The sequence below is a fragment of the Lepidochelys kempii genome, chromosome 3 (genome assembly GCF_965140285.1).
Source record: "Lepidochelys kempii isolate rLepKem1 chromosome 3, rLepKem1.hap1, whole genome shotgun sequence".
Lineage (NCBI taxonomy): Eukaryota > Metazoa > Chordata > Testudines > Cheloniidae > Lepidochelys > Lepidochelys kempii.
In genome coordinates this window covers 69688951-69833129 of record NC_136382.1, presented here as the reverse complement: position 1 = coordinate 69833129, position 144179 = coordinate 69688951, and the positions used below count along the sequence as shown (strand labels likewise).

Sequence of the window (144179 nt, the reverse complement as noted above, 5' to 3'; positions counted from 1 at the left end):
TAATTTGGTCCGTGGCACTTTGTCCTCCAAGTTTTTACTGAATTAATATCACAATATTGTATTAAGGCATAATATGGGGTGAGAAGTGTTACCTTCTGTCTTGATCTGAGTGAGGCAAGTGGGATGCACTGGTGTATTGTTGATCACTTACTATACGTGCTTGTTTGGAAAAATTCAGTAATTCCAGTGCTTCACAAAGTTACCAGTTGATCCCCTCACAACTGCAGTCTCTGATCTACATTAAGAGAATTTGTTAGCAACATGTTATTATTCCTTTAAGTTAAATCCCAATCAGCACAACACTATTAATAAAATATTAGTCTTATGACTTCCCATAATCTAGCTTCTGGTATCCCAGACAAGGAATAAAAAGACAATATTGAAAACATGGAGCCAGATCCTCAACCGATCTAAACTAGCATATACTGATTTACACCTTCTGAGGATCAGGCCCATAACATTTTATGAAGACATGCTAATATTAAAAAACCAATAACACAAACAGGGCAAATGGATGTTTTGCGAGTTGAGATTTAAGGAGACAAGGAAGGGAATTACAGCAGTCAAAGTAAGAAGAGATGAAGGTTAATCCAGGCTGCATCCAGTATAAGAATGTTGACAGAGAACTGGTTGAGATAGTGGGCTAAAATCTGCCCTTCAATTTGTCAGTTTAAATCTGGAGGGCAGAATAAATTCATGCTAGTGAAGTCACTTTGGGTTTACAGCACTATAACAGCAAGCAGAATTTGGAAGTCTGTTGCAGCTGATGTTCATTGTAATCAAATATGTAGATCTGGGAAGGCCATGTGGAATGCCTACTATAAATTCCTTATAGCAGGAGCAAATGTGAAATTTGACTTGAGAAGGTAGAAAGAAGAAGTAGAGTTCTGAGTGACGGGTTTTTATTGTGTTTCTTTTGCTTTTTCAATCAGGATACCAGTTTTAGATACTTTTTGTGGAAGGCTCTGGCAAATCTAGGAGCTAATAATACTGAAGTAGCCAAAAAGGACCAAAACAGGAAGAGGGAGAAGTTCTAGGTATTATCTACATATTATTGGTTGAATTCAGAAAGGAGGTAGCCAAAAAGCATGAGACCAAGAAGAGAAGGGGAGTCCTGCAGTGCTCCATAATGGAAATGTCTAGGTACGAGATATGTCCATTGCCAGTCACAGTGGAGAAGTGGCATTAGCAGGATAGGATAGGTAAGGAACAGAAACCAGGAAGTCAGAGCAGATCTAGTCCATGTTCAGAATTCACAGAGTATTGTTGCAGTCCATTTTGAGTGCTTTAGATTCCCAGGTGTGTTGGAGAGTCCAGCACTAAAAGGGGACACCTGTTAAAGAAGAGCTTCTCCTCAGCAATGGTAAATTCAGCCCTGTGCACACAATACCCTAGGGACATCCTGGGGCCCCATTATAAAACATATGCTGAACTCCTCCTCCCCCCCGACACACACACACTATATGTCACTAATACTAAACAAGGTATCTCTGATAGTTTGTAAAAAAACACCAAAATCATGCATATTTCAACATTTTTAAAATCTTTTTAAAAAATCTTAAGCATCATTATAAAAGCTTATTCCAATTTTAGCAGCAAAACCTCAATGCAAGAGGTCAAATATCCTGCCACACAGGATAATCCAGCAAACAGAATGCAAATAACGCTGCAGAATGATCTGAGACAAAAGGAAGCCATTCTAGAAACAGCACATTCATAATTTGGAAAACTTCAAACACGGAATTTGGTCTGCATGAAAAAGCTGCGAAGAAGCCTGTGAAATTAAACTGAACTTCCTGGGTACAATACATGATTTGGGTTGGGGCTGGGGGAAAGGGGGAACGGAACCATGCAACAGATAAAGAAGACACAGAGTAAAGAATGCTAATAAAAACTAAAACGTAAACATTTGTCTCTTATTGCTTTGGTGTTTCAGCTCCTCTCCAAAACAAAATATAAACACAGTTGATTTTTAATGTTCTAGTGCAGTAAAGCTGCATGAACGGAATGGAGCAGCATCCAAAAGCATTCGTTTCAAAACATTGCAGTTCACCAAGGGACATTTGTTAGCTGTAGAAATTCAGATTTCTGCTTCCTGGCCAACTAATGCAGGGTTGGCATATTTCCCTCTTCATAAAATCATAGAAATGTAGGGCTGGAAAAGACTTTGAGAAACTGAGTCCAGCCCCCTGCACTGAAGCAGGACTAAGTAAACCTAGACCAGCCCTGACAGGTGTTTGTCCAACCTGATCTTAAAAACTTCCAGTAACAGGGATTCCAGGAACTCCCTTGGAAGCCTATTCCGGAGCTTAACTACCCTTATAGTTAGAAAGGTTTTCCTAATATCCAATCTAAATCTCCCCTGCTGCAGATTAAGCCCATTACTTCTTGTCCCACCTTTAATGGACATGGAGGACAATTGATGACATTGTGACAATCGACATTGGTGAGGCCTCATCTGGAGTACTGTGTCCAGTTTTGGGCCCCACACTTCAAGAAGGATGTGGATAAATTGGAGAGAGTCCAGCGAAGGGCAACAAAAATGATTAGGGGACTGGAACACATGAGTTATGAGGAGAGGCTGAGGGAGCTGGGATTGTTTAGCCTGCAGAAGAGAAGAATGAGGGGGGATTTGATAGCTGCTTTCAACTACCTGAAAGGGGGTTCCAAAGAGGATGGCTCTAGACTGTTCTCAATGGTAGCAGATGACAGAACGAGGAGTAATGGTCTCAAGTTGCAGTGGGGGAGGTTTAGATTGGATATTAGGAAAAACTTTTTCACTAAGAGGGTGGTGAAACACTGGAATGCGTTACCTAGGGAGGTGGTAGAATCTCCTTCCTTAGAGGTTTTTAAGGTCAGGCTTGACAAAGCCCTGGCTGGGATGATTTAACTGGTAATTGGTCCTGCTTCGAGCAGGGGGTTGGACTAGATGACCTTCTGGGGTCCCTTCCAACCCTGATATTCTATGATTCTATGATTCTATGATCACCACCCTCTTCAAAACAGCCTTTAACATATTTGAAAATTTATTAGGTCCCCCCTCAGTCTTCTTTTCTGAAGATTAACATGCCCATTTTTTTTAACCTTTCCTCATAGACCAGGTTTTCTAAACCTTTTGTCATTTGTGTTGCTGTCCTCTGGACTTTCTCCAATTTGTCCACATATTTCCTAAAGTGCGGCACTCAGAATTGGATACAATACTACAGCGAAGGCTTCACCAGTGTCAAGTAGACTGAGACAGTTACCTCTCATGTCTTACATGACACTCCTGTTAATATACTCCAGAATGATATTAACCTTTTTTGCAATTGCATCACATTGTTGACTCTCATTCAATTTGTGAGCCACTATAACCCCCAGATCCTTTTCAGTAGTACGATCACATAGCCAAGTTATTCCCCATTTTGCAGTTGTGGATTTGATTTTTTCTTTCTAAGTGAAGTACATTGCACATGTCTTTATTTCATTTCATTTTGTTGAATTCAGACAAATTCTCTAATTTGTCAAGATTGTTTTGAATTACAATCCTGTCCTCTTGTTGCCGGCAGCCAGTGCCGAGAGGCAAAACAACAGCAGGGGTTCGTTACCCGGTGTGCTTCACTCAATAATCACAATGGGGTGGAGAAGCAGAAAAGTTTATTTGCAGCTGCAAACAAGGTACAGGGAGAATAGAATCTCAAATCCTGCACACCAGAGCAGGTCATTACACGTACTTTTATATTCCTTAATGCTACTGCACTATACATCAGCCAATTAAAACTTTGCACAAATACTCTGCCTTCCTTATATGGGTTACAACAATGTTTATTTTCTGCAACCTCTAACAAGCATTCCTAGCAACCTAAACAACCAGCACATTCTGTCTGGCTTTGTAGTTGTTTCTCTCCTATTATCTTTAACTTGGCGTCAGCAAACCTTACACTATAAGGCATTATCTGCGGCTGCAACATTGTTTTAAGTGCAAAAGAACTTACTCAAACCAGCCAGGCCTGAATTCTATTAAGGGGGGGTTGAGAAGAAGCCCTTAGGCCTTCAGCAGGGAGACTTCCTCGACCCATATGGCCTTCCATCCCCTCAACTTAACTAATGGCCATGCCCTGGGGTCTCCAACACTCCAAAGTACTTGCAGCTATCTGCAAATTTTATAAGCATACTCTCCATTCCAGTATCCAAGTTATTAATGGAAATATTCACGAGTACCCCCTTGTGAGGCCCCATGTGTTACACCCTCCCAGTTTGACAGAAAACCATTAATAACTACTCTTTGAGTAGTTATTCAACCAGTTATGCACCCACCCTTTGTAATTTTATCTAGACCACATTTCCCTAGCGTGCTTTGGAGAATGTTGTGTGGGACGGAGTCAAAAGCCTTACTAAAAATCAAGATATATCATGTCTACTGCTTCCCCCCATACACTAAGCCAGTAACCCTGCCAAAGAGGGAAATAAGGCTGATGTTAGCATGATTTGTTCTTGGCAAATCCATGCTGGCTATTCCTTATACCTTAGGTTAAGATTCTGTCCCAGATATTTTTAGTAAAAGTCAGGGACAGGTTGCGGGCAATAAACAAAAATTCATGGAAGCCCATGACCTGTCCATGACTTTTACTAAAAATACTCTGGGCGTGGGGGACAAACAGAGTGCTGCCGGGACTTGCTCCAGCCCCACCACTGCTCCGGTGGCAGAGGCTGACTGGGGGGGCTGACCCAACTTCAGCTGCTGATCTGGTGGCGGGCTGCCAGTCAGCTGTTCTGGCACACACATACAGCCCCATCCACTGCTCCGGCTCTGGCCCGTGGTTGGCTGCCGCCGAGCTGTTCCAGTGGCTGCTGCTCCAGCCCTGCCCCAGAAGAAGTCACGGAGGTCCCAGAAAGTCATGGAATCCATGTCCTCCATGACAGAACCGTATCCTTACTTGTAATCCTATTATCCTCTAGGTGCTTACAAATTGATTATTTAATAATTTGTTCCAGGATCTTTCCAGGTATCGAAGTTAGGCTGAATGGTTTATAATTCCTGGGGTCCTCTTTGTTTCCCTTTTTGAAGATAGGTACTATGTTTGCCCTTCTCCAGTCATGTGGGACCTCATCCATCCTCCATGGAGTTCTCAAAGATAATCGCTCTTGGTTCCAGCTTGCTTTGGCTAGTTCCTGAAGTAGCTGAGGATGAATTTCATCAAGCACTGCCAACTTGAACCTAACAACATCTAAATTACCTAAATATTCTTTAACTTGTTCTGTCCCTATTTTGGCTTACATTCCTTTCAACTTGTTAATATTAATTGTGTTGATTATCTGGTTACCTTTAACTCTTTTAATGGAAACTGAAGCAAAATAGGCATTAAACACCTCAGCCTACTTGATGTTATCAGTTATTAGCTCTTCTTCCCCACCAAGTTGAGGATCTACACTTTCCTTTGTCTGTCTTTTGCTCCTAATGTATTTAAAGAACATCTTCTTATTGCCTTTTAAGGCCCTTGCTTGGTAGAACTCATTTTGTGCCTTAGCCTTTCTGATTTTGTCCCTACATGCTTGTGCTATTCTTTTGTACTCCTCCTCACCAATTTGACCACATGTCCACTTTTTGTAGGATTTCTTACTGATTTCCAGGTCATTGAAGAGCTCCTGATGGAGCCACATTGGCCTCTTACTGTTCTTCCTATCTTTCCAACTCATTGGAATAATTTGCTGTTATGCCTTTAAAACTTTTTCCTTGAGAAACTGCCAGCTCTCCTGAACTCCTTTTTCACTTCAATTTATATAGCATACAACCCAATTAGGGATTTACACTGTCTTAGACATACATATACTATACTTTGCCTCTACTTTATTTTTATTCTTTGATAAGCAGGATTGGATCATAGATGTTTTGGCACTTTTCTTCCCTCTGATTTGAGGCTGATGCTCTGCTAGATTCATAAAGATTTTATTATTTGTTATTATTAGTGATCTCTTAAGTGCCCCCAAATGTCCTAGATGCTCACAAAACAAGTAAAGACCCAACCTCTGCTAGAAAAGCACGCAAGCCTGATTTGATATGACATGACAAGTGGGAGGCACAAAGAGACAAGATTGAGGGGGAAGGATGACAATAATAAATATCACAGAATTACTTAGGGCCAGCTGGTGTTAACTGGCATAGCTCCAACATTCATGCAGATGTATGCCAGCTCAGGATTTGTCCTTAGTATTTCAAAATGACATCCTCCCGTTAGGGAGTGTGATGGGGCACACTCGCCCCTAACTGGACGGGGAAGGGTTAACCCTACATTGAGGGTTGAGGAAGCCACACCCCCTTTACTCTACTGGGCATGCTCCAGGTGCACTGGTATAAAAGGGAGCAGCTCAGCTCTGTTGGGGCTGACTGCTGGGGAGGAAGGATGTGCTCCATTGTCTCTAGCCAAGGATCAGCCAAGGCCTGAGGAGTTGTAATCCAAGCAGATGCTAAGGTACTTTCTGAGACTTTGCTGTGTCAGGAGTCACAGGGGACAACACAGACTGGGGAACCTGGAGATAGCAGAGATGCCCAGACCGTAGCCACAGGAACTCTGGTAGGAAGCAGCCCAGGGAAATTAGATAGTGGCCTGGTTGGTGAACTGGAGTTGTGAGTTGGTGTGTTTTGGTTGGAACTGCCCCTCCACCTGCTGACTTAGTGGCACATGCCCCTGGCACTACCAAAGCCCTGGGCTGGGGTCCAGTGGAGAGGGAGGACCTGGACCCCTGCCCCCAGGGCTTCCACCTTCTTCCTTGTGTGTGGTGGCTCCCTTCTGGACTCACTTTGGCCATTAGGCCTTACTGCACTGCTGAGAAGGTCAAACCAAATGGACTTTGGATGCTAGGCCTTACAGCCCTGCTAACTATTGACATTGGCCAGTGGGCCACATTGTCCTGCAAACTGGGGTGCATTTTACTGACTTTAGCCTTTAGGCCTCACTACCCTGATGAGCATGATGAATCTATGGACTCTGGCCACTATGCCTTGTTGCCCTGTTTTCCTGGGGCGAATGGACTAATTGTGGCTACTTGGCCTCTCTGCCCCACTAAGAGGGGTGAACCTATTGACTTTGGCCATTGGGCTTCACTGCCTAGCTAGTAGGGGTGAATACACTGACCTTAGCCATTGGGCCTCATTCACCTGCTGAGTAAGGTGAGTCTATGGACTCTAGATGCTAGGCCTTACTACCCTGTCCTCTTGAGGTAAAGATACTGATTGGGGTTATTAAGCCTTACTATCTCACCAAGAGGGGCGAATCTATTAATGCTGGCCACTGGGCTGCATTGCCCCGTCTCATTAGAGCAAACTTACTGACTGTAGCCAGTGGGCCTTACTGCCTTGGGGCCAATTTATTGACTCTGGCCATTGGGCTGCATTCCCCTGCTAAGAAGGGCAAGTATATAGACTGGGGTTAGGAGTGTGATGGGATGCACTGGCCCTGCACTGAAAGGGGTTTCCCCCAACCCTGTCACAGGGAGGTTCCCACCTCTCCCCATCTCTCTGCACATCTGCTGATCTTTACAACATGTGAAGACAGCAGCTCTAACTACAAAATCTGCCACCGGGATATGACAATTTCCCTCTTTGTATCTTCTAAGGAAATATTTTCTTTCCCTTTTACTCTGCATTAAAAAAAATCTCCTCAGTACAAACATGGTGGCTATATTTTCCCCATCTTTCTGCCCCCTAACGTCCATGGAAAGGTCTATTTCAAATATAAAGGACAAAGTTGTGGCTGTCCAAAACAACTGCCATAACAAAGGCTGACAGTAAACTTTACTACTTGCCATATGTTCCAAAATATCATGCAATATCTGGGCTAAATCCTTCATTGGTGAATGTTTTGTATCCTCAACTGTGAACTATTTATTCAAGGTACTTTTATAGCCTCCTCTCCCCACCTCCCCTCATACAGGGCAGATAGAGAGAATACCACCACAGAGTGAATGCAGCAGAACAATTCCCCAAAGATCACAAGTATAGGGATCAAAGGGTGATAAATAGACCACAACCCTACACTGAGTCTAATTTAAAAAAAAAAATAGAATGCATTCCAGGGATAGAAGAAAACATATAGGCACAATCCTGGTAGTCTGCAACCCACCTGCACAGTGCTGGTTCATAAAGAAGCAGAACTCAAGAGAGCCAATAATAAGTCTCCTGACAACATCATTTCAATTAGGTCCACTTACTGTTCCTCCAGCTATAACAAATAGCTATTCAAATTCATGTTGAATTTACTAAATTGTTTTGGTCAGAAACCCAAAAATGTAAATATTCCATTCATAAAATGCTTAAATGAAATGTTAACTTTTTTATTTGACATGACATTTCCTGTCAATATCCTTCAAATTTTATTTTTAAGGATTTAACTTAAAAAAAAAAAGCCCAAAATTGAGGGGTTTTCTTCAGTTTTTCAGAACTGCCAGTGAACTGAAAGATTGTTATAATTCTCACAGTTCTAGTCAAAGTGACATGCAGATGAAGTGATATGTCCATCAAGGTTTGCATAACAAGTTCTAATATTCCAAGGGGTGACACCCATTAAAATATCTTCATTAATGGGCTCTTTTAAGAGTGACTGGTACAATTCGCAAAAAGAAAAGGAGTACTTGTGGCACCTTAGAGACTAACCAATTTATTTGAGCATGAGCTTTCGTGAGCTACAGCTCACTTCATCGGATCTGATGAAGTGAGCTGTAGCTCACGAAAGCTCATGCTCAAATAAATTGGTTAGTCTCTAAGGTGCCACAAGTACTCCTTTTCTTTTTGCGAATACAGACTAACACGGCTGTTACTCTGAAACCTGGTACAATCTGGATTTTGTGACAGTTCCTGTACCTAAGATAACATTACTGTCTCCTCCATGTTAACCAACTGAAATTTAGTGTCCTGCACTTCACTACAGTGTGTTCTCACATTTGCCCAATGTGATCCTCAGGGCATTAGAGATGCACTGCAACATCTTCATCACCATGAGGTTTGTGAAGGATCAGATAATTTAATCACACAGGAGAAGGCCAAGATCATGGAAGGTGCATGACTGTGGGTAGAAACACCATTGTGGTGAACAGTCTTATATGGACCACCTGCTTTCCCATCTAGGACAATGCAACTCCATGAAGCACTGGTTTTGGTTTGGTACAATACCTAGTTGCTGACATGACTTTTACCCTGACCTTACCTCTATTTCAGAGAAGTTTGTGGTTATAGGCTTCAGAATAAAGGTGCCTTAAGGCAAAACACAATACCTTTTTGTTCCAGCTGTGCTGTCATTTTGGAGATGGACTGGTTCTAACACAAATGTGGTGCGCAGTAATCTTACAATCTGTTTATTGCACAGAAGGACCATTTCAGTGCTGAAACCAAGATACATCTTTTACCTTGTGGGACTCAGAATTTCAACAGTGGATTTGATGGACAGCTATTACATGACTCCAGGATTTTATTCCTGGCTCTGCCACTGACGTTCTATGTGGATCTGGGCAAATGACTTAATGTCTTTGTAGCTCTCTTCTCCCTATCCATGGAACAGGCATAATAGCTACCAAACTCAGGGATATTGTGATATTTAATTAAATATTTGTAAAATGTTTTGAGATTTTTGGATGAAGGGTGTTAGATATGTACAAATATATGTGCCCATATTGTTTATATTCCCTCTAAAGGCTCAAACTGTTTAACTTGTTGGAATGCAGGTTGTCAAGGCTGAATCCCCACTCTGAGTACAGAAGGTGGGGGCCTGCAAGGATTCTAAAAATTAATACTTGCCACTACAGGCTTGTATTACACTCCCAAGGTTACAGCTTTTCTCTGACCGTGGCTTGGTAAACGCTGCCAGCACCCAAATGCAAGAAAAAAAAAAACCCTTTGAATCCAGTGTAAGCGGGGGAATAGTCCCGCTATTGTGGGGAACTTTCCTGGCTTCTGCACTACCCCAGTGAAGTGGGCTAGCGAAAGGATCTGAGTCCTCGCTCCCACTTCCTTTACCCAGTGGCCTCCCTGCCCTTGAGGACTCCCTTCTACTCTCCTGTCTGGCAGAGTCCTTGTAACCCCAACAAGGCTGGGCCCAGGATTCCTGGGGGGCTTGACCCCCAACCCTGCTGTGGTCACCTAGGACAGGGGCTAGGGTGTCCCCACTCCAGGGTACTCTCTGCACTGAGCACTTCTCTGACCCACTGGCCATTACATACAAGTTAAAGCAAATGCAAGTTATTTAATCAACAATCTTAAAAAGAATAAGGAAAAATGGGAAAGGTTAAAGGAAACACATCAACCTGCTCTGTGGCAGGGAACTTCACACACGGTGTCTCTGGAATGTCTGGGCAGTTCAGTCTGTTCCTTGTAAGTCCCAGGCCTTCTTCTCAGGCCCTTGCTGTACTGCAGGGGTGCTGTGGGTTGGACACTTGCTCTGGTGGTGGCCACATGCTCTCAGGCTCTAAGTGGTAGGACCCTTCTTCCCAGTGTCGCCCCCGCCCTGTCGGGGTTACGATCCAAGCCTGGTCTGCAGAGCCTCTTGGCTGAGGTGTCTCCCTGTGCTGGGCCTGCTGCCCAGGGTCTCCCCAGCTGCTCACCGCACCCAGCTCCAGCTGCACCACTCAGTCTCTGTGCTGTTGCTGCTCTGCCTCCAGCTCCCTGGGCTGCTTCTTTGGCCCCTCTGGCTCTGATTGCTACAGCTCTGCTCCCAGGACAGGGTCTGATCTCTCTAGGCTGATTTTCTGGTCCCTCTGGATCTGGCCCAGCTCTGCTCCCCAGCTCGGCTCAGGCCCCTGCTTTCTCCTTAGCTCAGCCCCACTCTGTCTGACCCAGGCAAATCCAGCTCTCAGGGAGGATGGGACCTTCCTGACTCCCTGATTAGCCTGCCCGCCCTGTCATTCAGGCTGACCTGGAGCATTGACCTCTCCCCATTGTTCCTGGGGACTATCAGTCTCAGGGTCCTGGTATTCCATAGACCCTTCCCCTTTTAGTACTGGGAGCTAGCCAACCAAAACACCCCCACTGAATGTTAGTAAGGGGGCAACAGTCCCCTTACACCAGGAAGGAGCACTTGGGAATTCCTCCCTGTGGTGTATCCTCAAGCCCTTTCACTCCCCCCTCCAGGGAAGAACTGAGAGAGAAAACAAAGGAAATTAGCTATGGCTACCAGCTAATCGAACAACATGCACAAACCTCTTAAGACACCAAAAATCCAATCCTGTTCTTGGAAAATTTTTTATTAAAAACAAAAAAGAAAAAATACATCTGGAACTTAGCCTTTTTGCTAGATTTTAAAAGAAACAATTACAAAAATTAAGCACCCAAACCAGCTTTCTTGGGGGTTCAGCTTAAAGGTTACAAGCAAACAAAAGCATCAGGGGTTAGCACAGAGGAGATCCACAAGCCAAAATAAGAAATAAACCTGATAGGGTCTAATTAAACATTCTCTATCCAAATTATTTCTTCTAGGGATGGAAGATACTTTTTCATACTTGGTTCAAACCTTACACAACATTTGTGCTTATAGCATTGCTGCTCCGTGTCTCTGTAGCCCAGAGAACAACAGACAAAAGGAAAGTTTCTTTTCCAAATTTAAAAGTTCTAGCCTTTTGGTCAGGTGCCCACTCCTTTTCTTTTACCTGTGGGCTTGTTAACCCTTTACAGGTAAAGCAAGCAGAGAAAAGACACCAAGAGGGATTTTACAGCTGACTGGGTGTTCAGAAATGGGGCCTATCCCCCCCATTCATCTATCACATGCCCCCCCAAATCACAGATGGTGCTGGCCAGCCTGGTTCAGGTCGGGTCCACATTGGCTGGGATTTCTTCTTCGAGGTTTAGGAAAGTTAATATACATGCACCTCTCATTTTACTAATTACATGAAGAATTCAACAGTACTTTTTACATTTTAAAGACTACAATGATTTAGAATGCAGGGACATTTTTACTTGGCTGATTTTGGGAAACCTTCCCAGGAAAATGCATCAGCCACTTTGTTCAGAGGCTACTGAAATGTGTTATTTTAAAATCAAAGTCTTGGAGAGCTAACCTCCACCAAAGAAGTTTTTTGTCAGTCTTTTTGACTGCGTGAAGCCACTTTCGTGCAGTATGGTCAGTCTACAGATGGAACCACTGTCCCCAAATATATGGGCCTAGCTTCTCCAGAGCATACACAATGGCATAACATTCTTTTTCTGAGACTGACTAGTGGCTTTCCCTTTCAGAAAGTGTTTTTGCTGAGAAACATGACAGAATGGAATTGTTGATCTGGTCCTTCCTGCATTAAAACTGCTCCTACACCACACTCAGACACATCTGTGGTTACGATGAACGGTTGGTCAAAGTTCAGTACCCACAGGGCCTTCTATCCATTGAATGAAAAATGCTGTCTGTTTTACTCTCCAGCATCACGCAAAAATCCCACCTATGGAAAGCAGGCAAAATTTACCCTCGGCCTGCTAGTAAGACTGGGGGGGTAAAGAAAAAAGTGACCTCTTTTCATCTTAATTTTCAAATGCCTTTCCCTCTCCCCACCATCCTTGTTTTACTTCTCAAAGGCCTGCTTTGCTCCTTCTAAGAAAATTATGATTTAAGACCAACCTTATTTCTTCATCTTAAACAGCCAGTTTCCTGCCCAGACTCTGCAAGCCCTGGGCACTCAGAAGTCAGTTGATGCTGGTTTGGGCTGATTAAAGATCACACAACATTTTAGGGCCCAATCCTACTCCCATGTGTCCGTGGGAGATTTATTATTCATGTATATTGCAGGCTGTAGCACCTGGAAACCACAGTTCTATTGTGCTAAGCCCTATGCAAACATAACCAAGAACAGTTTTGCCATTAACTTCCATGAGAGTTTAAATGGTCCCAAATCTATAGCTTTTTATTGTTGTTGATCCTGGGGCATAGCTGATCTCCCCTTCTAACCAAGGATGCAGCCAGCTCACCAAAAACTGTTATCAGTTACAGGCTTGCTGATTTCCTAGCTCCTTGTGGTTCTCTGATTTCTTGTGGTTGGAGGCTATGAGGGTTGAACGGTGGTCACTGGGAGCTGATGCTGTGGAATAATCTGGAGAAGTGATGGCTAGGACCTTGACCTGATCACCTGTGCAAGGATTTTATGTAGACATACAGAAGAACTAAGTGATGTTTTTCCTTAGCCAGAGACTCTGAAGAATTATCCATCTAAGCTCTCGGGCAGAGGAAAGTCTGAGTAATTTAGACTGATTTGCCCCTTTTTGTTAATTTCTGCAATAGATTATTGTGATATTCTTGTCAGACAAGATAGGAAAACAGGAATTGTAATACTGGAGCTGTGCAGGGTTCATCTAATACAGTATAATCTAGTGAAAAGAGTACAGGACTGGGACTCAGGAGACCTAGATTCTATTCCTGGCTCTGTTGCTGACTTACTGTGTAACCTTAGGCAAGTCACTTTGCCTCTCCGTGCCTCAGATTTTTGTGTGTCTTTTCTATTTAGATTATAAGATCCTTGGGCCAGGGATGGTCTTTGACTTTGTGTTTGTACAGTGCCTAGCATCCCTAATAATACTCCTATCTCTGACCATGGCCAGTACCACCTGCAATAATCCCCATAGCAGTCAGTTATGGAATAGATTGCCCATAGGGAAGCTTCTTCCTAACCCCCATCAGAGGTTTGCTTACGCCCTGGAGCATGGAAATTTATATCCCCTGTATTTTATCATCTTATCCAATGTAACTGGATGGTCTCATTCATAGAACACATTTACACTAGCAAGGATCAGACTCCTCAAGTTTCTTCTGTATGATAGTGATACACCTCTGCATCTCTAGCCCCACGGACCCTGCTTATTCCATATCTGCTCTGGAATAATGTTTGAGCGATATCCTCAGCTACCTCATCCTGAGCCCTGGTAAAGCAGAGGTTATGACTCACTTTCTGTTCATGTGCCAAATTGAGGGGATTTGCTCAGGAAGAGCGAGTTAGGATAAGAATCTTTGCATCACTTTCAACCACTCTTTCCAGGGAAAACCTTTTGTTGGATGTGGCACAATTTAAGTAGTCTACGCACTTATTTATTCAGTGACAACTTTACAACAGTCGCACATGCCCTCATGATTGAGACTCAATTAGCAAAACCCAGGGTTGTGAGTTCAATCCTTGAGGGGGCCATTTAGGGATATGGGGCAAAAATTGGGGATTGGTTCTGCTTTGAGCAGGGGGTTGGACTAGATGACCTCCTGAGGTCCCTTCCAACCCTGATATTCTATGATTATTGTATTCCCTCTTGGTGGGGCTGATAGCAGGGCTTCTCTATCACATGCAGCTTGTTCAGAACACTGCAACACATTTATTCCCATCCCCGGGTGCCCACCACAGCAAAGACACAAGCACCTACTCCCCACCTAAGACTTGATGGTGGGGTATCTAAAAAGTGCCTGACATATGAGCACAGCTAACTATCATGATGAGATTTAAGGAGGAAACCTGTAAGGCAGCCAAGCCCTGCACCATTAGGGTCTTTGAAAACTACCAGGGCCTGTCCAACAATTTACGGAAAGCCAAGGCAAATCAGACAGGATGAGCACAACATGAGGTAAGTATTTCTGATCTCATTGTGATAGATAAAGATAAACTAATTAATGGACTGGAAACTGGTGGTTGCCTTGGGCCCAGAGTTTGACCTAGTTACATTCAATGTGGGCAACTGAGAACTTCCCAACCAGTTACATACATACATACATACTTGATGTAATATTAGTTGTGAATGTTTAGAGCTGCCACTAGGGTGCACATTGCTAAGAGACAATCGTGTCTAACAGGAAATAGAATCAGTCAGGCTTGCATCTACCCTCGCCATGGTCTGCTGGGTCTCTAATCCAGATGGTTGTCTGCCCCAGCCTTTTTCCAAATACCACCCTAGCAGAATTTGATTTCCAGCACCCTGAGGGTAAGCAGATTCCTGAGGTTCTGTCAAGCTTCCAGCTTAGATCAGCAATCAGAGGAGAAACAAGTTAATACCCTGCTCCATACAACGGTATCTGCAACAGAGGACATTATACTTTCCAGAAGCCTCACAGCTGCTCAAATGAAACCGAGCAATACAGTTAAACAACTAAATACACATTTCATGCCATGCGGCAATACAATTTCTTGAGCAGGCACAATTTCACTTATGCAAATGAGAAGTGTGAATCAGGAAATGATTTCATAACGGCCCTATACAACCCAATCCAACACTGTGCTATAGGGAGATGAATGAAGAACTTAATCAGACAGGTTTGTTGCAGAGCAGAGGGACAGCCAGCTATCCGAAAGGTTTCAGTCCACAGACATGGGAAGGAAAATACCTCAGGATGCAGAAACAATGTACATCCAAACCAGTACAACCACAAAAGGATCCAGAGCAGCCATGCTAATGTGGAGTAAGAGAAAAGGAATATAACAAGAGCATGAAAGAATGCCCATGGTGTGGCAAGCCACCTCACAGCAAACGGCAAGACACCATATGCAGGAAGTGTCTAAAAAGACTACATTATGCTGTAGTCAGATGTTCTAAACATATGGTAGCTGCTGATTTCCAAAAAGAGGATCCAAAAGACAGATTGCACACCTTGGAGCCAGAGATGACCAAAGAGAACCACCATGGATTACCACAATCTCCTTGGGAAAGTATAGAATAGACTTCAAGATACATTCCATGCATTTCAAGGCCAAAAGGGACCATTGTGATAATCTAGTCTGCCCTCCTGTATAACTCAGTCCATAGAACTTCCCCCAAAATAATTGCTACAGCATACCTTTTAGGAAAAAATCAAATATTGATTTTAAAATTGTTATAGAGAATCCATGACCCTTGGTAAATTGTTCCAAAGGTTAATTACTCACTGTTAAAAATGTACACCTTATTTCCAGTCTGAATTTGTCTAGCTTCAACTTCCAGCCATTTGTTTTAAGGATTGTTTATAACTTTCTCTGCTAGATTGAAGTGCCAATTATTAAATATTCCCCATTTAGGTACTTCTAGACTGTAATCAAGTGCCCCCTTAACCATCTCTTTGTTAAGATTGAACTTCTTGAGTCTCTCTAAGGCAGGTTTTCTAATCCTTTAATGATTCTTGTGGCTCTTCTTTGAACCCTCTCCAATTTATCAACACCTTTCTTGAATTGTGGACTCAAGAATTGGACATAGTATTCCAGTAGCAGTCACACCAGTACCGAATACAGAGGAAAAATAACCTTTCTACTCAATATCCCTGTTTATGCATCCAAGGATTGCATTAGCCCTTTTGGCTCCAGTGTCACACTGAGAACTCACGTACTGTTGATTATCTGCCATATAGATCATAGACTTTAAGGCCAGAAGGGACCATCATGATAATCTAATCTGACCTCCTGCACATCACAAGCCACAGAATCTCACCCACCCATTCCTATAATTAGGCCCATAAACTCTACCTGAGCTACTGAAGTCCTCAAATCATGATTTAAAGACTTCAATTTACTGAGAATCCATCATTTACTCTAGCTCAAATCAGCAAATGACCAGTGCCCCAAACCACATAGGAAGGTGAAATCCCCCCGGGGTCTCTGCTAATCTGCCCTGGTGGAAAATTCCTTCCCAACCCCAAATATGGTGATCAGTTGGCCACATTCTCAGGCCACCAGCCAGACACTAGGGAAAGAATTCTGTGGTAACTCGGAGCAGGGCTGGATTACCCAGTAGGCAGACTAAGCACGTGTTTAGGGCACCCGCAAAGCTCAGGGGGCACCAAAAAGAGGGGTTTGTTTTTAAATTTGATATTTCAAAAAAAAAGCATTGAAGTAGTCATGGGAAAAATCAGAACTTTGTTAGACTTCCTTACACTCCACTCCACACTCTTCCTCCATTTTTCTGTTCTCTTTTTGTTACTTATCCCCACCTAAACTGGGGGGGAGGTCCTACTAATGTAGATTGAAATAATGTGAGGAAATCCAATCCTGTCATGTGTTGCAATAAAATTTGTTTTGTTGATATATTATGAGTTGGGTGTGTGTGTGTGTATGTGTGTGTATATATGTGTGTGTGTATATATATATATATATATTAGTGTACATTTAAAAAAAAGTTACACAAAATTCAGGTAACAGAGATAAGGGGCTGGATGAAACATAACCAACTGAGTGGAGCAGAGAAACGTAAACTGGCAGAAGAAAAACAAAACTAGTGAAATTTTCCGAAATCTTCCAAAGCTGACATATTTTTTTTCAAAGTAAATCCATTAGAAGCAACATCTTCTCTCAGTAGCACAGACATCGTTCCAAAACCTGTAGGTGTTTCAGAGACTGACCCTTCTTCTTTTGGTGAAACAAACACCATTCCAGAACATGTGGCTGTGTCAGACTGTAACTGATCATCCTACTCCTGGTGGTAAAACAGACATTGTTCTAGAAGGTGTGGATGTGTCAGACTGAACCTGCTCATGCTGTAAATAATAGGGGAAAAGATTCTGGTATTGGGTTGATTTCAGTACCGATGTAGCTTACTGGATAGATCGTGGACTAAATGACTGTCAACACCACACTGGGCCATTTGAGAAATCACGTCTGACTTTTACCAATGGCAAACAAGATATTGTCCACCAATTTTTTGGCATGAAAGCTAACGGTGAGAAATACACTCGAGAATGGCTACTGTATTCACCAACAACAGGGTCTGTGTACTGTTTGCAAACTTTTTGCATATAAACCTTCAGCATCCTGGTTTGCTGCAGATGGATTTAGTGACTGGCAGAATACTGTTTTTAGTGCTATTTTCATGTTGTTCAATTCTCGCAGAGATTCAATGTTGACATATTTAAATCAAAGAATCAAAGATCATATTTAAATTGACACACACATTGGAAGAACAAATTAAAGGGGAGCATGAACACTGGCAGCATGTCTTGCAGCTTGTTATAGCTGTTGTTCAAACATTAGCTGAACATGGTCTGCCTTTCCAGGAATCAAATGACACATTTGTATCATTGCAGAATGGAAATTTCTTGGGATTGTTGGAACTTGTGGCTCAGTTTGACCCATTTTTTTAGCAGGCCATATCTCAAAATATGGGAATGCTGGCAAAGGTAACCCATCATACTTATCCAAGACAATATGTGACTAACTCATTGGTTTAATGAGTGACAAAGTTCATTCAGCTATTGTGGATCAAATAAGTACTGCTGGGTACTTCAGTTTATCTGTCAATTCTACACCTGATCTTTCACACATTGATCAATTGACTATCATACTAAGATATGTCTCCCACAGATGGAAAACCAGTTGAACGACTTATAACATTCCTCAATTTGAAAAGCTACACTGGTGAAGAAATGGTAAATCAAGTACTGAATTATGTGTGCCAAGTTTGCAAAATAGATTTCTCAAAGTGCAGAGGTCAATCTTATGACAACACTGCCAACATGTCAGGGCATTATCAAGGAATGCAGAAGAAGCTTTTAGAACAGAACAAATATGCCATATTCATACCATGTGCTGTAAACTCTCAATCTTGTTGGCCAGTGCTGTTGATTGTCCGGTGTCAGTAACGTTTTTTTTTCAACAGTCCAGTTACTTTTTCTCTGCCTCAACACACCGATGGGCAGTTCTTAAAACATATTTGGGTAATAATAGTGTTGAAATCTTTCTAATACTCACTGGGAGGCACATGCAGTGGCAACAAGTGCAATTGTGGATGCATTAGAAAGTATAGCTGAAGACCAATCACAAAAGGGAGAAACTATACGAGAGGCAGAAAACATTGCAAACAAGATGCAAGAACTAGAGTTTGTATTCATGTTGACCATGAATGAATGAAATTTTACAACTTACCACACAAGTCAAGCTCTCCAAGAAAAAGAATTGGATTTGAAAACATGTGCAGACCTCTGTCAATTATTAGCAGACCACTTACACACTTTGAGGAATGATTTTGAAAGACTTGAAAACATATCAAAAGTACCTTGCCTGATACTAACTAAGAAGCTCAGTCCCACAAGCGAATCAGAAAAAAACAAGCAAATGATAGCAGTGCAACAGAAACAGAATTGAGTCCTAGAGACAAAGTTCGCGTATTTACTTTGCTATAATTGATACACTTGAAGCTCATCTGAAGAGCTCATCTTGACCTGCTGCTCACAAACTGGGAAGAATTAGTAGGGGAAGCAAAAGTGGATGGGAATCTGGGAGGCAGTGACCATGAGTTGGTCGAGTTCAGGATCCTGACACAGGGAAGAAAGGTAAGCAGCAGAATATGGACCCTGGACTTCAGGAAAGCAGACTGACTCCCTCAGGGAACTGATGGGTATGATCCCCTGGGGGAATAACGTGAGGGGGAAAGGAGTCCAGGAGAGCTGGCTGTATTTCAAGGAATCCCTATTGAGTTTACAGGGACAAACCATCCCAATGTGTCGAAAGAATAGTAAATATGGCAGGCGACCAGCTTGGCTTAACGGTGAAATCCTTGTGGATCTTAAACATAAAGTTTACAAGAAGTGGAAGATTGGACAAATGACCAGGGAAGAGTGTAAAAACATTGCTCGGGCATGTAGGAATGAAATCAGAAGGGCCAAATAGCACCTGGAGCTGCAGCTAGCAAGAGATGTTAAGAGTAACAAGAAGGGTTTCTTCAGGTATGTTGGCAACAAGAAGAAAGCCAAGGAAAGTATGGGCCCCTTACTGAATGAGGGAGGCAACCTAGTGACAGAAGATGTGGAAAAAGCTAATGTACTCAATGCTTTTTTTTTTTTGGCCTCTGTCTTCACGAACAAGGTCAGCTCCCAGACTGCTGCGCTGGGCAACACAGCATGGGGGAGTAGGTGGCCAGCCCTTTGTGGAGAAAAGTGGTTAGGGACTATTTAGAAAAGCTGGACGTGCACAAGTCCATGGGGCCGGATGCATTGCATCCGAGAGTGCTAAAGGAGTTGGCGGCTGTGATTGCAGAGTCATTGGCCATTATCTTCAAAAACTCTTGGTGAACAGGGGAAGTCCTGGACAACTGGAAAAAGGCTAATGTAGTGCCCATCTTTTAAAAAGGGGAAGAAAGAAGATCCTGGGAACTACAGGCCAGTCAGCCTCACCTCAGTCCCCAGAAAAATCATGGAGCAGGTCCTCAAGGAATCAATCCTGAAGCACTTACATGAGAGGAAAGTGATCAGGAACAGTTGGCATGGATTCACCAAGGGAAGGTCATGCCTGACTAATCTAATTGCCTTCTGTGATGAGATTACTGGTTCTGTGGATGAAGGGAAAGCAGTGGATGTATTGTTTCTTGACTTTAGCAAAGCTTTTGACACGGTATCCCACAGTATTCTTGTCAGCAAGTTAAGGAAGTATGGGCTGGATGAATGCACTCTAAGGTGGGTAGAAAGTTGGCTAGATTGTGGGGCTCAACAGGTAGTGATCAATGGCTCCATGTCTAGTTGGCAGCCGGTATCAAGTAGAGTGCCCCAAGGGTCAGACTGGGGCTGGTTTTATTCAATATCTTAAATGATCTGGAGGATGGTGTGGATTGCACTCTCTGCAAATTTGCAGATGATACTAAACTAGGAGGAGTGGTAGATACAGTGGCAGGTAGGGATAGGATACAGAGGGACCTAGACAAATTGGAGGATTGGGCCAAAAGAAATCTGAGGTTTAACAAGGATAAGTGCAGGGTCCTGCACTTAGGACGGAAGAATCCAATGCACTGCTACAGACTAGGGACCGAATGGCTAGGCAGCAGTTCTGCGGAAAAGGACCTAGGGGTGACAGTGGACAAGACGCTGGATATGAGTCAACAGTGTGCCCTTGTTGCCAAGAAGGCCAATGGCATTTTGGGCTGTATAAGTAGGGGCATAGCCAGCAGATCGAGGGACGTGATCGTCCCCCTCTATTCAACATTGGTGAGGCCTCATCTGGAGTACTGTGTCCAGTTTTGGGCCCCACACTACAAGAAGGATGTGGAAAAATTGGAAAGAGTCCAGCGAAGGGCAACAAAAATGATTAGGGGACTGGAACACATGACTTATGAGGAGAGGCTGAGGGAACTGGGATTGTTTAGTCTGCAGAAGAGAAGAATAAGGGGGGATTTGATAGCTGCTTTCAACTACCTGAGAGGTGGTTCCAGAGAGGATGGTTCTAGACTATTCTCAGTGGTAGAAGATGACAGGACAAGGAGTAATGGTCTCAAGTTGCAGTGGGGGAGGTTTAGGTTGGATATTAGGAAACTTTTTCACTAGGAGGGTGGTGAAACACTGGAATGCGTTACCTAGGGAGGTGGTGGAATCTCTTTCCTTAGAAGTTTTTAAGGTCAGGCTTGACAAAGCCCTAGCTGGGATGATTTAATTGTGGATTGGTCCTGCTTTGAGCAGGGGGTTTGACTTGACCTCCTGAGGTCCCTTCCAACCCTGATATTCTATGATTCTAAGAGGAGAGGTGAAGTGTACAAAGAAGTATTAAGTAGATTTCTTTTCTAAATGATATGGACTTATCTGATCAATATTCATAAGGTTCCCAAAAGTTAGTTGACTCATATCCTGTTGACTTGAACATGAATCTCTGGAGAAGTACAGCAGTTCCACTGTTATATGCACACACAGTTTAATGAAACAGGAAAAATGAAATTGAGACACATTGATCTTCATGACACAATATTGAAAGACTAAATACAACGTGCATTTCCAAATGGAGAGATCGCACAATGTATTTTTCTAACATTGATTACTAACTGCTCCAGAACTATTTTTTTTTCCTCTAAGATGGAAAGAATAAAAACCCTGAGAACAACAGTTTGTCAGGACAGACTTGATTCACTTTCCCTATTGCGTATGGAAGCGGACATGCTTCATTGAGTCAGTTTAGATGAATTTATCCAGGATTTTGCAATCAGAAAATCTAGAAAGAAGCTATTTTAGTTTCAGCATACATGTAAGTTGTGTCATTTCAAAAAATAAAATTTTATTTTACAGTATATTTTTGTTGAATTACATATGAGGGGGCACCATAAACTTTTCAGTGCTTAGGGCCTCTAAAGGTCTTAATTCAGCCCTGACTCAGAGCCCTCCCCATCTAGTTTCCCATCTCCAGCTGTTGGAGATATTTGCTTATAGCAGTCATAGATGGGCCATATGCCATCATAGGCAATCTCATCCTATAATCCCTTCCATAAATTTATCAAGATCAGTCTTAAAAGAAGTTAGGTATTTTCCCCCACTACTCCTTTTGAAAGGCTGTTCCAGAATTTCACTCCTCTGAAGGTTATGAACCTTCATCTAATTTCAAGCCTAAATTTATTGATGGCTAGTTTATATCCATTTGTTCTTGTGCCAACATTGGCTCTTAAATAACTCCTCACTCTATTTGTTCTCTAAATACATCAGAGGGATAAATCATATCTCCCCTCAGCCTTTATTTTGTTAGGTTAAACAAGCCAAGCTCTTTAAGTGTCCTCTTGTAAGGTAGGTTCTCTAGTCCTCAGATCATCTTCTTAGCCCTTTTCTGCACCTGTTCCAGTTTGAATTCATTTTTCTTAAACGTGAGACCAGAATTGCACACAGTATTCCAGATGAGGTCATCTCACCAGTGCCTTGTACAAAGATACTAACGCTTCCCTATCTCTACTGGAAATACCTTGCCTGCTGCATCCTATGATTGCATTACAACATTAGCCTTTTCACAGTCACATCACTTTGGCAGCTCAGTCATCCTGTGCTCTCCCAATAAAAATAGTCTCTTCTGTCACTTCCAATTGATATTCCACCAATTTTATAGCAAAAATTGTAGTTAGTGCAGTGTCATGCACTTCGACTATTACATTTAATCCCATTTCTATAGCTCCAGTTTTCAAGGTCATCCAGATCTTTTTGCATGGTATTCTGGTCCTCCGCTATGTTGGCAATACCTGCCAACTTTGGGTCATCTGCAAATTTTATTATCCCATTTCCACTTTTTTTGCCAAGGTCATTAATGAAAATCTTAAATAAGATTGGTCCAAGACTTATCCTTGAGGAACTCCACTAGTACCTCCCTCCAGCCTGATAGGTCACCTTTCAGCATGACCCATTGTAGTCTCCCTTTTAATCAATTCCTTACCCACCTTTCAATTCTTGTATTAATCCTCCTCTTTTCCAATTTAACTAATTTCCTATCTGGAACTGTATCAAATATTTTATTAAAATCCAGGTAGATTAGATCTACTAAATTTCCTTAGTCTAGAAAATCTGTTATCTTTTCAAAATATCTGGTTGATCTGGCATGATCTACCTTTTGTAAAATCATGTATTTTATCCGGTTTATATCTCTTTAATTATTCTTTCAAAATTTGTTTAAATACCTTTCATACAACTGAGGTCAAACTGAGGCATGTAGTTTCCCAGATCACTTTTTCTCCTTTCTTGAATATTGGTACTATGTTTACAATTCTCCACTCATAGCATACGTGCCCGCCGCATCTCTCTTGTGGCCTGTGACATACAGGTCAGACTAGATGATCTAATGGTTCCTTCTAGCCATAAACTCTATATAGCAGCTGAGGTGTTCAACAGAACTATGACAATTTATAGCAGGCAAGAATCTGCCCCGATGCCTTTAAGAGGAATCGGCCTGAAGAGAAGGTGGTGACTAGTTGTCCTGGTATGGGGTGGGAATTATATGCAGAGTGGGCATGTGTTTTTGAAAAAAAAAAAAAATTTGTTGACAGATGTGGAAGAAATGGAGAACTTGGGCAAATTTGGCATCAATGGTAGAATGCAAGGGATAGTAGCAATGTGATAAGAGAAGGCGTAGATTGACACGGAGCTGCATAGTCATGAAGCCAAGAGTTTTTAAACTTGAAGCTGTTGATAATGGGGAGCCATTACAGTGCTTCAAAGAGAAGGATCGGGCTGTTTGCAGCAAGTACAGAAATGCAAGCAACAGCTATTTCTAATTTTAATTAACCTCTGAGACAATTGCTTTACTTGCTAAAGACGTAGAACATTTTTTCCTCTAGTCCCTTGAAATCCTCCCTTGCTCTCTTTGCCCTCTGTCATTCTCTAGTCTGCAAGTGACAATCGGCCATGATCTCTTATAAATATCCAACAGCAGAGAGGATAAGTGACTCTCCCTATGCTTATCTTTACCTCCCTAACTGGATATTTTGGCAGTGAAGTGCGTGACACAGGTTCTGCAAGCACAGCAACAATGGCATCAGCACACGCTGCAAGCATGAAGCAAAACCAGGGAAAATAAGATCAAATAGCTTTCTTAAAAGCTAGATAGAAATTATGATTAGCTGATGGAAGCACACAAATAAGTGTTTTATAAAGACTATCACATTAGGCATTAACAGGTGCACTTAAATCAGCAATTAAAGAAATCTTTGATCAGCTAGAATACACTGGTTCTCCAGAAATATATATGCCATTTTCCAAAATACTTGAAAGATTTTGCTTTAAACCAATTTGTACAATAGCATGTTTGAACAAAAGAAAATCGTTTTGTAGGAATACGTGAATTCTACACTGTTCGAAAATCCCTACCATCTGACGTAGAGGGATTTATAGGTTTAATGGAAATTGCTTTCCCCACTGTCCAGATTAAATACTGCAGGATGATTTTTTGTATGAGTAAACATCCTTCCAATAATGAAGAGACTGATAATGTCTTAAAGAGAAACAGAATCTACACTTTTGTTTTCTTTTGGACTATTTCTGGATATAGGACCCCAGAATATCATGTTGACTGTCCATAAAATGCAGTTTAGCATCTTCTTGCTGTTGTGGGGATGGGTTTTGTCTACTGAATGCAGAGCTCACCAGCAAGGAAAAGAAATACATGAGATATATAAGAAGGGCAGGTGAGTCTCCTTGTAAATTCAGATATATACAATTTGGGCAAATGCAACATTGCAGATAACTATACATTCCTAATGCAGACGGCTGAAGTTTGTATTGCAGCATATTCAGGATTATCTAACCAACAAATATTGTGCTTAGCTTTTTCTTTTTCCTCCAATGACTAGTAGTTTTACATTTTCTACATCCAAAACCACTAGTATCAACTATCTGGTGTAACGTGGCATTTGCTTGTTCTTGATTATAGCATCTTTGGGGAAGGAAAGGAGGAGTTGATTGTTTATTGGGGTAGAATGCTGGGGTATTTATAAGAGTGGATATAAAAGTTTTATTACTTCCAACATATCTGCAGACTACTAGGATACAATCAGTTATGCCTGTGAACAAAAGACCTTTGATCTGCAGGTTATTCATTGCCCAGTTTCCAAAAGGGCTACATACTAATTTTTCCCCAGTACTGCCATACACAGTCCTCTAAGTTTTTGTTTGGAGGAAATTTTCCTGATATTAGAGCAGTTTTGTGTTGTTGTTGTTTTCAAGTACTCATATTCTGTTTTGTAAAAAATGTTGAGGTCTAGTAAGAATAATTATATAACATGCCCTCGACATGCAAGTAGAAAAACACCAGGGGAGATTGCTGGAGGGGAAAAAAAATTCTGTGCACTTCTCTGGAGGGCATCACTGGCTTATGCCTTCTAAGAAGTCAGCGTTTAAAATGTCTACTGAAGCTGTCAAACACAGATTAAGATTGGTTTTTGCTCATTAGCAACTATGAATTGTCACCAATGCTATCTTAATTAACATGAGAAAAGTAGTTTTAAGGGAGATGAACTGTTAATAGAGATGCAGTAGTGTCAGGCAGGAAGAATTCAAGCCATTTCTATAAACATCAGTGTTCTGGAAAAATTATCAGAGAATAAAGTATGGTTCCTCTCAGTCTTCAAATACTTCCCTTTTCTGCTTTCTTGAAAATGGGCCAGACTACCCTATTGCAGTGATAATATCTGTGAATCCAAGATCCATCTCGTAAACTATGAAATAGGTTCAGTGGTGATGCCCCATAACTGGGAAGATGGATGCAGTGGACCCTGTTCACAAACAGACCCAAATGGATACATGGCAAGAGATATTAAAACAATGCTATCCTTTGTTTTCATTCAAGTTCACAAAAAGGGCAGATGTTCTACCATCCTGTAGCTGACACTAGCAAAGTCGATGGCAAGGTGTAAACTGGCAGCTTTAACCAGCTGAACAAAAATAGTGTACAAGTCGTATAAACCTGTGTACGCCCATAATGCAGCTGTAATTCTCTTTATTAGAGAGACATCCCTAAGCACTTCATGTAAAATACAGTTAAGGGAAAGAATAAATCCTAGTGAGGGGAGAGTGACATATTCAGGTAGCATTTGAAAATAAACAGACTGGTTGTTTTGTGCCTTGTGTGGTTTCATTGTGCCACCAAGACCCCTGAAGCACTGAGAATCCAACTGAGGTGGTGCTGCTGGCTGGCATGGAGGGGAGCACACCCTGGACCCCACCTCCTCCATCTACAGTTTGGGGTGGTTACCTCTGCTAGTGGCCAGGGCAAAACCTGGGGAGTTAGGCCTCCCCCCATTCCGCCTCCCTGACCTGCTCACAAACTGGATTTCTGCAATGCCTGAGGCCCCAGAGGTGGTGTGGGGCGGGATCCTGAGCATTTGCCCTGCTTACCACCCCCCTTAACACCAGCCCTGCTAGTGGCAATAGCCTTGCGCAGTCCATGCAATTAGAGAAATGTGAGGCCTGGAGCTGTGCCCAGTCCTTCCCTAGTGGTACAAAATGGAGGGGAAAGGTGCCTGGCACTCTTTTCTCTTCTGTGTGCTGCCTGTTCTGACCTCAGGCATCAAAGACATGGGGGAACAAGGAAATTGCTCTCTGTGGCTATTGCTATATGGAATGCTCTCAAGGAACACATGCAGAGTATGCTGTTCTGATCTATACACACAAGTGAATCTCAATTTGTTTATTATACAGAAGCAGCATCTGGGAGCACTGTAATAGTTAAGTGCCTGTAAGTATCTCTCTATTTTTACAAAAAGGGAGAAACATGATGCGACAGAACATAGGAATGTAATAGTAATGGAGAGGGCAAGGAAGGATAAAGAACTTTATCCATAGGATGAAATAGGATATTAAAACAGTTCCAACAGAATTACTTAAGTAGGCACACCCCAACCATCCAGGGTGATGGGGCTGTTCAGCAAAGCAGGGTGTTGGGCCAATCAAGGTGGCAGACTACCTTAAGCAACTTTTGTGCTCCCTGGATCATTCTGTAGGGCTGATCCTCCAGGTCTAGCCTGGAATTGCCTGAAGGCTGCAAGGGGCTGTTCCAGCAGCCAAGGATCACCAGGGTATAGGAACACACATCCATGCCCCCTCTACCAGCCACTAGGAGCGGAGATGGCAAAGCCCATAGAGCAATACTACTTCCCTTGACAATCCTTACTTTGAAGTGATCCTCCACTGGCCAGGTAAGAAAATTTTCAGATAGCTTTGCAGGAATGATCAATCTGGCCCTGGCCCAAAATCTCTCATAGAGTTGTAGATTTTTAAGGCTAGAGGTGACAGTTATCTGGTTTGACCTCTGGTATAACACCAGCTATAAATCCTCATACAGTAATTTCCACTTCAAGCCCATAAACTTCTGTTTGAGCTGTAGCATCTCTTTTAGAAATACATCCAGGCTTGATTTAAAGACTTAAAGTGATGGAGAACCCACCACAGTCCTAGGGAAGCTGTTGTACTGGTTAATCTGTTCTGAGATGTATTGACCTCGCATTTGGCTGTATTAAAACATGTTCGCATGAGTCAATCTTGATGCAGATAAGATTCCCTTTGATTTTACCAAAAGTGCTACCTGCACTGAGAGTGCAGACTTGGACTCTGGGAGGCAAAGCAATTCAGGAGAGCCCCCACCTATGCTATTTCAGAAGTAGTAGCTCATGGTGAAGGCTGTCACTCAGCATTTCTATTACAAGCTCTGCTTCCTCATGCTTCATAAGTCAGCCCTTAAAATTCATTTTGTACAAGAACTTAGAGCAATTTGACTTTTTATTCAGTTTAAGGTTGGTTTAGTCCCTAAATTAGTTAAATGCTGGAGATGACAAAATTCAAGTTCTTCTGATTTCAGGCTCTCTACACCTGGAACAGTATCATTTTCAGCAAAATATTGTAATCTGAATCTGAGCTATGCACAGGCTAGGAGGCTACATTAAGCATGGAGTTTCAACCTTCACTCTGAAAGTGCTTGGGGTTTTCTCTTGAAGACTTTGAGACTAGACAGGATATTCTAAAGTAAGAACTGAAATGAAAAACAGTACAGAACATACCAAATGAGGTAGTGTTATGATAGCAGACCAGTTGCCCTTAGGCCTCACTGAGCACTGACCAATGCATAACTGGAAGCCATTCTGGCTCACCTGTGTGTTAGTATTGGTAAAATAGATGTTAAGAATGTGTTTAGACTTTATGGAATGCTTGTAAGTTGCTGCCTGCATTCATCTCATTTATAATATCTGTATCCCATGTTATAGGGCAGGGATCGGCAACCTTTGGCACGCGGCCCGTCCGGGAAAGCCGCTGGTGGACTGGGGTGGTTTGTTTACCTGAAGCGTCTGCAGGTTCGGCTGATCGCAGCTCCTACTAGCTGCGGTTTGCCATTCCAGGCCAATAGGGGCCACAGGAAGTGGTGCGGGCTGAGGGATGTGCTGGCTGCTGCTTCCCACAGCCCCCATTGGCCTGGAATGGCAAACCGTGGCCAGTGAGAGCTGTGATTGGCTGAACCTGCAGACGCTGCAGGTAAACAAACCATCCCAGCCCACCAGTGGATTTCCCTGAAGGGCCATGTGCCAACGGTCGCCAATCCCTGTTATAGGGTAACTATTTGCTTTGTAACTATAAGTGTTTGTTTGCTATGCAACTGGAAATCCAGTCAGGGAGAAGCATTACCAAGTGTGAAATACTAGTTTACGACAAGAAGTGTCATCTCCTGTCCAACAAAACAAGGCCCATAGACACCAAATGAACCATTGTGGAATATCGGTGGACAAAATACTTTAATTGCTCCCCTCATACCCATGAAGAGAGGATGTGCACAAACCCTCATTCCATCAGTTTGAACTCTGGGGGAAAGGAATAAAAATCCCTGACCAGAAAGAACTGTATCACTTTGCTGGTTGGAATTTGGAGACGGCAATATTTCTAAACAGAAGCAAGGGATCTCCAAGCATTTTAGCATGGGTTAGCCCTAAAGGACCTATATACAGCAGCGTCTAGTACTTTTTGAAACCCAAGACTAACTCATTTTTGTGTGTGTGTATATGTTTGCCTACTTTAAACTTATTTTGCTTTCCTACTTGATAAACCTTTAGTTTAATATAGGATTAGATAAAAGCATGGTCTTCTGTGAGAGATCTGAGGTAAAACTGACCTGGGATAAGTGATGGGTCCTTTGGGACTGGGAATAACCTGAATATTGCTGTGATTTTTGGTGTAAGGGGCCATTATCACAAAGGCAGTCTTGCCTGGGTGGCGAGATAGACCGGAATGCTCAAGAGGACTATCTGTGACTCCATGTTAAAGCAGTTGTAGTGGTTGAGTAGTTCATACTTGATTGGTGAAATCTAATTGTAGAATACTCAACCAGTTTGGGGTTTGTGCCCTGGTTTGTAACAGTTTGCCCTGAGACTGGCACCCGAATTCATGAGCCACTCCAGACAGCTTGACAGAAGGGTCTTTTTCTTGTGTAAGGCATGAGGCTAGAGCCTACAGGGGAATTCACCCCTGTGACAAGGCCGCTTTGTGCTGGCTAAGCCAGTATACAGGGGTCACAAGATTTCCCCCTGAATACCCTGCAACAAGAGACCTCCTAAGGGAACTTGCTTTATGCCCCCCAACGTCACAGCATAAACTACATAGATGGTAGGGCAGGAAGAATCACTTCAAAGTGGGAAGGGGAGTTGTCAAGGTGCAGGACCATCTTGACAATATAGTGCCAACTGCAATGGTTTCAGGGCTGGCCTAGCCTGTACCAGGGGCAAAACCAGCTCCCAGAAACTCCTGAATAGAGAAGGCACAAGCCACCTCTCCTCAATCTGTGTGTGATACTAATGTTTAAGTCTGGTCCCAGGGGCTTTCAGACAATGCAAGTATCTGGTATAGTCTTCCATCTTGAATATTACACAGATTTATATTTTTGCAACATTTGTGTGGGGTGCCAGCTCTTTGTTAACTGTACTTGTGTATCTACTGAAGAGGCTAAGGAAATTAAGAAAGCACCATACTGTTAAAATATTTTTCTAAAGGGGACCTACACCTACACTGTTCATCAATAGTCCGAAAGCAGCACCACTCTGGCTATGCCCTCTTACCCCCAACCAGGCCCCTTCTGGCAGGACTTGAAAAGGATGGATAGGGGAGAAAGGTAGAGCACCTATACTGGCTCTACACCACCCACAATTACCCCCTAAGCTGAGTTTTATGGTGGTTTTGCATTGATGGAGTATTGCAAAGGAGCTGTAGTGAACCTAAGAACTGGGCCCAATAACTTGATAAAAGACGTTACAGAACAGCACATGCTGAACATAAAAAATGTTGAAGGGGCCATGAACAATATACAGGATGCATACAGTGAAATCTGCATTTTAAACCATCTCTAAGACACCTGAGTCTCTAGAGTAGTGGTTTGTGGTACAATCTTGTTTGCCATGTAATCAAAGACTAGACTACCAATTTTTGCTAGTCCCCAGAAGGGTGACCCAAGATGCACTTTTATTCTATGAGCAACTATGTAAAAATGACACTTTTGCCTAGCAGATCTGCTTTCTGCATTAAGTTAATCATATGTGAGGATGCCAGTGACCCAAATAAATCTGTGCGGGTATGTCTACACTTAAACTGCTACAGCAGTGTGGCTATAGCACTTCAGGGTAAACAATCCCTGAGCCAACGGAAGAACCCTCCTGTCAGTGTAGGTAATCCACCTCCCTGAGAGGCAGTAGCTAAGTTGACAGAAGAATTATTCCGTCAACCTAGTGCGGTCTACACCAGGCGTTAGATCAGCATAGCTACCTCTCTCAGGGGTGTGGATTATTCACAGCCTTCAGAGACATAGCTATGCCAATATAAATTCCCAGTATAGACCAGCCATAATGCTTTTTACCCCTGCTAGTCCCATAGAGCCAACACTGTGAAGAGAGGAAGCAGAGAACTTGAGTATCAAACAGAATGGTCTACTAAGTTCCAGTCAGTCACACCTGTGGAAACCCTTTGAAGGCCACTGGCCTGCACAAATGTCGCTGAGGAGATAATCTCAAGGACACTAGGACTACACAGGTGGTGTTGATGGCCTAATTAGACCTGCAGAATTATTACTGGTGAAGATGAGCAATATGAAAAGAAGCCTAGGCTGTCTGAACCCAGCTGACCATTAGGTAAACTATCTTTTAACATTAAAATCCTGAAGCCATTGTTACAGTCACCTTTCAGACATGTGCCACCCTACAAGGTAGGTTTTGTTAAACATAAGTATACTGCCTTTAAAAAAGGGGTGGAGGGGAGTATCTACAACACTTGCCTCTTCACCATCTCATTGCATAACCCTGTCCATATTATTTCAGCTCATTATATTCTCCACATAGAAATGCTATTTCTGCTACTGTGGTGCAAGTTGTCCCACATTTCCTTCAATGGAGAGCAGTTATAACAACTGAAATATATGCTTGCACCATTAACCATAGCATTGCCTTCAGAGTTCATATTCATACAGCTGCATGGCAGAGTTTCTCCTTTCAATAATACTTCCAAATAACATTAAAAAAAGTGTCACTGATTTGAAATTCATTCATTTAGAGTTACAGCTAGGACTCCTCCTTGACCCCTTATTTAGAGGGCCCAGAAGCATCTGGGCACGTTGAAACTGAAGTACGTTTTCAAGATTAAAAAGCAAAACCAAGGAAATTTAATACTAAGACATGAGTGTAGCATTATAGGTCCCACCCTGTCTCTAAAATTTATGTGGGAGCCATCTAGAGTATATAAATGATTGCACATACAGTGCATACAGATAATCTTCTCTGACGCTCCCTTCACTCCGCTCTTCACTTTTCCTAGAAGTTGTTTTAGGACTAGACCTCACTTGTTGCTGTTACCCCCAAATCAAACAAGTCATGTCAGAAGTTAGCCTTTACCAATACATTCCACGGCTTCATGTTCATACACACTAAGCAGCATTAAATCACAGAACCTAGCGGGCACTCTGTGGTCATGCAAAAAGAAAAACCCTTAGTAAGTTTAAATTTTAAAAAATGACACACAACCTAAGCTCTGCAATAGTATGGTCCTTTAAAGACACCATTGTGTCCCATATTGTGTAGACTAGTTCAGGGTGTGTGCCCATCAGGCTTCTCCAGCCTTTGCTAATAAAACAGCATTCAAAGGATACCTGTGTGTGTACCTGGATTTACCTCAGGGGTTCTGAAACTTTTTCAGGGGACAGAAGAACACATCTTGATATAGAGTGTCTCATGGACCCCTCACCTCCCTGGTGCCCTGGAACCAAGTTACCAATAACACTTCATAGGCAAGTTTAAAAATAAATGATCACTCCATCCCCTTCCCATTACACAGTAAGAGTCACCTTGCTCCTCCCTGTAGGAGAGATTCATTACCAGATATGCCCCTTCAAGTCTGGATGTGGCAAAGCAGGCTCTCATCTATCACTTCTTGCTGACAGCTGCTCCAGCCCTGCAGTGGTTTGCTTCTTCTCATGACTCAGCCATTCAGCCAGGTCACTTGAAAGTCTCACCCCCTCAGGTATAACCAAAAGTCCAACAAACAATAGCCCCAGAGCCTCAAGCCGAATCCCAACTCAACAGTCCTTCCACCCCTGGTCTCTAGGTTGTTTGCACCACCTTTTTCAGTGACTGATGGGAGAGTCTGGGTTTCCCTTCTTCTCTAGGTTCCAGTCTAGGGATACACTAATGGGCAAGCAACATATGTTTATTCAGGCCTACTACTTCCTCCCTGGACTACTTCCTGCCTGTCCTCAGACCTTTCCCACTGCCCCTTCCTAGTCTCACTGTGTAGGTGTTCCCATCTGTGACACATGGCTAGAAAGGGTTAAGCAACTCGCAGGCTAAATGACCCAGATTCAACCTTTAGAGACATGTTAGAAAAGTATGTAAATGGTAATTAGGGCCATTCCATGTTAGGCTAGAACTTTGAAATGCAAACCTGTATTGTTAAAGAATTAAAGGTGATACTAATTGTATGTGTTTACTTATATCTTGTTAGATGTTAGACTCAGACTCAGACTACCAGAGTTGGAAGGGACCTCAGGAGATCATCTAGTCCAACCCCCTGCTCAAAGCAGGGCCAATCCCCAATTTTTTTTTGCCCCAGATCCCTAAATGGCCCCCTCAAGGATTGAACTCACAACCCTGGGTTTAGCAGGCCAATGCTCAAACCACTGAGCTATCCCTCCCCAGGAAGTGTGTTTAAATGGCTGTCTATTACTATAGCTATTGATTCAGAGATCAAAAGGGAATATTAAAATTTAGATGAATATTGGGTGAAATAATGTCATTGTCTATATGTCTCTTTAAAGTTTTTGGTAAACTGTGTATGAACTGCTCAATGGATAATTACCTTATGTTAATCCACGTAGCTAATTACAGGTGATGTTTGGGAAACAGAAGCTTATTTCAAAGGCCTATTGTTCATCCAAGGACTCTGTGCTGCCCAGGAACTGTATAAAGGATATTGGGACCTGCTCATTTCATCTCAGAGCTGCTTATGCTTTATCAGGGGAAGCATTGAGCTGCAAGATTGAGGTCTCCAAATTCATTTGGATCACCCTGGTGTTGGACATTGGACTAAACCTATGGACTAATTCTATGAACTCTGTGCAACTCCTAAGATCATCATCTCTACTATGAAACTGATCTCAGATCTGTACTCATGCCTGTATGTATAATGATCTTTTAACCAATACACACACACACACTCTTTTTGTAATAATTTTTAGTTTAGTTAGTAGGAATTGGCTGTAAGCGTGTATTTGGGTAAGATCTGAAATATTTATTAACCTGGGAGGTAATGTGTCCAATCCTTTGGGATTGGTAGAACTTTCATAGTTGACTCGGCTGTCTGGGAGGGAGCCCAAAGGCTGGGTTGCTTTTAAGGGAACTGTGTTTTGGCTTCTGTGTAACGAATAAGGTATTGTGGAAGCTGTTCTGTTACTAGCTGTGTAGATTTAAGTATCGGAATTACTACCAGCTTTGGGGATGGTCTGCCCCGTTCTTTGCAGTTTGCCCTAATTGAGCAACCTCAGTGTGCCCCCCTCTTCTCCCCCCAGGGGACCCTGGTCACACCCTCAGACTCCAAGGTCTCAGGAATTACCCTTCCTTCAGGGCCCATGACTCTCTCAATTCCTCCCTGGAGTTCTCCAACAAATCCCAAGCCAGAAATTCAAACTTAAACCACTCCCACCTTTCCTAGGCTTGAGCTTTAGTCATAGGCCTTCATAAGTCTTCTCTGATCATAGAATCATAGAATCATAGAATATCAGGGTTGGAAGGGACCCCAGAAGGTCATCTAGTCCAACCCCCTGCTCGAAGCAGGACCAATTCCCAGTTAAATCATCCCAGCCAGAGCTTTGTCAAGCCTGACCTTAAAAACCTCTAAGGAAGGAGATTCTACCACCTCCCTAGGTAACGCATTCCAGTGTTTCACCACCCTCTTAGTGAAAAAGTTTTTCCTAATATCCAATCTAAACCTCCCCCACTGCAACTTGAGACCATTACTCCTCGTTCTGTCATCTGCTACCATTGAGAACCGTCTAGAGCCATCCTCTTTGGAACCCCCTTTCAGGTAGTTGAAAGCAGCTATCAAATCCCCCCTCATTCTTCTCTTCTGCAGGCTGAACAATCCCAGCTCCCTCAGCCTCTCCTCATAACTCATGTGTTCCAGACCCCTAATCATTTTTGTTGCCCTTCGCTGGACTCTCTCCAATTTATCCACATCCTTAATGTATATAGTTATGAGGCTGAAAATGTGTCTTCATGGCTTAAAATAAACCCAGGCAAAAACTTTCCAAGAGCAGAGAGGCAGTTCTCACCTCATCAGGGCATATATGGGACAAACCCAGCCCAGCTTCACAGGAACAAAGGACGCTGGCTTAGACAGCAACAAAATAATCTGTTGGACTCTCGTGTGAGTCACCCCACTTCCCTTGATCAGTTTGGAACTGCGAAGAGATAATGCTCACCCTGACTCTGAGGGGGTGTGGGGCAAAGCCAAGAGGGAATAAAGAACATGATAAAAAGGAGAGACATTTGCCATGCTCTTCCTCTCTCTTCCACCTACATCTACAGACACCACGCCAAGCGACTAAAGCGCTGATCCAAGGGGAGAGCCTCGCTGAAGAGCAACCAGCCAGCCCGTGGTGAGAAGCATCTAAGTTTGTAAGGACATTGAAACGATTAAGATCAGCTTAGAATGTGTTTTTGCTTTTATTTCATTTGACCAAATCCAACTTGTTATGCTTTGACTTATAATCACTTAAAATCTCTCTCTCATAGTTAATAAATTTGTTTGTTCTACTTGAAGCAGTGCATTTGGTTTGAAGTGCATCAGAGACTCCCCTTGGGATAACAGGCCTGGTACATATCAATTTCTGTGTTAAACTGATGAACTCATATAAGCTTGCGGCATCCAGTGGGCATAACTGGACACTGCAAGATGGAGGTTACTAGGGTTGTGTCTGGGACCGGAGGTATTGGCTAGCATCATTTGGTTGCACAATCCAAGAAGCAGCTTACATGCCAGAGGCTGTATGTGAACAGCCCAGGAGTGGGGGTTCTCACAGCAGAGTAGGGTTGGCGTGACCTAGCAAATCACCGGTCCAGATAACACCAAAGGGGAATGTCACTCTCCATCAAGAACTAGGACAGTGACCATCTGCTTGTACTATACAGGCTATTAGCCAGCTGTTAGATGATAATTTTAAGTCATTACCAACCTGAACTGGAGATGGGTTGGTAACCTAGAGAGGAAATGCTCTGCATCTCGATATTAACCCCTGGAAGCATAGTGCCCCCCCTTTAATTTTTCATTTATATTTATTAAATTAAAGATGGCAGATTGGGGTGTGAAACAGTAAAATAATCATTTGTACATCCTGTGATGGTGCACCCCATAAGAATTTATGGGAATATGCTCATGAATGTATATATGACATAACTGGAATATGTTTTATGCTACATATGCCATGTAACATATCTCTGTAAAGGTTATGTTCTACTGAATCTATTAATCCTATTTATATGCATGTATCATTTTTGTATTTGAAGTTATGAATGTTGGCTGTGTACTGGCTTGATTTTTAAGTAGCCTTTGTAAAGCATTTGGTCAGCTTTGTGAGAAAGAAATGTGCAAATTAAGTGCCCAATCAAGAAGCACTTAAGGAACAATGGATCTTGGAATGCTCCAATCCACATAAGAAATCTACTTGAGGATGTTCAAGGTAGCATGTGACCCAGGGCTGCTACCTGTAAGTTCTGAGTCATGCATGGACATATGACTGGCCCATGTGACTCCAAAACTCCATATTGTAGCTGGGATTCTAAACAGGAGGAGTGAGGAGTTTCCACCCACCAGAAAAAGTCTATTTAAACCCAGGGAAGACCCCTCCATTTTGTCTTCAGCTGGCTAAAGAGAGATCCTCTCCAGCCCCAAGGCTACCTGAAAGAATCTGGAATAAAGGACAGTAACTACAGGAGGTGTGAGTGATTGCTGGACCCAGACTAGAAGGAGACTAGTCTGTAAAAGGAAGCTTACTGGAATTCCTCTAAGGGTGAGGTTTTCATCTGTATTCAGTTTTCTTAGACATAACTTGGGTGTTCTATTTTATTTTGCTTAGTAATTCAGTTTGTTCTGTCTGCTATTACTTGGAACCACTTAAATCCTACTTTATTTATTAATTAACCCAGTGTATGTATTCATACCTAGGGGGGAAAACAGCTGTGCATATCTCTGTGTTATAGAGGGCGAATAATTTTAGGAGTTTACCCTGTATAAGCTTTATACAGGGTAAAAATGGATTTATTTGGGGTTTAGAGCCCCCTGGGAGTTGGGCATCTGAGTGTTAAAGACAGGAACACTTCTTAAGTTGCTTTCAGTTAAGTCTGCAGCTTTGGGGCACGCGGTTCAGACCCTGGATCTGTGTTGGAGCAGATTGACATGTATGGCTCCACAAGACAGGGTGCTGGAGTCCCAGGCTGGCAGGGAAAGCAGGGGAAGAAGTAGTCTTGGCACATCAGTTGGCAACCCCAAGGGGGTTTCTGTGATCCAACCTGTCACACATCCAACAGCAGGGAACACAAATGGAATGTTTTAATGCCAAATGAATTTTGAAATTTCAGTGAAGTTTTGAATTTTTTTAAAAATGGGAAATCTTGAAAAAAGTCTCAAAAATAAAGTGCTATATGTTATGAAGGTTATAGTTACCATACATATTTAGCTTTGGTTACATTTTGAAGAAACACTCATTTTCAAGTACATTAGCAATAAGCTACAGGTATGTGCAATACAAAATGTGTGAAGAGAGTGCAAACAACAGAATGCAAAAAGCTATTTTACATTTTTAACTACTCATTCCAAGGTGCATATACATCATTTATACATGTTTTGTACTTGAAGCCAGGGACAACTTAAGCAGAACAAGAGTTTGAATCACTATTGTGATATTCACGAAAAGAAGGAGTACTTGTGGCACCTTAGAGACTAACCAATTTATTTGACCAAAAGCTTTCATGATGAAGGGAGCTGTAGCTCACAAAAGCTTATGCTCAAATAAATTGGTTAGTCTCTAAGGTGCCACAAGTCCTCCTTTTCTTTTTGCGGATACAGACTAACACGGCTGCTACTCTGAAACCTATTATGTTGTGGTCAGATCTGATGTTGCATCATGACATTGTGCTGAAATGTCATTATACCTTAGTATAGTGTTACAATGCCACAACAAGTACTTTTTACAAGTAGTTTTAGAAATCTTTAGGTAAAGGGGAGTGTCTAACAGAGTATAAAAGTCAGGGAGGAAGATCGTGTAATTCACCCACTATGAATAAGTGTCCATTTTACTATTAGATCTGTAAATGAGTACTAATATGTGCAAAACGCTTGTCACTTGCTCCTCCAGTAATTGCCTTATCCAAGCTTTAAAAGTCCTTGATTATATCATTTGGTATTGATCAGTCTTGCTTTCATCTTACATAGTTTAATCGTGCGACAACCCTATTAACAGTCTAGTCGTGCGATTAAACTATAATAGAATACCATTAATTTGAATATTTTTGGATGTTTTCTACATTTTCAAATATTTCAATTACAACACAGTATACAGAGTACAGTGCTAACTTTTTATTTTTGATTACAAGTATTTTCTCTGTATAAAAACAAAAGAAATAGGATTTCAATTCATCTAATACAAGTACTGTAGTGCAACCTCCATCATGAAAGTTGAACTCACAAATGTAGAATTATGTATAAAAAACTGCATTAAAAATAAGTAAAATTTTAGACCCTGCAAGTCCACTCAGTCCTACTTCTTGTTCAGCCAATTGCTCAGACAAACAAGTTTGTTTACATTTGCAGGAGATAATGCTGCCCACTTCTTGTTTACAATGTCACCGGAAAGTGAGAAAAGACATTCACATGGCACTGTTGGAGCCGGTGTTGCAAGATATTCACATGCCAGATTCACATGTCCCTTGATGTTTCAACCACCATTCCAGGGGACATGCTTCCATACGGATGACAGATTCTGCTCAACAACAATCCATAGTAGTGCAGACCGATGCATGTGCATTTTCATTATCTGAGTCAGATGCCACGAGCAGGTGCCTGATTTTCTTTTTTGGTGGTTTGGGTTCTCTAGTTTCCACAGCAGAGTGTTGCTCTTAAGATTTCTGAGAGCATGCTCCACACCTCAGCCCTCCCAGCTTTTGGAAGACACTTCAGATTCTTAAACCTTGGGTCGAGTTCTGTAGCTACTTTTAGAAATCTCACATTGGTACCTTCTTTGCATTTTGTCAAATCTGTAGTGAAAGTGTTCTTAAAATGAAGAACATGTGCTGGGTCATCATCTGAGACTGCTACAACGTGAAATATATGGCAGAATACAGGTAAAACAGAGCAGGGGACATAAAATTCTCCCCCAAGGAGTTCAGTCACAAATTTAATGAATGCACTTTTTTCCCTTTTTTAAAAAAAAAAAAAAAAAAAAAGGAAAGTCATCAGCATGGGAAGCATATCCTCTGGAATGGTGGCCGAAGCATGAAGGGGCATACGCACGTTTAACGTAACTGACATTTAAATACCTTGCAATACCAGCTACAAAAGTGCCATGCGAATGCCTGTTCTCACTTTCTGGTGACACTGTAAATGAGAAGAGGACAGCATTATCTCGCAAAAATGTAAACAAACTTGTTTGTCTTAGCAATTGGCTGAACAAGAAGTAGGACTGAGTGGACTTGTAGGCTCTGAAGTTTTACACTGTTATTTGAGTGCAATTATGTAACAAAAAAACCCCCAAAACTCTACATTTCAAATTGCACTTTCACGACAAAGATTGCACTACAGTACTTGTATAAGGTGAATTGAAAAATACTATTTCTTTTATCATTTTACAGTGCAAATATTTGTAATAAAAAATAATGTATACTGATTTCAATTACAACACAGAATACAATATATATGAAAATGTAGAAACATCCAAAATATTTAATAAATTTCAATTGGTATTCTATTATTTAACAGTATGATTAAAACTGCAATTAATTTTATCACAATTAATTTTGAGTTAATCACATGAGAATTGAACCTTTCTTGCCCAACACCCTGACCATTGGACCACCCTTGCTATTAGGAGCCAAGATTTGGGTTAAGGTGCATCATCATTCATACCAAATAAACTAGAAACTAAGGTGCAAGCCTTCAAACTTGTGCCCAGCACAAGTAGCCGGGGAGATTAGCAGGCATATCCTTGACATAATCTCTCCAGGAAGTGGGAAGGCAAGTGTAAGAGGCCCCAAACAATAGGATACTCCGCTCTTCCTCAGCACTGGCATCTGAGTGCTGACACACAAGATAGCACTGCTGGACTGAGCTCCACACTGCACAGAGGTGCTCACTCGCTTCACAACAGTAATCCGTTCTCCTTTGCACATTGGTTCAGCCACCAAACAAAACTATGTGGCCCAGAAGAGTGTGGAGCTAACGGTTTCACAAGTTTCAAGCTTTGGAGCAGAGGGTGGGCAGTCAGCAGGGATAACCTGCATTCTGCTGTACCTGTGGGTCCCTGGAGAGAAATACTAGCAAGGGAGCTGCTTCTTGGGATAGGGTAGAAGGTGCCCAGTCCAAGAATTTGGTAAGAATTGTGTGTGGACAGTTTTGATCCTACTGTTGTTCAGGGAAACAGAATGTGTATATTGTACATAAACATTATACTAAGGACATACCCAGATTTAATGCTGTCAATTTCTCGTCCAAATGGAAGCCCAGTCTGCAAGGCTCTGAATGTGGGCTACCACTTGGCCAATACTACTATTATTACAATGGGAGTTTTGACAGTAATTCTCAAGGAAGAACTGGAGGGTTTGAATGTCTACTTATAGAATACATTAAGTAGACAAATGCCATAGTAGAGTTGGCTGAAGATTTTCATTGGAATTAAGTTTCTTCGGTTTTTAAAATCTTTGAAATTAAGATTTTTTTTGGGGGGGGGGTTTGATTTAAAAAAAAAAAAACACCCACTTTTCATTTTGAAGCTGTGGGGAAATGCCCACATTCTTTCTGTTCCACTTCCCCTCCCCGAAAAAGGGGAAAAATAGTTACTCATTATGTGTTATTTAATTTTTAAATTAAGCTTATGCTGTGTTAACACTCAGTGACAAAGATGATTTAAAAAGTGAAAGATTCTCTGAAATTAACATTTTCAACATTTAATATTAAAATGTTGAGTATAAGTAACTCTTACTTTGAGAGAAAGTGATACAAAAATAAAACTGACTTTTGCAGTTGGAAAAGTTTAAACAGTGAGGGGGTTGTTTTCCATCTAACAAAAGTTGGAAAAAAGTAGATATTTCCACTTTTTTTCTTTAAAAAAAAAAAAACAAAACACACAAAAAAAACCCCACACACGTCACCACAAGAACTCATTTCCGAGAGGAAATTCTTGAATGGAGATTTTTCCCCAACAATTCTCTCAGAAGAGTTCTCATTTCCCCACAGAGTTCTAATCAGATATATAGTGCCATAAGAAACTTAAACCAGCCCAAACTTGCCGTTTGCTATTTTCCAGTGCTGTTTTGCAGATAGGGTATCTGTAAAGACAGTATGTAACAAAATCTATTTTGATAATGTATTGCCTTGATTAGCAAGTTAAGTACACCTACATAAACGGTACCTGCACTAGCAGAAACAAAAGGGGGATTACCAAATGAAGCTGCTAAAGTGATAAATCCAGGCTTAATGAACAAAACGATGCATGTGCTTAAAGGCCTTGTTGCTTGTTTTGTCCCATCAAGTATGCTAATTTAGAAGATGCTCTTTCAGAGCATGGTACTGCATAACCTGCAAAGAAGAGTGAAATTGTCAAATGTTACATACACCAGAGCATCTATTTCCATGTCAGGTTCCCCAGAATGCATTCGGTGTCTGACTCCAGGGAATCCCTGAAACGCAGAAGATTTGAAGAGAGCAGCTGGTTCAGCAGAGAGAGCCACATCTGCTGAACTACGACAGTGGGCTTGATAGGATATTAGCAAGGGTCAGAGAGCCTGCTCGGGTCAGAATAGATCTTTTCTGAGTTGGAGGGGAGGATACCGTACAAGTCTGAGTAGGACTGGCTTTCTAATTCTGATCACTCTTCAAACAAATACTTAATTCTAAACTCTTGGCTGAAAAAACAGTTTTCAATTATGTCATGTCTGCCTGGAAGTAACACCCACCATGAAGGCTTTGAGAGCTTGGTTTTAATACACTTCTCTTAACACTTCTAGATGGCACTGCAAGGCAGTGTGCTTTGATTTAGTAACAATATTGCCCATAGTGATAAACAAGTAATAGCTTAGCAGCCTTAAAGGTAACAAGTTCTGTAAGGATACATTACGCTAAAATGGGTTAACTTTATCTTTCCTCGATACAATGCAACCAGACTCCACAGGAGGCTAAGACCGACCCTCTTTTGAGGGTTTAAGGGAAAACAAAGCAAATTAATATATAGTCTTAGGCCATATCCCCTTCCTGACATACAAGATGTCAGATTAGATGATGTGATAGTCCCTTCTGACCTTAAATGCTATGACTCTTAAAAAAAGCTTTAAACATAAAAAACACTTAACCAATATCTCCAGAGTTCTGATGCCCAGTTCTTAGAAACCCAAGGGCTCCCGGAGGAACTTAATTCTTTTTAAGGAGAAGGAGCATAACTAGGCACATCTTCACCTGATGAAAATTTGGTCTGACTTAATTCCAAAATCTTCTTGGTCACCATCTGTCTCAGTCAGGCCTTCGCCAGAAGCACCACTGAGATGTGATGTGGTAACTTTAAGGCCCTGTAGGGAATACCAGAGAACCTGCACACACCATAAAGTCTGTTTAGAAGAGCATATATCTTAAGTACCAGTGAGTTACAGAGCACTTTCTGTCCACGTTGAGTTCAAGAAACTCCTCAGGATCTTGGCAAATGGACCAAAAGAAAACAACGTGTGCCTAAACAGCCACCCAGGCTTGCCAGCTGTATTCACTCATGATCAGAAGATGTTAAAGTATAGATTTGGGCTGGTGGAGAACTGAAGGATCCTGGAAGTGGTAAAGGAGCCTGGAGGCCCAAATTCAGAGATGAGTCCAAGGGCTTGTCTACACACAAACTGCATCAGTTTAACACACGGCTGGTATATACACAGAGCTGTACCTGTAAATTACAGGTTCAAAAAAACCCCAATATAAGATTGTTCACACAGACATACTAAATTATTTTAACATTGCATCACTAATTAAACCAGTGCAACTTCTAGGTTTACTCCAAGCCCAAATTACTGTACTTCATAATTTACTCCAGCCTAGCAATGTCCATTTATTGAACAACCCTCATGGCCAGGGTGGGGGGTAGGGGGTGTCATATTACTCTTATTGGCCCCTTAAGCACTCCAGACAGTCTCTGTTGTGGCTTACAGCACCCCTCTCTGGGGCTGGTTCAACATCAAAGTTCACACAAACCTCAGAGTACTCAATCACAAAATGAGCCAAACAATCCAATGAGCCCACAGCATAAAGTCCAAAATCTTGTTCAAAGTAGCTCAAAAACCCCCTCATTCAAACTTAGCTCTGATTTTTCAGCCACACCCAGAGCCTTGTCCCTGTCACTCTGCTCCACACGATGTTGCTAATCCCCAGCCATACTTCCCTACTGTCTCTCAACTGCCTGCTATCTTTAATTTAAGAGCACCTGATTTCCCTCAGGTGAGGCTCATCTTGTAATCAAGGCTAGCTTAGCTGCAGGCTTACCAGCTCATGGGTTATCATCCTGTTACCTAACCCCATAAGTGTGTACTGAACATGTCCAGCTGGAAATCCTGTTGACTCACACCAGCCTAACAAGATGTAACTTACACCACTTTACACATCAATTCTTATGTTGGCCCACTGAGTGTAATGGAGTCTAACAAAGTAATTCACACACTGGTCTGTAAGATGAGTGTTTCAGGCAAATCACCTAATACCAGGGTTACATTAGGCCATCTGAGTCTTTAGTTTACTCCCTTTTGTGACTTCTGGCACCTCAACATGTAAATTACAGCCTATGTCTCCCTTAGCCTCAGACTCCCATAACACATTCACCAACATATAACTTACAGCACTTGATATATCACTTATGAACTTGGCCCAGAAACTATCAGACCTCTAAAGGGAAGTGAGGAAATTCTTCAGAAACCTGGAAATAGAAAAAGGTAGTGTTGTAGCCTGGTATGGCTGCCAGGAATTCAGTGAGACTCTCCTGATCAAAAATAAGTAGGTACAAGAGACAAAGACTTTGGATTTGGGATTGCCAGCTTGTGAAGACATGGGGAGCAAAGGAGGGTGGAGGAGGAGACAACGGCATAAATGTAGGTAGGGTTGGTGAAAGGGAGAAGAGTTTATGCTTGCTATGGAAGAACCACAGCAACCAATCACAGAATATCAGGGTTGGAAGGGACCTCAGCAGGTCACCTAGTCCAACCCCCTGCTCAAAGCAGGGCCAAACCCCAGATCCCTAAATGGCCCTCTCAAGGATTGAACTCACAACCCTGGGTTTAAGCAGGCCAATACTCAAACCACTGAGCTATCCCTCCCCCCACTGAAACTAATGCAGAAATTCAAGGAGACAGGAGCAGCAAGAAAAGATTTTTTTTTTTTAAATGTCAGGCTTTGGGAGTAGGATGGTATTTCGACATTGGTGAGGCCTCATCTGGAGTACTGTGTCCAGTTTTGGGCCCCACACTTCAAGAAGGATGTGGATAAATTGGAGAGAGTCCAGCGAAGGGCAACAAAAATGATTAGGGGTCTGGAACACATGAGTTATGAGGAGAGGCTGAGGGAGCTGGGATTGTTCAGCCTGCAGAAGAGAAGAATGAGGGGGGATTTGATAGCTGCTTTCAACTACCTGAAAGGGGGTTCCAAAGAGGATGGCTCTAGACGGTTCTCAATGGTAGCAGATGACAGAACGAGGAGTAATGGTCTCAAGTTGCAGTGGGGGAGGTTTAGATTGGATATTAGGAAAAACTTTTTCACTAAGAGGGTGGTGAAACACTGGAATGCGTTACCTAGGGAGGTGGTAGAATCTCCTTCCTTAGAGGTTTTTAAGGTCAGGCTTGACAAAGCTCTGGCTGGGATGATTTAACTGGGAATTGGTCCTGCTTCGAGCAGGGGGTTGGACTAGATGACCTTCTGGGGTCCCTTCCAACCCTGATATTCTATTATTCTATTCCATTATCATCCACTAATGTGATATGTATTCATCTTGGGCCAAGTCCTGAAAACTTTTCCTCGGACAGGAAATCTGCGTCTGAGCCTGCTAAATGTGGCACATAATGTGGGACAGAGACCCAAAATGAGGGATACAAAAAGCATATTCATGCAGGTAATGTAATACTGTGGGATTAATTCCTTTGGTGTAACTATCTTTCTGTAACCTTGGTTCTTTATTTCTAATGTAAATAATTTTCAACAATAACAGTAAAGAGAGGAGGAAATTTATGTGGAATTTGGGGACTAAAATGAGTGGTGGCCCTCAAAATGAGGTATACTTGAATAATCTGAGTTCCACAGACATCAGTGGGAATGTTTCATGTGTAGTTACAAGATCAGACCTTTAAGTAACAACCAGAAAGCAGGTGTTTATATGCTATAAAGGTTCGGTCTTATAGGGATTGGGGTTTCTTCTAAATGCAAATATCATTGTCATACATACCTGCTGTAACACCTCTGTATCTTATAGAGTATCTCAAGACACTGAGCAAATGTAGCAAAGCACAACAAAAATGGGACATTTTAGATATAAAAATGTTGTCTTTGTAAGGAGCATGCCACTATGAGCTGAGAGGATGTGTAACTAAAATTGACTGCTAGGTAGCTTTGCAGAGTTTCTGAACTAGGTGCAAATGAAATGCAATTCTCATTTGTCAAGAGTGGCTGAACAAGTTTAACCTTAGTAGGTTGCAGTATTTTTATAATTCACTTCAGGCTGCCTGCATTCTTCCAAGACTAATTTTTTATCTGAATAAAACAGAATGTCTGCTCTTTGTCCTGCCACCCTCTTTTGAATACCTAATACTGAATGCTTTGGCAATTGCACAGAAATCTCTTATTTCTTTTCCATTAAGCGTTCTACTGTACAGGATGATAAAATCCAGCCCAGTACGTTGGCATCCAAAGGTGCAGCAAGAGAGAAAGCTGGGTAGAGGACAAAGACCCATTACACCAAATTAAGACTAACTCTACCATCCTCTCCCAAGAAATATTCAGGATTTTAAATAAGTTACTCTGAAATCATATAACCTCTGAGTACTGCATTATTCATAGACAATCACTGGCCAGGGTCAATAACCTCCAGATAAAGCCAAAGGCTGACAGTACTTCTATTTCTAGCAGAAAGGATCATACTGCCCTCTAGTAAACTTAGGTCCAGAAATTATTATAGATTTCTTCTTGCAGAGCCAATGAAGCCAAGTTAATTATTGCAAAGGACAGTCTTGGACCCTGTGTAAAGAATGTGATCCATCCTGTCTCAACCCTCTGTCAAGCAACCTAGACAGCAATATTGACAGTAGTTTAGGAGTACTCTGCAGGTCCTCATTTCCTATGGCTATGTTGGCATGCAAGAGGAGACCAGAAGGATGGATAAAATAAAAGCAGGTGGAAACATTTACATACATTGTAAAGGTGGGCAAAGCAAGGACCCATAGGTGCTGTACTTCCCACCCACCCCTTGCCACCACCGCCTCCAACTCCATCTTTTTTCCTGGTATTACCCAAAGGTTAGATTTAAAACATGACAACCTTTTCATGATATTCTGAATGTTTAAATTCTTCCTTGTCTCTGTCCTTTTCTTACAGTCCACCGCAAAGACAGAGACGGGAAACACATGGAGAAACACACAAGCAAGGCAGGTATGCTACTAAAAACATATTGTCCCGGTAGCCATTAGATCTTGCTAGCTTTTTATATTATTGGCTGTCAGCAGCAAAACCACAATGCCTTCCTCCCCACCTGAAAGGGTCAGATTTAAGAAAAAAATCCCTGCTAGCAAATGAACATGGGAACTCCAATGGTAAATTCTGGTTTGATGCTCAGCGTGGTGAGGTGTTAGTCTGTTCTCTCTGCTTCTAGGGCAGGTAACCCACTGGTCAGGAGGTGGTAGTATCCTCCTTTGTGCCTAATCCACTAAAGATGAGTCTGAGTCTGTTACAGCCTCCATCTACAGAGCCTGGCTCTCTAGCTTAAGCTGGAGAGACCTGTGCTTTCTGCTCTGGAGGTCTCCTGTTCAATCCTGGACATGTGGCTGCTTATGTGCCATCTTGGCAAGCACACTAGGGATTGAAGTAGGGACCTCCAGAGTCAAAAACATTAATCCCTATAGCTCAAGCTAAAGAGCCAGGTTCTGTAGTGGGAGGATGTAATAGGCTCACATCCTCTGTAGCCCAGGTACAGAAAGATGCATAACAAACACCATCAGTGTGTTACAAACACATCTGTCCATGTCTCTCTTAATGGAGATGCTGGGGAAATTCCACACCCTCTACTCACCCTAGCAGCTGGGGGTTCCCATCCCTTCTAGTAACAGGATAGTATCTACAGAAGACAACTTCTGATAGTAGAGGGATCTTTAGTCCAGCACACAAAGGCATAAAAGAGGTCCTATGGCGGGAAGCTGAAGCTAGACAAATTAAAATCTGCTTAGTATTTCCATTTGGAACAGTGAGGGTAGCGAACCATTGGAACAATTTATCTAGGCCTGCAGTGGATTCTCCCCCACAGAACATCTTTAAATCAATAGTGATGTATTTCTAAAATATGTAGTTGAACTGGAGCACCTGTTATTGGGCTTTATGCAGAAATTAGTCAGTAAAATCTATGGCCTGTGTTATGCAGGAGATGGATAATCATAAAGTCTGGCCTTAAAGTCTATGAATATAAAAGATGTCCAACCGTACCTTATGTCTATTCCCATGATAGCTAGGAATCCCACTCCTCTAGCCCCAGGTAGCAGACCAGATGCCAACACACTGATGCCTCATGCTGACTTTTCTATCCCTTATGGGATCCTGGATCAGGGCCATTAGAAATATCTGACTGAGATCAGTGACATGTACAGATTCAGTGGGTGGCACTAGCTTTTTATAATGGCTGCAGTGTAGCCCTAGCTAATCAGGAAAAGGGAGCACTGTCAAGAGAACTGGGGAGAAGCCGTACCTTGAACAGAACCACATGAATCCCAGCGGGGGACAGTGAGTTCGGGAAACAAATTGGCTTTCAAGGCCATCTTTTAGAAATCTAGTCCTCCCCCCGCCAAAAAACCACCCCCCCACACACACACGCACACACACCTCCACTAGCATTCTCCTCTGGGGTCTACAACTGTGCTCTCTGGTGCTGCAGTATATGTGCCCAGGAAATATGTGGCTGGAAAATACCGTGTCTTTGTGTCAGTTATAATCTTCCACGTCAGCCTAACCTATACAGAGGCCACAGCCACAGTCTCTGTAACAGAAGTACTGTGCAATGTCAGTCCTAGCCACGAATGCAGCAGCTGGAACACTTGCCATCAGGAAATGTCACTCATTTCCCTGTCTTCGGTTCTGTCCTGCTGATCACTAAGGCAATCTCCTTAGCATGGGTATTAAGCAGAGCCAGATTTAGAGATCCACAAAACTGAAGGCTGCTCAGTGGAAGCCAGTACATCAGAAAATGAGGAGGGAAACCTGAGTGTCAGTGGCTTACTCTGGATCAGTTCATTGCAACATAGCTAGAGGAGATTGTTCCTCTATCAAATCCGAACAAGAGGGTTTCTACCTTGCTTACCCTGAGGAGTCTCTGCTGTAGATTTTGAGGACCATCTTCCTCTTCCAGTGTTCCAAAAGGGAAGAAGAAAGCAGCAAATCATATTGGATTAGTCAAAATGTTTGTCAACATTTTTTCGATGGAGATTCTTTTTTGAATGAACCTAAAATTCTCACAAACTATTGCTTTGTTTGAAGGTTTGATATTTTGATGAAAAAAATTGAAAACATTCTTTGTTTTGGTTTTGATGTTTCAGCTAGAAAATGTTTTTGTTTCTGTTTCAAAACCCAAAAGTTGGGGTTTGATTGGGGGGGGGGAGGTTATCCTCATTTCTCTCCCTATTTTATTTTCCCCTCACCCCAAAGGGGACAATATTTTTTAAGAAGGGAAGAGGAACAAAAACTAAATCAACCCCCAAAATATTTTCGCAAAAAGAAAAGGAGTACTTGTGGCACCTTAGAGACTAACAAATTTATTTGAGCATAAGCTTTTGTGAGCTACAGCTCACTTCATTGAATGCATTCAGTTTTCAAAAACTACAATGAAAATTTTCAAATTTTGAACAGTTAAAGCAACAATCTTCATTTCACCTTTTTAGTGAAAAAATTCTAAAAAAAACCCCTAACGTGTCAAATAAATAAAATAGTTTTTATTTGAACATATTCATGGAAATTGATTTATATATTTTTGACCAGCTCCACACTTATTGGCCAAAATCTTCCAAAGTGACATCTGATTTTGGGTGTCTCATTTTTGGCTAAATAGCATTTTTGATGGGAAAACCTTTCTCAACCATTTTGACCAGCTTTAGTCAGCAGCACTGCAGGCAACTCCAAACAGCTTCTTAGCCCTTTGTTTTTTCAGGTACCAGATCCTCAACTAGTATAAACTAACATAGCTGCATTGGAGTCAATGAACTGTGCCACCTGAGGATCTGAGCCTCAAACTCTTAATCATTTTCTTCTTCAAATGAAATCATACTTTTCACCCTTTCTATGTCAAAAGACTGCGATAAGAATACGTTCCGGTTGAATATGGCATTGGGAATTAGCTCCCATGAGCTCCTACTCAACCTGAGTTCTGACCTAGTCTTTCCCTCCCCAGTCAGACAGTGATGCATTGTAAAAAATGTGAAGGGGTTAGGATGTGAGGCCATGATCTAGCTTTCAGGTCTGCAGACCGCCTTTGAAGTCTGGATTAGATTGTGTATGCAAATGAGTTTAGTGGCTTCCATTCAGATACATAACCATACAAATCAGGCAAGTTACTAGTCATAATGTCCGTTTTTGCAACATCTTCCTTATGAAAAACACAGGAATAGCTTCAAACATTGCATTCTACTGTAGAGTTGCTCCAGGGCTGAATGTTTCTTGGAAGTCTGTCATCCAGGCCCAAACCTACACAGTTTGAGATTATTATTGTAGTGTCCTGGAGATTATGGTTAGGGATCAAGGTCCTTCTGTGCTAAGAACTGTATTCACACAGTGAAACAGTCCCTGCCCCTAAGCACTTACAATCTGTGCATAAAATGAGGGACCAGGTGTATAAAACAAATGTGTAGGAGGACAAGGAAACATGAGATCCCAGCAGGAGATGGGATAGTTCAAAGTACAAAGCGCATCCATCATTAGCTTTCTAAAACAGTTGTGTATCCTGTGCTTGACGATTTAGTGGTTGCCTAGATAAGTGATCACAACTTAACTACATTTGCTATGTGCAACATAGTGCTGACAAGTAATATGTAAAGCCACTTGGCACCCTAAAAGGCACAATTTCCCAAGGCTGAAACAATTATAAGCAAAATTGATGGGAGGAAACATTTAAACAAAAAAGTGTGAGTGAAAATTGATAGTTAAGAGAACTTCTCCAGATGCCCACAGCCTACAATTCAACAATCATAAAAGAAGGCTTCCGCAGTTAAGACATCCTGATTAAGCAGAAATGAAATAACATATAATATATATCAGATCAACTTCAAATCATTTATTGATGAAATTACAACTTTGCTTGACAAAGGTAACTGTATTGACATAATAGACTCATAGAAGGCATTTTTACTTAGTTCCATGTGACTTTCTGATTTAAAAAATAGCACAATTCAAGAATCAATGTAGTCCATATTAAATAGATTAAAAATCGGTTAATTGATAGATCTCAAAAGTTAATTGTAAATGGGGAATTGATATCCTGTGGGCGTGTTCCCAGTCCTCCTGGAATCTGTTCTCAGCCCTATGCTATTCAATATCTCTTATCACTGATCTAAAACAAAACATAAAATCATAGCTCGAAAAGTCTGTAGATGACACAAATTGGCATAGTGGTAGATGAATAGAGTTTAGTGACGTTTTTTGACAAACTTTTTTTCAGGGAAAAATGCAGAGTTGGCAGCACCAAAACATTTTGCAAATTTGTGCTGATTTTTGTCAAATTGCTTTGGCTGGGGAAAAAAACCTTCAAAAAATTCCAAAAAAATCAAAACATTGGGTTTTTTTCCTATTCCAAGCAACTTTGTTTCTAAATGTCCTTTAATTTCATTTAAAAAATGCTTAAAACAGAAATGTGGTGTTCTGGGGTCAAAATATTTTCATTCAACCTGAAACAATTTTTTTTTCAATTGTCAACCAACAGAAAAACTGTTGTTGAGCCAGTTCTATAAATGATAGGTCAGTTCTACAGAATGTTCTGGATTGTATGGTAAGATGGATGCACTTGAACATGTGTTTAATATAGTTAAATACAAGTCTATACATCTATGAACAAAGAATGTAGATTATACAGGCTGGGTGACAGTAAGACAGAAAAGGACTTAGGGGTCATGGTGAATAACCAACTGAAGATGAGTTTGGGGCTAAGAGAACAAGTCCATGCAATCCTTCCATGTATAAGCAGAGGAATATTGAGTAGAAGTAAGGTGGTGGTATTATCAGTGTACATGTCATTAGAGAGACCATTACTGGAATTTTATGTTCTGTTCTGGTGTGAACAATTCGAAAAGGATGTTGACAAACTGGAAGGGGTTCAGAAAAGAGCTATAAGAATGATCTGAGGTCTGGAAAGCCTGCCTTACAGTGAGAGGCTAAAGAAGCTCAATCTATTTAGCTTAATAAAGAAGTTTGAGAAGTAACTTGATCATGGTCTATAAGTACCTACATAGTAAGGTCTCTTTAATCTAGCAGAAAAGGGTATAACAAGAAGTTAAAACTAGGCTAATTCAGACTAGAAATAAGGCACAAATTTTTATCCGTGAGGTTAAGGAACCATCGGAACAACCTAGGGATGTGGTGGATTCTCCATCGCATAAAACCCTTAAATCAGGACTGGTTATCTTTCTAAAAAGTACGTTCTAGCTCAACCAGAAGTTATAGACTTCATGAAGAAATCACTAGTGAAATTCTATGGCCCGTGTTACGCAGGAGGGCAGAGTAAATTATATTAAATGGTCCTTCTGGACTTCATGTTTATGATCTAGGAGAATTTAACATGATAATGCAAGCCCCCACATTCACTAGAGATGTTTTTCTTTCTCCAAGATACTTCTTTTATATTCATAAAGCATGCCGCAGTCAAGGATTCTTGGGTTTTTGTTTTGGTTGGTCTATTACTGACTTACCTTTTTAATTAATCATGAAAAGGGGTGTCTGAGTGCAAGCTGTTGACATCCAGTATATTTTTTTTATCAGAAACAGAAAACCTTCCTGAATCCTTCTTTTTCTTGGGGCCCTCAACAGCCTCACCCATAAAAGACAGCCCTTCTCAGTTATCACCACCTGCTCTATAGCCAGCTTTTACTCCCACATAAGAATAACTACACCAGAGAAATAAAAGGGATGCTGCACTTGAAATCTGTTTTCAGAGGTAAACTTGGCACACACTCAAAGCAAAGTATCCACAACAAGATATGGTGCAACTGTATACATGTCTGGTATGACCTCATACATTCCTATCTCTAGCTCTCCCTGTTCTCTTTAGAAATCTGGGGCAGCAGTTAATCATTTTATTCCAAGCTGCAAGTCAACTTGCCTCCTGGCTGGGTTCCCAGTCCATCTCCATTTTGTTCCTGGGCTGCAGCCAGTAGGCTTTTATTTGAGATATTGTTTCCCTAATTCCTATCCTCGTGTCCTATCATAAATCTACGTCAGAAATGCTGCCCCCTTTCCCCTATTTATTCTTTTATTCACTTCTAATGGCATCTAGTGTAAATTTTGAATTTTTGTGTCTAAAATATATTACAAACACAGATAATCTTTATACAGAAACAAGAGTTTGAAATGAGTATTTTGCCATTCAGCCAGTATTAGAATGAGAACCATTCAAAATACCCTGTCTCAGCATGTAACATCCAAGAGTTCAAATGACATGCTCTCAAACATCAGATATGAATACAGGGATATAGTTTAATTGGTAGATGAACAAGACTGGTCACTATCTGAAGGATTAGAGTCAAATAATTGCATGTTTCTTAAACATGGTTAATTCTAATAATGTTGTATATCTTTTTCACATAGCCCAATACTAAAACGAAGCCCTGACATCACCAAATCACCGCTGATAAAGTCAGAACAACTTCTGAGAATAGATGACCATGATTTCAGCATGAGACCAGGTTTTGGAGGTATGAAAAACCATGCATCTGATTCTTATTTTTCGGAGTATCTTTTCTGTAAGAAATACTGTACAGAACAGTGTCTCACTGGTGAGTGGATTGACAAGAGAGAGTTTGGAAAGAACTGTTAGTTGGGAAAGACCATCCTTGTTTCTGTTCTGAATTTACAGCACTGCACATTCTCATGACTGAAGGGGCTTGCAACAACATGGCCTTCCTCCTAGGATCACCAAAAAACTTTCAGCAAAACTATGAGAATGTAGATAGAGGCATCATTTATGGATTTTAAATTCTCCTCGTATTGAGCTGAACCTTTGGCTGGTAAAAATATATCCAGGTTCAGTTAACATTTATTTCTAGATTACTGTGAAATCCTTAGGTTATATCTCACTATGATAATGTTTGTGTGTAATCAACTAATGTACAATACTTGCTGACCTTGTCTCTTATTATAAACTAAGAGAATATTTAGACTGCTTTGTGTTAATGTTTTGCTCACAGTCTTGCAGTCGAATGTGACAGCAAACCAAGCTTTTAGAGCAAAGGATTAAGGAGAATGTGCTTTCTTATGACCCGCTGGATTAAAGAACGTTGTAATTTATCTACCCTTCCTGGCTGACAGATGGTCATTCAAATCCAGGATACCATTATACATCCTGATGGGAGAAGCTTTGATTACCAAATGCTAAATATACACAATACCAGTATGTTCAGTTCATTTTAAAATGTCTGCAATTTCAGGACAGTCCATTAATATTATCATTATTTATTATAATAAATATCTCGTACTGTAATTGCCGAAGGTATACAGTGGCTGGTCAAAGTCTGGAAGAGGAAGAGGAAGTACAGCAGTAAATCTATAGAAGAGTCTGTGTATGCATTTAACATACCCTCATTAAACACCAGACGTCTAAAAAACAGAAGTGTTTGGTACTAGCTGGCATGTCTGTTAGCGGTCTGAGATGAAAAGGCAAGTGCTGACATACAGAAAAATCCACTCACTCGTAAAGGTAACCCATCCCTAAATTTGCTGCTACCCATACAATACCTATTCTGTGTATTAACAGAATGCTCTCCAGGGCAGTCAGACTGGCAGCACTTAGCACAAAGAATATTAAAAAAAAAAAAACCAAACCCCCCACCTTCAAACATACAGAATAAGCACACCATCCCCCTGCATGCGGGCAGATGTGCACTGCACAGAGCCCCACTGAAGTCAGTGGAGCGCCACCTGGGTGCAGGGAGTCCACTCGCTTGGTTCTGACTGCACGATTAGGGCCTAAAGAGCGCACAATCAGCTAGATCCACAGAGAGAAACAGCTTAACCCCTTCTTACCATCTTCACGGAGGATTCATTTTACCCAGGCCTCCTGGCTGTGGAACTCCCATTGACTGGAGTGGGAGTTGTGCATGCAGCTATATTGCAGGATAAAACTCTGCCTGGTTTTATCGTGTACCTGAAGGATGCCGTTTTCAGTTTATCAAAGGCTATAAGTACTTGGTATGTTGAAGCAGTTCCAACAGTCAGTATTGCACGTATTTACTCTTTGAATAAGCAGCAATCTTTAAGGGTAGCATTGTCCTAAGCATCAGCAGATAAAAGGATCTTAAGGGGAGGCCCGAGGGCACTCATTGCCCTTTCGAAAAAGGGTATAACTGACCACAAAGGGTTGGGATAAAGGGCATAGGTGTCAACTGGGCATTTTCAGCAGTGTCCCATGCATGCAGCTCGGGGTTGTTACTCTAGTACCTGCCCGAACCATAACAAATTCACCTGGCCACCTCACATCCATCCACTGCTCACACAAATACAAATACCCCCAGCCTCTATTACACACTGATTAAAGGATCACCAAGCACACAGGACAGCCTGGGCTGGAGTGAGACATGCAGAGGGGCTGGGAGGGAGACAGGCAGCTAATTGTGGTAGCTGAGCAAGAGGAGGGTCTGGGACAGGCTTCTGGGAGCATGGAGGGGAAGCAGGGATGTGGTTTTGGTTTGAAGGGCGGGGTCTCAACTCATGAGGGGCTGCTGCACAGCCTACATGTTGCACTGTTTCCAGGCCCAACTGCTTTTGAGGTGGTGAGAGAGAGGAGTATGGCACTGCACTAAAATATATCAGCCCTGTGGAACCTTCCTCAGCTGCATGGAGGTGTAATTGATGCAGAGGTACAGGCTCACTCCTGAAGCCATTGTATCCCTATATGATGAGCGAGGGAGGACCTGGAGAAGGTGGCACTATGGATCCACACTCTGTGTCTGTCTGTAGTGGTCACTTCTGCCACGGCACTTCCAGCCACTAGGCCTTCCAAAATACCGTAGAACAGTGGTTCTAAACCAGGGGTCCAGGGCTCCCTTTGGGTCCATGAGCAGGTTTCAGGGGGTCTGCCAAGCAGGACCTGTGTTAGACTCACTGGGGCCTAGGGCAGAAAGCCTAAGCCCTGCCGCCACCCATGGCTGAAGCAGAAGCAGGAGAAACTTAGCTTCACGGCGTGCCCTGTGGCATGGAGCCCTGGGCAACTGCCTGATTGCTACCCCTTAATGCCAGCCCTGGCTTTTATATGCAGAAAAACAGTTATTGTAGCACAGATGGGCCCTTGAGTTTTTATAGCATGTTGGGGGGGCCTCCGAGAGAAGAAGGTTGAGAACCCTTGCCGTAGTAGACACCAAGCATATCTGTGGCTGCAGTCTTTACTAGTGTAAGATTTTCAGTTCACTGTGATCAGGAGGAACTGGAACTCCGCAGCAGGCTTTCACTCAGTTCTAGAAATTGCTCCGTGGGTGAACTCTGCAGCCTTTAGAAGCAGGACACTGTTCTACACTGAACATGCTGGGTGTGCTGCCAGCCAGGTGTCTGTGCAAGGTTTCCAAGTGCCTGTCACAGCTCTTTTGTCCTCAACAACTCTGATGTCCCTGCATGGTTTGAGAGATAGGAGGTAGTTTTTCTCTGAGTGAATGCCTAGCAATGGTGAAGAGCAAGCCTTTCAGACACACGGAGAGCAAAATTGGTTTACATTACACTTTTATAAAGTGCTCAAGTGATACATATACTGCACCCATCTGCTTCCAGTACCAGAAGGCACCTGCTCGGAACTTGGCTCCTCAATCCCATTTCCTACTCCTACACAGCCAGAGCACAGAAACAATGCTGTTCTGAGACACTCAGCGAGCCATCACCAGGTTAACTGGTGTATTAGGATACATAACGTTGTCGCGGTGTATGGCCAATGTGATGGAGGAGGAGTGGGACAAGGAAACCTAGGATCAGGAATCCCAGAGCGATCTGCCAGAAGATCTGCTTGTGAGGAGAGGTTCCAGCATGCATGAGTTCTCCTCTTAGGACCATTTTAGACAGCATTATAGCCAATAGGTTTGTAGGAAAGGAGCCTGGAGGAATAGATTACAGACCACAGGGCTGTAAGATTGCATGCTTCAGAGTCAGTTTAAATAGCTATGGTTAGCACAACCCACTGGCCATTCAGAAATGGGCAGCAGGCGCAAGAGTGTATTAACATAACTGTCCTGTAACTCCTTGCAATGTGTTCTACACTCTCCTGTCACTATCCTGGGCTCTTTAGCTGTTCATCTCTTCTGCCATATTTGTATTACACAACTGAATAGCACTTGTACTCTGCTTCTCAGGGCTTTCAGTGGGAATGTTACACACGGTGACTCTAATCTTGTTCAGGTTAGACTATGAGGATAACATGCAACAGGTTGTATTGTTTTCTCAGAGCATAGCCCCCCTCTTCCCGCAGAGCTCTGAGAGCCATAGCCTTCAGAGAAGACAGCTGGGACTCATCAGGATACCTCCTGCTGGCTGGCTACCCTCTGGATTGTTTGGTTGGCCTCCCCTTCCTGATTCGTCAGTCAGTGGCAGTTCGCTCATTCTACCCATTTGATTATTCAGACGGTTTGCAGAGTGGGGGCAGCAGAGAGGCCCAATCCTCCATTACTGAATAGGATTGTTTTCTAGACACCAGCTGTGGGATCCACAAAGGGACTTAAGGCATTGCAATGCTGAGCATCATGACACCTAACTTTGGCGCCTAGAAAATCACAGGAACACCACTACGATTCACTGTGAATGGGGAGAGATGGGCACTAAGCATGCAATCCACAAAAGCTAGGGTGACCATATGTCCCATTTTGGCCGGGACGTCCTGGCCGTCCCGACTTACTTTCCAAAAGGAGGCATTTGTCCTGTTTGATCTTGCTGACTTGATCAGTTGGCAAGAGCAAACAGGACAAATGCTCCCTTTTGTCAAAAAAAGTGGGGTGCAGTGCGGACGGGGTCAGCAGAGATGCAGGCCCACACAGGGAGGAGGCAGGGCTGGGGGAGGGGAAGCAGCATTCCAGCATGCGAGGGCCCCCCCTGCAGGGTTCCAGCAATCGGAAAACTATTCCTTCCGCTAATCTGTCCCCTTAATAACTAATAGGAGTGAGTCATTTCACCCTTCTGTACAACATTATATTTTAGGGATCCGAATTTTTCTTAGGACTTGTCTACACACAGTTTTTGTACCACTTCAGCTACAGCAGTTTAGAAACTACTATAATTAAATCACTGCAACCTTTACTATTGACACAGTTACATGAGTAGAAAGGTGCTTATATTGGTATAGTTTATTTAGGTAAATATATGAAAAAAGTTATACCACTGTAAGCACCATTATACTGGTATAACTGCATCCACACTAGGGAGTTAGAATTATTTTAACGATGTGTTTTTGAACCAGTAGAGTTAAATCAGTAAAACAACTGTGTATGGACTAGCCCTTAGGTGCAAGTTTCAGTCACCTAGAGAGGTCTGGCTAGAGTGGCATTTAATTGCCATGTACATTTCTTCTGTTAATACCATTCAGTTAAATTTAGAATTTAAGTTCCACCCATTCTCAAACTACCTGTGTGGGATACCGCTGTGATTGTGTGCAATGGTGTTCTCAGGGCTTCCTGAGGTATTGCAGTCATGTGGACTGGTATTACAACAGTTGTGACTAAAATGGCTTTGGGCCATCTGACATTTTGTATCATCATTTGGGCCTTAATGGCATAGCACTGTCCCAGTTTTGCCTCAGTTTGGCCAGCTCTGTTGTCCAGTGGAATAATGGTCCAAATATAGCCTTCTGCTGCCCTAAAATCCTTCAAAAGAGATGACAGAAATTGGCCCGGTAAAAGGTATTACCTGAGCCACCTGGTCTCACTCAGATCCTGGCACCCACATGGTTACTACAACACTGCAAAGAAAGTCTGGTAATGCAGTTTGTTTTTCACTGTTTGAAAGAAGAGGTTTTTCCTTTGCAGGTCAGGGACAAGTTGTAAAGGGATAATTAGTTTTTCCTTCACAGATTAACGGTCTAGTTCATAATTCATACAGTATTAATTAAATCATGAAACAGCACTATCATCAACATAGCTCCGTATTAACCACTGGGTGAGATTACGAATAATTTTCTGTCCGTTACAATTTGATTATGAAGCCCAGACATAATGTAACAGGAAAGGTTCCACAGCATTTGTGTGGGAAGTTAATAAAACATAATTCAATACTACCCAGACGTTTAATTGTCTTATGATAAATTAACTCTGCTTTCTGGAGAGGACGAGGCTCAGGACTAAAAGAGAACAACAAGTGCTAGGGCGATGAGTGAAATAGATACAAAAAAGAAGGTGATGTTTACACAATAATAGGGACACATTATATTTTGCATTACTGTAGCATTGGCCATTTGAGTATCTCAACTGCTTTATAAACATTAATGTTCAAGGGCCTGGTCTAAAACCCAGTGAAGTCATTGAGAGTCTTTCCACTGACTTTAATGGGCTTTGGATCAGGCCCAAAGTCCCCCAATGTGCCTGTGAGGTAGGTAGATACCATCATCATTTTGAACTAGCAGTGATGAGGTGGAGGGACACATTTCCTCACTTCTACTCCTGGGCTTCAGCTTCTCAACCATCCTTCATCTTCTAATCATGCCATAGAATGATCTGCTAGCAGCAGAAGATTCTGAGAGGGTGAAATAGGTATTTTACAGTATTTTAAGTTTATCCTTCACCCCAAAGTTGGGGGGGGAATTTCAGATAACTTTTTTGAGAGAGTGATAAAAAGTAAGAGTGTACCTTCTGACTTTCACTGGCAGTTAAGAAAAAGAAGCAGCATCTTGCAGTAGGTCAGTTTTCACTGCTTCACTTTTAAATGCACTCAGTTTCTTAGTGAGTGTCACAGGACTGAATCTCAGCTCCTGAAGGGCTCCTAAACTATGGCAGACTCTTGTCAGATGCGTTGAAGGAGGTGACATCCATATACGAACGGAGATCGTGCAGTCTTGCCCCCTGTCTTTCCACAGCCAGGCCCCAAGCAACACCAGCGCTCCACAATAAAGCAGAAGTAGGAGAGGAATGATGCAAAGCAGACTTAGGATATGTCTTCTACACCAGGGGTTCTCAAACTGTTGTCTGTGGACCACCAATGGTCCGCAAGTTCCATTTAGGTGGTCCGCAGATAGTTCCTTCTAGGGTGCGTGCCTGGGCGGCTGCACACAAGAGAATGAAGAGCCACCCACCTAATTAGTGGAGCCGTGCAGGTGTGGCTCCATTAATTAGGTGCCTGGACCCTGGAGAAGCTGCACATGTAAGGTGAGGTGGTGACCTTGGGGGGAATAGGGGGTAGGTGGGAGGGGGCAGTGGGGTGAGAAGAGGGGGTGGGGGGAATTTGGGATGTGCAGGGCTGTGGTGGGCAGAGAAAGAGGTGACTTTCCCCAGCTCCAGGGCTTCAGCTGCTGTGGAGAGACACCCCCTCCTTCCCAGCATCAGCTCTGTAGCTGCTGTGGAGGGGGTTAGGTTCGCTTAACAACATTACTCAGGAGTGTGGATTTTTCACACCCCTGAGCGATGTAGCTGGGCAGACCTGGCTTTTTAAGTGTAGACCTGGCTTGAGTGGGGGTCAAAGATCTGGCTCTGTGTTCTTTATTGTATCGTTTGCAATACATCAGCAATTAAATGATGTTTGCAAACCTGAGGCTTTTTGCTATTCAAAGGGACTATACACGATATACAGTTAACATGTCCAAATGTTTAAATTAAAAAAAACCAAAACACTATAGTTTATTGGGGGTGGGGAAACCTCATAGGAATTACCATACTAATCAGACCAAGGTTCCATCTAGTCCTATGCTCCGTCTCTGACAATGCTCAGTATCAGATGCTTCAGAAACCCCACTGTGGACAATTGTGGAACAATATGTATGTGGGTTTAATAAAGGCTAGTGGACTAGTTCCATTTTTCAATGGTATAAATATTCTCATACATTTACCGAAAATCATCCTATGATATTGAATTTTCTCCTGTGTAGTACATAGGATAGAGCTTACCAGGTAGCATGTATTTTAGAATTACTTATGGCTGTGGTGTCTTTTTGTTTGTTTGTTTTTGTTATCTGGGAGGAGGGGTCGGGGGGGTTGTGAATTGGTTGGTTGGTTTTTTGCATATTTTAAATAAATTGTAAACTGCTCTGTTGCAATATAAAATATTAATGATTGTTTTAAGGAGTTACTCATTTAAAGTAATCTGCTAGAGGATGATTGAGTAATGGATCAGTCTAAATACTGTTATAATGATCATTTTGGTATGAATTCTAATCTCTTTAAACGGTTTACTGTGGTTTCTATTCCAGACAGAGCAGACATTTTCCTCTATCCTTTTCAGTGCATTTTAGCCTCAAGGGTTAATTTGTGGCATCAAAATACATATTTTTTTAAAATTCTTCTCTTTTTTTGCAGGCCCTGCAATTCCTGTGGGAGTAGATGTACAAGTTGAGAGTCTGGATAGTATTTCAGAGGTGGATATGGTAAGTTTCTGTCTGACAACTAATGTAAATGATCTCAAACTACTGTTCCACCACTGTAATGTCATGCAGAACAGAAGAAGAAGGAATGTCAGCTAAGATTATACGCTCTTTTCCATAGAACATTTGTTATTCTCGAGAACAATACTGTGTTCCCACAAAACCAAGGATTTTGGTTGCTATGTGAAAGTGATGGAGGTTGATGATTAGAAACTGCTAGGAAAAACCACAAGTATGTCAGCTTTATAGCACAGCTCTTTACCTTGAGGTAGCACCATAGCGAGAACTGAAAGACCTGCAATTTCCATGCTACTACATGAGGCAGGTCATCCATTAGGAAAGGGGTCTGAATAGAAAAGAGCATGTGTGAAGATGCAGCTTACCTAGAATCTGCCTTCTGTGGAGGTGAAATTCACCCTAGCTGAGGGTCAGCAGGAGGCCTGTGCCCCATTTCAGTCCCTCTTAATCCTTTAAAATAAGCCTTAAGTAGGAGGTAAGTGGTACACAGGACCTATGCTGTCTGGCTGCACAGGGTTTAATTTTACTCTAATCTCTTCACCTTTGAATTCCTACCCACTGCCCACAGGGAGGTAAGTTCTGCACATTTTAAAGCTTTACAAAATTCTGTGGAGTTACGTATAATTTGCCCCAGCTGCTCACTTTTCACCACAAAATACCACTGGAAATTAGGGGATTTTCTGAGGAGTTATTTTAAATAAATTATACATAATGATACACCCTATGAACAGTGCAAGATAAGAGGAGATATAAACCAGAGTTAGAGACGAGCTCAAACTGCAACATTAGCATTTGGATCAAGATTTTGAATCTTTCCAAAATTCAGGGCTTTTCAGGCCCATCTAGTTAGATCATTGCAGGTTCTGGAATAGAAAAGCTTTTCAACCCTGTTAAACTTTTTTTTCATTTCTTCGAAAATAATTCATTTGACTAAAGGAAAAAAAAATTCCAAAATGTTTCAATATTCCAAAAGGTGGAATTTCAATCAAAGAGGATGCTTCATCCATCTCTTGGGTTGACAGACAGAAAAAAGAAACATCCAACTTCTTAATAGAATTTCTTATGCTTCAGGATTTCTGATCCTCATGAAGGGTTTTTATGGGCTGGGTTTTTTTTAATAAGTCATGTAGCTTTCTCCCCACCTGGGCCCTTGCAGCACTGCCAGCTCTCACTGCATTTGGTTGTGTTGGTGTTAAAGCCCCACTTCCTGGAGTCAAGTGATTACATAATAATCTCGGCTTTCATTTTTCTAAAAAAGTAAGTTTCTAGCCCTCATAGTTGATGAGAAATCTTGAATATCTGACCAGAGTGCACCCTAAAGTCTCAAAATCGAGAAGGCAAAAAAACCCAAAACAATGCTGCATTTATTCATGTTGTTTTCAGTGTTAGTCTAGCCAAGTTGGTCCCAGGATATTTGAAAGACAAAGTAGGTGAGGTAATATCTTTTATTGGACCAACTTCTGTTGGTGAGAGAGACAAGCTTTCAAGCTTACACATAACTCTTCTTTGACCTGAAAAAGAGCTCTATGTATCTTGAAAGCTTGTCTCTCTCACCAACAGAAGTTGGCCCAGTAGAAGATATTACCTCACCCACCTTGTCTCACACATTTATCTCATGGTTTTTGAAGCAAATCTCAGAGTTTTTGCGGGCCTGACTCAATTTTTGAATGCTTGGGATTGACAATGCTGCCACTGCTCCTGACACTGGCCCCCCAAATTAATTGGTTCTCTAGTAAGGAGGAAAGACTGTCCTTTCTAAATATCAATATCCACTGTATGACATTTGATGACTGACTAATGTATAACATCAGAGGCCCTGACATGGCTATATGCATTGTATGTGGTCTCATGACACCACAGTAAACAGCATCATGCTACATGTCCAGCCACATGGCAAAATACTTCGCTATTAGCAAAATAACAGTGAAAGGGGTTTAAAATTTGTTATTGATTCTTGTATTTGATCTTGTGCTTTATATGTACAAAAAACACAACATTGCAAGAACTTTGTTTTTTAATTAGACATCAACTAAACTTTGAGTTTGCACTAGATTTAAGCTATGGGAGACAAGTAAAGTAAGTTTTATTTCTCTCCTGCATTCAGACTTTTTATTTTTTTTACTGTGAAGTGGCAAAAAAAGAAGACATTTTGAAACTCTTTAGGATGTCACAATTCAGAAGATTTGTCCAATTCACCCCAAATTGTGCAGGAAAAAAACCCTACATTGGGCCCTGATTTGGAGACTAATTTGGCTTTGTTGTGAGTTTGTTTCATTTGGGGGCGGGGGGTTGTCAGGCAAAATTAGGCTGTAATAAAACTTAGAAACTCAGTTGCATCCGTAACTGCAGATCATCACTCCATAATAATTAAAACATGATATTTTGCAGCATCTACAAATGTATCCATTTATGCAAAAAACTTGGAATGAGCTCCTGTCTGGAAAATGAACATCTGTTAATATATTATTGCTAAAATGAGATCAGAGCCTTATTAGGGGGTCAAAGAAAAAAGGTTTTCTTACATCCATTTTCTTAAAGCATATATAAGAAAAAGACCTGAACTATAGCTTCTTAGATGAGAATGGACCAAAAGATGAAGGAAGAGCTACAGGGTTATGAGGGACAAGAATGTCAAATTGATGTATTGTGTGTAAAACATTTCATAAGTTATAGTGGTCCTCAGTTTAACTTAATAGCATAAGAAATAATTAATAATCTCTACTGGAGTTACTAAAAGAAAACAGATTAAAAACAGGTTTTGATGTTACAAAAGAACCCAACAATTCTGGGATAAAATCCAAACAATTAAAAAAAAAATCCAGTTTTTTTGACTTTGTGTCTCAGCTGTCAATTCATTTTTATCACATGTCCACAAGCCAACTGAGTTTCTCTCAGTACAATAGGGTACTATATATTCCCTCATAAAATAGTTCTGGCTTGTTCTTAACCCACAAAGGACCTACTGCCACACCCAGAGTCGCTTTCCAGGCACACTTTTATTTTGCAAACATAAGCAAAGCACACAAAAAAGTGCCACCCTAGGCTATAGCTTCCAGGGGATTTTCCCTTTTGCATCTTTCAGTCCCACCCGCCTCAGGTGCTACTGCAGGATTCTTTTGTGTTCAGTTAACTGAGCACTGCCTTCTAGGGCTTTCTCCTCAGCAGGTTCCCACTACCTCGCCTCCCCTCCCAGGGGACTCTGGCAGCTTCTTGTGGGGGACCCAGACCCCAACTCCCATTACCCTCCTCTGCCACCATCCTTCCTTACTGACTGCCTGGCTCTATGCAGACCCAGGTGCTGCCCTGGCCTTTTAATTGGCAAAACTGGGAGCACCTGTTCTAGCACAGGGGTGCTGGACCTGCTTCATATAAAGGGGCCAGCCACCCTGCAACATATTTGGTTTCACAGTAAAGCCCTGATCCTGAAAACCTTTATGCACATGCCTAACTTTAGGTACCTGAGTAGTCCCCTGGAGGTCAGTGAGACTGCTTACTAGCTTAAAATTAAATACAAGTGTAAACGCTTGTGGGCTCAAGGTTGTGAAGGATATAACCAAGCCAAAAAAGATGGAACAAATCTCAGATCGAGCAGAAGTTCTATCTTTTGAAAAGGTAGCAAATGATGCAACAAATAAAATAGAAACCAATTGAAATTTATTAAATATTTTTGGATGTTTTTCTACATTTTCAAATATATTGATTTAAATTACAACACAGAATACAAAGTGCACAGTGTTCACTTTATATTATTATTTTTATTACAAATATTTGCACCATAATAATGATAAACAAAAGAAATACTATTTTTCAATTCACCTCATACAAGTACTGTAATGCAATCTCTTTATTTTGCAAGTGCAACTTACAAATGTAAATTTTTTTTTGTTACATAACTGCACTCAAAAACAAAACAATATAAAACTTTAAAGCCTAGAAGTCCACTCAGTCCTACTTCTTATTCAGCCAATCACTAAGACAAACAATTTTGTTACATTTACGGGAGATAATGCTGCCAGCTTCTTATTTACAATGTTACCTGAAAGTGAGAACAGGTGTTTGCATGGCACTTTTGTAGCCAGCATTGCAAGGTATTTACGTGCCAGATATGCTACATATTGTTATGCCCCTTCATGCTTCGGCCACCATTCCAGAGGACATGCTTCCATGCTGATGACGCTTGTTAAAAAAATGCGTTAATTAAATTTTGACAGAAGCCCCTGGGGGTGAATAATATGTCCCCTGCTCTGTTTTACCCGTATTCTGCCATGTATTTCGTATTATATCAGTCTCTGATGATGACTCAGAACATGTTGCTCGTTTTAAGAACACTTTCACTGCAAATTTGACAAAATGCAAAGAAAATACCAATGTGAAATTTCTAAAGATAGCTACAGCACTCAACCCAAGGTTTAAGAATCTGAAGTGCCTTCCAAAATCTGAGAGAGACAAGGTGTAGAGTATGCTTTCAGAAGTCTTAAAAGAGCAACACTCTGATGCAGAAACTATAGAACCCAAACCACCAAAAAAAGAAAATCAACCTTCTGCTGGTAGCACCTGACTCAGATGACGAAAATGACCATGTGTCAGTCTGCACTACTTTGGATCATTATCAAGCAGAACCCATCATCAGCCTGGACGCATGTCCTCTGGAATGGTGGCTGTTTTACACTGTTTTATTTTTGAATGCAGTTATTTTTGTACATAATTCTACATTTGTAAGTTCAACTTTCATGATAAAGAGATTGCACTACAGTATTTGTATGAGGTGAATTGAAAAATACTATTTCTTTTGTTTTTTGCAGCACAAATATTTGTAATCAAAAATAAATATAAAGTGAGCATTGTGCACTTTGTATTCTGTGTTGTAATTGAAATCAATATATTTGAAAATGTAGAAAACGTCCAAAAATATTTAAATAAATGGTATTCTATTATTGTTTAACCGTGCAATTAATCGCGATTAATTTTTTTAATTGCTTGACAGACCTAATAGAAACAATTCCCACACAAGGCCGAAGTCTTTTAAGTCTAGAGAAGTAGAAATGTAACAATAAAAAATAAGACCAAAAAATTCCACAATTTTGGCCAGACTCTCATCTGGGGTAAATCAGTGTCGGCAATTTACACTAGCTCAGGATCTGGCCTCTTATATATTTTTTTTAATCTTAAAATGAAAGAGAGGAAATATATCCAACAAAATAATTGGAGGCCCTAAAATTTGGATTCTACAATGTTTTACACACACGAAAGTTCTCGCATCTTGCCACTAAGCCATGTTTTGGAGGGTTTCTGTTTGCATGTTTCAAAAAGACAGTAACAATCTTCCTCATGCATAGGGTCCCATCTACAGCCTGCCTGCTAAGGCTCTGCATCAGACTGCACAAGCTCTTTGCACAGCCTTTTGTTTTTTGATTTTCCCCTTGTCTCTTGATGAAATTTAGAAAAGGCTCCCACATTTCACTGCCCTCTCCCAATTTATTCTCTGGCACAGGCTGATGGCTCAGATTGCAGTCCTGTGCATGGGAGTTACTCCACTGGCTGGCTGCATGAAGAGCCATTGTAAGAGCAAGAATGGAAGGCGATGGTTTCTAGGAGCCACCTGCTTCTTTTTTTTATCAACCACAGGAATGTGAGGTGGGGGGAGGGAGGATCTAGAGTCATGTAGCTATCTCCACCCCACTGCCTTCACCTTCCATCAGTGGATTAGTGTGTTTATCCTCTAGGGGGCTACCCTACAGACCGAGAAACACTCTGTGTGTAAGTATAATATATATTTTATAAATGAATTTTCCATTTGGAGGGTCTTTGGTTTCTGAACTACATAAGTTCATTAGCTCTAATGAAAAATGGACCACAGTTAATCAGTCCTTAGGAGTTAAAGGAGAGCAAGTTACTTCAATGGGGCAGGATTGGGTGCTGAACTTGTAGTTCATAAAGGAGAAAGAAATTCCTGAAAATAAACACAGCTGGAGTATTGTGTCCAGATCTGGGCATCACATTTTAAGAAAGATGTAGACAAATTGGAGAGAGTCCCTAGGAGAGCAACAAAAATGATAAAAGATTTAGGAAGCCTGCCCTGTGAAGAAAAGTTTAAAAACTGGGCATGTTTAGTCATGAGAAAAGAAGACTGAGGGAGAAACCTGATAACACTCTTCAAATATATTAAGGAGTGTTAATAAAGAGGAGGGTGATCAACTGTTCTCCATGTCCACTGATGGTAGTATAAGAAGTAATGGACTTAATCTGCAGTAAGGGAGATTTAGGTTAGATGGTGGGAAAAACTTGTCTAACTATGAGTATTGGAATAGGCTTCCAAGGGAGGTTGTGCACTCCCCATCATTGGAGGCTTTTAAGAATAGGTTAGACAAACACCTGTCAGAGATGGTCTAGGTATACGTGGTCCTGCCTCAGTGCAGGGGCTGGTCTAGATAACCTCTCAAGGTCCCTTCCAGCCCTACATTGCTATGATTCTATAATTATTCCTATTTAAATTAGGTTGGATATATTTATATACTGTTGGTGCTATATGCAGTGAAATGTTCTTTCCAAAAAATAAATCACAATGTGAAACCTGTTTCTTTCATTGGTTACTTTCAGGACTTCACCATGACCCTTTATCTGAGACACTACTGGAAAGATGAAAGACTGTCCTTCCCAAGCACCAACAACCAAAGCATGACATTTGATGGCAGGCTAGTGAAAAAAATTTGGGTTCCTGACATGTTCTTTGTACATTCCAAGCGCTCCTTTATCCATGACACCACCACTGACAACGTCATGCTACGGGTCCAGCCAGATGGGAAGGTACTTTATAGCCTCAGGTAAAGTTGCATTCCAATGTTAGTTATTAGTGAAATGACAATGAAAGGGATTAAATTGATTCTTGTATTTTACTTTGTAAAGCTTATACACACACACACACATACACAAATCAACCGATAAATCACTGAACATCACAATAAAGCATTTCAAAATATATTCCTTATAGTCTCATAAAGCATTAAAGTGTATGGAGAGGCAGAGTGGTTTAGTAATGTAAATACAGGACTGAGAGTCAGGATTTGAACTCTGTTCACAACACTATTGCCACTGACTTGGTGGCTTTAGGTGTTCGCTGCTTATTGCCCTCCCCCCAACCAGTGCAATTTCCCCACAACCTGTCTCCCTGTGCATGCAGTCTATTGAGAGCTGCCTCTCTCTACAGGCCCTCCAGCAGCCAATCTCCCCTATTGTAGTGGTTCCCAATCAGTGGCTCCCTGTGGGGAGCCGCAAGCAGGTTTCAGGAGGTCCAACAAGCAGGGCTGGCATTAGACTTCCTAGGGCTTAGGGCAGAAAGCTGAAGACCCACCGCATGGGGCTGAAGCCCGGAGCCCTGAGCCCCGCCACCCAGGTCTGAAGCCGAAGCCTGAGCAACTTAGCTCTGTGGCGCCCCGGGCAATTGCCCTGCTTGCTATCTCCTAATGCTGGCCCTGGCTTTTATATGCAGAAAAACAGTTGTTGTGGCACACGTGGGCCGTGGTGTTTTTATAGCACGTTGGGAGGGCCTCAGAAAGACAAAGGTTGAGAACCCCTGCACCCCTTGGAACTCTACCAGTCCTGGGGCCTTTTTGGCCCTCCAATACCTATGTATGGTGGGGAGCAGGATTTGGCTCATAGAATTCTATGTAGGGACTTCCCCGGAACAGTTGATCGTGTTAGTTTAAGAACAGCCATACTGGGTCAGACCAATGGTCAGTATAGCCCAGTAACCTGTCTTCTGACAGTGGCTGGTGCCAGATCTTCACAGGGAATGAACAAAACAGGGCAGTTTATCAACTGATCCGTCTCCTGTCATCCAGTCCCAGCTTCCGGCGATCAGAGGTTTAGGGACACTCAGACCATAGGGTTGCGTCCCTGACCATCCAACCCTCCATGAGCTTATCTAATTCTTTTTTTAACCCAGTTATACTTTTGGCCTTTACAGCATCTCCTGGCAACGAGTTCCACAGGCTGACTGTGCACTGTGTGAAGTAGTACTTTCTTATGTTTGTTTTAAACCTGCTGCCTATTAGTTTCATTGGGTGACTCCTGTTGCTTGTGTTATGTGAAGGTGTAAATAAAACTTTTTCTCCACACCATTCACAATCTTATAGTCCTCTGTAATACACCCCTTAGTCACTTCTTTTCCAAACTAAATAGTCCCAGTCTTTTTAATCTCTCCTCATGTAGAAGCTGTTCCATATCCTTAATCATTTTTGTTGCCCTTCTCTGTACTTTTTCCAATTCTAATATATATTTTTTCAGAGATTGGGTGAGCAAACCTGCATAATAATGTCATTACAATATTTTGTGTCTTATTATCTATCCTTTTCCTAATGGCTCTTAACATTCTGTTAGCTTTCTTGACTGCTGCTGCACATCAAGCAGATGTTTTGAGAGAACTATCCACAGTGACTTCAAAATCTCTTTCTTGAGTGGTAACAGCTTATTTAGACCCCATCATTTTGTATGTATAGTTGGGATTATGTTTTCCAATGTGCATTACTTTGCATTTATCAACACTGAATTTCATCTGCCATTTTCTTGCCCAGTCACCCAGTTTTGTGAGATCCCTTAGTAACTCTTCACAGTCAGCTTTGAACTTAACTATCTTGCACAATTTTGTATCATCTGCAAATTTTGTCACCTCACTGTTTACCCCCCTTTCCAGATCATTCATGAATATGTTGAACAGCACTGGTCCCAGTACAGATCCTCAGGGGACTCTGCTTTTACTCTCTCCGCTGTGAAAACTGACCTTTTATTCCTACCTATTGTTTCCTATCCTTCCATGAGAGGACCTTCCCTCTTATACCATGACAGTTTACTTTGCTTAAGAACCTTTGTTGAGGGACCTTGTCAAAGATTTTCTGAAAGTCCAAGTATACTATATCCATGGGATCATCCGTGTCCATATGTTTGTTGACCCCCTTAAATAATTATAATATTTACTTGTCTGCCTGCATGTGATGTAATTGAAGTGCACTCTGTTTTGTTTGACTGTTTCTCTTCAGTTCTTACCTGTACTTTATCAAGTTCCCATTGCAGTGCCAGCTGGATTGTGAGCTGATAAGGCAGATTTAAATACTGCTGTCCCTCCAGCAGTGCCCCATTTCCTAGTGTGCTTGATCCTCTCCTAAAACAAATGGGGAAACAGAAAAATACAAAGAGCAGTTCCTTTGATAGCTCACCAAGAAAAGAAAAAGCAAGCCATGGTCTCTGAAGGATATTCCCAGGACAGCAAGCCAAACCAGGGGTAAACTAAGTGTGACGGGCTGGATCACAGAAACCCCCTGGGAGCTGCCACCTGATGTGCCAAGACTACTTCTGCTCCAGCTTTTCTGCCCTGGCAGCTTACGATTTCAGTGCCCTGCCTGGTTTGAGTCAGACCCGCTAGCCTGCTGCAAACCCAGACCCAAGTCTGAACCATGTCCCCTAACAGCTGTAGGCTTAACTGAAAGCAGCTTACAGAAGTGTGCCTGCCTTTAACACTCAGATGCCCAACTCCCAGTGGGGTAAAGCTTAGGGTATACAGGGTAAAACATATTTTACCCTGTATGCACAGCTGTTTGTTTCCCCAAGTATTAATACATACTCTGGGCTAATTAATAAGTAAAAAGTGATTTTATTAAATACAGAAAGTAGGATTTAAGTGGTTCCAAGTAGTAACAGACAGAACAAAGTGAATTACCAAACAAAATAAAATAAAACACACAAGTCTATGTCTAATCAAACTGAATACAGATAAAATTCTCACCAGTTCCAGTAAACTCTCTTTTACAGACTAGTCTCTTTCTAGTCTGGGTCCAGCAATCACTTACACCCCCTGTAGATACTGTCCTTTGTTCCAGTTTCTTTCAGGTATCCTTGGGGGTGGAGAGGCTATCTCCTTAGCCAGCTGAAGACAAAATGGAGGGGTCTCCCATGGGCTTAAATAGACTTTCTCTTGTGGGTGTAGACCCCTCCTCTCTCCTAGCAAGTCCAGCTCCAAGATGGAGTTCTGGAGTCACCTGGGCAAGTCACATGTCCATGCATGACTCACAGTTTTTACAGACTGAAGCCATTATAGAATATATCAGGATTGGAAGGGACCCCAGAAAGTCATCTAGTCCAAACCCCTGCTCGAAGCAGGACCAATTCCCAGTTAAATCATCCCAGCCAGGGCTTTGTCAAGCCTCACCTTAAAAACCTCTAAGGAAGGAGATTCCACCACCTCCCTAGGTAACGCATTCCAGTGTTTCACCACCCTCTTAGTGAAAAAGTTTTTCCTAATATCCAATCTAAACCTCCCCCACTGCAACTTGAGACCATTACTCCTCGTTCTGTCATCTGCTACCATTGAGAACAGTCTAGAGCCATCCTCTTTGGAACCCCCTTTCAGGTAGTTGAAAGCAGCTATCAAATCCCCCCTCATTCTTCTCTTCTGCAGGCTAAACAATCCCAGCTCCCTCAGCCTCTCCTCATAACTCATGTGTTCCAGTCCCCTAATCATTTTTGTTGCCCTTCGCTGGACTCTCTCCAATTTATCCACATCCTTCTTGAAGTGTGGGACCCAAAACTGGACACAGTACTCCAGATGAGGCCTCACCAATGTCGAATAGAGGGGAACGATCACGTCCCTCGATCTGCTCGCTATGCCCCTACTTATACATCCCAAAATGCCATTGGCCTTCTTGGCAACAAGGGCACACTGCTGACTCATATCCAGCTTCTCGTCCACTGTCACCCCTAGGTCCTTTTCCGCAGAACTGCTGCCTAGCCATTCGGTCCCTCGTCTGTAGCTGTGCATTGGGTTCTTCCGTCCTAAGTGCAGGACCCTGCACTTATCCTTATTGAACCTCATCAGATTTCTTTTGGCCCAATCCTCCAATTTGTCTAGGTCCTTCTGTATCCTATCCCTCCCCTCCAGCGTATCTACCACTCCTCCCAGTTTAGTATCATCCGCAAATTTGCTGAGAGTGCAATCCACGCCATCCTCCAGATCATTTATGAAGATATTGAAAAAAACCGGCCCCAGGACCGACCCTTGGGGCACTCCACTTGATACCGGCTGCCAACTAGACATGGAGCCATTGATCACTAGCCGTTGAGCCCGACAATCTAGCGAGCTTTCTACCCACCTTATAGTGCATTCATCCAGCCCATACTTCCTTAACTTGCTGACAAGAATACTGTGGGAGACCGTGTCAAAAGCTTTGCTAAAGTCAAGAAACAATACATCCACTGCTTTCCCTTCATCCACAGAACCAGTAATCTCATCATAAAAGGCGATTAGATTAGTCAGGCATGACCTTCCCTTGGTGAATCCCTTGGTGAATCCATTGCCCACATGGTATTTTGAATGTCTCCAGGAAGACTTCTTATGTGGATTGGAGCATTCCAAGATGCATTGTTTCTTAAGTGATTCTTGATTGGACACTTAACTTTGCGAAATCCTTTCTCCAGGAACTGACCAAATGCTCTACTAAGGTTATTTAGAAATCAAGCAAGTACATGGCCAATATTCGTAACTTTGAATACAAAAATGCATACAATGTATACATGCATACAAATAGGATTAATAGATTCAGTAGATCATAACCTTTACATAGATATGTTACATGGCATATGTAGCATAGAACATATTCCAGTTATGTCATATATAATCAGAAGCATATTTCCATAAAGCCTTATGGGGGGCACCATCACACTAAAGAAACAAAAGAATCTCAGGGCATTATACAATGTCACCTTGATCGATTGGTCCATCAGCCCTCACAGAGAGAGCGCCGATCACAACATGTCATTCATGTTGTTCTATCCAGTTCTTCAGCCACCTGCTGGCCAGGCATCTGATCACTAGACTGTGAACTCTGTAACCAGGATATATAGCTACAAAAGGGCCTGGCTCCCACTGACTCAAGATTATAGCTGGAGCAACTCAAATATGTCACTTACTTAGAAATTAATAATAAGCGCATCATAATAGAATAGAATGTGAATAGAAACTCCTGAAAATAATTATGATAATCTAGCCTTGAAAAGACAAAGAATTGATTAGTAGTTCAAAATTTATTTTTCTCAGCAATGGTCACAGCCTGACAAAGTTTCATAGATGAAACAGAAGTCTGAGTAAAGGACCTAAGATACTTGACCATCAGTAAATCTGAGGATAGTATTGTGATGGGTTTCCCCTGGGGTGCCAACTGGAACTGGGGTACCGCTGAGCCCTCTGATTTACCAGCATGGGCTCCCTTTCACACAGTGCTGCTGTGACAAGCTGAAGACCTGCTCCTGGTCCTACACTTCCACCAGCATTCACACAGGCAGGGACACACCCAGCTGAAGTTACATGCAGGCTCTCTGACCAGCCACTGCATGAACCAACAATAGAGAGGCTATAACCAAGATAACCAGTATCTCTCCAGGCACACATCCCCACTCTGGAATATAAACCCCAAATTATACCATCTTGTGCTGCACAGGAAACTGTACAGCATAAACTCATGGAGTTCGCCTCTCCCTCAGTGTGAAAAGGAAATGCAACAGCCCCCTGAACTAAGATTCCAAAGCACTTCACTCCAAACTAACTGATTTAGATTAAAACATAAAATAAATTTATTAACTACAAAAGATAGATTTAAGTGATTATAAGTGATAGCAAACTGATCAGAGCAGATTACCTAGTAAATGCAAACTAAGTTTAACATACTCAGAATATAGGATTTGAATTAACAATCTCTCACCCTGACTGATGATACAAGCAGGTTGCAGATTCTTAAGGCACAAGTTACACTTGCTTTGCAGCTTGGAATCCCAAGGTTTTTCATACACAGGCTAGAAATCCCTTTAGCCTGGGCCCAGCACTTCCCCCGGTTCAGTCTTTGTTCCTCAGGGGTTTCCAGGAATCCTCTTGTGTGGGGAGTGAAGAACAACAGATGATGTCACTCCCTGCCTTATATAGCTTTAGCATATGGTGGGAACCCTTAATCCCAAACTCAGTTTATGGAAAAACATGGACATCCCAAGATGGAGTTCAGAGTCATGTGGCCTTGCATACCTTGCTGAGTCATAGCAACCATTACTTCCCGGCTGTCTGAAACGTTCACAGGAAGGTTTAGTTATTCCAGGGACCATTGTCTTTGCTGATGGGCCATCAGCACTGTTTGGCTTCTTCATTGTTGTACCAGACAGGTTAATTGTGGGTGTCACCCAGAGTAAGCACATTTGAAATACAGATCATAGAATCATAGAATCATAGAATATCAGGGTTGGAAGGGACCCCAGAAGGTCATCTAGTCCAACCCCCTGCTCGAAGCAGGACCAATTCCCAGTTAAATCATCCCAGCCAGGGCTTTGTCAAGCCTCACCTTAAAAACCTCTAAGGAAGGAGATTCCACCACCTCCCTAGGTAACGCATTCCAGAGTTTCACCACCCTCTTAGTGAAAAAGTTTTTCCTAATATCCAATCTAAATCTCCCCCACTGCAACTTGAGACCATTACTCCTTGTTCTGTCATCTGCTACCATTGAGAACAGTCTAGAGCCATCCTCTTTGGAACCCCCTTTCAGGTAGTTGAAAGCAGCTATCAAATCCCCCCTCATTCTTCTCTTCTGCAGGCTAAACAATCCCAGCTCCCTCAGCATCTCCTCATAAGTCATGTGTTCCAGACCCCTAATCATTATTGTTGCCCTTCGCTGGACTCTCCCAAATTTATCCACATCTTTCTTGTAGTGTGGGGGGCCCAAAACTGGACACAGTACTCCAGATGAGGCCTCACCAATGTCGAATAGAGGGGAACGATCACGTCCCTCGATCTGCTCGCTATGCCCCTACTTATACATCCCAAAATGCCATTGGCCTTCTTGGCAACAAGGGCACACTGCTGACTCATATCCAGCTTCTCGTCCACTGTCACCCCTAGGTCCTTTTCCGCAGAACTGCTGCCTAGCCATTCGGTCCCTCGTCTGTAGCTGTGCATTGGGTTCTTCCGTCCTAAGTGCAGGACCCTGCACTTATCCTTATTGAACCTCATCAGATTTCTTTTGGCCCAATCCTCCAATTTGTCTAGGTCCTTCTGTATCCTATCCCTCCCCTCCAGCGTATCTACCACTCCTCCCAGTTTAGTATCATCCACAAATTTGCTGAGAGTGCAATCCACGCCATCCTCCAGATCATTTATGAAGATATTGAAAAAAACCGGCCCCAGGACCGACCCTTGGGGTACTCCACTTGATACCGGCTGCCAACTAGACATGGAGCCACATGATACAGATACATAGTCAATATTTCTATCTTTAGATACAAAAATGATACATGCATACAAATAGGATAATCATATTCAGCAAATCATAACTTTTCCAATGACACCTCACATGACCCATCTTGTACAACACACATCATAATTATGCCATAATCATATCATATTAATATCACCGTGAAGAATATGGGGTGCAGTGTCACAAATATAACTCCTGATTTATTTTATTTTATTTTTTGTATGTGGAGATAGAATCAGTGAAATAATCAAGTGAGTGAGCAGCATTCAGCAGTCTCTGACAGAGACAATAATCAGTACGTCTGTCTTTCCTGACTTCAGCTTCAGGATGTTATGGGACAGATATTGCCAAATGACGCATAAAGAACTGGTCAGAGATAAAATTGCTGTAGGATACTCTGATGTAAGAATAATGTGAATAGGTATTATCTATATAGCTATGAAAGTGCAGATTAGATCTCTCAGAAGGACATTACATTAAAAGGAAGCAGAATCTGACAAATACTAGTTCAGTGAGACTGCCATGAAGTAGCATGATAGATGTAATTTAAATCATGCCAGGTTTGACATTCTGGGATGCAGTCCAGACCAGTGAGGGGCTCTGTTACCCCTGCTATGCAACCGTGGTGCCTCAGTGCTTCGCTCGTATAGCTTCCAACTTGGATTTTTCACAATCAACCTGCCAGCATGCAGGTCATATCCTGAGTATCTCTGTGTAGCCACAGCCCTGGTCCAGCAACTCTGGCCTCAGCAGCCTGTCAGCAACACACCAGCCACACTCTGACTTCCACCAGCCTTGGTGATTATTTGCCAGTGGTGCAAGTAGAAATAATTTCTTGCGGGTACGCTGCACTCATGGGAGGGACACAAAGTGGGGGCACGTGACCTCTCCCACGTGACCCCACCATATGAATCCTCCCGACCCCACCCCAGCCTGAGCCCCTACACTCTCCCTGTCCCCTCCCCAGGATCCGCATCCATCCCATGTTACCTGGGGGGGGGGGCTATGTCCTCCTCCCGCTGCACAGGAGACTTCTGCTGTACAGATCCCAGGCAGGAGGACACAGGAGACGCAGCTGTGGGCCAGGCTGGGGGCGGTACAGTTGCACAGGCAGAGCTTCTGGCATGGAGCTGCCAGGCGGCCCCATGTTCTGGTCCTTTCCCACTGTGGTTCCTGGGAGATTAAGGCTCTCCAGAACCACAGCAGCAAAAGGAGAAGAAGAACGTGGCGTTGCCTGGCAGCCCCATGTTCTGCTCCTTTCCCCACTGTGGTTCCCAGCGGGGAACGGAGCAGAACACCGGCAGCTACTCCACCCCCAGCCCCACCACCCCCAGTCCCGTCCTCTGGTGGGGCTGCTCTACAGACAAAGGAGACGCAGCTCTGTATAAGGGCTGGGGGTAGGGTTAGGGACAGGCTCCTCCTCCGTCTTTCCAGTATGCCGTACCAGCTATAAATAACTTACTGGTATGGTGTACCAGACTATACCACTGTACTTGCACCACTGCTATTTGCAGGGTGAACCCAACACACTCCGAGGCCCAGATTTCCCCCCCAAAAAACCATGAGTTTTGCACTGTCCAGCCCTCTCCTGGACATTGCTCCTGTAAGGGGATCAGTACACAACAGCTTGCCACCTTAAATGGAGTTACCCAAACAATTCACCACACTGGTTAAACTTTGCTTAAAGAACAAAACAAGTTTATTTAACCACAAAGAGATGACTTTTACTCACTTACAAGCTATGAGCCATTAAAGTCAGAAATGGTTACAAGACAAAATGCTTCCTAAAGACAAACATGCTTCCTAAACTTAACAAACTAGACTTGGTTCAAGGTGAAGTTCTTACTACATGTTTTCAGTACATTGCTGACCAAACTCTCAGGCTAGGATCTGCTTTCCAAAGTCTATAGACGGTTTCTTTTGTCTTCTTAGGTGAAAAAGAGAGATGAATAGGGAGAGCTAACCTGGGGTTGTTTTGCCCCTCACTTGTGTCATGCAGTCACCCTTTGAAATGCGTTTTCCTGAGAGTGACCCCTAGATAAAGTTCTTTCCAGCTGAGAGCAAGGAGATATGGAATCTGTTGTCCAAAGGAGACTTCATGCTGTTTCTTTTCACCTGTGTATGGTGAAATGCAGATTTTCTTAGTTTTCTTTCTTCCTCCTCTCACTGTCTGAGGATTCTGTTTACAGCTTATATGCAAAATGAGGTAAACACACACCCATTTGTTTAAGACAGACCTGCTTGAACAGTTCAACCTTAACAGGGCTATGTCAGTTTGAACATATGCCTTTAACATCATACAGGGGGATTTCATTACTTTACACATAATGTTTCTACATAGACTTCATCATAATATTATTGACCAGTGAGCTATTGGTTTTCAAATGATACCTCACTAGCTATATTTTGTACAAAGATTATTACAATAGTATGTAGAGTGTGAATAAAGGGGTGCATTCGATCTTGCCAGGTTATCCAGCTAGTCCAACTATGGATGTTAAGCTAACAAAGGAAATACGAAAAGTCCTGAGAAATGCAAAGAGACTAAAAATTACAATGCTTACATTGGCAGCCATTGGTAAATCAATATCTACCCTCAGTAATGCAGTCTGTATTGTGGTGAGTGCTAGAGTTTGGCTGGGATTTTTCAGACATGCCAAAATGTACAAGATGCATGTGTAACTGATTTTTAATATTTTTTCCAATACCTTTGGCAGAAAACATAATTTGAAACCTGATGAAAATTTGAAAGCTCCCCTACTGTCAAAAATGCTTTCTCCACTTGCCAGAGCAGGCAAGAATAGGATGTAAAGAACATGTTGTGTTTCTGTATCACTTAGTAATACCTGTCACAGACACTTGAGAAAAAGTCCCCTGTCAATGAGAGGTTTGGCTGCCTAAGGAGTACAGGATCTGTGTTTAAGCATATTTGAGAAACTCCAATCCCACCACACATAGAAACTCACACAATTTACAAGGTTTAGTTATAACCACCCTACACAAAAATAGTATTACACGTTTTAAATGGCAAACTAAATAGTAAAATGGATTATTATTATTGTTTCCAGTAGCACCCGCAACATGCTGGGCACTTGATAAACACTGAAAAAAAGAGATTAATACTATTAAAATTAAAAGCACTGTAAAATGTTTTGTTTAGCGATTAGTCTGCATTTATACCGCATATTCAAACTCAGGTTCTGAATTCTCTGGATCTAAACATCTTCTCTCTATACTGCATCAAAACAAAATCCCAGATCCACACACTCCTAAATGAGGTGGTTTTAAATCCAGACCTCAGTTCAATCAGAACTTTCCCAGATTTCGTAGTGTTTGGATTCGGTCCATTATTATGGAGGTGCCTGAGCAACTCTATAGGTAAGGTTGCATTGAGATTTGCACTTTGAGCAGGACTAGAAGGGGAGAAGGACAAGATGGCTGAGTTGAGAAGTGGGGGGAGGAAATGTTTTTAAAATTAAACCCAATAAACAACCATGTAAGTGTTAAGCTGACTGCCTAGCACTACCCTGATCACTTTACTTGTATATACATCCTTCACCAAATTTTGACTTTGTAAGAATCTTCACTCTTTGGGGCCAGAACTGTGTCTTCATCTGTGTATGGAAAGCACCTGTCACATTTTAGGCAGCACCACAAGCTGAAATCTGAAACCATAAGAAATCTGAGCACACCACTTGCTTTCAAAGAGTAACAAACACAAATGAGTGACATCAGTGGAAATACAAAAGTGACTAGAGATTAATAACATAAGGGCAAGAGCAGGCTCTGTTAGATCCTCAGTTATCTAATTGTTGACTTTCTTTAAATGTGTTACGGTTCACAGATTGTTCTCACACTATAATCTATAAAATTGTTCCCATTTATTTTCCCACTGCCAGTGTTTATATCAGTTGGGTTCATGATTACTTGATGCTTCTTGTGCAAAAACACAAAACTAGCCTGTTAAGAAATAAAATAATGAGTTGTTCTGAGCAAGGCCAGAGCTTTTGGTTTATAAGGTGGAGCATTTCAATGTATTTTCTTTTCAACCAAACTTAGTAGGACTAGAGGTATTACCTGTGCCCCCTAGTGGATGACATAAATGATAGCTTGTTAGACTGTGATAACGCTGATAACATCTCACAGCACACGGATGTACTTCATCAGTAACTTCATCAGTGGCGTAACTGCAGTGGTGCAAGTGGTGCAGCTCAGGGCCCATGAGATTATTGAGATCCAAGCAGAGGGGCTTCTGGGGAAGAGCAGGGCTGGCTGGGGCAAAAGGGGGCAGCTGGGATGGGGGGGGTCCCTCCAGCAGGGGTGACCCTGGCGTGAGCAATTGGCAAGAATGGCTGGAGAAGGTATGGTGAGATCACAGTGCTGGGGGATGCATGGGGGCACGTGGGGTCCCTGGATGCAGAAGACACAGCCCCCCTAGAGACAGAATGCAAGGAGAAGCATCAACCATTTTGCATGGAGCAGGAGAGCGGGACAGCTGAGGTAGCTAGACCAAAGCTGTGGGGAGGGGCGTTGGAACAGAACTGGGTGGAGCTGGGGGCTGGATTGGTGCTATTGAGGTGGGGGAATGGGTTAAAGCGGAGGTCAGGGGGCCTGGATTAGGACTAGGGGGATGGGGGAGGGGAAGGTTGGAGATGAGCAGAAGGGGACCGAGGGGAGGAGCTGGGGGAAGGTTTGTGAGAACCTGAAATGGGGCAGGGGGTAGACCAGGATGGGGGGGGGGGGACAGAAGGGGAGCTAAAAGAGCCTGGAGGGGAGATTGGATTAAGGCTGGGGAGCTGAGGGCTGGACTGGAGGCTGAAGGAAGGTTTGAAGGAGAGCTGGGAGGGGTGGATCAGAACTGGAAAGTGTTAGAAGAAAAAGCAGGTTGACCCAGAGGCGGATATGAGGACGGGCTTCTTTATTGCAATACTTGTTCCCCTGGACCCTATTGTCCAGTAAGCCCTGAATTAGTTACAGCACATTCTTTTTATTTGTGAGTATGTACACGCCGACATCCGTTACAACACCCCCAAAGCCCTTAGTACGTAATTAAAACACCCATTTTGTTAGTAAACCCACCCTCTTTATTGTGCACAGCATTACACAGGCATTTTACCTTGAAAATATATTTCTTTGCAAAAATTTGTTGCCACAAATCTCCCTGGTCAGCAATTCTTAGGGGGGGAGGGAGGAAGAGGCCATAAGCCAGGGCTTGTTTATGTAGCTGGAAAAGGAAGGGAGGAGGAGATAATACTGCTTTACTCAAAAGGTATCTTTTAGATCCCTACATTTCTTATGCAGCTGCAAAACTTATCAATTCTTACAAGCAACAGGGAAGGGCAAAATATGGCATCTTATTTATTAAACAAAGAACTACAGCCGTCTTATGCCTTTGTCCCCTAATGCCATGTCAGCACATTAGCAGCTCCCCAGGTCTCTACTTAACCCATACATATCCCAACAGAAAGGAGAAAAGTCTGGAGGGTAGCTAGGTGGGAGTTGGGGGATGAGAGGACTGGATTGGGGCTATGGGAGAACTGAGCAGGAGCTGGGGTGGGGGTGCAGTGGGGCTGGACTGGGGCTATGAAGGAAACTGCCATGGAGCTAGGCAGGAGCTAGGGGATGGGGTAGATGTACTGGGGCTGTGGAGGAGCTGGAGGGGGACAGATTGCAGAATTGGAAAAGGGCCCCACATACCTATTCTTGTACCAAGGCCCCGTTACACCACTGCATAATGTGATAGACATGGCTATTTCCCGCAATATCTGTGGGAGATCCTACTAAATTACATTTCAATAGCTTTGGAGTCCATTGTATTAAAAATGCAAAATGTAAATATTATTGTGGGATTGTATGTAACTTCTCCAGCAGGGAGACATGGCCAGTGTAAACCCTGGGGAAGTGTTATGAGCTTCAAAGGACTATTTTAAACAATGTACTAGACAAAAAGGAACTTTTGAGACAAGCACAGTAGAGTGGGTTTCCTAAGAAATACCTTGGGGGAGGTAAATGCAAATTCCGACCTACCAGACCCAGCCCTTTGAAGCTATGCCCAGAGGAGAAAACCGTTGTCTGACTGATTACCTATCACAATCTCTATCAAAGTCCCCAGCTGTAAAAAGGAAAGGCCAACCTATGATTGTGGGTTCTTGTTCTGAGCAAAAGCTGTTATGAACTTATGACCATAGACAAACCCCTGGATGTTGTTTGAAGGACAGAATCCTACCAGAGCCCTTGCTGAAGTTGGGGTGAACTTTGGTAAATTTATTAGCATGTTTGTAGGTTCTAGTATTGTTTTTAATGTTTTCTCTATAATGCTTTCACCTTAAGAATAAATATGCTTGCTTAGAAAGGGCTGCATGTTACCTTATAACTGTGGGCAATTATGGTGTTTTTAGCCACTGAGGAGAAAACAAAGCAGGCCTGGTTAGGCCATGCTGATTTGCTGGGCAATTCACAGTGTAGGAAGGGACCTGTGCAGCCTTGAAATACCCTTGTCAGGAGGGAGAGAGACATGGGTCTCCACCTAAGAGAGGTGATGACTGAGAAGCCGGACCCTAGAGTGAGTGTCTTGCTGTACCATGATTGGGAAATACAGGTGTAGTTGCCCTGAACGGTGACACATAGGATGGCCAATGCACTGATGGTATCTGACTATCAATAAACTATTCTTTACAACTGGAAAGCAGCTGGCAAAGCTGGCATTCTCTGAAAAGAGATACTTGGCATTTCAAGTGGGCAGAAGTTGGGCTAATAGCATTATTTTTTTCCCTTTTAATTCAACCCCTGGTAATATGTGGGCCTATTCGAATATGTAGGGGCTATATTTTATTTCATACAAAACTAACTTGCAGTTTTGTTTGTTTTTCCTTTACCATTTTTCAGTCATGAAAGAGAGGAAAGTTTTTAAACACGTATTTTTCATTTCTAGGGTCACAGTAACTGCAATGTGCAACATGGATTTCAGTCGCTTCCCCCTGGACACACAGACGTGTTCGCTGGAAATTGAAAGTTGTAAGTAAACAGGATACATATGTAGACCGAGATTTTCAAATATGGGAGCCTAAAATTAGGCTCCTAAATTTATGTCAGGCACCTAAGTAAATGGCCTGTTTTTCAGAAGTGCAGAACAACCTGCAACTCTGACCAAAGTCAACAAACTGAAAACAACTGGGAAAGCTTTTCCTCTGCCCTCTTTCAGTTACAATAATCATAGATGTGGTTTGCCTCAGATAATCACACTGCACTGTACTACTCAACAAATAAATGAATGTACCTGATATGTGTCACGAATTTAGCCAGAGTACATAATAAAGATACATCCAAATTCGCATCCTCATGGAGCTCCTTTTTCTAAATCTGACTTAACTTCAAATGTCCTGGCTTTCATACATATATATTTTTAAACAACTATATCCTATTAACATATTTTCCCCCTTGCATTGTTAATAAGCATTTACAACCTTAATGCTGCTTTAACAGTTGTTTTTGGGCTTGGGATGGGGTTTTGTTTTGTTTGTGTTTTTTCTGGGAATAACTAACCCTGGTATACAACCCAAGACTAGACAACTAAATGTAATTGGAACACAAGGAAAGAGGTGATTATTATGCCCCACAGCAGTCACCATAACTCTCTGCAAGATGCAGGGCTAAGGCATCTTGAAATCAAACTATGTTACCACTTTTTTCACCCAAGCAACCAATTCTGGGGCCTTGAGGATGTTCCAGTTGAGAGTAGAAATGGATGGAGGCTGATATTTTATTTGATGCAGTCTTGTTTATTTACAAGATGTATACAAAGTCCTACTTCTCCGTATACAGGAGGAACCAAAACAAGGGAATACCTTCTTTGTTTCCAGCCCCAACCCTAGACTCAAAAGCTCTTTCTAGGCATGCTCAAGGGTCACATCATGTTTGAAGACTCCTGCTTGGCTTTCTTGCTCTGCCTTAGCCCTGGTCTACACTGGCAGGGGGGATCGATCTAAGTTATGCAACTTCAGCTACGTGAATAACGTAGCTGAAGTCGACATACTTAGATCGACTTACCATGGTGTCTTCACCGCAGTGAGTCGACTGCTGCCGTTCCCCCGTCGACTCCGCCTGTGCCTTTCGCAGCGGTGGAGTACAGGAGTCCATGGGAGAGAGCTCGGGGATCGATTCATCGTGTCTAGACTAGATGTGATAAATCGACTGCCACTGGATTGATACCTGCCCGCCGATCCAGTGGGTAGTGTAGACATACCCTCAGTCTCGGTTTCTTGTCTGCCCCCTCAGCTAGACTTTTTCCTCACCCACCTGGTAAGAACAGGAGGGAACCCTCTGCCTCCCTGGTGTTAGTGTGTGGCCAGACTCCATTAGGCCTTAAGTGTTTCTTACAACCATTTTAAATGAAGGGTGCATTCACACAGCAGTTTCAACAAGGTTTTAACTCAACTTATAACAAGGCATAAACCAGCTCATAACAATAACCAGAATGATCCTTTACCATAATTACGGCTCTGTGTTTGTCACAGAGGTCACAGGGCTGCCCAAGCAGCTGGCCTTGGGGACCACCCAAGTAACAGCCAGTGTGACTGGCCCCAGGGACTGCCTGAGTGGCTGGAGCAGTCGCTGCTCCAGCAGCCCCCAGCAGCTGGTGCCACTGCTCCCCCCCCCCCCCAACAACAGCCCCCCCCCCAGCAGCAGCCCCTGGATATGCCCTCCCTCCACCCACAGCAGCGAGCCCCGCTTGGCCTTCCCCAGATACCCCTCCCAGTAACACCCCCCAAAATTCAGTCAGGGGTATTTATAGTATAAGTCATGGACAGGTCACCAGCCATGAATTTTTGTTTATTGCCCGTGACCTCTCCATGACTTTTACTAAAAATACCCATGACTAAATCGTAGCCTGAACCATAATCACATGCACAATCATCCATGACCATCACTGATACTGGACCAAACTGGCAGAAAATCTGCTGTTTCCGCCAAAGTTTTTATACCTACCTTTGAAGACATATTGACCCATTCTGAACTGTAGACTCAATACTATCTGGTATAATTGCATTGCACCAAAGATTTACTCCTACTTTCCTAGATGCCTACACTGAAGATGATCTAATGCTGTACTGGAAGAATGGGAATGATTCCCTAAAAACAGATGAGAGGATATCGCTATCCCAGTTCCTTATACAGGAGTTTCACACCACCACAAAGCTTGCCTTTTACAGCAGTACAGGTAAGTGAATGTTGCTAAAGTTGTGAAATTATAATAGATTTTTGCTTTCTCCCCTCCTTCCCCAATCAGATGAGATCAACTTTACCTCTGCCTTAAGAGATAGACTGGTATGTTTTTTACAGTGCAAAAAACTGGGGCCCATAAAAACTACCCTTGAATTGGCCACAAAGGACTCACTAGCAAATGGTCCAAGGCATTCCCTTTCCCACAAGGGCTGAAGCATAGGCAAAGTTCATGAGGAATTGCAAACTTGGACTTAATTATTTGTTCATCACTATGACAGGGTGTACCAGGCCCACGGTCCTACCACATCCCGCCCCAGGAAAGGGAGCAGAAAAGGTGAGTTCTGCGGGCTGCCTCAAGAGGCTGCAGGGAACAGCCAATTAGAGACCGGCAGTCTCTGCCTCAGTGACCTGAGTGATTCCTTTCTGCATTCCTACACTCTTCATGGCGTGGATCTGCTGAGCTGTGATAGTCTTCACTGTTTCTGGTGTCAGCTCTGGTGCCCCTAGCGATAGGGATTTGCACCATCAGACATGCTCTTCTTATCTATCTTATCCTTGGGGTCCCTGCCTTTCCTCTTGCAGCAAAACCTTTTTACGTGGCCCACCACTCCACAATAAAAGCAATTAAGCCTTGCCCTTCCTCGCTCATTCACCCCAGGGCAAGCCCCTTCCTAAATGCCCATAACATCTCCACGGCTGGGCTTCAGGCCTCCAGCCTGGTAACCCAAGCATCTCTGTATCCACTCCTGCTATCTGGAGTGGGTCTCTTGCCATCAATGTTGTGCTGCAAACTGAGTGTCCTGCTATTTCTGCTGGTTCTCCAACAGCTGCATCAGCAGGGCTTGGGTCCGCTGCTTCTGCGGCATGGCTGCTTCTGGCTACCTGCTGCTGCTGCCTGCCACTACCAGGCAGATCACCTCTTCCATTGTAGTACCTCTTGTTTTCAGGGGTTGGGCCAAAAGGATCCCACTCTCGTACCACTTGTGATGGGGCCACTCACCTCACATGAGCTCATACTATCGTGTGTGTGCGTGCCTGCACTCCCCTTCTAGCTGCACCTGGCAGTTAACTTCTCTGGCAGGTTTCCAGTGACTCAGCCATCCATCCAAGTCACACACAGTCCATGTGTGAAACAAACACACAAAACAGACCCCTTCCAGGTGATCCAACAGGGCCTACCTCTGTGCCCTCAGTACAGTCTTTGTAGCCCTATCCCTGGGCTTGAGCCTCAATCCGTTCAACAAAGCCCTCCGCTGGTGTCAGCTTGCAGCCCCGTCCCTGGGTTCAATCCTCAACCAGTCCAACAAGGCCTATTGCAGTACCTCCTGGGTTAGACTTCAAACTTTCTCTCACGCCTTCTGGGCTCTCTCTCAAATTGTCCCTGCTCTGGTATGGAGCAGTGCCCCCAGGGCTTCCTCCCTGGAGATTCTTCATAAGCCACTTCCCTAGTGGCTGGTGGAGGGGGACCTGGGCCCACCCAGTACTCCAGGTCCTGACCCAGGGACTCTGTAAGTAGCAGCTGCCTGCTGCATCCCTTTACTAATTGCTGCGTTTTCCTGGGCCACTTCCCCACAGCCCCAGTATCTTCACCCTTATCTCAGGGCTGAAGTTTTTCTTGAGTCCATGCAACCAGCCAGGAGCACCTTCCTTGCTCCCTGGTCCCTGCCAGAAACTACTGTGTCCAGGTACTGCAATTCCTGCACCTAGCCAGGAGCACCATCCTTGGAGGTGCTCAGCAGATGACAGACAGCACTGATCTGTTCAGCCCTCCAGCCCCTGTAGCCAGCCAGCTACTGAACTGCTCTGTCCAGAAGCTCCTTTTTATATGAGACTTGTGGTCTCTGACTGGCTTCTCCCTGCAGCCTCTCTAGGCAGCCTTGAGGATAAACCTCTTCTGCTCCCTTTCCTGGGGCAAGGTGTGGTAGGACTGCAGGCCTGGTACACCCTGCCACAATCACACTTCTCCCTTTGTGCCGTGCTGTGTAATGGTACATTTGTGGTGCTATATAAAGAATAATAATCCCTGTATGGAAGCATGTTGCATGACAACTGGACCTCACAGAAGTTGACTGAAGTGTGGGAAGATTTGCAGATGCAAAGCTAATTGGAAATTTTAAATTTATATCCACATAGTTATCTGGTGCATTTATTAGAATTATATATACAATGAGGGTCCCGATCCTATAAGCCCTCTCTGCATGGAACTCCCATTATTCCAATCATTATTGACTGCAACAGGAGTTCCTTGCACAGGGGGCTTTCAAGAGCAGGTGTGATATTTGCTCTAAAGATCCAGTCCTGTGAGGTGATGAAACTTCAAGAATATGGATGGTTTGATTAAGAGCCACTTTGCTCTTCAGTGGAGATGAACCTGTATTGGTCACGTCTAATATTTTTCTTATAAGAAAGTATAGCACTGTTCCACTGTGGATGTTGAAATGATCTCAAAATGTCCTATATTGTATTTGTGGATGGTTTTCCTTTGGTGTTAGTTATCCTTTTTTCCTTCTCTCTGTGGTACAGGGTGGTACAATCGCCTGTACATTAACTTCACTTTACGCCGCCACATCTTCTTCTTCTTGCTTCAAACCTATTTCCCTGCCACTCTGATGGTCATGCTGTCCTGGGTGTCTTTCTGGATTGATCGCAGAGCTGTACCTGCCAGGGTCCCTTTAGGTAAAAATAATCTTGTAATCGGCACAGCTGAGTGACCATACACTAGCAAAGACCTACTTATTGAGACAATCTCATCAGCATCAACCCCCAGCCTGTGATATAGACCATACCACATTGTCACATAGCTTAGAATTCAGCCACTGAATTAATCTACTACACTTGCTCACACTTACACATGTAGGTTAGGATAGGCTGACCCTATTCATCTCTTCTTTATTACCCTAGCAACATTTTAACTGTATTAGTCAGTATCACAAATGACAGTTGCATACCAAAATATAGTGAAGAACAAACACAGTGTTCATTTTCTCTTTCTGTTATTATATAATTATAATTAGGGCTGTCAAGCGTTTAAAAAAATTAAAGATTAATCGCACTGTTAATAATAGAATATAATTTATTTAAATATTTTTGGATGTTTTCTACATTTTCAAATATCTTGATTTCAATTACAACACAGAATACAAAGTTTAAAATGTTCACTTTATATTTAATTTTTTATTATAAATATTTGCACAAAAGAAATAGTATTTTCCAATTCAGTATTTCACTTAATACAAGAACTGTAGTGTAATCTCTTTATCATGAAAGTTGAACATACAAATGTAGAATTATGTACAAAAAAATGCTGCATTAAAAAAAAATCTAAAACTTTAGAAGCCCTACAGGTCCAATCAGTCCTACTTCTTGTTCAGCCAATCACTCAGATAAACAAGTTTGTTTACATTTGCAGAAGATAAATGCACCTAGACGTTAGTAAAATGTTTGATATGGTCTCTCACAGAATTCTTGCCAGCAAGTTAAAGAAGTATGGATTGGATGAATGGACTATAAGGTGAATAGAAAGCTAGCTAGATCGTCAGGTTCAACAGGTAGTGATCAATGGCTCGATGTCTAGTTGGTAGCTCGTATCAAGTGGAGTGCCCCAGGGGTGTGTCCTGGGGCCAGTTTTGGTCAACATCTTAATTAATGATCTGGACAATGGGATGGATTGCACCCTCAGCAACTTCGCGGATGACACTAAGATGGGGGGAGAGGTAGATACACTGGAGTGCAGGGATAGGGTCCAGAGAAACCTAGACAAATTGGTTTGATTGGGCCAAAAGAAATCTGATGAGGTTCAACAAGGACAAGTGCAGAGTCCTGCACTTCGGATGGAAGAATCCCATGCACTGCTACAGGCTGGGGACCAAATGGCTAAGTGGCAGTTCTGCAGAAAAGGACCTGGGGGTTACAGTGGACGAGAAACTGGATATGAGTCAACAGTGTGCCCTTGTTGCCAAGAAGGCTAACGGCATATTGGGCTGCATTAGTAGGAGCATTGCCAGCAGATCGAGGGAAGTGATTATTCCCCTCTATTTGGCACTGGTAAGGCCACATCTGAAGTTTTGTGTCCAGTTTTGGTCCCCCCACTATAGAAGGGATGTGGACAAATTGGAGAGAGTCCAGCTGAGGGCAATTAAAATGATTAGGGGGCTGGGGAACATGACTTATGAGGAGAGGCTGAGGGAACTGGGGTTATTTAGTCTGCAGAAGAGAAGAATGAGGGGGGATTTGACAGCAGCCTTCAATTACCTGAAGGGGGATTCCAAAGATGATGGAGCTAGGCTCTTCTCAGTGGTGGCAGATGACAGAACAAGGAGTAATGGTCTCAAGTTGCAGTGGGGGAGGTCTAGGTTGGATATTAGGAAAAAATACTTCACTAGGAGGGTGGTGAAGCACTGGAACAAGTTACCTAGAGAGGTGGTGGAATTTTCATCCTTAGAGGTTTTTAAGTTGAGGCTTGACAAAGCCCTGGCTGGGATGATTAAGTTGGGGTTGGTCCTGCTTTAAGCAGGGGGTTGGACTAGATGACCTCCTCAGGTCTCTTCCAACCCTAACCTTCTATGATTCTATGAAGATAATGCTGCCTATTCTTGTTTACAATGTGACCTGAAAATAAAAACAGGTGTTTGCGTGGCACTGTTGTAGTCGGCGTCGCAAGATATTTACATGCCAGATGCACTAAAGATTCATATGTCCCTTGATGCTTCAACCGCCATTTCAGAGGACATGCGTCCATGCTGATGACGGGTTCTGCTCGATAATGATCCAAAGCAGTGCAGACAATCCATGTTCATTTTCATCATCTGAGTCAAATGCCACCAGCAGAAGGTTGATTTTCTTTTTTGGTATTTCGGGTTCTGTAGTTTCTGCATCGGAATGTTGCTCTTTTAAGACTTCTGAAAGCATGCTCCACACTTCATCCCTCTCAAATTTTGGAAGGCACTTCAGATTCTTAAACCTTGGGTCGAGTGCTGTAGCTATCTTTAGAAATTTCACATTGGTATTTTCTTTGCATTTCTTTATAATTTTTACAGTGCAAATATTTGTAATAAAAATAATATAAAGTGAACACTGTACACTTTGTATTCTGTGTTGTAATTGAAATCAATATATTTGAAAATGTAGAAAAATATCCAAAAATATTTAATAAATTTCAATTGGTGTTCTATTGTTTAACAAAAACAACGAGATGTCCGGTGGAACCTTAAAGACTAACAGATTTATTTGGGCATAAGCTTTTGTGAGTAAAAAACCCCACTTCTTCAGATGCTTATGCCCAAATAAATCTGTTAGTCTTTAAGATGCCACCGGAATCCTCATTGTTTTTGTGTCCACAGACTAACACGGCTACCCCTCTGATATTATGTAACAGTGCGATTAATTGCAATTAATTTTTTTAATTGTGATTAATTTTTTTTAGTTTCCTACGATTAATCAACAGTCCAAATTATAATACATAGCAAGTACAGAACATTTTCCATCCATAGGTCTCAAAACACTTTACAAATTGTAGCAGAACAAGAGGTGAAAACCAGCATCAGCAACTCTGTTCAATCTTACATTTTTCTTTGCAATAAAATTAATTATTGTTGGAATTAAAATATTAGGTGATATTTTCAAAGACGTCTATGGGATTTAGCTCTCAGTTCTGCGATGAGCTACTTGCAAGCAGACCCCTAGGCTTACTCTGTAAGATTGGGATCTTAGACACATGGACTTTGAGTCCAATCCCACTCCCACTGATTTCAACTTGAACCAGGATCAGGGCCTTATTTATCGCAAATTAATGTGCTTAATGGAGAGAATATGTATAGACATAGAACACATATGAATGGAACATATGTATTCATGTTTTTATTACAAAATGGTTGACATTTATACTAAGGCAGTGATATCAAATGCTTAGAAACCTAGTTGAGACTTACAGCAATAGAAAATAAAAACATAGTGCTTATGTGGAGCTTTTCATTTTCAAAGCGGTTTACTAACATTAAGTAATTAATCCTGCTAACAGCCCTGCATGTGAGGGAGGTATATAAGATTATCCCTATTTTACAAATGGGAAACAATAGCAGGAAGCAACTTAATTACAGCCAGATTCTCATGCCCTGGCATGTTGAGTAGTACCTTCATCCATGAGACATCCTGCTAGAATCAGTGGGCTTTCTCACAGAATAATGTATTGCTCAACCTGAATTAAGCTCTCAGACTCTGGCCCTTAACCTCTCTGCCTCCGAGGGAGCTCACCTCTGGCACATTCTTGGGAAGTTGGGTACTACGACATTTCGTCTTCTGCTACCCCCATTCTTGAGGGATTTAATTTTCTCTTGACACTGAAGTCCTTTTTGGTAGATCCCTTCCTCAGCTAGCTTCTTGGAGATGACATCACAGAACTGTAGATTTTGTGTCCTGCCCCTAGAATCATGGCTTTTGCTGTCCTCACACCAGAGATCCACCAAAACCCCGGTGTCAGTCTCTGGTCAGCTGGCAGGATGGTGGGAATATGATCTCCCAGGCACCAGGTCTTCTGTTCACATGTGGTAGAAGCACAATAGAAATGCTGCAGGTATGCAAGCTATGTGCAATGTGAGGTTCAAATGTATAAGAGCTGATAGGTGACTTCCAGTGCAGAAGCAGGGAGTAGGCAGATGGCACAAAAACCCAGGGTAGGGAGAATTGTGGAAAGGCACTGGAAAATTAACAGTGCCCAAGTTGCTTAGCCTGCATCCGCACTGCAGAGTGCTCATGTTAGAAGCTTGAGTGTTGACAGCAGTCAAGTGTTAGCCTTTATTCCCTGACATGCTAGCTGCCTCGCATGTAAAGCGCACCAACATCTGAATGAGAGGTTTTTGTGTGGATGGACGTTTGGGTTAGGGACAGCATTCAAGTAAGAACACAAGGTTAACTTTGTACTGAAAACAAGCCCTTAGTATGAGAATCAGGGTTAGAAATGAGGGATTTCTGGATCCCACTAAGCCACCCCTGAAACTGAAAGATACATTTTAAGGAAAAATTAGAACTTCAGAAATAAGTCCTCATGTTTGCTGTAAAGAACACAGTTTGAATTGTCTTCACTGTTTATGTCTGAATGGATGATGGTGTGTTCCCAGGAATAACTACGGTACTGACCATGTCTACAATCATTACTGGTGTAAACGCCTCCATGCCTCGAGTTTCCTACATCAAAGCTGTGGACATTTACCTCTGGGTCAGTTTTGTGTTCGTCTTTCTCTCAGTGTTGGAATACGCAGCAGTGAACTACCTGACAACAGTACAAGAGCGGAAGGAGAGGAAACTGCGAGACAAAGTGAGTTTATTATGTCCAGTGATGTTGTACGTAATTGAAATAGGTGTTTGAATGGGCTGATCGTGCTTCAAAAGTCTGTATCCACAATGTGAAAAATCTAAACTTCCTTGGAAGAATAGAGTGTGTGGAAAAAGTATCAGTGCAGTGTTCCTCGTTAGATAGTTTAAAAGTTAGCTAATGTCATCTGGAACCCTATCTCACTTAAGTTTCTTCAGCATGTAAAGTCAACTGGACAAAATCCCTATTCATATTGTAATGTGACTTTTTGGTATCTTTTCTTTTTAATTCTCTCTCTTTGTAGTTAAGAGACTAACTTGCAAATAACACCAGATAGAAATAGTATTGTGAATGGAGTGGGTGTTCAGACAACAAGGAAGGTTCAAACACATCTAAGCACAGGTTAGGGCTCTGTTTACAGTGTGCAATTAAAAATGGGCATCCTCTCAGGAATATTTGTAGTTGTAAAGAAGTGGAGTTCCCACCCTTCTCCAGAAACAGTCGAGACTGCGGTGATTCAAAATGATCCCTTTGCCTTTGCTGTTATGTTAAACAACAACAAAATCCTCCACCTACGCTTTCCTCTTGAGCTTGGCTTTTCCTAAGGTTTTTTCCCTGCAAGTTCCTTCTCTCCTTCCCCTTAGTTCCCTCTGCTTCAAGGAGAGGCTCCAGCCCTCTTTATATCCTGGAGTGGAGCTAACAGGACCTATCAGCTTTGCTTTCTCATGATAGGAATCTCTGCATCCTTACACAGGGTTGTAACTAGAGCTGGTTGAAAATATTCCACTGAAACATTTTTCTGTTGGAAAATGCCGATTCATCAAAATCAAAAATTCTGTGGCAACATGTTGATCTCAACAAAATTTTGCTTAGAAAAAAACTAACCAAAGTATTTCTATAAGCCTTCAATCTTATCAGAACAAAGTGTCTCAATTTTTTGTTTTGCAACAACTTGTCATGTAGAAACTTATATTATTATAAAGTATAACATTTTAAGAAGGAATAGGTAAAATGACACAAAAAGTTTATTTTGTGGGAAATTCAGAATGAAAGCAAATTTCAAAATAGCAGAATTTCCTGAGAAACAGAAATTGCGGTTCGTGGACAGCCCTAGTTGTAACACCTGATATTTGGCTGATTCAGCAGAAGACGCCATCTTCCTATGTAGGGTCCTAGAACTTACTAGGCTCTTCCGGCATGGACAGTCCTTCAGAATTTTTATAATAACCTGACAAATAAAATCCCAGCCTTTGTTGTCATATAAGAATATGAAAGATGGTAAATACTACAAATTATACAACTTGAAGCCCAGTGATCAGGGGCTACAAAGGTAAAATGGGCTCCATCCAGTTGGATCCAGGGACAGCCCTGCAGAGAGCTGGCCCCCAGCAGTACTGCTTTAGCTTTCCCTCACCCCTGATAGCATGATTCCCTCGTTCACACTCATTGCAGCATCTGCACCAAGGGAAGAAAAGGTCCCCAGGAAGGGCATGCTACAGAGGGAGCTGTTGCCCAACTCCATTGCTACTGCTCTCTCTTCCTCTGTCCCCCAGGAGCCTGGTTTCCACCAGGATTTGCTTCCTCTGCCTGTGTAAGGAGAGGAGGATCATCAGGGTCCAAATTCCTATCTCATATAACTACACTTGACCTTATTCACAGCTTCCTTGTACTTGCGGACTACCTCAGCCCCGGCCCTTGATGATGGACGGCAGCTACAGCGATGGGGATGTGAATGAACTGGGACACTATGTGTCTGAGAATGGAGATAAACAAGACAGAATGATGATGCAGCTGACACTTGGTTCAGAAAGGAGTTCAAGCAGGAGGAAAAGCCAGAGATACGTCAGCATGCGCATCGACACCCATGCCATTGACAAGTATTCCAGAATAATATTCCCAGGCTCATACATTTTATTTAATTTGATATACTGGTCCATTTTTTCCTAAATATCAGTTATTTCTCTCGTCAGTTTCAACATGTTGCACCGTGTTCCTGTTTAAAATTAACATCTATCATGCTAATAAACAGAAAATGGAGGAAACATTTAATTTTAATGCTACTTGACTGGTCAGAATTTTGATACATTGATTATATAAAATCCATCTGTTGTAAAACATCTCTATACACACTTCAGCTTTGAACTAAAAACTAGGATCCACTGCAAAATTTTTTATACTAATTTTAAGCTGTACTATGTTCCTTCTTGTGCCTCACGGGCCACTCTAATTTGTTTTAATAGATGGCAAGAATAGTCATCAACTGCTCATATAGGGTACATCACTCATTTTATGCCTCAGAAACCTTTCCTAGACTAATGGCCTGATCCTGCAAATACTTAAGCATGTGCATAAGTTTCCTGACTTACACAGTTCCATTGAGTTCAAGGAAGGTTACGCATGTACTTACGTTTTCAGGAGAGGTATTACAAGCACTGTTTAAAGCTTTCTTCCCCTGGTTAATGCATGCTGTGGTTAGCACTGTATTGGAGTAACTGAAAGAGCCAAGTACTAATGTCTTGTACAGCACCCGTGCCCCCTCTTGTTCTTCCTGAAAGGAAATGCTTTCAAGCTGCTTTGAATTAACCCACTCTAAGTACACCAATCAGTATATATTTACTAAGCCAGGGGTGGGCAAACTTTTTGCCCACCCCAAAGGCCACATCTGGGTATGGAAATTGTATGGCAGGTCATGAATGCTCACGAAATTGATGGTTGGAGTGCAGGAGGGGGTGAGGGCTCCAGCTGGGGGTGCGGTCTCTGGGGTGGGGCCAGAAATGAAGAGTTCAGGGTGCGGGAGGGAGCTCCAGACTGAGGCAGGGGGTTGGGATGTAGGGAGGTGGGAGGTGAGGGCTCCGGCTGGGAGTGTGGGCTCTGGGGTGGGGCTGGAGATGAGGGGTTGAGAGTGCAAAAGGGTGATCCGGGCTGGGACTGAGGGGCTCAGCTGGTGGGAGGGGGATCAGGACTGGGGCAGGGGGTTGGGGCACGGGAGGGGGTCAGGGGTGCAGGCTCCGGGCAGCGCTTACCTCAAGCAGCTCCCAGAAGCAGTGGCATGTCCCCCCTCCAGCTCCTATGCAGCATCACGGTCAGGCGGCTCAGTGCACTGCCCTGTCCACAGGCGGCACCCTGTCCGCAGACGCTGCCCCGCAGGTCTTATTGGCCGCGGTTCCTCCCCAAAGGGAGCTGAGGGGGCAGTGTGCCAAGCCCCCTGGCTGCTCATACGTGTAGGAGCTGGAGGGGGGCATGCTGCTGCTTCTGGGAGCTGCACAGAGTGGGGCAAGGCCCTGACCCTGCTCCCCGGCAGGAGCTTGAGGGCTGGATTAAAACGTCTGGAGGGCCGGATGCGGCCCCCGGGCCATAGTTTGCCTACCCCTGTACTAAGCAATTCACCCAAATCTTCCTAACTGAAATGAGATTTTTTTTCAACACGAACAGAATACTCGGAAAAAAAAAAAGTACAGGAGACTTTCAGTGGACCTGGGTAGATCTACAGGGCAATAAGAGACCCCAGGCGTTGCCTCCTCTGGCCTGGGTCAGCTGACTCAGGCTCACAGGGCTCAGGCTGCGGGGCTACGAAATTGCTGTGTAGACGTTCAGGCTTGGGCTGGAGCCTGGGCACTGAGACCCCACAAGGGGAGGGTTTCAGAGCCCAGGGTTCCAGCCTGAGCCCAAACAGTGATGCTGCAACTTTACAATCCCGCAGCCGGAGACGAAGTCAGCTGACCCAGGCCCTGAGACTTGGTGCCACAGGTTTTTTATCGCAGTATAGACATACCCTGAGAGTTTTGCCATTGAATTCACCAGAGAAGGGAACAAGCCCTTCTGCCTATTAAAGAGAAATTGTGACAGACCATCCTTTTACAGAGAAACAGACCGACAAAGAGAATGATGAAAGAACAGTTTCCCTCAGAGATTCTCATTGCAATACCTTGCCATTCCTGGTAAGCAGCATGCACTCTAAACACCAAGCAAAATGTTACACCTGGGCCAAACTCAGGCACTGGGTAAATTCGCCTTAGCAATGGTTTCAGTGGGAATAGTCTGTTATTTGTGCAACCAGAAAAGGATAAGTCTCAAAAGGAAAAACAACAAAGCCATCATAAGGGTTTTATATCTGGGCCACTGTCTAAGTTACTAAGACTAATGCTCTGAAACTTACCTGGAAAGGAGTTTCCATCATGAAGGGCCAAACCCAGTGAGATTCTGAGCACCTCTAGCTAGCTAGGTTTTCATACTACCTATTGCCATAGTATTCAAATTCCTCCTGTGATGCATGCTGAAAGAGCTCACCACCTCACAGGATAGGATTGGAGAAGCACTCAATAAGGGGACTTGAGGGCACTCAGCATCTAGTTAGATCACCCCCTAATTTATTTCAGTATGGTATTCACATGACAGAGTTTCTGCAACACCGATCATGTGGATTTGTCACGAACAAATCATGCCAAATCAACCTAATTTCCATCTTTCACTGGGTTATTGGCCTAATGGAAAAAGGGAAGCAGTGGATGCAATGTATCCTGATTTTAATAAGGCTTTTGAAACAGTCCCACGTGATATTCCCATAAGCAAAATAGGGATATAGATGAAACTACTATGCAATGAGTGCAGAACTGGTTGAAAGACTATACTCAAGAGTAGTTGTCAATTGTTCATTGTCAAGCTAGGAGGACATATCTAGTGAGGTCCCTGAGGGGGTCTGTCCTGGGTCTGGTACTATTCAATATTTTCATTAATTACATCGATAATGGACTAGACACTAAGCTGGGAGGGGTTGCAAGCCATTTGGACGACAGGATTAGAATTCAAACAGACCTTGGAAGATTGATCTGAAATCAACAAGATAAAATAAAATAAAGACAAGTGCACAATACTACACCTAACTTTGAAAAAAAGAAATGTACAAATACAAAATGGGGGAAGGCTGGCTAGGCAATAGTACTGTTGAAAAGGATCTGGGAGTTATAGTGAATCACAAACTGAATATAAGCCAACAATGTGATTCAGTTGCAAAAAAGGATATCATCATTTTGGAGAATATGTGAAACATGAGAGTTAATTGTCCCACTCTACTTGGCATTGGTGAGGCTTCAGCTGGAGTCTTCTGTCCAATTCTGGACACCACCCTTTATGAAAGATGTGGACAAATTGGAGAAAGCCCAGAGGAGAGCAACAAAAATGAGAAAAGGTTTAGAAAACCTGACTTGTGAGGAAATGTTAAAAGAACTGGGCATATTTAGTCTTGAGAAAATAAGATTGAAGAGGAAACTTACAACAGTCTTCAAATATGTTAAGGAGTGTTATAAAGAGTAGTGAAGCACTGAAATGGGTTACCGAGGGAGGTGATGGAATCTCCTTCCTGTGAGGTTTTTAAGGCCCGGCTTGTCAAAGCCCTGGCTGGGATGACTTATTTGGGGATTGGTCCTGCTTTGAGCAGGGGGTTGGACTAGATGACCTCCTGACGTCCCTTCCAACCCTGATATTCTATGATTCTATGAAAGAGGACAATGATCAACTGCTCTCCATGTCCACTGAAAATAGCACAAGTAGTGAAGGGTTTAGATATTAGGGAAAAATTTTCTAACTGTAAGAATTGTTAAGTACTCCAGTACTTCCAAGGAGGTGGTGGAGTCCCTGTCTTTAGAAGTTGTAAGAACAAGTTGCCAAATATCTGTCAGGGTCGGTCTAGATATACTTGTTCCTGCCAGGGAGAGAGGCGGAAGGGCGGGCTGGACAAGATGACCTCTCAAGCCTACATTTATGTGCGTCTATGACCAGCATTTTCAGGCAGAAAACGTCACGCCTGCTAAATAGCTTAGGTAAATAACAATATTTGACCCAACCTTTCTTCCCTTCCCCCAATCACACCTGGGGCCCTTACAAAAATGATAATTCAAGGTTTCTTACAGTTAATTGGTTATATGTTATCTTTAAAAATGTAGGTAGATAAGCAAATGTGGATGGGTAATAGGACTTGAAATTTAAAGCAACCACAATTGTAAAAGAAAAGGTTTGTGTGTGTGTGCAGGGAAAATGTTGTTTCATACATTCCTGTCTTTTGGACTTGTAGCCACTATCAGGATTGTATTGTAGTTGTACTATCACTATATGACCACTGGATCTTTTCCTCAATGAACTCTGTTTTGGCCTGGTTGGTTTTGACCTTCTATGCACTATATTAGTTATAGACACAGAAAATGTTTGAACAATGTTACTTGTTTATTTTTTATATGTAAATTAAATAACTATTGTAAAATGTTCACAAGTTTTGCTGTTTCAGGAAATTGTGAACTGAAAAAATATAAATGGAGCACTACTCCATTGATAAATGGAGCCACAGCATCCAAGTATAAGGAAAAGAAATTGTATAATGTTAAAGTCACTAACAGATACATATCTGGTATGTCAGCAGTGATTTTTGTTTAAATTCTACATCAGATTGTATACATACATATATTATTTTGCTATCTTATTAACTCTTAAGAGCTTTCCCGGATAATAAAGAAATTACTTTCTTACAAGGACATAGTTTGAACTGAACAAAGGGAAAAATGTTACGTTTGAGAGAGCAATTGAAAAGCTAAGGACCAGAATACTGTAGTATCTTACTCCACAAAGAGTCCCATAGATTTCAACGGTATTACTTGCACAGTAAGGTACTCGGCCCTTCAGTGTTATCAGGAACAATTGTTTCCATTGTTACAACTAGAATACTTAGGTTGACACTTTGTAAGCAGGATTGCAAAACCTTAACACAGCAAATATTTTAATTCTTTAGCGTAATTAAACACATAAGCAGTAACTGGTTTGTTTGTTGAACCATTACTTAAATGTTTTAATGGCTCACCAAATAGTAATATACAATTCTTTGACCTCTGACCACATAGTAATGAGGGAGGCTTTCAAGGATACAAATGAGTTAGGTACCCAACTAACACTGATTTTCATAGGACACCTAACTGCCTTTTGTGCCTTTGAAAATCTCTCCCATCATGGATCTTTCCAATTAAATTGTCCAAATCACAAATCTGAATTTATATTGCTACTTTATTTATATGGTTATATTTTCAGCTCTAGTGCCTTTTTGGTTTGTATTGTATAAAAATATATTTCTTCCATGAGAACAGCGCTTGATTTTAAGACTCATAATCAAAAAAAGAAAAAAAGTTGTTTTTTGGTTTTCAACCTTCCAATGTACATTTTTGCATAAGATCATTCATTTTCATAAAGGCTAATAGTTGTTTGTTTTTTAATTTATTTCTAGGAAAACTCAAACTCATAATAAAATCTTTGCATATGTATGGCATTGTGTGTTTTCTCCCCAAAATTCTAACACTGTATCTCCATGAATTTATTAATATGCATAGTATCTCTTCTGCTCAAGGACCTAATCCTGAATGCCCTTAATTCCTATTGACACTAGTGGTTTGAAAGGGCATAGGACTTCAGAGCCAGGACTGTAATAAGAAGCCTGGACTGAAACTATAAGTGAGAAGATGTATTAAGCTTCCATCCAAGATTGTCTAGGTGTCTGATAGGGCGTCTGCCCCACACTGGCAGGGAAAGGGCTAATAGAGCCCTAAGGAAGCTTCACAGGAAGCAGCCAATTAGAGAGAGGCTGCAAGGAATGGCTAATCAGGGCCGATCAGGCCCATATAAAAAGAAACACAGGGCAGAGCAGGGTCAGTTACACCCTGGAGCTCAAGGAGGGCAGACTGGCTGCCTTGCAGGTGGATAGAAGGTAGCACCCTAGACAGAGCAGTGCTGGTCAGGAGGGATGGAGGGAGAGGGAGCTCAAGCTCCTTGCTGCCTGCTGGGACTGGCAGGCTGAGGCCCTGAGGTGAGGGTGTAGAAGGTGCTGGGGCCACCAGGAAAGTGACTGGACAGTTGACTGCAGTCACCATCGGGGAAGTAGCTAAACTCTAGAACTCAGATATCCTAAAGAGTTGCCAATGTGGTGAGTGGCACCCCATCAGAGTGTCCTAATCCTCATTCCCACTGTTTAGAAGAACATTTTACAATGTAATTCAGCCCAACTTCCTGATGATTTACCAGATGCTCAATATTGCAACAGGCTAAATATCCTCCTATTCATTGGTTTTAATGGGAGTCAAAGATGCTCAGTAATCTGAGACTAAGCACTAGGTTTCATCTAAAAATGTGCTGAGCACCTCACAAGATCAGGCCCTAGTAGAGATGGTTGCCATTTTCTTCTAACACTCAGTAAGGATACTAAAATAAGGAAAACTGTGTTTCCCTTAAGCTACATTGTTTACTTCACTGTAGAGCATCTGCCTAGATCCTTGGCTGACCTCCTGATACAGATTAAAAGAAAACTGGATGTTTGTGTATCTACATATTCATAGTGGTCTCACTACATCTGGGTTGAAATGCACTGGTGGGGTGTGTGGGAGAAGCTTTGACTGATACTTGCTCACTTGTAATTTTTGTGCTTGTTAACATTTCTGGATTAACAGCCAGGAGAAAGTGAAGGCTTCCACCTAGCTACATAATTAATAAAAATCTTGAAAGCGTGGCTGCCCTTATGTACAATGCCACAAACTGTCACTTTTTAGCAAGATGGGCACTGCAACTGCTTGCTAAATTATGACTCAGGTGGAACAGCAGGGATGAAGTAGCTAGAGGCAGCACCAGTCAGAGAAACAGGTAAAATAACTGGAAGCGAGGCTGAAAAGACATTGACTCCTCATTTCCCTTCTCCATCAAAAAAAATCACCCCACAACAATCCAAGTCCCAGCACACTTCCTCTGACACCTGCCTCATGTCTGAGAGTAATGGCTAAATCTGCACTGAGCAGATCTAAGATCTTGCTTAGGTCTGAGGAACTAGCAGACTTCAGGTCCCTAAGGCTCACTTTTCTCATACTCTCTCACATGGCAGCATTGAGTGCAAGGAGAAGTGAAGACCAAGCAAGGGTAGAACACAGACTGTACACCTGCCGTGAGGGCAGCCTGTAGCAGAGGTTCCACCATTTATCAGAATTAGACCTGTTGCAAGCAATACATAAAAGCAATTAATACATTGAATTTCAAGGCCAAGTAGGTTGTAGCTTAGTACACAGACTCATAGACTTTAAGGCCAGAAGGGACCATCAAGATCATCTAGTCTGACCTCCTCACATTGCAGGTCACAGAACTTTTCCACTTTCCAAAGGGCAGCAAATACAGAGTTAAGGGACTTAAAGCTAAGGTTTTTGTATTAACCAAGTAATTGGTTACTAGACATAGGGTCCCTGGGCTGGATCCTGGAGTACTGGGCAGGCCTGAGGTTCCCTACCACCCGCTGGGGAAGTGGTACAGTCGCAGTGGATCAGAAAACTGCCTGAGACTGTTTGTCCAGAGGAACATTGCTACCTGGAAGGGGCAAACTATAGTGACCTGGCCAGAAGGAAGACCACCGGCTCCTCCCCAGCACTGCTCATGCATCTATTTAGAGGTCTTGAGAGATCTGCAACTGTTTCACCATGCAGTTATCCCAGTCATCACAAACAACTGTTTACATTTCCAGTAATTGAATCCCCCATTACTATTACCTGTCTCTTCCTAATAATAGGGATCCTCTCTGCTAGAGGGGTATCCTCAGTGCGAGGTCTCTGAGGGCCATGAGCTGCTTGCACCAAATGCACACCTATGCTATCTGCACATAAGGCAGGTAATTGTACATGCTGCATTCAGTCCTACTCTGCTGCTGGATTTCTGCCGCCATTATTTTTACACTTGCAGGGTTTTGTTTGTTCTTTGGGTTTGTTTTTTTTTTGCGTGTGTGTGCGCGCAGAATTTATTAGCCTGAGTTCAAAGTATGGTTGTTAGGTGCATCTGGCTCTCATGCTCCATCTTGAAACTCCCTTGCAAAATTCCCATTTCCTACTCCTGTTCACTTGCTAGCTACTCTAGTTGCTTAGGAGCTGGCTTTTTAAACCCCTGTTCTCTGAGTTAGCCCTGTCTCTTTGTCAAAACATCTTAAAGGGATTAGGGATCACAGGATGGCAGACTAGTGCCTCAGTAGGGCGCTCTCAACCTTGCCTAGCAGGCCAGTAGGCTCAGGATACAGTCCCCAATACAGACCACACTATAAACTTCAATCAAGCAGGCACACAGCTAGCAAGCAATCATAAAGAGTCACAATCACTCCTCCTTCACCTGGAAAACCTGCTAGGTCGCTCCTGTTTTTTTCTCCACCCCCAGGGCATACCTGTGAACTCCAACTTTGGAAATATGTACAACATAAGGTGTGATCTTGAGAGAACTAGATACTTTCCTTTTTCCTATGTGAGGGACCATAAATCTGGGTTGTTTTGTCTTCGTGATATGCTCCCCAGCCTGCAAGGCTTGCTTCCAGAATACATATGCAAGGTCTAGAGTGAAAATTGTTTTGGTATTCAGCATGTTTGTACTTACCTACTCCCTACCTTCAGACATGAGGTAGGAATGCCACCCAATTTTGCATTGTGCCCAGTGGCAGCAGTGTTCCATGTCCTCATAAGGAATGTCTGGAGACCTGTTTTGTAAAAATCTTCCTAAGGGGATGATACCAGTGTCTGGTACCAGCAATCCTAGCGGATGGAGATAATTGGCTATGGCTGGCGACTCTTGGGAAACAACTGATGCAATGCAGTATTGGGTCTTTTCAAATCTTTACTACAGTAGTACAGATATGACTAGAACCATGCATATTTTGAACCCTGGGAAGAGCAGGTCTCTGCAATAGAGTGTTTGATGTTCAACAACTGGCAGCTATAAATACTTTCCAACAGGTCTCAAGTGATGAGTAGATCCGTTTCTCTGGACAAGACCCTGATTAGGATGAGGTCATGGAATGCATAGCTTGCAACCTGAGCTTTGCTGTGATGACTATCAGCTGTTAAAGACTCTGGCTTGAAAGGGTAAGTCAAAAGGAAGTCTTGTACAGGAATTGTTAGCTGTTACATATAAATGCTCACTTGTCTACTGTCATGGTGAGAATTTCATTGGTTTTGGAAGAAAAGGAATTGAAATCTTCTTTGGGAACCTCGCTTCTAGATTTTTTCTTTTGCTAAGGGAAACAGTCTCTTCGTGAATACCATTTCTGTGATTAGCAAGGATTGCTAAACTGGATTTGATAGTGAGGAAGGAGGCCTCTCTGCATTCTCAGATATTAATTTCTCTAAATGTTTCCTTAAAAAGCCTTTCATTTGTAAACCTGGATCTACAGGATATATGTTTGGTATGATTTATTGCTATAAATGGGTGTAGCAATGCCTTCGTGTAGCTATTGAGTTGAATCATTACTCCTGTCACACATCACATGAAGACACAGGAAAATTGTCAAGAAATAATATTTTATGTACAACTGCCAAAGGTTGATAAGATGGTGAACCCACAACTAACCGTAAGGATTGTATCCTTAGACAAGCCACTTGTTTGCCACCAACTAGGCTTTCCTTACTCAGTCAGGAATACTTGCCTTCTAAATTGCTACAGGCAAAGATTTGAAATTGCTGTGTAGTGTGTCCTTGCTCTTATGGCCTCTGGAATCTTTTGGAAGGATGTCTCCTTTAGAAAGTGTGACTGTTTCACGGGTGGTGCTATTACTGTACCAACCTATGGTTCCCAAAACACATGAAGTATCTTTGTTTATATATAAAATCTTAGTTTAACATCCACCGGTCTTATGAGGTCCTCAGAGGAAACTCTATAGTATATCGTTTGAGGGGGAAGATAATGATTCATGCAGGGTTGGGTGTTTATTTTTGTTTTTTGGGGCAGGCAGGGAGATGAATATGGTAGTTCCCTAGGCACTTTATATGGAGTGAGCTAACAAACTGTTTATTCTGAGGATTACTCAACCAAGGACAGGTAAGGGGACAAATATACTGTTTGTGGGAATGCCTGCCTGCTCCTCCAGGCTGTCTAGCAGCCATTTGAGTGCTTTAGGAGACCTAGTACCGTCTCCTGGGGCTTTTCTCAGCACACCAGGAGTATTTTGAACATGGGAAAGGATTTCTCACTTGTCATCCCATGATGGTGAAGCCGTGTGGGGAACAGAGTCCTCATGAGCCCCTATTCTGGGCAGAGGCCCAGATCTACAAAAGGATCTATATATTGTGATGCTGAGTGTTGCAATACCTAACTTTTAGGTGCCTAGAAAAATCACAACACCACCAATGTAAGCTACAAAACCTGAGTTTGGCACGGATATTTCAATACAATGAATAGGGAGAGGGGTACCTTAGAACACGATTCACAAAAGCCAAAACGCTAGGTGGAGAGCTGTCTAAGATAGTCATTGGGAGATACTGACGAGAGGGGTGGGTCCTCTAAGCCCCACCCTCTCTTGGATATAGATGCCTAAGTCTGGGTTGTCTATCCACTGTGGATAAATACTTAGAGTCACTGGAACAGAGAGAAAATGACTCTGGAGCCTGATGGTTCTGCACCCATCTGGAAGGTGGCATCCAGTCCAGTCCCCCTGCTCCAATGACTCAATTATTTATCCTCAGTGGAACAGCTTCATCAGGAGAGATTGAGAGAGCCCCACATCAGAATATCCCGTAGCTCAATAGTTAGGGCACTATCCTGAGAGGTGAGAGAATGGAGAGAAGTTGAGCCCTGTTGAGGTATCTGCAGGGCAGGCAGCTATGGATCACTGAAGAATGATGACCTGAAAGAGGGCCTAGAAGGCCAGAGCCAGTCCACAGGCCAAACATTTGATTTATCTGGATCATATCTAAAGATAAAGCATGACCCTAGTTCAAAAAAAAGCAAGAGATATAATAAAAACCTGTACTTAACATGGTGGTACAAAGCGCTGCTAGGCATACATTGCAAGTGCCTGCTTAAAACAGATGTGGTTTGTCCTTTTCTCTACCCCCCACACAAAATATTTGTTACAGAATGGAGGCGTATATCAGTTACCTTCCAAAACTCAGTCAGCAAATGCACAGTAGCACCTAGCCAAACAAGTATTCCAATGGACTTGACCAGTAGGAGAACAGTACAAGACTATTTTAATTACATTCATCTGCCACCTTTGTTTTTTATTCTGAGCTATTAAACTGAAAACAATAAGTACTCAAACCACTGTAGCCACTAAACACACGAATTTATTTTTATTTAAGAATTTAACATGTACTGAATACGCTGCACATCATTAAAAGCCTATTGCACAGTCAAAAACAATAGTGATAGCAGAACAGCAATGATTTACTAGAAAACACAAGTAAAGAGCCTATTTGATATACAATAAGCTTTGATGAAAGGATACTCTACCCTTCTAACCAGCTGAAGTATCTGTTTTGTAACATACAAAGGTTCTCTTCCTCAAAAACAGCTTCATGAAAGGAGGAATTCTCTTTAGGAGGTGTTTCATAGGCTACTTTGCTTTCTAGGCACATCTTTTGCTCAAGTTCTAGGATGGATATTTATCAGAGCACTGCAGCTTATTAGACATGAAGAGGTATAAATTCATCACAGGAGTTTTATATGGATCCTGCAACCTTAATATAAATATGCTGCACTTAGGTGTCACATTTATTCAACTTCAAGTAAATAATTACAGTCAGCTACTAATGCATTTTGAATAATTGAATATTTATGCCAAAGATACTCCAATATTTTTCAAACTGAGGGTACTTTGAATAAAGTGTAAACAGAGAATTGGGGGAAAAAGAGGAAGCAGTTATAGCAATAAAAAACTAGAAAAGAGACATCACATGAGATTTTCAAAAATGCCAATGTGATTCAAGAGCACAGGTAATTGAAAGTCAATTGGACTTGTGCTCCCAGGTCACTTAAGCCCAGATCCACAAAGGGTCTTAGGTGCTGTGACTCTGAGCATTGCAATGCCTCACTTTGAGGTGCCAAGAAAAGTCACAGAAACAACACTGCAATCCACAAAGCCGGAGTTAGATGCCAAAGCTCCTATTCAATGAATAGGGAGAGGCACCTTAGAATGTAACCCACAAGAGTCAGCAGGCTAGGTGGGGAGCCACTTTTGCTCGCCAATGCAAAATGCCAAGGAGAGGGTTGGGCGTTGACCCTGCCTATCTGTGAGTGATCCATGAAAAAGAACCCTTCTTTTGGAGTTAGATGGCTTAGGTGTCTAAGTCATTTCTTGTGGGAATGAGTTAGGCACCTGCCTCATTCCACACAAAAGTAACTGGAAGAGGAGGAGCCCACCTTATAACTTTTCACCTACTGCACTCAACTGGGATATGGGAAACCCACCTTCAGTTCCCCTCCACACATACTTAATGGGGAAAAGAGGATTTGAACTGTGGTTTCCCACTTCTCAGGAGCATACTCTAACCACTGAGTTATGGGATAGTCTGATTGGGGTGTAAAGGGCTCCCTCAGTCTGTCCTGTTGAAGCTGTTCCACTATGTATTATAGAGTGATTGGACCAGGATGGCTGGACCCTGGGTCTAACCCCCAGGCTAGAGTCACTCATTGAGCCAGCCAGAGTGTATTTAAATATTTATCCACAGTGGCACACTCATTGGGGCGGCAAGAGAATTAACTCTGTAGCTTAGGGCACCCACCTGGCGGGTAAAATTTTCTAAAAATTTAGGCATTGGTCTATAATTAACCTTCACATTGTATAACTGAACACAATTATCCTTGCCCCACACACCCCAAACAGGGAACAAACAAACAGAGGTGTAGAAAAGCAGTATGAGGAGGGGGAAGGAGAAATATTCCTCACCCACCCCACTTCTAAAGGAACTGCCAGGAGAGGGGAAAGAAAAGAAGATATTGTACTGGAGTTAGAGCCACAAAAATCACATACTGAAATGGCCTTGTAAGGTTTGCAATGTTATGTTAAACAAACATCATCCTATACTAATGCTATATCATAATGCAAAATGCCAGGAAGCATCAAAACATAATATTGCAATGTTGGGGCTCAGATGTAAAGTTCTGAGAATAACTTCTGCAGATGGCTTAGAAGTAAGTGTTATTGCTACATTTGTGCATTAGCATCATGTCAGGATAAAGTGTGCACAGATTAATAATCAGGCCTACACTTAACTTGCCCTGAAGTCCATTCATTCTTTCAAAATTGGTTTATTATTGCTGCAGAAAATAGGATGCACACAAGTAGGAAATGAACATCATAATCTGTGTGAACTAAATGCCGAAAGAAAACTGGTTCTGTACAGATCATACAAAATTAGAAAAATGAGGTCAAGTTACAGGTTCAAGTAGAGTCGACAGGTCTGCAGAACAAAAAAAGGCTTAAAACTGCAAAGGGTACCAGCGGTTGTTTGAACCCAACCCACTGTAGAGAAGGTAGAACAAATAAATCCCTGTAAGAACTAGAAGTTTAATTCTGTGCTTCAGTTGGTGGAGAGCAGAGGGGAGAAACAATCACGCTGTCTTTGCAACTCATTGTTTAATGTAGGTGGTTTTGAATCCAATGTTAGTGAAATGTGTCAAACACTTGAAACAAAAGGTCCCCCACTTACCCACAAAATAGGGCAGCAGACATATGAATTACATATACCTCAATTGTTGTATGCAGTGTTGTTGTAGCTGTGTTGGTCCCAGGACCTTAGAGAGACCAGGTAGATGAGGTAATACCTTTTACGGTACTGACTTCTATTGATGAGAGAGACAAGCTTTCGAGCATACCAAGCGCTCTCCCAGACTTGAAGAAGAGCTCTGTGTAAGCTCAAAAGCTTGTCTCTGAGCTCTTCAAATCTGGGAGAGCGCTTGGTATGCTCGAAAGCTTGTCTCTCTCACCAACAGAAGTCGGTACAGTAAAAGGTATTACTTCCACCCACACTCTCTCTCATACCTCAGTGACAACTTACAACTATTTCTAAAAGAGATACCACCAAAAACAAACAAAAAACAACCCATGAAGGCCAATAAAGCATGAAGATTTTTCCTCCTTTATACTCTACTTTGGTATCTTAATTTGATTATTCTAAAGTAACTGAACAGATTTATAAGTGGTTATATGAGTCAGTGTATTATTGTTGGGGGGAAAAAAAAGCAAACATCATTCTGGGATGTAAAGGGAGTGTTGCAAGAAAGACAAGTAGTAATTCTTTCACTCTATTCCCCGCTAAGCGCTCAACTGGAGTGTTGTTTCCAGTTCTGGGCACCACACTTCAGGAAGGATGTGGACAAACTGGAGAAAGTCCAGAGGAGAGCAACACAAAAATGGTTAAAGGTCTAGAAAACAAGACCTATGAAGGAAGATTGAAAAAATTGGGTTTCTTTAGTCTGAAGAAGCCTGAGGGAGAACATAAAAGTTGAAGTACATAAATTACAAGAAGGGTGAAAAAATGTTCTCATTAACCTCTAACAATAGGACAAGAAGCAATGGGCTTAAATTGCAGCAAGGGAGGTTAAGGATTGACATTAGGAAGTTTTTCCTAACTGTCAGGATAGTTAAGCACTGGAACAAATTGCTTAAAGAGGGTGTAGAATCTCTATCATTGGTGGTTTTTAAGAACAGGTTAGACAAACACCTGTCAGGAATGGTCTAGTTATTATATAGACTTGCTTTCAGTGCAGGGGATTGCACCAGATGACCTCTCAAGGTCCCTTCCAGTTCTATACTTCTAGGACTCAGGGAGCTCAGTACAGCCTTCCAGAGAAAACTGAAGTTACATAAGCTAGGAGTGAAACCTGTACCCCAAGATTAAAAATCAAATATTTTGAATACTACGGTCACTATCCAATTCCAGCAAATGAAGCAGATGTCAACAGGTGCATGTTTGATGAAGATGTTAATGAATGGAAATATCTGCAATTTTAGCATTTGACTGACTTTTGTATAGCATGTTGACTATGATTATTCTACAGCATTAACTACATCCACTTTGGGACACAAGTGTTGATGTGAGACAGCCAGAGAGAATAAAAAAATATTTTAAGAATTCAAAGTAAAAGAGGCTTCACAAATTATTCAGCCCGACAGCTATCTGTTTGGGAAAGAAAGGAACCATATTGTCAGAGGGCCTGCACAAGCAGGTTGGCTTTTATGTATCACAGCAGCGTTCCAGATAATTAGGTAAAGATTAAAGTCTATTTATTTTGCCCTTCCTCAACTTTGAGAAGGGCCAAAACACCAAACAAGGCTGTCAACATCAACCAGTAGCATAGCTACATCCACCCTTTCTCTTTACACAGTTGCCTTAATGGGCTAATCTGATGAGATGCTCCCATTAACATGGGTTAGTAGCAGCACCTGGATCCCAGATGCATGCCTTTGGGCCAAAACCTGTAAAATGAATCCTAGAGGAAGAGGGAAAAGGAAGCAACACTGCCAAAGCTTTCTAAGGAACTCAGCTGACCTGTCACATACATATCTCAAAGATCAACAGATCCTTTATTGAAACTTCTGAGATAAAGTTTCCGTTCTTTGCAGTCCTAGCTGCAAAGGACAGAAAAAAAGTCTACCACAGAATGACACTAACTTCCATAGCTCTTCTAGAAAAGAAGTTGGGGAATACAGAGGTCTTTGAAGATGGGACATTCATGTAACATAATGAAGAAAATTTGCATCAGGATATTCCTATCTGAGAAAAATCAAAATCTATGTAGTGCATTGGAGGAAAAAAATCATACAAGACAAACATTAGATAGCTGACACAGGAGGGGAGTAGGAAAAAAAAAAAACCATGAAGAAAAGCTCAATACTATAAACAAAGATTCTACACCAGAGAAAAACCATACAAATGCACTGAAAGTAAAAACAAAAACTTTTCACAAACTAACTTTAGAAGCCACAGGACCATATAAAATACAGGAAAAATTGTACTACTCATCTCTGGGCTGATGCATCAATACTGAAAAGAAACCCTATTAGGGAACTTTTGGACAAAATTTAACAAAGACCGATGCAAAAGAAAACACAGTAGCATACTACATGCCAGCTAGCTTTGATATTTAGTTCTCTATCATGGACATACTTAGCTTAGTGTCCGGTTCTGAACTGACTTTGGATCAGTCTGTTCCTCTCACAAAAGTTTGTATGATGTATGTAAGAATAGCCACAGAGGATAGGTAGTCAATGACCACTGTGAACCACAAAACCCCGTAGGTGCCTAAACTTGCTCAGCATCTAAGTTTTTGTAGTGAAAATTCCCTGGTGCCTATGTTTCTGCATCTGGGCATGCACACTGCTGCTTCACTGAGGCATCCTGATGTCTAATATCCCATCTAAGCCATATAGTTACCCATGAACCAGAAGTGAGATAGGCATTGGGCACCTAAGTTGTATATGGGACCCAATCCAGTAGATGTGCTCAGAGGCCATTTAACTTCACACAAAACAGCTGGGAGGGTAGGGGAAAGAAAAGGCATCCACCTCCCTTATCTTTAGCCAAGTGGTTAGGGTACTCAGCCAGGATGTGGGAGACTACCCCAGTTGAAGTCCCCACTGCCTGAGGAGCAGGGATTTAAACAAGGATCTGTTCCCACTCAGGTGAGCACTCTAACCCCTGGGCTATAGTCATTGTAAATCTCTGCTCCAATTAATATTTAATTAAAGCAAAACAGCATCACCCAGTGAGACTGAGGGAGACCTAGATCAGAATTTTTCCATATCCCAGTAATATTCCTACTTTGCACTTGGTTAGAAAACAGCACTTGTGCTGCTAAAACACCACTTCAAAGAGGATAATTGGGTGCTTTGGAGGAATACACATAGCTCTACTTCATTTACTATTTTCTGTGGGTTTCTCTTAGAATTTTTATACTTGAGAAAAACTCAGTTAAAGTAAATGCAATAAACCTGCTTTTCAGTCTTAAATTTCATGAGTGTGCTAATATCAAAACAGTTTGTATCTGAACATGAAATTCCTCCCTTAGTCATCTTCCACTCTTTTTTGATCCTGAATTTAAAGCATTAATTTAATAAACCCTCATCTCACAGCATTCCCTTTTAATAAAAGTTTATTAATAAAATTTAATAAATTTAATAAAAGTGTCAGGACAGGCTTCTGACTTCAAAGGTTTGGGCACACAGAGCTAGGATACTCCACATGCTTTACACTGTAGCATTTTTAATTTTTTCCTCTCTAATCAGGAGAGAAGCAGTGAGAAGGAGACAGGGATTTGTTTGAATCATGTCTCTGCACACATGCAGAAAACTGTGTAAGGTAACTCACCTAGAAGGGGCCAGAAACATCCAGAAGAAGGGTGTGATGGTCAGCTGGCATTCTCATTAGGTTTTTCTTCCCCCCACACTGAAGTTTTATCAGAAGTCTCCACTACAGGAATAGTTTTCCATGTAGACATCTGAGCCAAGATTCAAGGGGCAAGATATTATAAATCTAGGACTTCCTTGAACCTTTTTCCTTTCCAGTTGATCAGCACAAGACCACAAGATAAATCTGCTGTCACGGCTGCCTCCCCAATACTTTAAACAATTTTGATCCAGGAGAGTGGTTTCAGTTTTATCCATTAAGGAAACCTCCAGTTAGAGCATATGGTCCCATCAGGGTGCATTTTATGAACCAAGTGGGAGAGCAGCATTGTCATCTCTAAAGGCTACAGACAATATAGACATTTATGTTTAACTGTTAACTGGTTTGGGCTGGGATTCTCTCCATCTGAACAAAGGGAATGCTGTGAGATGAGGGTTTGTACATCCTTATCTGACACAGTGGGGCTTACGGATTCTTGAAGAACTTCAGGGAAACCACTATTTTTATCTGCTGATCCAAAACCTGTAAAATCTTGGATACCAGCAAGATCTTAATTGGCTATAAGATGAAGAATCAGTCTTCTATTAATCCAAGGACAAATACTGTTAGCTAAAAGGATCCATGGACTATTGATGACCGTGACTGAAGTGTTAGTAGTTATCCAAAGATACTACAATATTTTTTTTATAAAGCTCTGAAGAAATCCAGGGCCTACTATTGTATAGTGTAGCCTAAAATGTAATTTCTGAAAGATCAAAGGGAAAAGAATGCATGTACTCTAGACTAGAGAATGTAAATATTATACTGAAGTTTTGCATTATAATGTGTAAGATCAGCAGAGGTACTGAAGTTGCTCTAGGAAGAAAACGTGGTAGATTTATTAAGTAACTTTTAAACAAGATGATTATGAAAATGTTCATTTGCTATGCAATTGTATGGGACTTAGCTTCCAGTTGGCTTTAAACGGTATCAAACACTTACATGCAGCATTTTGAATACAAAAGTTCTGTGATTTAATTTTGTATAATGTTTTCCAGAAAGTCCTGAACAGACAATCACTGTTCTATGATTTACCAGAGAAACTAAGTACATGGGGAATATAAAAGAGTAAGTCCATTGTCCAACATTAGGAAAAAAAAATTCTCAAAGTCAGACATGTAATAATTAGTCTTTCAGATACATTCCATTTTGCACAGCTGTTCTCTTTGCTTCGTTACATTAGTGTTGAATTCTAGTCTTTCAATGACACGTGACTGGAAACTGACAGGAAGGAGAGCTGGGGAGACTAGTTCTGTATGACAGCACCAGGGTGAAGACTTAAAATAAATAATTTTTTTTTAAAAAATAAACTTGATGCTGGGTTTGAGAAAACGGCAGATGGTTTTAAACCAACTTAAGCAAAATCTTGTGTGGACACTTATTTTGGTTTGGCTTAAACAGATTATTAAACTTAAGTTAAACCAAAATACAAGGAGTGTTTATGAAACCTTTTGTACTAGTCTAACTGAATTGGCTTTAAAAAAAATTTGACACCTTTAAACAGGTGCAGCTTTCTCCTGCAGACAAGTCCTAAGTTGAACTCCTATGAGCAAGCCCTGATTTTTGGAAGCATGCAGTTCCAATTAGTTCCGTGGGAGATGCTAGGAGCATAGCACCACTGAAAAATAAGGCTACCAATTTAGGCATCTACATAAGTATTTAGAATTTTATTTTAGGCACCCTATTTTGGTGCAAGTGTACAGATTTACCCTCTGGTATGTTACTTTCCCCTGAAAGTTTGTACTTTGGCTAGGGGATGGGATTGTTATACATCTTGTACAGATTTTAACATATGGCTCCTCCAGTCCTTCCCCACAAAAGGTTTACCATGACAGGTCAATGTATTTAGGATATTTTAATAGGTGAGTTTTTCTATATGGTTCTGCCATCTTACCCCCAAATGTGGATGTTGTAGCTGTAGACTGAACTACTGTGCAAAAGCATTCAACCAATTGTCTGTCACTATGGATCAACCACCCAGACTCAAAAAGCATGCATCATTTTATAGCATGCAAAATTACAAACTACGTAGTTATTTTTAAAGAGGAAATATTTTTGAAAGTAATGAGATCATTTGGTTTCCCTACATCCCTCTTAAAAAAAAACAGCAAAAAAAAAAATCAACCTTCCTCCCGCTGAGAAATCTGTCCTGCCTCCTTTAGGATTCAAGTAGAACATTTATTCCATTAACATGAAAGTATTTAGGCTTTAGTTTTGTTTAACGTGTTGCACACACTGCCCCGGTGCCAGATTCTTTGCCTTGTTCCCTTACATTTAAGTGGCCTTCCTCTTTTAGTGTCATTTGTCTGAAGTCTTCTCTGACTTTTTCCAACAGGTCTGCCTTGAAGATAACATCTAGTGCAGTCATTGCCAAAGCTTTTGCTGCACGCAGAGTGTAGAACTGTGCTTCTTGAGACCCTGTGGTAAAACCAAAACACCACTTCAGGTTAAAAATTTAGCCACCAAAAATCTGTATAACAGCAAGGCATTCATAGAATCATAGAATATCAGGGTTGGAAGGGACCCCAGAAGGTCATCTAGTCCAACCCCCTGCTCAAAGCAGGACCAATTCCCAGTTAAATCATCCCAGCCAGGGCTTTGTCAAGCCTGACCTTAAAAACCTCTAAGGAAGGAGATTCTACCACCTCCCTAGGTAACGCATTCCAGTGTTTCACCACCCTCTTAGTGAAAAAGTTTTTCCTAATATCCAATCTAAACCTCCCCCACTGCAACTTGAGACCATTACTCCTCGTTCTGTCATCTGCTACCATTGAGAACAGTCTAGAGCCATCCTCTTTGGAACCCCCTTTCAGGTAGTTGAAAGCAGCTATCAAATCCCCCCTCATTCTTCTCTTCTGCAGGCTAAACAATCCCAGCTCCCTCAGCCTCTCCTCATAACTCATGTGTTCCAGTCCCCTAATCATTTTTGTTGCCCTTCGCTGGACTCTCTCCAATTTATCCACATCCTTCTTGAAGTGTGGGACCCAAAACTGGACACAGTACTCCAGATGAGGCCTCACCAATGTCGAATAGAGGGGAACGATCACGTCCCTCGATCTGCTCGCTATGCCCCTACTTATACATCCCAAAATGCCATTGGCCTTCTTGGCAACAAGGGCACACTGCTGACTCATATCCAGCTTCTCGTCCACTGTCACCCCTAGGTCCTTTTCCGCAGAACTGCTGCCTAGCCATTCGGTCCCTAGTCTGTAGCTGTGCATTGGGTTCTTCCGTCCTAAGTGCAGGACCCTGCACTTATCCTTATTGAACCTCATCAGATTTCTTTTGGCCCAATCCTCCAATTTGTCTAGGTCCTTCTGTATCCTATCCCTCCCCTCCAGCGTATCTACCACTCCTCCCAGTTTAGTATCATCCGCATTCAAATATATTAATATTATTGGAAATAGAACAACCTTAAAAAAGTCAAGGTCTTAGCAAAATCTAACTAAAACTAGTATTCCTTGTTTTACAGAAAGTCCTATTTGTAGAAAAGTACAAACGTAAAATGCCTGGAAATGAACAATTGAGAGATCCCGTCTATTTCCCACTGCCATATAATCCTGTCAGTACGTGTATTTTTTTTTTAAAACCTGTAACAGGAAGCTAGGCAGAAGGGATTGGAGAGGGTTTATGATAAGCTCCACAATAAAGCAGAGAGCAAAACAGCTTTAAAAATAAATGCCCAAACACTTCATTAAAGGAGCTGAAGCTGCCCAGTGGGGCCTCCGACCCTTCTAGAATGTGGGGTGACAACTTTAAACCTGAAAAGCAGAAAATAGACGTTTACAGTACATGCCACTACTGCAATGCATCCTTAACTCCGCTGTCCTCAAGTGACATCCCAACACACACACACACACACTCACTGTATCCAGAATGGGTTGAAACCAGAACACATGACAACTGTAGGACATTTTGGCTAAGGCAAAAAACTCAGTTTTAGCTTGGGTGACAAACGTTACCACTCCTTCACCCTTGCCCAGAGGGCTCCTTCTGACACACTGCCTTCACTAAGCCCTAGAGTCACATATGCCAGAACCCCCCATGTTGACAATCCCCACGATAAAACCACTGGGGGTCACTGCTACTAGCGCAGCCTAGAAAACTCAGAACTAAATGAGGCTCAGTCGATCCCTCAAGGTACACAGGCACTATTCTACATATCACAGTGACAGCTGTGCCAACCTGCTCCAGCTAATCCCTCCACCGTTCAGTACAGCTACATCTAACAGTAAATGCAGTAGAGTGCTCTGCCCCACATTCCCAGCCCTGCGCATCCAGCTGCACACATCACCAGCTCCACCCTCCTCTCTGCCACTCCGTTTTTATAAAAAGCTTTGAAGGGTCCATGCTGGAATGCATACAGATAAATGATGCAATTGAATCTTAACTCTGCCTTAACTGTTTTGGCATTTTATTTCCTTGTTTCCTGCCTATCTTGGCCTCTGGACCCTTTTGTCACTTGCAAGGTGGTTTGTAGGGTCACTGGTGGTAGAAAGTCTGTGGAAGAGCTTTTGGCTTATATGATTGTTTGCGGTGATTCCCCTTCAGAGCCGGAATATAGGTGCCCAGGGAAGAAAAGGTTGACCTGGAGTGTGTGGGTTTTTTTGTTTTTTTTTAAAAAGTGTAAAGACTCATCTGTTTTCTCATTGAAGAGATTGGTTTCAAAGGACAAGTCCTCTATGCTATTCTGAACCTCCCTTGGGAATCCTGAAAAGTGGAGCCATGACTCCCACAGCATTACTATTGCAGTTATAGATTTTGAGGAGGTATCAGCTGCATCCACTGCAGAATGAGAGGTTTCAGACACACGTCTACCTTCCTCAACAAAGGGCTGGGGAATTGAGCCCTCTCCTGAGGAGTTTCATCTTTGAAATCTAGTAACTGAACAGTTCATAAAAATCATTTCGCTAACAGGGCCTGGTAGTTAGAAATCTTGAATAGGAGGCTGGTGGATGTCAATACCTTCTTCCCCAGAAGGTTAAGATGTTTAGCTCCCTTATTGGAAGGAGTAGCCCTGGGGTGTTGCTGCCTTTATCTTTCCATAACTGCTTGTACTACTAGAGAGTTTGGGGTCAGGGTGAGTGAACAAGATTTCTGCTCATTTCGCAGACACAGTCGTGCTTCTTAGCCATTTTAGGAATAGAGGTACATGTTGCAGGTGCATGCCATACCACTCCAACTGGTTCCAGAATGACCTCATTTGCTGGGAGTGCTACCCAATTGGGTCTGGTGAGCTGCTGAATGCTCAAGAGCTTGGGCTGAGTATCCTGAACTTCCTTAACAGAATTTGAAGCTCTGCTGCCACTCTTGCAATAGTTCTTGTTATTGCCTATGGTCACTGGAGGGGGCTGAAGATGGGGCAATTGCCTCATCCGGTGAGGAAGATAATATACTTGGGGGTACCGCACGGTGGATCTAATTCATAGTCTTCCTCTTCCACGTATCCTGCAGAGCTGGCTGCTGTCCTCCAAAAGAAAGGGACAGTGTGAGTCTCTGGTAGAGCACATGGATGTGGGGTACTGTGCATAAGGGTCCCAGAGTTCCCAATAGGGCCAATCTGAAGGGTCAAAGGTTGGTGGGGGGTGCACCCTAGGGCACTGGGTACGCACATTCTCTTGGAAGCCCTGTCTGTGCTAACCTCCCTAAGTTGAGGAGTTGACTGTTAGTCTTAGGCATCTGATTCAGCCAACAAGACAACCAGATCTAGCCCCAGTGGTTTACTCCCACTGATACTGGGAGTAAATTCCAGCTTGTGGATGAAATAGGGGAGTGATGTCTTCAGGTGTTGACCTGAACCTCGTCTTCTGGGATAAATATGTAATTCATAAGGACCAGGCTTGAAAGTAGAGGAGATTGGAGGACCAGGAAGATTAAGATATCCTTTGTGGTAGCATATGTCACAGTTCTTCCTGGAGTACAAGGTGTCCCGGTTGTCATTCTGCCAGATCCAGTGCCATTACAGATACGGTGTGTCTTTTTGGGACTGCCTGGGTACTGCTGAGTAGAGAGTCCTGTCTGGAGCTCTTCATTGGTATTGGCAGTTGATGGTCCTTCGACTTAGAGGTTGCAGTCGGCACTGGTACTGGCTTTGCTCTGGTGCGCTTTCCCTTCATGGTTGGAAGGCCTAGGCCAACTTAAATTCTTGGGACCTGCAAACAAAGATTCACCCAACTTGAAGTAAAAAAAAAAAAAAAAGAAAGAAAAAATCCCTTCTCCTGGATACTGGATTAGAGGGGGACCTGTTTATATACCTGTGAGAAGCCTGAAATAATGTGTCTTTAAGCCAGGCTGTCATAAATATAAAGGGAAGGGTAAGTCCCTTGAAAATCCCTCCTGGCCGGAGGAAAAATCCTCTCACCTGTAAAGGGTTAAGAAGCTAAAGCCTGACCAAAATGACCAATGAGGAGACAAGATACTTTCAAAAGCTGGGAGGAGGGAGAGAAACAAAGGGTCTGTGTCTGTGTGATGCTTTTGCTGGGGATAGACCAGGAATGGAGTCTTAGAACTTTAGTAAGTAATCTAGCTTGGTATGTGTTAGATTAGGATTTCTTTAAATGGCTGAGAAAAGAACTGTGCTGAATAGAATGACTATTCCTGTCTGTGTGTCTTTTTTGTAACTTAAGGTTTTGCCTAGAGGGATTCTCTATGTTTTGAATCTAATTACCCTGTAAGGTATCTACCATCCTGATTTTACAGAGGTGATTTCTTTCCTTCTATTAAAAGTCTTCTTGTAAGGAAACTGAATGCTTTTTCATTGTTCTCAGATCCAAGGGTTTGGGTCTGTGGTCACCTATGCAAATTGGTGAGGATTTTTACCAAACCTTTCCCAGCAAGGGTTGGGAGGATTTTTGGGGGGGAAAGACGTGTCCAAACTATGATTCCCAGTAAACACAGTTGGAGTTTGGTGGTGGCAGTGGAGATCCAGGGACAAAGGATAAAATTAATTTGTACCTTGGGGAAGTTTTAACCTAAGCTGGTGAAACTAAGCTTAGGAGGTTTTCATGCAGGTCCCCACATCTGTACCCTAGAGTTCAGAGTGGGGGAAGAACCTTGACACAGGCTTTGCTTGAGAGCTCACGCTCAGAGGGGCACTGCTTGAGGTCTCCAGATGATGTAGAGGAGGCAGACTCCCTGGCCTGGATCTGACTGGGGTCTCATGGTTCCCTCCCCCTCCATGAGGTATTTCCTCGGTCTGAATGCTATTCTCTCCTCAGGGTGGGGCTGGGCAACAGATACTGTACTTGGCAGAGATATGAGCCTCTCTCCAAGGCAGAAAAGGCAGCACTGAATGGGACATAGCAGGGGCAGGAGACAGTTTTCAAATCCCAGAATTCCTGGCAGAGTCCTATTCCTGAAAGGGGAGACAAAATAAGGTCACTGGGGTGAGTAAAATAAGCTACACTAACTATACAAAAAAAATCACTAACTATATTCACAGAGATGAAGACAAACTTGATGCAAAGATACCTTTGGACACTGGAGGATTTTGACTCAGGCCATGCAGCAGGAAGAAGAAACTGAGAGGCAGTTGGTCCGCACTTCCCCTTACATTCTTGGTGCAGAGCAAGAGGAGAACTAGGGCAAAGATGCGGACCAACGGATACTGTTTGCAAGATTTTCCTGGTCTCGGGAGCACGCATGCCCACGTGTGGAATACACATAGGGACCAGCATTTGAAGAAGTTTAAGTTACGGTTTGACAAATGACTGGAATGGCTAGGGTGGCAATGCTGCTAACATACAGTGAGTCAGAACCAGAGCATCTAGCCTGGTTTCAAAAACCCAGCCAGCAACAGAAAAGATTAAGACATTTTAAGCTAGGGCAAAAATTTCTTAAGCATCATGCGCTAACCCTCTCAAAAATACTGAAAAGCATCTCAGGGAGCCCAAACAAAAAGGAGATTTTTAGACTAAGCCGTATCAGAGAAACTTCAATTTAAAGAGTTTTCAAAAAAGTTAACCTTGGGTATTTTTTCAGACCATCTTAACTTAAAAATTCCTTTCCTGATTTTCAACTAAGCTTCCCAGAAAATTAAGATGCAACATGTACAATTTCAGGAAGATCAGATTTCTTTCTGAATAACTGTGTGCACAAACTTGAAAGAGAGTCAGGCTTCTAACAGGAAGCTAGCTTCAACCTTAAATATGGGACACCTACCACCACTCAGTTTTCAATTTGGAAAATATGAAAAGTATTCTCCAGCCAATTTTAGTTTCTATGGCTGTTTCAGCCTTTAAAAGTTACAATTTTGATTGAGGAACAACTGTTTAGCTCTTTGATCCCATCTGATTTTTTTAAGAGCATACAGTCAATTTTTGAAATACTTACTGAATAAATACCATTGCTATCTATGTACTTATTATGTGATCACTGTAATACCTGAGCACCTAGAACTTTACAGGCTTACCATAGCAGGATTCAAAACCAGTGCCCAACTTGACAAGCACTTAATCTTCTGCATCTCCAGCTCTTCCAAGTGTTTGTATTTTGGTGGATTACTGTTGGTTAATTTATAGTAAATACTAACTGATCAAAACCAATGTTTTATATAGACCCTCTTATCAGTTACTTAAATCTGTGTACATTAGTTTCAAACAATTTCTAGCAAGCTAGTTAATAGTTGTTCAATTTCTATCCTATAACGCAACATTTACTACTTATTTGCTTATAAAGGCAACCTTTTATAGGAGAGAAAGTAAAATAGGATGACATTCTTCAAAACCGTATGAGGCATATTTAAGGACTAGTACTTTACTGAATGTCGCTTTAATCAAAGTGTTAGTGGATATTCTTCTATATTTAAAGTTTCAAAGAACACCTATAAATTAGAGCCCTGTTCACTTCAAAAACAATTACCTGAAGCTGCAGTGTATGGCTCAGTATGATTCAATGCATCTGAGCCAATGTAGAAATAGGGATGAATTCCAGGAACCACATATGTAACATTCCCAAAGTCAGTGGAACCTACGAAGAGACAATGAAGCTTGCTCAGTGAACAAGTATTATAATGTACATCTTTTAAGACAATTAAAAAAAATCTGGGATACACACCTGAACTGTAGTAAAACAGTACAGTATCACTGTCTAGATCATCATATCTGGTCATGTTACTAACAAAGCAGAGTCAATACTAGCTTGATTTTGCACTTCTATTTAACAGAAGTGCACATGGAACAAGTTAACACAGATCAGTAAGTGCAAAGATTTAGAGAGATCTGTTCCTCCTTGGGGTTAGTGGCAGGATTTGAGATGACTGGAGATATACGAGCATTCTAGAACCACTCTGCCCAAGGCTCTGTGCCCACAATTAGGCACTTGCAGAGATCTGCTAGTTGCTGAGCTTTGGAAGCCTTCTAGAAAACAGTAGCACCAAGTTGGTGCCATCCCTCAAGTGTGAATATACTAACGCAACATTCTTGAAGAACTTGATACCACAGTAAGCAGCAATTTCTTTGGTGTGGCTTCTATCTATTCTCATTTGTGGGAGTCTAAGCTAACTGTACAACTCAAAGTAAGGCTGAGGAATTCTAGTGAAACAAGGATTACAGAAGAGCCCTCGGAAAGTAAGGTCAGATTAATGTTTTGTAGATTAATGTTTTGTAAAGATGCCACATAGCAGTCCTGTAGATTTTTACAATGGGAACATTAGACACATGCCAGCAGTGAGGTCTCACCGCTCGACACAAGAGTTCCAACATCTTGAGGTAAGCATAGTATCTCAATACACAGCATAAGCGATTTAGACAGGTGCTGATTGGAAATGGGATTCCCTTCATACTGATCTTATGAAGTGTTTCCTACTTGCTGAATGACATGTCCTATCCATATATGGAGTCTAGTTTTCCCACTGGTGAGAATGAGGTTTTGGGAAGAATTTGCAAAAAAGAGGAATTCTTATTAGAACTCACTGCTCACTCTTATCACTGTGACTGGAATTAGAAAATTTGTCTTTTATGACAGATTAAATAAAGGGTTCTCTCAAACTCAAAAAATACCTCTATCAAGCACCGACAGATCCATGTCTTTGACCGGAAGGAAGGCATTACTAGTTCCTTCAGTCAATTCACCACTAAGTCTTAAAGACTACAACTTTCCTTTGTAAGGAGATAGATTCTCAAGTCTCTTTTGGGCAATCTTCATCTCATACATTGAGAACAGAAAGCATAAGGCTTTACGTGGAGCAAGTAGTCCACAATAGACAAAAGGGAAGCAGAACAGAAACATTGTTATCTCTTGCTCACACAATGAGCCTTTCCCATTTTAGTAGTGTGTGCTGAATAAACCCCAGTTTTGGCATAGCACATATCAGATGCATTTAAGGTCCAGTGGCACAGACTGTCAGACCATCTTCTTAGTCAACAATTCAGAGACCTGGGGAGACAAAATGGAGGCTCCAGGAGTTCTATGTGCTAGTATTGCCTAGCTCAAATCAGATTGAGAATTTGAGCCGGTTTTATTTTTCTGATCATTAAAAGAATATATGGAATTGTCAGACATCCTAGTACTTTTTGCCCCAGCACATCAGAAGTGATCCATAAGAGATTTCCTATGCATATCTCCTTTGGAGCAGAACTATAGGCATCTTTCTTGCTGCTGCTGACAAAGAGGTAAATGGTAATCCATCTTCTGAAGATCATTTCACTACTGACTTAGAAAGAAATCTGTGAGGAGCCTACGGTAGTCAGATGTTGAGACACCATCAACTCAAACCATGTGGTCAGACAACTTTTGCAAAGACTGGGTAATATTAGATTTTTCCCTTCTTTTCACCATCTTATGTTCCTCAATAGAAGAATACTATTTCTATCAGAAGTCTTCTGATCACTGTGCATCCAAGCAACAGGCCTCTGCCACCAACTAATCAGATTGCTGTCACACAAGTGGCTTGACCTTTCTAGTTGCTGCCTTGGTAGTCAAATTTGATTCAGGAAACATTAACTTTGGCTTGTGGTAGTCTCCATTGTGGAAATGCAGCCTTTGTGGCCACAGTGCTGTGCCAACTTCAACAGAGAAGTGCACCAAGAGGTCCAACTACTAAAGGGGCAGAAGTGGGCCTTGAAGCGGATACTGAAACTTTGGTCAGATTATTGAGCATATAATGGAACCCAGTGTGAGAGAGGCAGATGATAACTAACATGAATGGAGGAGGGAAAATCCAAAGATTTCAAGAAGCTTCACTATGGAGTCCTAGCTTTTAACAGGGATATTTTTGAGAACTGCTGGCTGCCTCGCAACCTGCCTTGGTCTCTTATGTTGAGGCTCTGCTTCATTCTGACAAGTCGAAGTATGCCATCATCTCAAGTGTTGGGGCCTCTTGCACACGAAGCTGTTGGTCTTGAAGGAATAAAAAAGATCTTGTAGTGAAGCTACACCACAAGGTGTAAGGGGAATCAGGTAATGGCACTGAAAGTCATAATGCACCAAGTCAAAGTCAGATCAGGTTCACACTTAGGGGTTTCTCCTTCACTCGAGGCTAGTTCTGTGCCAGATAAGCAGAGTATTGGAGTTTGCAATTTGAGGTACTTGAGTAATTCTTCAAAATGCTTAACCTTCTAGGGCAACACCTGCAAGCAGATTTGCATGTTTGACTTCTCTGATGTACAGACATTGCAGAAGCAACTGAGCAGCCTTCCTTCTCTGTCCATTGTGAGACCAGATATCCTAAAACAGTGTTTCCCAAACTTGGGAAGCTGCTTGTTCAGGGAAAGCCCCTGGCAGGCCAAGCCAGTTTGTTTACCTGTCGTGTCTGCAGGTTTGTCCGATTGCGGCTCCCACTGGCTGTGGCTCGCCACTGCAGGCCAGTGATGGCTGTGGGAAGAGGCAAGGGCCAAGGGATGTACTGGCCGCCGCTCCCTGCAGTCCCCATTGGTCTGCGGCAGTGAACCATGGCCAGTGGGAGCCGCGATCGGCCGAACCTGTGGATGTGGCAGGTAAACAAACCAGCCCAGCCCACCGGAGGCTTTCCCTGAACAAGTGGCATCCCAAGTTTGGGAAACTCTGTCCTAAAAGAATATATCAAATCCACATTGAACCTTTAAGTCATTAAGCCTCTTACCTTAAAAGAAGCAGAGACTTTATAAATAGTGACAAACACTCGATACACAAAATAAAGGCCAGGCCATAGAAAAACTTGAGTTTCAAGGTCTCCAGAGGCCAGTTCCCTAGTCAGAATTCCTGGGTTTCTCCCATTTCCCACCATGACCACAAAAGAGAAACACAAAAAGTTGTGAAGGACCCACCAATCTGAATGAAGGCCAAGAGGAACACAGTAAAAGTTATCCAAAGCCATTAATGCCGGATGGGATGAAGAAAAGCTAGAGCAAGAGCAGCTATAGAGGGGCAGCTTTTGCAGGGGAGCTCCTTTGCTGACCATGGTCAAAACTGGAAGATTCTGAAGGCAACTGTTAAGATCAGGAGGGAAGCGTGAATACCACTAGTGGGGAATTCATGCTCTTTCTTGCTACCATTGCCCTTATGGACCAAAAAAATTTAACAGCTTTGGGCATTCCATCTGTTTTGTGATGGAGAGTCAAGACTCAGCAGGGAGACTCTCCCCAGCATTTCCTCATTAAATTCGACACATTTTGGGCGTCAGTGATAGAAATGTTTTTTGGGAATTTTGGTCTCATTTAGAATTTTTAGAAAAAAAGCACTACTTTGCCTTTCATCTTTAGAACTTAGAGTTTCACCTACACAAACAAATTTGCAGTAATCAACATGAAAGTATGGGTTAATATAGTTGAAGAGTGTGATTTACTCATTTGACTTCCTTACTGAACTAAGTTATCTTAACTTAATTTCCCCTCTTCCCCACATTTCCATTTGGAATATAGGCAGTTAATAAGAAATCCTGATCAAGTTCTGACATTTTAAGTCAGCTAATACTCAAAGCAACCTTTAGGAGATCTCACCTCAAAAATGAGATAAAAACCAAGTTCCATGGTTACCTGATGGACCATTCAAAAAAGACTCATCTGAAAGGAATTTCATTCCAAGCTCCTTTCCATTCTCTATGTAAGTTTTCTCCAGGCTCTTGTTCTGAAGCACATTGTAGTAGTCATGCCTTCCACCTTTGATTTCCACCTCACCAAGAAAAGAGAATGGTTACATTTCCATACCAATACAAGGCTAAGTTTAACCAAAAATGTCATGTTTTTAAACAAATCAAAACTTCATTTACTTCTTATATCCTACGGATATTGAGAGCAAAGTTTAAGAGCGTCATTTTCTTTTCAAAAGGAGTGAGCCTTTGACGGTCAGCATTTAGTCAATTACTGCTTGGACCAAAAACGAAGTTTGGGGAGTTCTGACAGTTTCACACTAGGAAGCCAAGTTCCAGGAGCAAGAATCCTGGTGGAAAGCATCTTTAGAAAACAGAAGTTATCAAGACCTGGTCTATGCTACATTAGCTCAACATAAGTCGCCTTACGTTGTCCTATTTCTGTATGTGTCTATGCTCAAATTGGTCTTCAGCCAAAATAAGCACCCCATTACAACAGTAAAACCACCATGCTCCCCACCTCAAAAAGTGATACTACTGAGGTTGACACAGCACGAGTGTAGACACTGATTGAGCTGTGTCGACCCTGACAATGCCCCATTCCCTGCATCCATGACCTTTGTGGTCATAATGGTCAATTCCATTGCCCAAGGGTCACAGAGATTGGAAACTACACACTTCCTCAAAAATACCCCAGTTATTTTTGAAATGCCTCCTCCTAATTGGCCAGCATGGTGAGCACACCTAGCAGTTCCTTTGTTGGGCAGCTGCACACAACTGATCATGTTGGCTCCATGCAATAGACGCGCTCTTGTCTGCTCCAGACAAGAGATATTGGATCTCCTGGGCCTGTGGAAAGAGAAGAGACTGTGCAAGCACAGCTACAAAACAAACGTACAAAGGTGAACATCTAAGAAAAGACTGCATAGGGGATGCAGACAAAGGGGTATGACAGGGATCAGCAGCAGGAAGTGAAGAAACTGTGCCAGGCAAACCACAGGATCAGAGAGGACAACAATTGATCTGGTGCTGAGTTGTAGACCTGCTGGTTTTACCATGAGCTGTATGCCATCTCCGACAGATCCCACAAGCACTCCGCAGACCACCATGGATACCTTGAAGAAGCCCAACAGAGTGTCACGAGCCAGATGAAGGGGAAGGGACCTTAGATAAACATACATTTTTCCCTACATTTAAATTTAAAGATGGCACCCAGCCCAACCCAAAGTCAATACCTATGTCTTGTTAGTTATTCTTTTACTAATACAAGGAGAGACAGTGATACAACAAACAGAGGTACAGTAACTCCTCACTTAACGTTGTAGTTATGTTCCTGAAAAATGCGACTTTAAGCGAAACGATGTTAAGCGAATCCAATTTCCCCATAAGAATTAATGTAAAGGGGGGGGTAGGTTCCAGGGAATTTTTTTTTTTGCCAGACAAAAGGCATTATCTACATTTTAAACAAGCAATTTAATACTACAATCATCATTGCTGAGCATGAAGCTTGGTTGAGGTGCTCCTCTTGCTGAACTTTCTGAACTCTAAAAAACACATCTAGAGACTGTTTTGCTCTTTTTTCCTTGGTAAATTTCTTTATAGCAAGTTATTAGATGACCAATTCCCCTAATCACTTTGGAGCTGTGTTCCCTGTCAGGATCGTCACCACTCAGGATTTTCAAGCCAGCTTCAATCATTTGTTGGGAGGTGCCCCTGCCTTACCCTACACAGGCACAGCCCACTGGCACTAGAGATGGGGCAGGCAAGGAGGCTGAAGGTTCTGTAGGCTAGGAGAAGCACATTGCGCAGCAGCAGCAGCTTCCCTTACTCTGAAAGCACCACAGGGGGGAAGGGGGGCTCAACCCTCAGCCTGCGCACTCCCCTCTTCCCCCCCAAGCTCCCACCCTTGACCCGCCTCTTCTTCCCCTCCCCTCCACCTTCTCCCCCTTTACTTCGCACCCTGCGTCCGCTCCTCCCTTCTGAACACCGCAAGCCAGCGGATTGCTGCGGGCACGAGGCAGGGGGAGGTGTGCAGAGTCCTTCCTCCTGCCTGGGGCAATCAGCTGGCTTGCGGCGTTTAGGAGGCACAAGGACTTGGTGCGCAGGCTCCCCTGCCCTCCCCCCACCTCCTGCCCGGGGCAATCAGCTGGTTTGCGGTGTTCAGGAGGTAAGGGAAGCCTGCACGCCGAGTCCTCGCTCCTCCCCCCCTCCCTCAAATGCCGCAAGCCAGCTGATTGCTCCAGGCAGGGGAAGGCACTGATCCGCAGGATCTGCCAGCGGGCAGGAGGCGCTGTGGGGGCGGGAGGGGGGGGGGCGTAGGGAGGCTGCCAGCTTTGGAGAAAGCAGGCAGCCAAACAATGTAATAGTGGAGCATTGCACAACTTTAAATAAGCATGTTCCCTAACTGATCAGCAACGTAACAACGTTAACTGGGACGACTAAGTGAGGAGTTACTGTATAGCTGGTATCTGCTTTTCATTCCCTTGTATGCAGAGAGTCCATACAGAGCAGTTTGATTATGTACATAAGGACTGTCCCTTGTATCTTCCTGAGATATCTGGATTAAAATTTTCATGAACATACGCCACAATCCTCACCCAAAGATTTCTAGGAACTGTAGCCTTATTTCTTCCCCTGCAGTACCCTTTCCCATGCCACTCCACAATGAGTTTGGCTGAGACCATTGCAGTAAACAGGATAGTGGCATATAGACCCAGGCAGCTTCACAACACCAGTAGCAGCTGTGCTCCTTTTCTACACGCAGGAGTGAGATATCCACTAAAACCACCACTGCCCGGGGAAATATTCAGTGCCATTGCTCTCTACTCACACCCACGCAATAGGGCTGAAGTGTTCTTGTTCCTGAGGATTCCTTCCCCCCTCCCAGCAGGCTACACTTACCATGGCTAGGGTTGGAGAATGGGGCTGTGCAGAGTTGCTCCAAAGCTTAAGTCTTATTAAGGATGTCTTATTAAAAGTATTTAATGGGAAAAAAGGAAGGGAGTTTGAAATGTATCTTTCCGTTTCTGTTAAGGTATATCCAATGATATAGTTTTTATCAGCAGCTGCTGCGGCATTGAAGTATGCCCCTTCCACACCCACAAAACACCCAATTCTAATGGCAAAGAGAAAGAAAAGGACATGTTCAGTGAGATCCTGCAAGCCAGTGCTGCACCAGAGTGGGAACAAAGGACCTGGATGGGCAACATGGCAGATGGCACGGAGAAGGAAAGAGTGGACAGGAGAAAGACCCAGGACAAGGAGAGGAAAAATGGAGCAGGACATAATGGGTCTTTTCAGTCAGCAAATTCAGTTGCTACAGACCCTGGTTGCCAGACAAGTCAAAAAATCCCAGGCTCTCTGCCCTTTGCAGATGTTGGAGAACTTCATGGTAGCAGTTCCCTACATCCTCCAGCATATCACAGGTCATGACAGGCTGCAGCCTTATCCCTACCACTTCATGCTGGGAGACAGCAAGGAAAACCCAGCTTCACATATACCAGCTGTGGTTCTCACAGGTCAGTGTATATGTAGCCACAACAGATTACATTTGTGCACTGAAATAGACAAATATTTTAAAATTCTGTTCTGTTTATTTATCTTAAAAGTTTGTATTGCATTGCCTGTTTCTGCACAGAGTGGCAGAAACAGTGCAGAAAAACTTTTTTTTTTTTAAATAAAATCATTTTTTCACAAACACCTCTGAATGCATATCAGTAATCAAAGAACCCAATGCTTATAAATGTACAGCACCACAGAACTTATAGGTTCAGGAAACCACCCAGCCATATTAATAAAGGTAGAGCAAGCACTACATAATTCCTAACAGCACCCAAAGCTTCGGGCCCAGGCACAGAACGCTACTGTAACGGAGCATTAAAATGCTCTTGCAAAGCCTCCCTCAGCCATGTAGCTCCACACTGAGCTCTTGTAATGGCCCTTGTGTCTGGCTGTTCAAACTCAGCCACCTCAACCCTCCATTCTGGCAGCTTTTTCCCCTGTGCCTCACAGATGTCATGCAGGCCATAACAATATTTTTCTCATGGAGATTCAATCTAGTGAGTAACAACCACCAATGTACCGTCATTGTACCAAAAGCACATTCAACTGGTTTCTGCACCTGCTTGGTGCTGTCCAAGTGGCCAGCGTACAGCTTCCAGAGCTCAGAGACCAAGGGGTAGGCTGGATCCCTCAGAATCACTGTTGGCATTTCAGTATCACCAACTGTAACGCACCACTTAGGAAAGAAAGTTCCTGTTTGCACGTTTCTGAACAGTCCTGTGTTCTTGAATATGAATGTCATGCACTTTCCCTGACCAGCTCCCACTGATATCAATTAAACATCCACAGTGATCCAACAATGCTTGTATAAACGTAACAAAGTAGACCTTCCTGCTGATGCACTGTGTGGGCAAGGATGTACGGTGCCAAAATAGGGATTTGTACGCCATCTATCACCTCACTGCAGGTTGGGAACCCCACTGCAGCAAATCCATCCACTATGTCCTGCACATTGCCAAAAATCAAGTCCTCCATAGCAGGAGATGACTAATGGCTCTACACACTTGTATGACAATAGCCATGTGGGCATAGTTAAAGTTAACTAAATGTAAGTTAAGAAAATATCTGTTTTATGGTTTGTAGCTAGTATGGAAAAGGCCCCAAATCAGGAAGTAGAAGGTCATGAGAATAAGTAATATTGCTTGCAGTGTGGGAAAGATGTATGGTCCAAAAAGTAAGTGAAAAGCTGCAATAAGACACAGGAAAATGGTCTTAAAAGAAACAAGCATAAATCTTCCCATGGTTCTACTGCTAAGCGAGGAGGACTGGGGAAGGAGATAAGAAAGGAAGGCCTTGGAGGAAGGAAAGTAAGATGGATGAACTGCTTCAAATTGGGTTTTTGATAAAGCTGAAATTAACTGAAATCTCTGAAGAGATAAATTTGAACGTTCTTTGGGAGACCCTTCCTGACCATTCTGGGGCATACCAGAATGCACGGTCATCCCTCCTCTGGCCTATTCGTAAGTATATTGATCATATGCTTATGAATATTGTTACTGTATTAGGTGTAGTGACTGCTTATTTTTAGGCAGTTACACATTTAAAGCAATTGTATAAATAGCTATTTGGCCTTTGGATTTAATAAAGGAATTATGGTTAAATTTGTGTCTGGTGGTTTCAGACACTAATATTAAGAATTTCAAATATTAATAATTCCAACAAACCCCGACCACTGATTTTTCCAGCTCCAAAATAATTTCCCACTAAACAGTAGCAATCTAGCATAGCAAGTTCCAGAATGCTATTGCCACTTGCTTCTCCACTGTCCATGCAGATCTCATTCTGCTATGTCTGTGAGGGAGAGGAATTATTTAAGTTAAGCGCTAAGGGATGTAAACTGGCCATCAACAAGTTTAGCCTTGAAATTAGACAAAGTTTCTAACCATGAGAGGAGTCAAGTTCTGGAACAGCTTTCCAAAGGGGAAAGGGGAGCAAAATACCTAACTGGCTTCAAGACTGAGTTTGGTAAATTTATGGAGAAGATGGTATAATGAGACTGCCTACAATGGCATGCAGCTGATCTGTGACTGCTGGCCGCAAATATTTCCAAAGGCTGGTGATGGGACACTAGATGGGGAAGGCTCTGAGTTACTGTGGATAATTCTTTCCCTGGTGTATGGCTGGTGGGTCTTGTGTACATGCTCAGGGTGTAACTCAGAGGTTCTCAACCAAGGTACACGTACCCCTGGAGGTACACAGAGGTCTTTCAGAGAGTACTCCGGTCATCTAGATCAGTGTTTCTCAACCTGGGGATTGCAACCCCTAGGGGGGTCGTGTGACAAGTTTAGGGGGAAATCGCATGTGCAGGGCTGGTATTAGAAGGTGGCAAGCAAGGCAACTGTCTGGGGCCCCAAGCCACAGAGGACCCTGCAAAGCTAAGTTACATGCTTCAGCCCTGGGCAGGGGGACTCAGGCTTCAGACAAGACTCACAAGTGAAAAACAGGCTCAAGTATCACACTGAAATCTAAGTACAATACAGTAGAATCTCAGTTATGAACTGTCCGGTCAACCACACCCCTCATTTAGAGCCAGAAGTATGCAATCAGGCAGCAGCTGAGGAAAAAAAAAGCAAAATACAGTACAGTACTGTGTTAAATGTAAAACTACTAAAAAAAATATAAAGGGAAAGTTTAAAAAAAATTTGACATGGTAAGGAAATTCTGTTTGTTTCATTTAAATTAAGACGGTTAAAAGCAGCATTTTTCTTCTGCATAGCAAAGTTTCAAAGCTATATTAAGTCAATGTTCAGCTGTAAACTTTTGAAAGAGCCACCATAACCTTTTGTTGAGTTACAAACATTTCCGAGTTAACCTCCATTCCTGAGGTGTTTGTAATTCTGAGGTTCTACTGTATTTATATTCCAATCAATTTTTATAATTATATGGCAAAAATAAGAAAGCAAGCAATTTCAGTAATAGTATGCAGTGAAACTTGTATTTTTAGGTCTGATTTTGTAAGCAAGTAGTTTAAGTGAGGTGAAACTTGGTACGCAAGACAAATCAGGGGGTACATCAGTCTGGAAAGGCCTAGAACCACTGCACTAAGATGAGTGATCTGCATTTCTGTTCCTGCCAAAATGCCTGAAACAGAACAGATAATACAAACCACTTCCCCATCAGTTTAGATGATGATTTTGAAAAATGAATTTGCAAGCAAGATCAACATCAGGTATCTGCTGCATTGAACCTTGTGTAAAATTGTGGTTACTGTTTGCAAGAGGTGTTGCTGCTGAAAAAAGCAGAGGAGCTTGATTGCAACATTACATTCCATACATTTCAGTTTGAGTGAAAGGCACAGCACAAACACCTGCTTCTTGGCTGTGACTTGTCACCTATGGGCTGGCCTTGGTGGTTTGCCATAGCTCAGAAGCAGGAGTGCCACATGCTTTCAGGCTGTCCTAACCTGCAGGCTATAAAATGCAGCAGTCACTTTGCAGGCTTTACATATGCAGATTCCGTTGTGTGCTGTCATCCCTTCCTGCCATCACCTGCTCCCCAGCCCTGCCATTTCAGAGGATGATTCCAAATCATTATGTCTGTGGATTTCTTAGCTTTTTCCTGCTTCAAGGCGATTCCCATCTTCTATTCAAATGTCAGCCCCCAGGGTCTGAGATGAACAGGCGATCCTGTCCTTTATCCAGCTTCATGGAAGCCAATACTTTTGTATCTAACTCCTGGAGTTTTTTGAAGTACACTGTCCTTTAGGGAGTCCCCTCAACTCACACAGAAGAGGCAGGGCTAGTTTGTGTACTGCGACATTTCAAGATGAAAGGTTGTGGATCCAGCCATCAGCCTCCTTGCTCAGTATCTTACTCGCAACAGCTTCATGTCAGTTATCCCACATAAAAGCAGATGGGTGCCCCTGAATCAACTTTGCTGAAGTTTGTCCATTTAATGGTACCTTTTCATAGGCCAAGTCATTCCTTTTGGGTTAAGCTTCTAGCCCAAATGTGGACAAAACACAATGTGCTTTAAAATGCTGTCAAGGACCAAATTCTGCCCTTTGTTAAACCCACACAAATTCCTGAAGGGTTTGTCTGGGTGTAGTTGCAAGCAGATGAAGCATGCGGTGATGATTTCACTCAAAACTCGGTCTGCAAAAGTCAGATATGGGGATATAATAGCAATTCTATTGTATTCAGGTTCTTCTGCCACACCCAATACCAAGCGCATACTTTATGGGCAAGAAGCCGGGCAAATAGACAGCATTTGTCAGACATCCACTGCTTTACACTGACATACAAATCAGAGCAGAGCAGTTGGTTTTTAAGTAAGACATGATTTGGAAGTTAATAGTTTGCAGCTGTTGACCACCTGTGTTTCCTGAGCTTTTGAATCAGAAGCATCTGTACATATCAAAACAGCAGGGAGGGCGTTACCAAAATGGAAACAGTCTTTGGCTAGCAAGATTGAGAACCATTGTCCCAAGGGACACTAGACAGCCTGGGCAATCTGTGGTCCATGAACCCCTCAGGGTCCACAGACTACATTTAAGATTTCCAAAGGGGTTTACACCTCCATTCAACTCCATTTTTTAGCAGTTCACAAACTAAAAAGGTTGAGAGAGAACCACTGATCTAACTGATCACCATACTTAAAGTCTGGAAGGAATTTTCCACAGGTCAGATTGATAGAGACCCTGGCAGGTTTTCACCTTCCTCTGCAGCACTTGCAGGATTAAACTAGTGTAAATGGGGGATTCTCTGTAACTTGAAGTCTTTAAATCATGATTTGAGGACTTCAGTAGCTCAGCCAGAGGTTAGGAGTCTATTACAGGGGTGGGTGGGTGAAGTTCTGTGGCCTACAACGTGCAGGGGGTCAGGCTATGATCATGATGGTCCCTTCTGACCTTAAAGTCTATGGTCTGAGTTGGACGGCTAGGGTGAGCTCAGCACACAGTTGCAGGAATGTTGCCTTTCACATCTGAACATTCTGCAACCATTGTCCATAGTCTCAAACCTGCATTACAATACAATCCCACCACTCACTGCTTTTTTCTTGGGTCCAACAATGGTGCTCCACTGTCTGCAGCTGCTTCCTGATCACCACTAAGTTGTTTTTCACTTTGTCTCTGAGCAAAGTGTTCTCAAAGAAGTCATATCCCCTGTTGCAGTACTTCCAGTGGGTCTGCAAATACAGGAGAATCATGTATCCTGTATCTGAATGTTCACAAGAGCAGCACAGAACTCTGTGTGCTCCACGCTTCTGTCTGAGATGGCAGACACTAAGAAGTGCTGAGCAAATTTGTGGCACTTTTTTTTTTAAGGCGCAAAAATTATGGGAAATGGATGGCACTATGAGATGGAGGAAGTTGCATACTGGGAACTTGACCCCTAATTCCCAGGAGATCTCTGTGCAACTAATTTCTACCCCACAACACACGGAGAAAGTTTCCCAAAAGGCATTGCCCTGAACGGCAGCATACTGGGATATCTATCTTCACTTTTCATCAATACAAGCAAGCCTGCTGAGTACACACAGCACGGACACAAGCAACCAAATAAGTATATCACTTGAGCAGGTACAAAGATTTAGCAACTATACATTTTCTGTCGACCAAAGTTTGTAGTGTAGACATGGCCTAAATAGGCTTGTTTCCTCTTTATAATATTGCCTCAACGGATCCCCCATTGTAAGTACAGTAGAACTTCAGAGTTACAAACACCAGAGTTATAAACTGACCCAACTACACGCCTCATCTGGAACCAGAAATACACAATCAGGCAGCGCTGTGTTAAATGTAAACTACTAAAAAATTAAAGGGAAAGCAGCATTTTTCTTCTGCATAGTAAAGTTTCAAAGCTGTATTAAGTCAATGTTCGGTTGTAACCCGAAACCCATAACGTTTTGTTCAGTTATGAACATTTCAGAGTTATGAACAACCTCCATTCCTGAGGCGTTTACAACTGAGGTTCTACTGTAACTAGCAAGCTGGGCTGCAAGTCATTAGATAGATCACTAAAGACTCAATCGGTTTGATTTCTCCCATGCCTAATTCTGTCCAGATAATAACAGCCCTTTTTAACATCCACAGTAGGGTTCTGGGTGAAGCTAGATTGCCATGTGGTTTGGAAAAGACACAGGCAAGGAAGCCAGAGAAATGGCTTTGGTCAGAGTTTACACTGAGGCCTTGCTGATTTACCTTCATTATAAACTAGCCTTATTGAAATTCTTCTCTAACTGGAGCAAAGGCCAGTAGGGAAAGCAATTTTCATTAAGAGCCTTCCATGAATTTTCACTTGGTCCTCACTAACTCACTCACTATGTATTGAGGCTACAAATTAATTAGCCCCTTTACAACACAACACACGAACACACACACACACACGTTTCTGTCACAGCAATATGGCAGACAGCCACTAGCTATACTTTAAACTACAGTCTCAGAAGTTAGAGATAAATTGCAAGATGTCCTGACTTGGTCAAGACCGATACAATTTTTTTTTTTTTTAAACCTGAGTGAACTATTGGGAACACTTTTACTTATGGCATAAGACTGGGGAAAGCTTCAGTTGAAAAATCTAGAATATTTAGAATTGTAGCAACAAAATCTTTTTCAGCACATAGTAGAGTAGCGGATTAGTACTTAGAGATCTAAATTTTAGGTTGCTTTAAAAAAGGTAAGGGTGATACAAACCATATAAATGAAGACTTAGGCTCCCATTTTGGCCTAACTTCAAAATGATAAAAATAAATGAATCAGCTCTAGAATTCTTACTTTGCATTCTGTGGCCACAGCTGCTGCTTTGAAGCAATTTTCAGCTCTCTCTGTCAGAATGGCAAGGTCCTTCAGCGAAGGGGCACGCAAGTAAAACTCTAGTTCAGTGTAAGAAGGGATGATATTAGGTTTCACGCCACCATTTTTTATTATACCTACAGAAGAGAAGAGCCCAATTATTGAATGTTGCAAAGGATCAAGCCATCTTACTTACTGTCTTATGAAGCTCCTCATTTATAGCTGCACACATAAAACAAAAGTATTAGAAATAAGGCATCAGCTGAGCACTAAGTACTGAGAATAACCATTTAAAAAACTTTGAATTTGGACCCAATTACTTCCCCTTGCAGTCTGCGCAATAGAAAGGAGTATCATGTGTACAAGGTGGGTGAGGCAATATCTTTTATTGGACCAACTTCAGCTGAAAAGAGAGAAGCTTTCACAACATATCATGTATACAGGCTTCTTAGGTTGGTATCACTGCATTCTTTTGGAGACAACTCAGTTATTCACCTTGAGTTCATACACACAAAAAAAAGGCAAAAGTAGCATTTACAGTTCTCCCCTGCTATTCACCGCAAACATTCTAAACTGCGAAAATCTTGACAATGCTGGGACAACAAGAGAAATTAAATGAATGAATATGTGACAGAAGTTCACAGATCAAAACGTAAGCACTTAGTTTAAATATAGCCAAGTACTTCTCCAGAGTTTAAGTTACAAAAGCATACGTCTTGATTTTCACATTCCTCTTGGTTACAGCCATACTGGTAGTGTTAAGTTAAACTTTTTAAAAATAGTATCCTTACCTATGTTACAAAGACCGCCTTGGATTCAAAAACTCTAGGGGTTTTTGAAAGTTTACTTTATCATTTATGCCATGTGTTGCTATTTTGCTTTGCTAGTTTGAACAATGAAGAAAAGATCAGTTGGCTTCCCGTCAACTTCAGGTTCTCCTGTTTTAGCACACTGACAAGTTTAAATTAGTCATTGCAAAGTAATTGGCATTTGCTGTAACAAAGGAAGCAAACTCGCTAATATCCTCATTGACTCTGGCCATTCTTTGGAAACATCTCCATTGATTTTAAATTTTGTAAAATCTTATTTTCTTACAAAGCCTAATTTGAGCCAAGTTTGAACAGAAAATGTTCCTTCAAACAAATGGATACCAGTCCATCATGTCCAGATATGGGAACGGAAAAAGCCAGCTAACGAATAAAGTTATTTCTTGTTATATGTTCTACACAACTTACTCAGCAACACATTAGATTTCTTCTCTCCACAACAGATAGCTATCTTTTGTTATCATAACTTCAGTGGGAAGAGACCTGTTGCTAGTGTTCCCATACCATACCTGCCAGTTAATATAGCTGGCATGATTAAGACTCCAACCAAAGCTAAGAAATCACCTTGTGTTAGTACACTTGAATTCAAGGGCCGTTCAAAATATTGTGAGCACTACCAATTGCTTACTGTAACTGGCACCTGGCAGGGTAGGGCTATCAAGAGGCAAATGTGAACAAGATCCTGTAGTCTCAATACACAGAAATACTGATTCAGAATGCGAAAGTCCTGAAAGATATGGCAACCAAATGCTACATAAGCTAAAGTAGAAGAGGAGAGCACTGCATGCAATGGTGGCAGAGGCTTGGAGATAAGAATAATGGATGGATGCCAGCAAAAGTTATTTTGCTCAAACAAGGAATTGGCAAGTGGGCAGTCAAGCAGATTTGTGCAATGCACACACTACAATACGTACTTTTTCAAAGAAAGAAAGCACAGGAGAAAACTGTTTAAAGATGTGCTATAACACATTAACAAAACTGGAAAGAGTCAAAGAACAAAATACTGATTTTCCTAGTACTTTTGGCAAGCTAGCAACATCTGGGGAAGAAAAATAAGCCTGCCTGGAATCCTAGCCTTACTCTTCCCCCCCCCACCAAAAAAGTTAATCTTTCAAAGTATTGCTGAAGGGAGGTCTCAAGATATACTTCAGTTTGACATTAATCAGAGGCCTAAAATATATATTTTAATACTAGAGGATAGTTTAGGACATTCATTTTACAAGTTCAGGTTCCTTGGAAGGTTATTAGCTGTTGCCTCAACTAAGTGACAAGATCCTTAAACCTTTATCAAGGGAAGCTTTTATTGCTCATGTTACATCTTGTTCCAGCTGGTCAAGTTTCCCTAAAAACGTTGTTTCCAGTTTACAAAGCAGTTGTATGGCTATAGTAATACCAATAGAGCATCTTCACCATTAGTGTCTTGATTCTTAGACAAGTTTGGCAGTTAAGTGCTACATTTGGTTTGTGTAAATATTAAATCTGTATTAATATACTAAGTGTCTCATTTGTGTAAATGTAGAGGAAGAATGCTTATGACTTTAGACCATACTGCCCTCCTATTGGTCCGCATTCAACAGTTTATACTAAATGTTGATGGTACCATAGAAGTTCCCTTAGAAAGGTATTTGGATGAAAAATGTAATTATTTCAAATTACTTTTCCAGTTAAATGTAACAATGCAATATTTAGGATTTTTTTCAGTCAGTATCCAAACAGCCAGAAGTCTTACTTGGTGGACATAAGATTGAATGAAGCTCTCTCACCATGAACTCTCCAGGTTGGTTTCATTTGCTGTCTTAAAACTGACAGATTGTTGTATGCAAGAACAGCAGCGTCTAATGCATTTATTCCTTCCCAAGGATAAGCAGCAGCATGAGAAGCTTTTCCATAGTATTTCACAGTCACACTAGGAAATAAAAGCCATGACTTATTTGTTTTTTGTCCACTTTTAAAAACTAAAATCAAAGTCCCTTTGGATTCACTCAACAATGATTAAAATTTTATATCAATGTTTTTGAAACATACGATTAAGCTGTGATTTACCAGGCCCTAAACTGTCGGGAAGCTAAACACCTTTAACCACCAACGCATAGATCCTGAAAGAGATTTAGAAATTAAGTTTGTCCTTTCCCTCCCCAAACTCTGCCAACACTCTAAAGTTGAAAACAAAATAGAAAATGCACTATATACATTTAAAAAGGTTAAGAACAGATCTGTAGTAAAAATAGCTATATCCTGCTATATAAATTATTGCCATCCACTTCTTGCCAGCAAGAGTCCTACTATGCACCTAACCATTTAATAATAGAAGCCAGGGTATGGGCTAGCATAAAGCCTCTTTTACCTCCTCCTCAGAAATTGGTAGCGTCTCTAGGGCAGAGGTAAGATGAGCCAGAGAAGAAAATAGATTTGAAGCAGGATGAAACTACATAGAAAAAGGTTAAAAGGAAGTCCATTGCAATTTTTTGTGCTTCCCCTCTTCTATATGTGATTTATAAGAATATGCAGTCAGAGGAGGATGATAGATGTTTGAAATTCAGATAAGTAGATAAAAAGTTGTCTACACACCATTAAGGCAGATTTCAACAGGATTAACATGTCTACACTGCAATCAAAAAGGTGTGATTGTACCTTTAATCTAGCTAGCATAACTAAAAATAGCAGGGAAGCCACTGCAGCTGCATCACCACTAATATTTTTATCCATTCTAGCTAGAGTAAAGCTAGCATAGGTATGCCTACTTGAGCTGCAATCACACCAACTGCAGTGTAGACATAGCCAAAGAGGTCCAGGTGCTGGTTGCCAACATGGACAGCAATTAGATGCATTGTACAAATAGCATAATTTACTCTGAAGTTCCTTATTGACAATATCAAATCTATACCTTTAAGTTCTTGCCTATCTGCAATCAGTATCAACATTTTTCCTTAGCAAGAACTCATCATGTTTTGAAAACAAACTCCTTAAGGCTATTGAAGCTTTAAATTAAATGTATTCCCAGAGCAAAAAAACACAACCCTCTGTAAATTAAAGAAAAACCATGAAATTTAGACATTCACAAAATTCAGAGTAAGGGTTAAGATAAAGAAAACACTTGTCCATGGGATAGAATTTGTAAAGTGACTGAACTGTTAGCAGCCTATTTCCCTTTTACATTTGTTTTCATTCAAATCTTGATGTCTGAAGTCTTGTATTTGGAGAAGATACTACTTGCAGATGAAACACTGAACACATGCACCATTAAACATGTGCACCAGATTATTGGTTTTTATAATTTGCACCACATGCAAGGTATGGCACTATGATGCTTTGCTAATACCCCTTTGTTCTTTGTGTGCGCTTCCTAGAGCTCCATTATCTGGGCCTAAGAGGTTTATAATAACAAGACAAGTTCACTGTTTAATGACACTTGTCAATTGGTGGCACATAAAATAATCTTCAGCATGCTATCAGTAGAGCATGTGCTGAATGTATAGTCACAAAGACTACTAAAATCAATATAACCATTGTATACTTCAGAGTACGGTATTCTAATGATCACTAACGAAATGTGTTTTATTGACGAGTAAGTTTCTGGTTTGGCAATAATAGAAGGTCATAGATAAGGGATTCAAATTACCTTAACTTTGCCCTTTAGTGATCAGATTATCACTAAGAAGCAAAATTCATTTGGGTGCATCAACTGCAGCCTTTCATACTTGCAAATGTTTAGGATTATTATAAATTTAATCTTAACGGATTTGTTTTAATACAATGTTCAAGGAAGCAAATCTGAAACTTGGAGCAAGAATCTATGGAACCTGGTACAGAATGGAAGCCTGTTGAAGTAATGGACAAAAAGATTACTTGAAGTCAGTTATAGGATACATCTGGCCCAGGTGCTTATGACCTAAACCTCTTACCCAAGGGCACAGATTCTGGAGAGCTTCCTGACCTCTTCCTAGCCACATAAATGTGGCAAATAGTAAGTTCCTAGATTTTCCATTATCCAGTAATCCCCCACTGCAATGGAACTTTATTGCCTTAGAGAAGTGAAAGTTTGGCTCAGGTACCAGGGAAAGGATATTGACAGTTTTCCCTAGAGATATTGTTGGCACCAACTTGAGAATAATTGAAGGAATGTACAGGGAATAGAGCCACAAGATTAGCGGTGGAGGGGAAAAGGGGCAGAGAAGATACCAAGAGTGGGTTAAGAACTCTGGCTGTCAGCCAATAGCTGGTATTAGGCAAGAAACAACAGTTCATGGGGTAGTTTGAGAAGGGGGTTGCATACCCACAAACAGGAAGAGGAGAGGTTTGTTTTGGGTTTTTTGTATTTTTCAACTAAAGCTGATGTCCTCACCAGTCATGTATGTCCCAAATCTGCTGGAGCCAGACCACCCCATTCTGAGGTTTTGAGTTAACAAGAAAACCAAAAAACAACCCACAAACACCTTCTTGAGTATTCCCTCCCCCCAACTCAGTAATGGAGTATGAACTAAATCTCACCAACATTTTTGGATGTACATCATTGAAGTTTCCAGGACAATCCATTTGAAATAAGACATGGCAAAGACACAAAACAGTCTTTAAGGAGGTGATTATCAGATACTTTGTATAAATTCAGTGTAAGGAAAAAATTATAACTTGTGGCCAGAAGACATTAGCCGAAATGTAAGTTAGCTTTGAAGATCCTTGGGGCTAGTGATGGCAGAAAAGAAGCCTCAAATATGGAGGTGAATGCACCTCTAGTGTCTTAAAACAAAACCTGCACTGTTACAAGCCCCAAACATACATCCCATCTTCCTCCCTCCCGCCTGACTCCAATTCCACAAATTATACCCTAGCCTTTAGAAATGCAGAAGCCTAGCACAAAAGTTACTCAGTTCAAATGATTGGGTAGTTTTTGCAAGGCTGTAAAACTGTGCAACCTGAACTTCAAAATGAAGCCAATCCATACCATAAGCATTCTGGGGCAAGAGAGACCATTTAGTTTAACAACCTATCAGCTTCCTAAAGAGCCTTTTAACAAATATTTATTCAGACATTCAAACTTTTGACAGCCTTTCATCCAAGGCAAACATTAAGCCTCAACAATCCTATCATCGTTTTCCAAATACATGAACTGAAGTGAATGAGCATAGATGTGACTTTTGCAATGGATAGCTGGGAATAGAGCCCAGATCTATTGACTGTCTATCCTATGCTCGAACCACTAGTTCAAAGATCCCAAAACTGGTCCACAGGAGGACTTAGTGATGGTAAACAGGGAGCACACCATGTTTCACGGTGCTTGCTGTCTTTCTGGTTTCTACCCAATGGAAAAGTGGAAGGGGAGAGGAAGTTAAGAGCAAAAAGTAGTGTGCACAGTTTTTCAAAGTAAAAGCACATATAACTCTAAAGGCAACAATATAGACTTTCCCAACATTACTTTTCCATGCAGATTCTGTTGTTGCCACAGGAATATAATACAACCTTGCCTAGAAGATGAGATTTTTCACAAGAATCTGACAAAGTGATCCATGCTGTGACAGCTTGAGAACTCCCCCTCCCCCACAGCACTAGACAGTTCACTTCAGAACAGAGAACCAGATCCTTTTTGTTCAACAATACAAAACTAAGAATGAGGTGATTAAGGAGGAGGCGAGTGGACAAGAATCGGAAGTCTATTAAATGAAAATCTGTCAAAAGAAACCATAAGATTTATAAGTTATACATTTACATTAATGAAGTTTCAGGTATAGGAAGCAGTTAGCATTTGCAGAAACATACTACTGACTACAGTCTAAGATCAAATAAGCCTTAAATATTTCTAGAGGAAATAATAAGTTTGAGAAAATACAGACTGCAAAATCTTGGGCACAGGCTACTCTATTTTACTTCCGGAGGATGGGTCCTTGAGATGAAAAGGGCAGGTTGCAATCAGTCCCAGAGACACAGATGAAGGAGGAAAAAACCTCAGAGACCAAAGACTAGTTAAATCTTCTGCTTGAGAGAGAAAACAATGTCTTTTCAGAGATACTAACCTAGAGGCAGGCACTGCCAAGTTAATGTGAATTTGAAATCACACACTTTCATTACTTTGTTATGAAACCTGGAAAGCTGTGCACTCATATAGGATGTAAGTAAATTTACTTGTGAAGAGGACAGATTATTTCTGGTGAACTACATAACTTTTATTTAAGCAAATCTTCAAGATTAATTTGAAGCAGAAGTGGGACAAACTGGTTGGCTACCAACAGGGTAAATGGAGAAAAACAATTTTTACAGCTTGCTCTTGAATCCTTGGATAGTACCTGTATATAAAGCCATGAAACATGGGTTCTTCAAGAAAAAAGCATTTCACGCTCTTGAAATTAGTGGCAATGTTGTTTTATACCAACTAGCTTTCATTCTGCTTTAGAATAGAGAGCAAAGTCATCTCCAATTCAAGAGTCTGAACATTTCCCCCCTTCCAATTAAGGCTAACAGTGCTTTAGTTTGAACACTATTGTATCTATCATTGTGGATGGAAACAATCATACTTTGGAAAATATTTACTTTTTAATTTTACTTAATTAACTTTAGAAGGCTTTAAGATGCATGAAAATGTTTGTTTTGGGATATTTTAAAAGAATCAGTCCAAGGGAGAATAAAGAATTTCAGGAAATTGAAAAATATACAGCTTGCACAAAAAGACTGCATCTTTGAGCAATAAAATACAGCAAATGTCTGAGAAAGAGAATTTTGTGGGACCAACATGGACAAATATTTTCCCAGAAAGCATAATATGCTATATAACAATGCATTATTTCTAACTCTGAATTTCTGAATTGCAGAGTCAGGATTTGTGTTGGCTTCCTTAACTAAGCATGACATATCTAAGTTTTATCAATTAAATGAAATACCACTTGCTACCCTGACTAGATACTAACTCAAATTCTTGTAACAAAAAACATAACAGATGCAGGCCTGAACATTACATTTTAGAAGAACACAAGAACTGGGTTTCAGTGCTCAGTACTGAGTACATCAACTTTCTCATGAACTGACTACATATTATATATGAGGAATACCAGTGATTACCAGACACCAAGTTTAACCACTTTAAAAGCAGGTCTCCCTTTGCTGAAAAGGTTCTGATGTACAGAAAGCAGAAAAAAAAGTCTTTCATACACCTTACTTACTCATGCTCAGCCACATCAGGAAAATAAGCAGCATCATCTTGTGCTGGATGGGCCATAAAAACAACATCCAGATCATCAAAAGCACCAGCTTCTATGAGATCTATTTTTCCGCCTCCACCTTCTTCTGCAGGAGTCCCCAGCACTGTGATCTAGAAGAGAAGGTTAGGGGTCAGCAAAATTTTCAACAACCTGATTTTGTTGTACACAGTTGTGCTGTACATGCTGGCCCCAGAATGTTATAGAGACAAGGTGGATGAGGTAATATCTTTTATTAGACCAACTTCTGTTGGTGAGAGAGACAATATTTCATGTTTACACAAACCAGTGGAGGGAGCCTGTATCACCCCTGCCCTGTAACCTGGGGTGTTTTGCAATGCCCTGCTGCTGTAGCCTCCAACCCTGACGGCTCACAAATAGCCACACCTTGCAGTATAACAAAGGCTGGTGAGAACCAGGGTGTCAGTGGCAGGCTGCAGTTACATACACACACTTTAAGAAGAGCTCCCCGTGTCTCCCTCGCCCACAAGAAGCCGGTCCAATAAAAGACCTTACCTCGCCCACCTTGTCTCTCTAAACACACCTGACTGGCAGAAAAATAAACCCCACAGGGATGGGCGAGGGAATTACTGAGCAGACATGCTGGAGACCCAGGCTTCTTGGTGTCTTTGATGGCCAGGAAGAGCGAGCTAAGGTTGGAAAATGAGAGGCTGTATTGGGCAGCAACGGGATGGGGACCAAATTGGGCCAGCTCCCCTCATTCCCCGGGCAGGTTCCCCCTGGAGCGACGGATCGCCCACCTCCCCGCCGGCTCTCACCTTCACTGCGGCGGGAGGCGGCTGGGGCAGACTTTCCAGGGCGCCCTTCACGCCCAGGGCCGCAGCGGCCCCCACCTCGGCGATGAGGTTGTGGCCGCAGGCGTGTCCGATCCCGGGCAGCGCATCGTACTCGCACAGGAAGCCCAAGTGCAGCGGCCGCGGGGCCGGGGCGGCGGGGCCCCACTCGGCCCGGAAGGCCGTGTCCAGCTTGTAGTGCGGCTGCACAGCCCAGGCGGCCCCCGGCAGCTCGGCGCAGGCGAAGAAGCGGGTCATGGCGCCGTGCGCCTGGTGCTCTTCGTAGGCCAGCTCGGGGCGGCTCCAGATCTCTCGGCTCAGGGCGCTCAGCCGCCCGGCGCTCAGCTCGATGCACTCCGCCGCCCGCTGCTTCAGCTTCCCCAGCGCTGCCGGGGACAGGGCGGCGGGGCCGCTCCGCGCCGGCTCCTGCGGCCCCATGGCGCCGCCGCGAGGGGTGGGCGGCTCGGAAACGGCCGCCGCGAGCCCGGCCGGAGTCTGCCCTGCCCGGAGCGTTACCCTCCGCGCCACTGGCTCTCTCTGAGCGCAACGGCCCGCGCCGCCCCGCAAATATCTCCCCTGCCGCCCGCGGAGCTTGCTGGGAAATGTACCTCTCCCTCCCCCGAGGGAGCGCCTGACACTTCGCGGCTGGATTTCAAAAGTGACGGGAGGAGGGGCCTGGAGTGACTGTATAGCCTGAGTGACAGGTGCACGGTCCGATACCACACATCGAGGAGGGGCAGAGGGCGGGGCTTCCCCCACAGCTTTCTATCTCTGACCCCAATACCCAATACCTGTGCTGTGGGGTACTGAAGGGGCGGGGGAGGGGAAGCTGCGGCACCTAAGGGTGGGCGATGGATTTCCCTCCCCGATGCCGTGGCCTCAGCTCCTTGGCCTAAGATGGTCAGTGGGAATTCCTGAGCCTGGGGAGGTTCTGTGACCTGGGTTCCAGGGGCGTCAGACTCCATGGTCACAATGGTCCAGGCTGTCCATTCGTCCGGATTTAAACCCCTGGTTCTGCTAGACCAACCTTTGTCCCCTGGCTGGGGCAGAGATACCACGGGACGTGGTTTTGTCCGGTATGAGGGGGACCTCATAATGCAGACTCCACCCCCACCAGCGTGACCTCTCACACACCACGTATATAACAACCTTGTACCTATCTGGAGACTGTGATCATATCCCCCTC

At 42.4% G+C, this 144179-nt stretch overlaps 2 protein-coding genes across 7 annotated transcripts; one reads left to right on the top strand and one right to left on the bottom strand.

Moving 5' to 3' along the window:
• The first annotated feature begins 24662 nt into the window (after positions 1-24662).
• On the top strand, positions 24663-93636 carry LOC140908830 (gamma-aminobutyric acid receptor subunit rho-1). Of its 2 annotated transcripts, XM_073336712.1 has the most exons (10): positions 24663-24784; positions 46476-46529; positions 52926-53032; positions 60803-60870; positions 67483-67706; positions 82093-82175; positions 84238-84378; positions 86907-87059; positions 91496-91692; positions 93349-93636. In XM_073336712.1, exons 1-10 carry the CDS (start codon positions 24663-24665, stop codon positions 93634-93636), a joined length of 1437 nt encoding a protein of 478 aa, XP_073192813.1. The 2 variants fall into 2 exon arrangements, with proteins under 2 accessions (XP_073192813.1, XP_073192814.1); XM_073336713.1 differs by lacking the exon at positions 46476-46529.
• On the bottom strand, positions 76904-143646 carry PM20D2 (peptidase M20 domain containing 2). 5 transcript variants are annotated; one of them, XM_073336706.1, is made up of 9 exons: positions 142979-143635; positions 142164-142312; positions 136782-136924; positions 134174-134328; positions 123842-123977; positions 119751-119858; positions 113164-113309; positions 110814-110943; positions 77193-77276 (listed from the first exon to the last, which is right to left on the bottom strand). In XM_073336706.1, the coding sequence occupies exons 1-8, from the start codon at positions 143429-143431 to the stop codon at positions 110854-110856; spliced, it is 1380 nt and encodes a 459-aa protein (XP_073192807.1). In that variant the 5' UTR covers positions 143432-143635; the 3' UTR covers positions 77193-77276; positions 110814-110853. The 5 variants fall into 5 exon arrangements, with proteins under 5 accessions (XP_073192812.1, XP_073192807.1, XP_073192805.1 ...); XM_073336711.2 differs by lacking the exon at positions 110814-110943 and having other exon boundaries at positions 76904-77340; positions 142979-143636; XM_073336704.1 differs by lacking the exon at positions 77193-77276 and having other exon boundaries at positions 107421-110943; positions 142979-143634.
• Between the last annotated feature and the right edge of the window lie 533 nt (positions 143647-144179).

What these genes read in the sequence shown, in the direction of transcription:
- LOC140908830 (XM_073336712.1), top strand. Translation starts at nt 24,663, where the DNA reads ATGTTGACTGTCCATAAAATGCAGTTTAGCATCTTCTTGCTGTTGTGG. An exon ending in ACCTGCCAGGGTCCCTTTAG is followed by an intron (nt 87,060 to 91,495) that starts GTAAAAATAATC and finishes GTGTGTTCCCAG; the next exon opens with GAATAACTACGGTACTGACC. An exon ending in AGAGGAAACTGCGAGACAAA is followed by an intron (nt 91,693 to 93,348) that starts GTGAGTTTATTA and finishes CCTTATTCACAG; the next exon opens with CTTCCTTGTACTTGCGGACT.
- PM20D2 (XM_073336711.2), bottom strand. Translation starts at nt 143,431, where the DNA reads ATGGGGCCGCAGGAGCCGGCGCGGAGCGGCCCCGCCGCCCTGTCCCCG. An exon ending in CCTGATGTGGCTGAGCATGA is followed by an intron (nt 136,925 to 142,163) that starts GTAAGTAAGGTG and finishes TTTATTTCCTAG; the next exon opens with TGTGACTGTGAAATACTATG. An exon ending in CTGTGGCCACAGAATGCAAA is followed by an intron (nt 123,978 to 134,173) that starts GTAAGAATTCTA and finishes TTTCTTGGTGAG; the next exon opens with GTGGAAATCAAAGGTGGAAG.